Source organism: Tachypleus tridentatus, chromosome 13 (genome assembly GCF_004210375.1).
Source record: "Tachypleus tridentatus isolate NWPU-2018 chromosome 13, ASM421037v1, whole genome shotgun sequence".
NCBI classification, from domain to species: domain Eukaryota; kingdom Metazoa; phylum Arthropoda; class Merostomata; order Xiphosura; family Limulidae; genus Tachypleus; species Tachypleus tridentatus.
In genome coordinates, this window is record NC_134837.1 from 137,505,870 (window position 1) to 137,650,048 (window position 144,179).

At 32.2% G+C, this 144,179-nt stretch overlaps 1 long non-coding RNA gene and 1 pseudogene across 2 annotated transcripts; one reads left to right on the forward strand and one right to left on the reverse strand.

Moving 5' to 3' along the window:
* Positions 1–1,354: 1,354 nt before the first annotated feature.
* LOC143237655 (uncharacterized) lies at positions 1,355–79,370 on the reverse strand. Its single transcript, XR_013020183.1, has 4 exons — positions 79,300–79,370; positions 53,023–53,161; positions 6,742–6,838; positions 1,355–2,312 (listed from the first exon to the last, which is right to left on the reverse strand). It is a non-coding gene; the product is annotated as an uncharacterized LOC143237655 (long non-coding RNA).
* LOC143239879 (zinc finger protein 532-like) lies at positions 11,693–52,244 on the forward strand (annotated as a pseudogene). The gene is made up of 6 exons (XR_013021421.1): positions 11,693–11,842; positions 18,861–19,084; positions 26,511–26,695; positions 32,108–32,240; positions 46,469–46,636; positions 50,313–52,244. The product of XR_013021421.1 is annotated as a zinc finger protein 532-like (transcript).
* Positions 79,371–144,179: the final 64,809 nt, after the last annotated feature.

Here is a 144,179-nt window from a genome sequence, read left to right on the forward strand (position 1 = left end):
TGATCTGTGTATTCTTTGTTTATTTTGAACAAGGCACAAACAATTCATGGTAAAAAATCCTGGCAATAAATACTTAAAGCTTGAAACATAACATGTTTCAGGTTCCAAATAATACTTGAATAATATGTATAAATGATTTATATAAATTACATAAAATATCCCATAACTTTCAAATAATGCTTCAAAAACAAATAACAATGAGTTATAGAAATTGCATAATGTGTAATTAGTTTTAGATAATAGTTGGGAACAAGTATCAATAACCTATTTAACTTACACAATATTTCATAAGCTTCAAATACCATATTTAACAACAAGTATCAATGATTTATGTAAGGTCTTGATAAAACAAAATAATTCACTAAATATCCAGATATTGCATCTGCAATGTAATCAATATCTCATGATGGATTTGGGAAACAGAAAATTATCTTACCAAGAAAAGAATGAATGATCTTGACTCACTTCATCTAGGAATTCTATTTCTTTGGTAATGTTCAACATAATTTTTTTAGAATCAGCATCATCTAATTACTCAAAAACAGTCGCATTTTTAAATAGAAGATAAAATATATGTTCTCTTTTCCAATGTAATATCAGAATAACATGACTTACATATATTTCATAATAACCCATAAGCTCCTGATAGTACTTGAAGAACAAGTGTCGATGATTTAGATAAACTGCAAAACATCCCAAAACGTTGAGATAAAATTTGAAGGATAAGTACCAATAATTTATGTAAGTTACATAATCATCACTAAATTTCAGCATGTACTAGAAAAATAAACATCAATGATTTATATAAGTTACATAATATCCTATAAATTCTAAGTATTACTTGAAGATCGAGTATCACAATTTATGTAAGATAAATTATATTCCATACATTTTGGATAATATTAAAACAAAATTTCAATAACTTATTAAAACTACCTAATATCTCACCAATTTCAAACAATAGTTGAAAACAAGTAATACTGATTATATAAGTTAATACTTAAAGTATAAATGATTTATATAAGGTTCATAACATTGCATAAACTCTAGATAATACATGAAAAACTAGTATAAATGGTTTAGATAAATTGTAAAATATCCCATAAGATTGAGATAAAAATTGAAGAGAATCTATGAAAGATTTATATGAAATGCAGAATATCTCATAAGCTACAAATAATTTTGGAAGAACAATTATCAATGACTTATATAAGTTAATTAATATCCAAAAAATAACAGATAATACTTAAAAAACGAGTATCAATATTGTATATAAATTACACTATATTCTATAAGCTATAGATAACACTTGAAGAAGAAATATTCTTCTAGCTGGTATTTGAAGAACAAGAATCAATGATTCATATAAATTGTATAATATCCCATACCTTCCAAATAATACTTGATGAACAAAGTATATACTTCATGAATATGAAACATATATTTTGTTATAATATATCATAAATCTGAGATAACGTTTGAAGAACAAGTATAGATACAAAACCTTCATGTGCTCATATCTAAACTATGATCATATTTTCTTTTGATTCTAGTCATCTACAAACTATGGAGAGTTATAATATTGGTCCAGCCTACTGTATTTTTAAAACTTACAAATGTACACTTAGGTCTCTTCTTTTAACTAATCCTGATCATGATGAACCAATTATACGTTAGTATATTCTTCTAGTACAATGATTCAACAGTTTATTTGAGCTGATTATGTGACTTCACAGATATTCTATCTCACGTATTTATTATATAAATATCTTATTATTTACCAACCACTGTCTAATGTGTAACATTAATTTCTGAAACAACACTTTATACATATCATGTTAATTTGATTGGCCGAAAAGAGTGCATAATCCTCAGTTGGCTTGTCAGCTGTTTCTAAGGGCTAGAATAGTTATATTTATTTCTTGTGTTTTAAACAGCTTGTTTGTTGAAAAATTGTATAAAATAAATTATTAGCACTGTGTTACAGATCCTCTAAAATCTACATAAATATGGTTTCATTGTAACTAGTACAAAATACCTTATATGTTATATACACTTCAGCATTATATAAAGTTTAATCTCGTTCAATTTATTCGTAAAGGCTGTAGTTCCTCAAACTGGAATAAAAAAAGTGATAATTATTGAATCAAATGACAGGTTTGCTTTCATATACCTAAACTGATAAAAATGATGATGAGTGTAGAAAACGTAATAAAATTTTTGGTATGTGTGTTCACATACAAAATGATAAAAACCCTGTACTTGAGTACTTTCGATGCGGGATAAAATACACCAACCGTGTCCGAAGATGGCTGTAAGGAAGAATAAAACATGGTTAATATATATACAAAGCTCTAAATATTTGTAAGGAAGAGAAATCTATAGAAAAAAAGGTGGAAATGATTGACTAAAATATTTTTAGAAGAGTGGGTTTGTTGTCCTCGTAGACGTAATTGTAAGATACTAGATTTGACGGTTGATTAGGTTTATTGTTAGTCTTTCATGGAAGCAGTAGCTGAACGCAAATAAATCTTACAGGGTCTAAATCTAGTTCATCCCGTTTTTCAAAGGTGTGGGTTTTATTCTGGTCTTCTTTAGGAACAAGGGCCTCGGTTCCTTAGGAACGAATGGTAGCATAACTGAATGAGTGATATATAAAGAAAGTTGAGTGACGTTTATGAAGGTTACCAGGTTTACCAGAAAATGATTAGTTTGTGTGTTTTTTCCATTTACTATTGCAAGTATTGGTTTCTTTTTTTTTATTTCCCGTATAATGCTCACGGCGACGAGAGCGTTATGTAACACAGTGTTAGGAATATTTTGCTTTATAAACAGTTACAAAATATAAAAAAAAACTATACTTAGGTGTTTAATTAAAATACAGGTGACACCTAGAGATTGAGTAAAATGAAATGTTAAGCTCGGTGATTTATACTAACCAGTATGAAAAATTGTCTTAAATAGATGATAAGTCTTAGAAAATTAGTGTTCGCGCTATAAGAAAGAAATAAGCAAAGAATAAAAATTATTTTTTACTAAAGATGAAATCATTAATCGGAGATCACTGATTCCAGGATCTAGATTGATTCCACGAAGTTGAACAATGTTTAGATTACCAATACAATAAGCTTCTTTTACCTCTCTATCAACTGTTGCTCAACAGTTTAACCAACGTGGTCATTCCATTAACGATGTTACTCTCATTGAAACATGATTCTAAACTAAAGCTGTTTTAGAGATAAAAGGAGCTTATTGGATAGTTAATCAAAACTCTGTTAAAATTTGTAGAATCAATCTAGATTTTGTAATCAGTGATTTCCAATCACTGGTTTCAGCTCTTGCAGAAAAACAATTTTTATTCTTTGCTTATTTCTTTCATGTAGTGTGAATCCCAACTTTCCTAAACTTTAAGATAAATTTCCACATCTCTTTGTATAAATCAATTAGCTTAACATCTATTTTTCAATCAGATGTTTCTTTTATTTTACTTAAACACTTAATTATAGTATTATTTTTTACAAGATATTCCTAACATCGTTTTTACATGTGCCGACAGCCACATTTTACTAGAAATGAAATAACACTTAAAACAATATATGGAAAAATATACTAAACACTTCTTGAAAGACCAGGTAACCTTCATGGCGTCACTCCTTTTTATATATTACTCATTCGATTACGCTACCATTCCTAGTTTGCCCTCGAAGAAGAAAAGTTCACGTTTCGAAAGCGTTCAAGTTATAGAGTTTTTATATTTTTGTGAGTTTCTATGAGACTTCGTTACAATTTAATAGGTTTGTTCTTTTTTTCTTGTACAGTTGTTTTAATCACCTATTTCAGTTGTTGAATTTTGAAATTAGAGAAAAAAAAGTTTGTCTAGTTGATGTTCTAAAGGACAAATGATTATGATAACAGGCTAATACTATCAACAGCACAGATATACACAAAAATAATAATTTAACAAAATCCAGTTTTCCCAACAAAATAACACTACTGACTTTAAGAAGCACACACAACGTAGATATATATATACACACAAAATACCTAAATTTATGACACACAAAGTCTGTGTCATCTGATAAAAATAAAATACATATGAAATTAAACGCTCAGAAATTACTGTATAAATGATAATGCTTATCTGAATAAGAGTTTGTGTATTACTAATACAGATACGTGTAAAAATTTTACATGTTTAGATATTATTGCAAAAATAATACCGTTTCTCTCACTGTCGGTTTATATTACTATTGTATGTACGTCTATTACATGCTGACGAATAATGATTGCAATTATACTTGTAATATGAGCTTAGTTTTAGGCATAATACGTCTTTTAAACTCGACGTTCTTTTTGTCCCTTAGTTATTTTCGAGAATGAGAAGCGTTTATAACAATAGTATTTCAATTACATGATATTTGTCGTATCCATTGCCGAGAACACGTTTCGCTCAATGCGGAGGTCTTCAGACCGTCTGAGATAAAACACACATAATATGACTTTTATAAATTATAATAGTGTCCCCAAGACTACTATTTTTTCTATCCCAGACTGCCTGGAGAGCTCTGGATTAATAAAAAATATGTCATCGACAATGGGTGTGACAAATATAGTGTAGCTCTAATTCGTGAATATCCCTAAGGAAGGAGATAAAGAATACAGAATTTTAAAATGTAATAAGCTTAATAGTAACGTTTCATGACAAGTATAATAGCACGTTAAGTTAGTAAAAGTAAGAGAGAAGAAATATTAAAAAACTTCAGAAATTACTCTAAAGTTTGTTTGTTTGTTTTTGAATTTCGCACAAAGCTACTCGAGGGCTATCTGCGCTAGCCGTCCCAAATTTAACAGTGTAAGACTAGAGGGAAGGCAGCTAGTCATCACCACCCACCGTCAACTCTTGGGCTATTCTTTCACCAACGAATAGTAAGATTGACCGTCACATTATAATGCCCCCACGGCTGGGAGGGCGAGCATGTTTGGCGCGACGGAGATACGAACCCCCGACACTCAGATTACGAGTCGCACTGGCCATGCTGGGCCACTACTATTAGTTATCTTGCAAACGTTTTAATGAAACAAATGACATAAATTTAAGTTCAACATTTTAAGAGATACCTGAGCACAGGGTATTGACTATCTGGATAAAAATAATTAGTAAAGTGTGTTAGAAATAAAGAAATAATTGTAAAGATTACCATACAGAGAGGTTTATGTGCCTGACGAGCATTATTTTATCAGTAAATCAGGGTTGTTGTTTAATACTAAGCACAAAGCTGCACAACGACCAGGTTTCTAATGGTATAAGTTCATAGCCATACCACTATGAAGCATAAGTAAAGAAAGATTATTTCAGAGATTGCTATACATAAAGTTGTAGGTTTTAACTCCTCAATGAAAAAGTAATAATGTTTTTATCTTAAGCTAATACGAAGTTAAACTACTAGAATAGCGAAAAAAGACTTGTTTAACATTTTAATATTCGTGAAAAAATGCTTGGTTGAATAATACATTTATCGTAAGTAATTTTACTTTTGTTTCATGATGTTGTTGTTTGTCTTATTGTTACCTAATTTTCAGACTACCGATAGTACAGCGGTAAGTATCTGGCTTTACAACACTACAACCAGCGGTTTGATTCCCCTCGGTAGAAAGAGAAGTTACCCTTATGTGCCTTTGCTATAAAAAAAAAATCACACACACACCTTTAGTAATATTAAGTTTCTCTGACTATTAAAGTAGCTTCAAGCGTATAGTCCGGTTTAACTTTTCAAAACCGGCCCGGCAGGGCCAAGCGTGTTAAGGCGTGCGACTCGTAATCTCAGGGTTGCGGGGGCATTATAATGTAACGGTCAATCCCACTATTCGTTGGTAAAAGAGTAGCCCAAGAGTTGGCGGTGGGTGGTGGTGACTAGCTGCCTTCCCTCTAGTCTTACACTGCTAAATTAGGGAAGGCTAGCACAGATAACACTCGAGTAGATTTGTGCGTAATTCAAAAACAAACAAACAAAACTTTTCAAAACCAATATTCGTATTAAATATTACTTTTATCTATTTTTATAAGTTTCTTTTACTTTTAGAATTCCTTAAAAGTATTTAATTTATCACTTTTCAAAACTAAAACCTAGAAATCACTGACAGCTTTGATATTATTTTATAGAGTGCATGTTTTTAAATAAATGATATGTTCTTTTAATCAGACAAATATAGGATGTAAAATTACCAGTGGAAAAAAAATTAGTTATGAAAGTAAATTTGCTAACTATTCAATCTGAGTGAACATGAATTCGATTTTCAGCAGAATTAATCCACTTTTGTTTCTAGAAATAAAAGTGAAATATTATGTACCAGCACCTTAATACTAATTCAAGTTGAATATAGATGTCAAGTTACCGTTTTTGATGAACTTGAAATAAAGTTATGAGGAAAACATATTTCTGTTTTTACAAAAAAAAACGAAACAAACATAAGAGTAAATTTAATTTAGTTCAAAGCTAGAATGTGTGTATAGGTTTTAGGAATTATGTTACAACATAATTATGTTATTGAACTAAAATATTAGTTTTAAAAAATAATGATGGTATACTGTTCAAAATGAAGATGATAGATTTTAATAACTGGAGATGTTTTTCAAGTAAAATTTAATGTAGATTTTACTGATACAAACATATTAAAATCCATACTTTTTCAACGATAAAGTCAGAACTTTACCTTAAACTATTTTGTCGGATTCATACTTACAACTGACGGTATGTTGATGAACGACTGTGTCGCCTTTTCTTTTTATTTAAATATCTATACAAGTTTAAATTGTTGGTATTAGTCCATCGGTGTTGCGCTAAAATATAAAAAATATCACTTTGGATCATGTTAATGAGCTTCATTATTTTAAAATTCAATTCAAGATCTTTATTTAGAAAAATACAGCAAAAATAATATCGAATATTGTTTTCTGGACTTCAGTACTTTAAACCAAAGCTAGAAGTCTTATTTTAAACGTAATATATAAATTATCACTTCGAATCATGCTGATAAATTTCAATATTTTTAAAATAACGTTAGAATCATTTGGAAAAACATATTTCAAATCAAGTTATTCCACATTACAATTTCTTCTATTCAGTCAAAATAAATAGTTTTACTCGTGTTTTATTCTCTACATTTAGAATAATTTCAATGCACATAAAAATAGAACAAAAGATATCAAAGGATTAATTTAGATCTTGCTACGAGATCGTTGATTTTTTTTAATTTTGGTTATCCATTTCTTGAAGTTTGCAAAAATTACTCAAGGACTCTCTGTGCTAACCATCTTTAATTTTGAAATGATAAATTTAATGGAAGATAGCTGCAATTCGTTGGCTATTTTTCATGAAAACTCCTAATATTATTAGTTTGTTATCTGTCCTGCTCTTGAAATGTATAATTCAGACCTTTGAACGTGTATCTGCTCGCCTTTTTTGTTTTTCTGGAAATGAAATAATGCTTCATAATCACATCATGTGACCAACCAAAATTATTAATTTAAAATGTCTAGCCAACAAACGAAAATCATTGGAAACATAACAAGACGACATAATATTTATTTGTCGTTTCTAATTTTCGGAATTCTAGTGTTATGGGTAGATGTGGAAGAGTCAGATACTATCTTAACCTCTTTCTCCTGCATTTTTGGTGTTATAAATAATTTATATTTGGGACAACTGTTAAATGTTGAACGCAATGTAAAAGAGGAAGGTGCGGCCACAAATGTTTATTGATATGAATTCAGAACCTTTATCTGGGCCAAGTACCTATCAGGGCTATGTTTAAACGTTCATCATTTACATTGGGACACACTCACCGTATAATAGTCCACATATTCCATTGTTTTTTATGTTGTTGGCTTATTTTATGTGTATTTACATGAATACTCTTTTAAATACACTATGAGAAAATAACAATATGATGAATTAGATAGAGTTAGCGATAGGTGGCATATTATTAAACTTACAGTAAATATTTACGGGTGAGAGGTACTTAGATTTATTTTCATCATGTATGATATAGAAATCTAATGGGCGTAACATTTCGTTTTTATTCACGTTTTTAGTAAAGTAGGTGAATGATTTGCTTAGAAGTCTGTCATGGAATGGTTATATGTTTGGGTATTTATGTAGGAATGTATAGTTTGTTAAGTGGGAAACTTTGTAGGTGTTAGTGAGTATTGTATTTTGTTGTTTTTTAGTTTAATTTTAATTTTCTTTGGTGCGACATTGATCCAGGCTTAGCAGTCTTGTTTTTTCGTTTTGAAGTTCGCGCAAAGTTATTGTGGGACATTTGTGTTAGACAGCTTCAATTTTGAAGCTATAGACTAAGGGGAAAGGAACTAGTCAATACTACCTTCTGTTACCTTACGGGTTACTTTTTATCCACGAATAGTGGGATTGACTGTAATATTATAGCACCTACACGGCTGAAAAGGCGAGAATATTTGGAAGCAAGGTTCGGGCCGGCGACTCTCAGATAACGAATCGAGTACTCAACACAAACCGTATTTTTAATAAAAGAAAAAAGCTAAAATCGATTGAGGAGCACGTTTTAAACCAATAATTACCCGAAACATGCTGCTTTCGTTAGGGTATTTTAAGTGATGCACTGAAATTTGTCAGATTTAGATTTTAAAATGCCCCTAAAAAATTAAATAAGATTACGAAAAATGGATGATTTTCAAATACATACTTAAATGGTAAATTACTTATACACTAAACATTTCTTAAAGTAATTATTGTATTTCATTAGATGATTACACACTTACAGTATCTACCAATATTACATTTTCATAGCTAATTACGCACTCATAATATTAAGGAGGATTATATTTTCTCAACCACTTACACACTCACAACGTTGTTCGAATAATGTATCCATCACAACCATATATATCGTTATTTGTTGTGTTTTATCTCCCAATGTTATACATTGCTTCAAAACATATTTTTGTTATTGTGTGTCATGTTTATCATATTCAAATGATATCAAGATTTGTTGTATAGATCCATAACCACCTGGCTATGACGGGTTCTTGTGTTAATTCTTACTCAGTAGGGCATTTTATTGATTAATTTCAAAATACGTATCATTCGCTTTGTTATAACCCTTTGTTTTATTACCTCAATAATTATCTATATTGAAAATACCTTAATGAGGCCAGATTTAAACGTCAAAATAGAAGTAATGTATAAAAGCCATCTTAAACTTAACAAGTCATGAAAATCTCTACGAGTCGTATTTGTGACTTTCTATCTATTTGTAACAAAAAGGCTCCGCATAGCGATTAACACACACATTTCTACACTACAGGTTATATATAAAAGTGAAAAACAACCAGAGGTTTGATAGTTTCATACTACATTTGCACAGTTGTTAGCATATTGGAAATAAGGGTGAGAGTTACTCAAAAGGTATAAATGTTTGAAACACTTCTATTTGCAATGCTTCAATACACATGATTATGATTGAATCGATATATGGATATTGAATAAGTGAAGCTTTAGGCTCTGAGTCTCGCTCGAAAAGGTGAAAAAGTTTTTACCATACATTTTATTTGTCTGTCACACTAAACTTGATAATACTATGTTTTTTAAACTGTTCATTCGTTTTTTTTCTTCAGAAAAATATATTTATATTCACATAAGACAGTTTTCGCATGCACTTGTTTAATCCATCTCTACTGACATGTAAGTGTGCAATGTTCAACATTTAACGAGAGCTTATTTCTTCAAGTCTTTTTAATACAGTTTTGGGACATGCAGTGAATAAAAACCATTTGTCAAATTTTGTAACTCGGAATATAAGTCCTGTCAACGTGAGAGGAGATTATATAAGCAATTTTTATAAAGATGTGAAACTGATGATTGAAACCACCAGGATTAAAATTACAATGATAAGCAACTTATTAATACGCTCGAAATAAATTCATATATATCTTTATGTACTTTGATATTATTCAAATGAGAAATCTGATACAGCAGTTCCGTAGATTCTAAGACAACTTGGGGAACCAAGTAGCGATGAACCTACCTGACTAAGATATATTGGAACATGGATTTTGATATCCAGTTCATCGTCTTTTGTAAAGCGTGTACTCTAGGTACAAATGGTTAGTAAATACCATTGTGTTAAAATGCTATACACATCAGTTTATTACTTGCCTTTGTCCTTGTACAGTATTTTAGGCTGTCTCGGGTTAATGAATATTTCCATTCCACCATTACAAATAGCGACACGATCGCCCAGCCAGTCACTACTATATTTTAACTTGACAACTTGACGGAACATTTGCAGCCCAAATCTCTTCCCATTCCTCTATTACTAATAGTGATACCGTCGTCTAGCCTTCACTACTGTATTCTGACTACTCGAAACACTCACAGCTCAAGTCTTTATACTGCTTATTTTCTACCTACCTTTCAAGGGTTATATTACGTAATGAAAATTTGGAAGTTCATGAATATTTCTTGTTGTTATAATGAGGACTTTTGTCCTTCCTTCTGTCTAACAATAAGAATAATGAAGAATAAGTCCTATTTGAATTTCAATTTAATCTGTTGTGGATTGGATTAATATAAATTAGTTGCTACAATACAAAACAACTTTATATCAATTTAAGAATAAAACCCCTTAATGATCCGAAATATATCATTATATTTACTGTGATTGACTTTCTATTATAGCTATAGAATAGTTTGATTATGCATGTACACAACTGTATAAGATAGTTGAAGTTAATAAACGAAATTAGTTGTGTTATGTTTGTTTCTATATTTCTATTCGATTTACTGAGGTAGGGTTGGCAGTTTGCCGCTCAATATTTGATATTTTTATGTTTACTGGCTTCAATAACCTTATCATTTTATCTAACTTTTAGGTAGCTTTGTTTCCTTGACCTATCATTCAGACACGCGTTCATGATCAGATATAACTGTAAGTTTTATAATTAAAATAATTTTGTGTTTACATACAACTGCTGATCTTGTATAAATGTCCGTGCTCGTATTATATAAACCTTCTTATTGAAATATGATTGCTGATATTCATTTTTATATTTAACTTGTAATATAACTATTGTTATGCACAGGTGGTATTGCGTCAGCTTTATTTGTGTTTTAACTGCTACTATCTAATGTATATACACTCTAAAAGCTATCTAAGTTTCACAATAGTGGTAAAGAATCAAACATGATTGTAAGTCTATTGTAAATTACCGAACTGAAGATGGGGTGCGACAACAGGAAGGAAGGGAAATCCCCAAAATCGTGGCAGTAGTCTTTATCGGTCAGTCACTGAACCCACGCCACACGCAAGGGTTTTGATTTTTGTATTTTCTTTTTCTTTCGTCATAAACTTCTACTGTTCACCTCATAGAATGTGAAGCTAAGCTCCGCAGTTTCCATTGGTCAAAAATGTGCTCGAGTTGCCATTCACCACAGATAGCGTACGCAGATGCTGGTGTGTACATCACATCTATATATGTAGGATTTATATTGTTTGGGCGAATGTATGTTTTTATGGGGAAAGAATTACCCCTTTTCTTCAATATATACACGTGTGCATACTGTTGTTCATCTACAGCCTCACAGTCTACAATTGCTTGCAGTAAAATGTAATCACCGTCTACTTGATGCCCGTATCGAAATTTGTGCGCAATAGTATGTCTGCTTCAGAGCAAAATGCAAATTTCTCAAAACCGCTACAAAGCCGCCCGTTTTTGACAGCTGTAACGTCACCAATGACATCGTCAGATGCTGTTTTGGAAGCATATTACAACCACCAGTTTTCTTCGGATTATATTATGCAGAAGGTGGGTGCAACAGTTTTATGATTGTCAATGTGTTTGACTAGTTTCAATTGGAGTCAAAAGTTTAGATCAGTAAGGGACAGATTTTATCTGCATTTATCGTGTACGTATAAGACAAGGCAAACTTTCATCTGCTTCATAAACAGTTTGGCTGTGGTAAAATGTTGTGTTTAGCCACATTCAGTACTGAAACTGTGTTTGATTCATGACAGATCTAGTACTTCAAAGCTGGTTTTCAAACCACAGTTCTGATATATTTTTATACTTTGTGAATCACTCCATTCACTTTGTTGTAAAAATTCGCTAGAAATTTCCACTTTGTGATGAGATACACAATGACAGTAGTGAAAAACTTTAGTATATTTTTTACGTGTTTGGCTCATGCGTTTTTGTAGTTTTATTTTCTTGTTATTTCTTGCTAATCTGATAAATGTTGATTATCGTTAACTGTCATCTGTCGCACAGTATATTATCAAATTAATCAGTGTATTTAGTGTTTTGAGGTATTTGTTGCTATACTGTTATAACTAAAAACAAGCCGAAACAAAATGAAAACACTGCACCAATAATTCCCAGGGTAAAGGCTGTAATGTGGGATGTAGGATACACCTTAGGTTCTGAGGTAACTGCTGAATAAGACCCACATTGTGGTGGGGATACAGTCTCACATAAATGATTAAAATAAAAAAAGATAGATATAGAAATTAGGAGAACGAGATATGGATGTTCAGGCCCACAACGCCTCACATCTATATATCCCTTCACTGCCTCCAGTCAATTGTGGGAAAGTGACTGCTCTCTAGAGTATAAAAGAAGAAAAATTAAATGAAAATATACATAAAACAAGAATAAGATACTACCATTTGGGGTAGGTAAATTAAATTGTTTGTTTTTGAATTTCGTGCAAAGCTACACGAGTCATCTCTAATTTAGCAGCGTAAGATTAGAGGAAAGGCAACTAGTCGTCACCACCTACCTCCAACCCTTGGGCTACGGTTTTACTAACGAACAATAAAATTGACTGTAATTTTATAACGCTCCCACGGCTGAAAGAACAAGCATATTTGATGTGACGAGGATTCTAGCCCCCGACCCTCAGATTACGAGTCGAGTGCTGTAACTACCTGGTCATAACAGGCCAGTAAGGTAATTAAACTTACCTTTTGCAATTAGCAATACTGCCTCCATTATGGTAGGAAGGCACTATTGGCAGTCCAGTAAACGAATTACACTATTTTGAAAGGTCCTAACTAGTTATCCAAACTAACTAGTATAGCTTCTAACCACCACCCTTTAAGTCTATTGTAACTATTAATTTTCATACTATAAACAAACCTTTATATGCTTTGAAGTGTTCATGCTGTTGAATAACCTTATTCACAACTAAAAATAGTTATCAGAAATTTTCAGTAAAATTTCTTTAATGTTATTTCTATATATTTATTTAATACATTCTTATATTTACTACAAAATAATTTAACAATTCCATTTAAAGTGTTTTTACTGAATCCATTTAATATTAATTTTTTGTATCACTAATTCAACATTACAAATAAAATATTGTAAATTATTACAAACTTTACAAAATCCGAATAATTGTGAAGGTATAATGCTTATAACAGAAGGGTATGGTACAATACTATTAAAAGAGGGTAAACAATATATTGGAAAGGCAAACATTTTCTTTTATCAAAAATATTTATATTGATATCCTCATCAATTATTTTAATTTATAAATTTAAATAATGTGTTTCTGTATTATATACTGAAGTATTTTCAGTTTCTTATTTTATCGGATAAATGAAGGGTGATATAGATTTGGGACGTTGAACACCCACATCTCGTTCTCCTATTTTTTATTTCTATTGTTAATCCTTTATTTTATTTCTTTATGTGAGACTAGTGAATAAAAGTTAAGACTGATAGACGGTGTATACCCACCGCAATGTGGGCCCTATATCCTCAGTCACCTCCAAAACTTAGGGTACATTCTATATCCCATATTACAGCTTGTATCCTGGGATCCTTTCCATTTGTGCAGCATTTTCTATTTTTGTTTATTCTTGTTTTTGGTTATAATAAACTAGTGTATACGCATAAATTAATTTACATGAATACATAAAAATATATGATTTCTAGGAGTTACCCCAAAATGTATATATTAGAGAAAATCACAGCTCATAACACAAGTCTGAACTAAAATAATAAGTTTATGTTTTTTTTCTTATAGCAAAGCCACATGGGGATATCTACTGAGCTCACGGAGGGGAATCGAACGCCTGATTTTAGGGTTGTAAACCCGGAGACATACCGCTGTACTAGAGGGGGGCCGAAATAATAAGAGTATTGAGAAGACAGAAGGTGATAACATTTAAAGTGACGAGTTAGTAAGGAATAGAGAAATGTACTTGGTGATTACCAATGGTTAAGTTGAATACAAAAAATAAAACAACAAATATATATCTTAACGTGACATGAATAATTTATGTATAAATTATCGTAGCAAAATTCTTGTGCTGAGCTCTTTAGATAATCTGTTAGATTAATGAATTATTTCCGTTAATTCTAACGTATTACATCGTTTCAAGATCATGAAAACAAAAAATACCACTGCGTTATTTGATTTCTGTAGTGCACACTGATTTATACATGTTAGTATACGAAGTAAAGGTTTCGTTTTACATCTTCAGGAACGTCCCACTAAATCACAAATCGCAACTGACAAGATAGCACTTCGAATAGTTTAAGTAATTTGATATTGTAAAATCGTTTATTTATAACATCAGTACACTGTTTTACTAAAACTTTAACGAGGCTCTTTATATAATATGGGTAAAATACTTTAATACACAACAGACTTGATTCTGTCGTATTAGAAAATGTTTTTTTTTACCTCTAGTAGATTGGCTGTAATAGTAGAAAGACTAAATTTTGATACGTAAAGGCATTTTGTGATGCTAAGTTATGATTTGTAACTACAACTGTGTAGATAGACTGTGATACTAGAAACAAAAAAATGTTTAACAGGCTGCAATGCTGGTATATGTAGGTTATGATTATTTATTAGACTCGTATTAAAAGGTTGTGATACTTAAAACAATAAATGAAGATTCATTACTATACCAGTGTAGTTAAAGCGTTTAGAACACTACATTTCAGTCATTATTAGTGCCGTTTAGATAACATTTGACACTAGAAACAATAAAACGATAAATATTCAGTAATACGAGCGCTATCGAGAGATGGACATTACTTGTAAGAAACATGTTTTTTGTTATATAGATCCAATATGTTGCGATTCTTTGAATTAATTGTAAGAATTATATTTTTTGTTAAATAAATTCAGTATACTGCTTTTCTTTAAATTACATGAAAGACCTGTGCTTGTGTTATACAGACGAATTATGCTATGGTCCTATAAATCACTTTAAACAAGTTTTTCCATAGTTGGTTTGTTTGTTTTGTTATTTGAATTTCGTACAGAGCTACTCAAGGGCTATCTGTGCTAGCCGTCCCTAATTTAGCAGTGTAAGACTAGAGGGAAGGCAGCTAGTCATCACCACTCACCACCAACTCTTGGGCTACTCTTTTACCAACGAATAGTGGGATTGACCGTAACATTATAACGGCCCCACGGCTGAAAGGGCGAACATATTTGATGCGACTGGGATTCGAACTCGCGACCCTCGGATTACGAGTCGAACGCCTTAACCAATCTGGCCATGCCGGGCTTTAATCATGAATCAAGTGTGTTATGAGAACTTTATTTCTATTTAGATCCAGTACATTGCGAGTTCTTAAAGTACAACAACGCTAAAATCAGGGGTTTGATTCCCCTCGGTGGGCTGAGAAGATGGCCCGATGTGGCTTTGCTATAAGAAAAGCACCAACACCAACTTAAAGTACATATTAAATATTCAGGTTGTTTAAAAGTTTCTATTCAATATGAATTTCTTCCTTTGGCTCATTTTTAACCTTCCAACAAATTCCAAAGTATTGTTGATTCACTTGTTTAACACAAATAAGTTATTTATTTTGTAAAGTTCGTGAATTAGCGTCAGTAAATTCTGCCTGCAATGAAAATACGACGAGTGCTACCTCGGTAATTATGATACATACTCACTTTGCTCCAAAACTACTTGGTTTATAAATTCATAGCAGTATTTAAGTATCCATTATAAGATCCAGGAATCATCCTCACGCATTCCGTGTCATATTAATCAATGTGACTCTTTATACGAGCATTTGTTGTTCTTTCTGTTTTTGTTCCAATGTTTCTACCTGTCTATTTCCTTGCTGTTACACTTATATATCTATAAATGTCTATTTTTTACTTTAATCTAATAAACAAATTGGTTTAAAGTCGCCTGTAAAGGTAAGCGACGAATTTATGCAAATGAGTAAATCTAGGCTTAACGACTCATAACTTTCATTTGCGAGTTGCGCGACACGTAAAGGAAATTTTCAAACTTATAGTAAGTATCCTTTCATACGTGAACAGGCTGTTTTTATCTTCAAATGAATGCGGCTATGAGGCTATGTAATGCGTTACCGTTTATAGATGCGCTTTTCTCTCTCACATAATCCTCCATAGAAGTTGATATTACACACTGTGACTTCTTCTAAGTCATTAACATTTATTTTGTATTTCTTTTAGTCATTTTGTAATCACAAAGTTCAGCTTATTCACAGATTTATTTTATGAATTGATCGTTTGTCGAAAAAAATCAGTTCGGTAACATCATGGAGAGAATAGAGATCAAAATCATGCAAATTGTATTCAGACATTTATAAATGAAGCATATGTTAATTCGATAATTTACGAATTTTTTTCAGAAGCTATTTTGAACCATAAGCTTTTATCGGAAACCTTGAGGAGGATGACATTTTCAACAAAACTGATAAAATTCATAATTTCATACAGCTTTACAGTATACTTGCAAAAAATAAACATTTATAAGAATATACAATAAACGACAAGTATCACATATTATATGGTAAAAGTGATTAAAAATAATTTCGGAAAGAAGGGAATTAATATTTTAAATGGAACTTCTTCAGAGAAATTATTTTTCTTAAATATAACTCATGCAATTTACAAAACAGTATACGAGACTAAATTGTTTATCTTAGATACAAGTGTTGTGTTCAAGGATAATCTATAATCTATCATGAAGACTGGGAGGGCACTTTTCATTCCTTAAAACACGCAATTATACACGACATACTTACATATTCCAATTAGCTAAAGAATGCTAGTTTGTTTTTGGTTTTTTTTTTTGCTTTTGCCAGTCAAGAATATGAAAGTTTATTATAAAGAAATCAGACTTCCAAAAATTACTGGAATATCTCAAAATATTTGTGAATCGTCACGAAATAGTGTTTGTTTCTAATTGTTTTTCACTCCACCAATATTAAACATAACAGTTTACAATTGACCTTATGAACCACTTGAAAAATTTCGTTAAGGTAATGCAGTAAAAAGTCACTTATTTGTGAATGTGTAGGTTGTTTTTTAGACAATTTACTATCGGGCAACGTTTTAACCTCCATATTCAGCCCGCGGTGAATTTTTAACTTCATTTTTTTGTGTTCTTGATAAACTTGTAGATGTAGTAAAATTCTACTGTACTTTATGAACAAATATTTTGATTTCCCAGAACAAGGTATAATAAGAAACGAAAATAAAAGTTTAATTTCTTCTATGTGATTAAAAAAAAAACGCTAAAATAAATCTTCAGCTTTACCTGTGTTAATAGGTAGGTTTTTTCGAAATCATAGATCAATTAAGACATGCTATCAATCATGCAAGCAACAAAAATATTGAAAGTAGATTTAGTTTCACAGTTAGAATATGAACTTTAAGGATAACGGTTTAGTTTCTTTAAATTTCGCGAAATGCTATGCGAGAGAAGTCCCAACTTAGCAGTGATAAAGTAAATGGAAGGCAGCAAGTTATCATCATCCACCGCCAACTTTCGGGCTATTCTTATATCAACGAACAATGGGATTCACAATCACATTATAACGTTTCCACTGGAATTCAGACCCGCCACCCTCTGGGTACGAGTTGATTGCCGTAACAAACGAGCATGAGGGACGTGAACTAAAGTAACGCTTTCAAATAAAATTGTAGATTAAGCTTTATACTACATGAATCTATTTTCTTACGAGTTTTAATTTTTTGATAAATAAATCCAGTATGTTTGCGATTCTTTAAATTACTTGTTATAGCTGTGTTTTTGTCATATAGAAATGTAGATAGACTGTGTATTGTGACCGCAGTTTCAAGCAGCTGTCCCATGTCAGCAGCATACTAAACTCCATACTGGTAAGACTAATTTTAGTCTAATAATGAAACTAAAAATAACACAAACCAGTTTCGCAAGTCGACATTCCCTTGGATTTCAGTATTGTTTCACATTAACGTGGCATGCTTTTAGTGAATTTGTGCAGATATTCTTGAGTGATTGGCTGCCATAGTTGTTTGACTACTTCAGAAAATTCATCTTCCTCAACCGGATTAACTCCAGCCCATAAATTTTCAATCAAATCGATATCAGGAGACTGACATAACCATTCCACAACATTAATCTTCTTATTTCCAAGATATCTTGTTAACGACTCCACATTTGCAGGGAAACTTATTTGATCATTTTGTGGACTAATTATAATACGATCTAAGAAACTACAGGAGTTACAAAACACTTTTCATTAGAAAATGTAACTAAAATCATGAAAAGTTTAAGTATTTACGAAAGCCAGTGTTAAAATTAGGATTTCATGTTTTAACAGATCTCATCGAGTGAGTTATAAAAGCATATACTTTTACATATTTTTCTGTCATCTAGTAAAATATATTATAAATTATCAACATTTCCAAGTAGGGACACTTTTTTTGTCCACTCCTGCATACCAGAATATAAAAGAGTACGAAACACTAAAAGAAATAGAAGTGTAGCAGTCACTTTTGTTGATCATGCATTAAAAAAAGATTCCTGCTTTAATGATTTTTTTTCAGATCTTCCTACATAAGTCAGCGATGCAACATCACGCTAGAGAAATTCATAGAGGGGGAGATCAAACCTCATCAATGTCAGCAATGTTTGAAATCGTTCTCTTCTAATCATCAGTTGACCCAACACATCCGGGTACACACTGGAGAAAAACCCTACAAATGTTCATATTGTGATCGGAGGTTTAAGCAGCTGTCCCATGTCCAGCAGCATACTAGACTCCATACTGGTAAGACTGAGCTTAGTCTAAACAAATTAGTTTTTTATTTATTTATGAGGAAAGTGTTTCGTATGATTTAGTGTCAATATATTCTCTAAGTAAAACATTGAATGACAACGTAGTTGTTTTTATATGACATAGTTGAACACTAATAACAAACGGATGTAGCGTTATATAACAACTCAAAAATTTCCCCACCTTCAGAATTTCAACTAGAAATAAAAAAAAATTATAGTACAGACTGTTTTATATAATAAATTTCAGTTCATTAGTTTAATATTTTGCCAATTTGTAGCTTTCTTAATTATCTGTTTAACACGATTATTACGGTATACTGTATTGTAAAAAACAAAGGTTAAGCAAACAAATATTATATGGCAATTTAAATGCAATATGTGCTTGTCCATCTATCTGTCGTTAAGTTAGAATAATTTAAATAAGAAAAGATATGTTAAATACCTAACAAGCAACATTCACGTTAATCCGATAAATATATTATTACTCGAACAACAACCTTCATCTCCTGCTATGAATGTTAGTATTCTCAAGAAACGTCAATGTTCACAGCCTGTGTTCTAACAGTTGCGGAAGTGAATCTGAAGCAGAACTTGAATACAATGTTCTATTTATTGATTGTCTCGAATTATAATTATAATGCTTCTTAGCCGATAGAAGTTAAATCAACTACACTTATAAATGATGGGTTGTAAGTTAAAATTAATTCTACTATCGGGCTTAAGTTTCTATATCTACCACTTAATATAAAGCTGCAGGCATTGACTTTAAACGCAGAGAAAGACTGGATTATGCATTACGTCCGGTACATGTGGTTATAATCTTAGGTGAAAAGTATCATTTTTCTTCTACAACGTAGTTTGTAATCAGCATATCTTCTATTCTCACAGCTGTTTGTCACAAGATGTGGCCTGTCCAAAATCAACAAAACCTTCAACTTATTTTTTTCTATTCGCTTTAGTGTAATACTTTTGGTGATATGAATTAGTGTTAATCATCTCAGATTAGTTGAATTAGGATAGATAGTTGATCACTAAAGTTAACACGACTCCATATTTCTGATTTCTTACGCATGGCAAACGTTGTTATCAGACTTTTTAGTATCAAATCACTTTCAAAGTTTCGACTCAATATTAGGCCCGGCATGGCCAAGCGTGTTAAGGCGTGCGACTCGTAATCTGAGGGTTGCGGGTTCACATCCCGGTCGCGCCAAACATGTTCGCCCTTTCACCGTGGGGGCGTTATATTGTGACGGTCAATCCAACTATTCGTTGGTAAAAGAGTAGCCCAAGAGTTGGCGGTGGGTGGTGATGACTAGCTGCCTTCCCTCTAGTCTTACACTGCTAAATTAGGGACGGCTAGCACAGATAGCCCTCGAGTAGCTTTGTGCGAAATTCAAAAACAAACAAACAGACTCAATGTTTTTATGACTGCTCAATATTTATCATAGTTGACAAAACTAGAATCATCATCTGATACTTTAGTATAGAACTACCACTGTAATTATGACTTTCTACGTGTCTAAAATGGTCTTTACATGTGTGTATATCAAATGTATATTGTAAGAATTATTTAAAATATTAATGTTTGTACGTTACAAGTTATTATACACTGTTTTCAAGATGTTATAATTTTGTATTTTTATTCAATGAATTGAAACCGGCAACCTTTTACAATGACATCTGTTGCTATAGTTATATAAATTATTTAATTTTTTTTGTGTTTTTTATATACATTTCTGTTCCCATAATGGTTTTTGTCGCTGTAATCTTAACGTTTTATTTCTCTGTTCAGAACTCAGTTTCACAGAAATCCTTAAGATCTTTTCAAAGTCAACATTTAATACAAAACTTAAGGATTTTAGAAAATTATTTCCTAAGTTGTTTGCAAAGCTATCTTAGGAATGTCTTTACAAAAGGCTATGACTTAAAAGTACCTTAAGAACAATATATCAGAAACATATGGATCTTCTAAGTTGAATTTGTCTATTAGCTATGCCGAGTAGAGTTTGTATGTGATGCTGTAAATTTCCCTCCCATTTTTCTCCCGATCCATGATAGCTAAAGATGCGGCGTTAATTTTGCCTGTTGACTACACACATTTCACTTACACTAAGATTCGTAATGTTTTAGTGTCTTTAAATTCTCTCTGAGGGTCTGTGAGTCCTCTGAATGCGGGGTTAATATTGTTTCTTGACGATATATACTTACTCAGAATGCTCTGTTAAAATTGTTTGTAAACTATATACGTTGTGTTTACACTAGCGGTGGCTATTTTTAATTGGTGGTTCATTTTTCTAGCCGGAATTCTCATTATCAATGACGCTTGGTTAATATTGTTTGTTGACGGTCTCCCAAATCTGTGTGTGCTGAGGATGCTGTGTTAATATTGTTTGTTTATTATTCACATTTTTTAACGCCAAATGTAACAGTGTTTAAATTTTCTATCCGGACGTGTGACATTGCTGGGTTAGTTTTGTTTCTTGAATATACACATTTTGTAGGTGAGTTTTATTAGTGGTTCAATTCTCTCACTTCATCTTTGAGTGTTCACGATCCTGTGTTAGCATTGCTTGTTTACTACACAAATTTACTAACACTTTATTTTATTAATAGTTCATTCCTCTCTCACAAGCTAGAGGTCTGGCATGGCCGAGCGCGTAAGGCGTGCGACTCGTAGTCCGAGGGTCGCGGGTTCGCGCCCGCGTCGCACTAAACATGCTCGCCCTCCCAGCCGTGGGGGTGTATAATGTTACGGTCAATCCCACTATTCGTTGGTAAAAGAGTAGCCCAAGCGTTGGCGGTGGGTGGTGATGACTAGCTGCCTTCCCTCTAGTCTTACACTGCTAAATTAGGGACGGCTAGCACAGATAGCCCTCGAGTAGCTTTGTGCGAAATTCCAAAACAAACAAACAAACTCGCAAGCTACGAGAACTCAATATACAGGATTATTGATTTTTGTTAACCATGAACATTTTATTTACACTAAGTAATTAGTGGCTTAGTTTTCTAAATAGATCTGTGAGTGTTAAGGATTGCACATTCATCTTGTTTCCATAATATATACATTGTGTTTCCACTGAGGATAGCTGTTTTATTGGTGGTTCAGTTTTCTTTCGAAATATTTGAGTCCTCAGTGTGCTGTGTTAATATTGATTACTACCTTTACAAACTTTTGTTTACATAAGCATGCTTACGTTTTAATATTTTGTCATCTCTCTCGCCAGTTCTAGGAGAGCTCAAGATGCTTGGTTAATATTGTTCCTTTGCCATATACATTCTGTTTACAAGAAGGATTTGTTAAAGGTTCAGTTTTTTTTTTTCCTGGATCTGTAAGGGTTGAGAATACTATGCTAATATTGTTTGTTTAATACAAAAAAAATTTACACTAAGGATAGCTATACTTTATTAGTGGTTAGGTAGTCTAACCCAATCTGTGAGCACTAAGGATGCTGAGTTAATACTATATGTTGGCTACAAGCATTTTGTTCACGCTAAGAGTAACTATGTTTTTGTAGAGGTTCAATTCTTTAACTGGATCTGCCAGTGTTAAGGACGGTGTGGGGATGCTGTTTGTTTGTTATACAAATATTCACAAGAAAAGGAGTGGTTGAGGTTTATTTATTTCTCCACATCTGTTTTCATAACGTTTATTAATATTCTTTGTTGCTTTAACACAAAGATGAAACTAAAGATAATTATTTTAAAGGAATGGCTCAGTTCTCTTTCTGTATACGTAAGCAATAGAGATGCTAGAACAATATTGTCTATTAATTATACATATTCTTTTTACACGAAGGATAACTATGTTTTATTAATGGTTCAGTTCTCTCTATGGATCTCTGAGTGCTCCAGGTGCTAGGTTAATGTTGTTTGTTGTCTATACGCATTGTTGTTTGTATTTATCATAGCTATATTTCATTAGTGGCTTGGTTATCTCTCCGGAGCTTTGAGTGATCTATTACTACTATTGTTTCTTTAACATAAACGGGCTGTGTAATATAAGTAATATCATTTTTTTATTAGTGATTCATTTTTCTCTCCGAATTTGTGAGTGTTCAGAATGCTGTACTAAATCGTTTGTTAACTAAACACATTTTGTTTACACTAGAGATGGTTATGTTTTGTTAGTAATTGAATTCTATCTTCGGATGTGCCTGTACTAAGGATTCTGAGGATTTGTGAGAGCTTAAGATTCTGTTTTATTATTTTTGTCTAGTATTTACATTTTAGTTGAGTAATTGCAGCCACATATTTTCAATAGTTCTGCTCTTTTTTCTGAATTTGTGAGCGATTAGAATGTTGGGTTAGTTTTTCTTTGTTGACGATACACATTTTCTTTTTACTAAGTAGTTTTAGTAGCTGTTGAGCTCTTTTTCCAGGTCTGTTGGCACTGGGGTTACTAAATTAATGATTTTTGTTTTCTATAATTTTTTTTGTTTACAATAGGGTTTTTATAGTAGTTCAGCTAGATTACAATAGGGTTTTTATAGTTGTTCAGCTCCTTATGTGTGTACCCAAGATCCTGATTTAAAGTCGTTTGTTGACAATACACATTGTCTCTACACTAAGGATAAATATTTTTTATTAGCGATTCACTAATCTATCTGGATAATAAAATGTTCCAACTGTTAGATAATGATTTTAGTTAACTACACGAATTTGTTTACTTTATTTGTAGCTACGTTTTATTAGAGGCTCAATTCCTTTTACGGGTCTAAAAGTTCTTAAGATTCTGTTTTGAATTTTTTATATATATAGACATTTTCATAACACTGAGGTTTTATTAGTGGTTCGGTTCCCTCACTGGATCTGAGAGTGACCAAAATGCCATATTATTCTTGTTTCTTAACTATACCAATTTTTTCACACAATATACCTAATTTTACTACTGATTCAGTTCTACCTACGGATTTGAGATTGCTAAAGATGCTTTGTTATTGTTGTTTTGGTGACTATAATACCTGCTACCATAAGGACAGCCGTATTTTATTAGTTACTCAGTTGTTTCTCCAGGTATGTTAGTGCTCTGAGTGCTGTATTAATATTGTTTGTAAGGATAAAAATTTAGATATTTTATACCAAGTGATGAATTAATCACTTTGTTTCTCAAAAGTGAAGGAATGTGAGATTCCTTCTCACATAAAAAAAATTATATTTTTTATGATTATGATTGAGTTTATTGATCATTTATTTTTCCTTCTAAGGTTTAATTATCTATGAATTTGTAGTTGCATTGAAACGCTAATTCATTTTATTTTGAGTTAACATATATGTTTGTACGATGAAACTGACGCCAGTTTCCCTGGCGGTGACGTGGAATAACTATTATGTAGCAGAAGAGTATGTGAATTTATGGTAATATGAGTTTGTTTTCTCGTGATTTGCTCTGTAAATAAATACCGTGCTAGAAGTTTTACTAAGAAAAAGTCTCAACATAGTTGGTGAAGAATATAGTCATTACTGTTTGTCACCCGGTATTGTTATTGGTATTAAAAGGTATTGTTTGATTATTGTATGTGTTGTTGCTTTTTTATTATTATTTTTCCTTCGGGTTCTTTTCTTCATTGCGTTATTACTGATTTATTAATATTAGTATAAAGTCATTTTGATTACATTAAGAGTAATGATGTTTTAATAGTGGTTTATTTCTCTTTCTGAATTCGTGAGTCTTCAGAATAATGAGTTAATGTTGGTTTTTATTTTATATATTTCTTTTTATACTAAGAGTAAATATGTTTCATTAGTGGTTTCAATTATTTTTCTGTATCATGAATTTGAGTTAACGGTGTTTGCTGACTTTCCACCTTTTGATTACACTGAGGGTAGTTACGTTTTATTAGATGTCCAGCCAGCTCTCTGGAATCTGTGAATTTTCCTTATGCTGGTTAGTGGCTTTTATTTTATACGTATTTTGATTACCCTACGTTTAGCTATGTTTTTTATTAGTTATTCAGTTTTCTCTTCGAATCTGAGTTCTAAGAATGCTGTGTTTATATTATTTTATTACAGACATTTGCTTGAAACTGAGGTAGATATTCATTAGTAATTCAGTTCTTTTTCCAGACCGGTGATTGTTCAGTAAGTGTTTTAATGTTGCTTGCTGAATATAAAATATTTCTTTACATCAAGATTATTTATACTTTGTTTCTGCTTCAGTTCTTTCTCATTTTCTGTCAGTGTTTGGGAATAATGTGTTAATATTTTTGTTTAATAATCATAGCTTTTTTTACCCCAAATGGTAAGGAGAAACAAGCTAGATTTTAGATAGCTGTGAGTATATAGTAAATAAAAGGAGGTTTAAGATTTTACCGATGTTTATGTAGTACGCATGATGCAGTACACGTATCCAGACGACTGAACGATTTTTCGCTTAACAACAAGACCGCAACAAAACCAAGATACATAAAATTCTCGGTATTTCGTTAGTAACGCCACCTGCTGATTTACGTATGTATCAATATAAAATGCGTCATGCCATGTAAAACCTTTATGACCTTCGCGATTGTATTTTTGTTTTCTTGTACGTAACTTTTATTTATCACAACACCATTAAATACATTTGAAGAGAACCTTACATCTTCCAATTAGATATCTGATAACGATTCTTTATCTGTTTATGGTAAAATGTTTTTTTTATTGTCTGAAATTAAGCACAAAGCTACACAATGGTCTATCTTTGCTCTACCCACCAAGAGTATTGAAACCTGTTTCTAGCATTGTGGGTCTGCATACAGTTGTGAATAAAAGGTGTTTTTAATCATTACCATTACTTTCACAGTTAATTGCATTTTCTGAGTACTTATATTTTTGTTTGGAGATAAATCATTGAGGAACTTCCATAAAACAGCACTTAGCAAATTAAATTAGCATAAGACTTGGAGAACACTTGATTAACGTGTAATTTACGAGGTAGGATTTGTGAATTTGTTGTTTTTTTTGCCCATTTGGAAATAGTTTTCAGGAAAATATTAATGTTGTGTGAATACGTCTATTCTTTGCTGCACGTTTCATCCCTCATTCTCCTCATATGAAGTTAACATTTAAAAACAGATTAGTGAGTATGTTCATTTGGTCATTTTTGAAGAAACTGTTTGCACGCGAAATTGTAACCTTCTTTATTATTTTCCAATTGTGTAATTTATATATAAGCTTTGAATATATTTTATTTTTCTTATCTTATATTGGAGAACGTACGCATGTACTAATGTGTTTAGAATATGTAACTTTCATTATTCTAAATAAAAACTCAGTTTTTAAGATCAAGATTTAGAAACAAATATAAAAATACGAAAAGTGTAAAATTACTGGTATATTTTTCTGCAATGTTTTTGTTCAAGGACAAAATGACAAAGTTTCGTCTTGGATGGTCTTCCTTTGTAACACATCAGTACGTTTCTGTGCTTATTGTTATTTTTTAGGGGAACGACCGTACAGATGTCACCTGACTGATTGTGGAAGAGCCTTTATCCAGTTGTCCAACCTACAACAACATCTAAGAAATCACGACAGTCAAATGGAACGAGCAAAAAACAGACCATTCCAATGTAATATCTGTGGCAAGGGTTTTGCATCTGAAAACAGCCTTCGCACACATCGTGCCAAGGTAAATACTGTGAGGCTTAAAAACGACTGACAAACTATCTGCCATAGTTCTGTTTGTAGATTATAACATGGAATTTTAGTAATCACGTCCAATATAGAAATAAGTTTACTTCCTGACCAGAGTACTAGAGTATCTAATTTTACGAAAGTAACATTTATGCAAAATTTTTCGACTTTACCTTATCTAAACAGTACAACATGTAATTTAAAGACACAAGCCTAATGCAGAGATCACTTAACTTCTTAACCGGTGTTTTGTATTCGACTATCTAAAATTGGGAAATAATATCACACACAACTTTCTGTTTTTCGTTATAGCCGTACAGTACAACAATAAATTCTGGGAAATAAGCCTAATATCTAAAATTGTATGGTCTGAATTATAGCACGAAACAGAAGCATGCACATTAAAGGGCAAATTATTTTCTTATGTGAGGCTTATTCAATGCAAAAACTGTATGGTGTTAACAACTGAAATTGTAATCAACAAAGGCTAAATTATCACTGCTCATACTGAAACGAAGAACACTATATTACAATACTAAAACTAACATTTTTCATGCACTCTAGGAAGAAAACTCACTCTTAAATTCTATGGTAGAAGATATTTACCTAACTTATAACGGTTTAATTGATAAACTGTTTTCCAGTTTTGACAAGAAGCGTTTTATCGTAAGTAGAGAAATTGATTCAAATTAATTTTGATATTACTGAGTAATTTTTAACGTCTTATTACACTGAGTAACAAAATTTTTTACTTGTTCCTAGGTAGAGAGTGTTATTTCTCAATTGCTTATGCCTAAAGTAAATGAAAAATACCTATTTTTCTCTTTTAAACTTCGCTTTTGCGACCTGGGAGCGTATAACGAAAACATGATGCGAGATTATATTTGTTGGTTGATACGTAAAAGTGATTTACATTAGTCACAAATCTCAAAAAACTACTTGCTTATCATTTTTGTATAACTTTAGTATAAATACATGTAAATTATGATTCATATGTTGTTTTATTCAGACCTTATGTAAATGAAAATGTGCAAATTTGCCCCTTTTTATATAGAAAACACGTTAATTTCTAAATTTCATTATCCAGGTCACAAAAGCAAAGTTTGAAGGGAATAATGACCAATTTCTGTACTTTTACAACATAAGCAATTAAGAAACAACATGTACTATCCAGGAACAAAATTTGTGTTGCATATTGTTATTATTAGAGCTTCAAAATAATCCAATACAGGCAGTAATTTTCCTTCTAAGGAGTTGTATTAATCGTTGTACTTTCTATGACTTTATTTGAATATCATATTAATACAAATAAAACTTTATGTGGATTAAAATGTTTGGTTTTTTTCATCCATTCAGTAAATAAAGCCAAATAAAGAACTCAAAATATTATAAACGAACAATGATTTCTGCACAAAAACGAGAAATCTTTTGGTTTCGGCTTCGTTTTAGAGTTATTTATTTAGCTATAATTTACTACCAATAAAAGCAGGCTTTATAAATCATGCCTACTTTAATTTCAATATACATTTGTTTTGTTACATCTGATTACGGTTAAAGTTTCTAAATAAACATGCACTTGTTTTTTAAACAGACAATTTTTCAGGAGCAAAATCTTATACAAAGTGTACTGAGATAGATCTGGGTCAGTATTGTCAGAAAAAATGGACTAATAAACTACCAAATGTTCTGACATAAATCTCTACCTGTCCTGCAGGAGAGAGAGAGAGAGAAAAATCTAGTAACTTATTAAATGTTCAGAAATAGATCTGTATTTGGATTGTTTAAAATAAGAGAATTTGGTGACTGCTATATACTTTGACAAAGAAACGTATCAGTATTGTAGGAAAGAAGAAACTCTTAGTAACTCTGTAACTGTTCTGATATAGTACTCTTTCAAGGGAATTTAGTAACGCAGTAACTACGCTGTAATCAATCTTTACATGACTGCTGGGAAGAAGGAAATTTAGTAACTTAATAAATGTTCTGATATAGATCAGAGAAGGAGACTAGTAGCATATCAGATGTTGTAATATGTATATCTGTCTTGACTTTAGGAAAAAGATTCTTTATTAATATAGAAAACACCCAAACAGACTGTCAGAGTTTTAGAGAAGATCATTTATTAAAGTACATAATGCTCTGTCATGTAGTTGAATCGGAATTGTAATACAGAAAAGAAGCTAATAGCGTAGTAAATATTCTGGTATAGACCTGTGAGTTTTGTAACAAGTAAGAGCCTAGAATCGTGATAAATGCTGAGACCTAAATCTTATCATGATTCTGAGAGAGAATAAATTTTAGTAACGTAAAAATATTCTGATATATCGGGTCATCCCTTACGTAATACTCGATATTTTAGGTTCACAAAAAGAGAAAGGATTTCAAACGCCTTTAATATTATTCATTCAATAATGTATATGTTCCATTGTTATTAATTACTTCTTGCCAAAGATTCGCAAGCTTCTGAAATGACACTTTTATGAAATTCTTGGAGTTTGGAGGAAAAGAATGTATAGAGGGTAGTTTTGACATCTTCATGTGTTTACCAGCTCTTTTCCATCAAGATAGTTCTGCAAACTTCGAAATATATGGTAATCAGATGGGGCAAGGTTTATAGAATAAGGAAGATGTGGAAGTTTTTCCCAGTCTAGATTTTCAATCTTTGCAGATGTGATACTTGCTGTATGGGGTCGTGCATTATCGTGGTGTAACACAACACTTTTGCGACTGATCAAAGCAGGCCTCTTTTCTTTCAGTGCAACATTCAAGCACTCTAACTGTTGGCAATAGAAGTTTGTAATTGTTTCATTGAGCAGCAACAACTCAAAGTGGGTCACACCAACAATATCCTATTAAACTCTTAAGAAAACATTCGTAGGGTGGAGGTCTATTTTGGGCTATGCTTTAGCCAGTATACCTGCACTGAGCCATTGTCTGCGGCGCTTAACATTTATAATATATCCATTTTTCATCTCCAGTCGCTAACCTGTCCAAAAAAGGTGTTACGTTTATGAGAGTGCAGAGAAGTGCAAATGTCTAATCTTACTCTAAGATTTGACATCTTTCACAAGCTATTATGGATGACGGTGAACTGTTGAATGGGTTGAATTAAGCTTCTGTGCTAGTTCTTCAACTATTACAGCACAATCTTCATCAAGTGCAGTCAGTAGCAAGTCATCATTAAACTCAACAGGACCACTTGAACGTGACGCATCACTTAAGTTGTAGTCACCTGATCTGAAACTTTGACACTTTCTTTCACTGAGACTACGCACTATAAACACCTTGAATGTTTCGTGCAGTTTCTGCTGCTCTATTGCATTTTTTAAACTTCTAAAGCACTATATGCCTAATGTGCTCCTCAGACACATTCATCTTCATAAGGATTTATTTAATTAATGATCTGAGAAAATGGAGTTGGGTTAGTTTCTTTTATTTGTTTGAACATTTTATACACGTCCTACTACATAGTTTAGTCATTAAACCCTTCTACAAAGACAGAAATGATGATGCACGCTCTCTATTAAATTTTCGGACATTACATATGGGATAACCTGATACATTACATAAATTTATAAAATAAGAGATAATCAATATGGGAAAGGTTCCGGATAGATACTTGTCACAATTTTGGAAAATATGAATCTCTAGTAGCTTACTAAATGTTCTGAGACTGGTGTCTAGACTATAGGAAAGAAGAACTTAGTAAACACACTTGATCTGATGTATATCGATATTTTGCAAACAGGAGTGAAGAAACTGTAGTTAGTTACAAAATGTTGTGGCATAAATCTGTATCTGGAACGTGTGTGCGGGGGAGACTAATAACTTGCTAAATGTTCTGATATCGATCTGTATGTGGACTGCGGTGAAGAAAAAAATCTAGTAACGTTCTAAGTTGCAATCAAGTTTAAATCTATATTAATGGACCAACACCAAATTTATATGGACGCTAGTTTGACATTTTGCGTGTCTTCTTTAAAGCAGTTTATTTTAACAAACGATGGACTGAAGAGAACATGTGAAACTTCGTAGCTAGTATCCATATAAATTTGGTATTTCGTTAGTATTGTTTTAAACTTATTCACTTGCTATTATAACGTACTAAATATTCTCAGATAAGTTTTTATCAGGATTGTATGAGGGACGAACCTTGAAGCATGAGTTGTTCTGATATTGATTTTTATGACTATTATAGGAAGGAAAAAAAAAGTTTAGAAATGTGATAATTAGTCGGATATTAATCTGTATCAAGATTGTATAAAGGAAAAGGCTAAAATTTGTCAATTTTTTTACATAGAACAGTATCACACCTGTGGGTTTGGTTTGGATTTCGCGCAAAGTTACATGAGGGCTATCTGCGTTAGCCGTCCCTACTTTAGCAGTGTAAGACAGCTAGTCATCACCACCCATCGCCGACTCTTGGGCTACTCTTTTACCAATGAATAGTGAGATTGACAGTCACATTATAACACCCCCACGGCTGAAAGGACTAGCATGTTTGGTGTGACAAGGATTTGAACCCGCGACCCTAGATTTACGAGTCAAGTGCCTTAACCACCTACCCATGTCGGGCCTACACGCAACTCTGGGAAAAAAATCTTTTACTGAATGTTCTAAGATCTGAGTGATACAGATTGTGTGGAGATATTAGTAAAGAATTAACTACTAAAGTTCTACATTTCTTGAAATAAATAACATATTTTTAAATAGATTAAATTGATTTTAAGCAAGATACTGGATTCGTTATTTTCTAGAAATTTTGTGATGATGCACAAGTGTTTTGTGTGATTTATTTTATTAGTTTGTCTATGTTTTAAATAACTTCCACATTTATAAACCTTAGTTAACTAACTCTAGGAATATTCCGAATAATTAATGCACACTTTAATTTTTGCAATTACATTTTTTTCCCGAGAAATGTTTTTTCCAAATATTATTTATTAATATAGACTTCTGATCAGAGCAGGATGTGTTTAGAACGAAACTGAAATTCAAACTGATCAGTATAGCTAGTCAAATGCACGCTTCTTACGTTTCTCCTTATAAAGACTATAATACATTGTCTGATCAGTTGGGTGCTCTTACTGTAAATTTAATGACATCTCAAAACCTTAGGCCTGCTAAAGAGGTTTATGTCAGTCTTTAAATAGATATACTAAACTAACAGTGAAAACAATATTTATAATATACGTTTATTATACTAATGAAAAACTTAACTTAAACAGTGATTGGATTTGATACACTAAATGGTATAAACAATAATACTTTTGATGAGAGTAATAATAAATAATGTTACGCTGGTTGTGAATATTTCTGGGACTTTTTAATCTTTCATAAATTCATTTGTCACTCTTTATTTTGTGCAAGTTTCAATGTACTTAAGTTCATTATTTGGTTTATACAGCAACATGCAGCCCTAATTGGAGGAGCTAACTCTCAGTCGTGTCCTGTATGTCATCGAATTTGTCTGAACGGAGAGGCGTTGATGGAGCACATGCGTATAACTCACAAGGATCCCAATGCATCTGGAACACCAAGTAAGAGAAAACGCAACAGATTGAATTTACTCTCCAAGACATGTGAGGGAATTTCATCGTCAATATATCACTCACTTCCAAATCGTAATAATAACGAGCATGATGATACAACCACATTTGGCTCTCTGATATCTTGCTGTAGCAACTCTTGTACAACTTCACACTCTAATGTCACATCCAGCACATGTTTAATATCTTGCTCTTCCTACTCTCCAAACATGAATCCCAATTCGGATGGACCGATGAGTGGGATCAACATGGGTCAGTACATGTTTCAACCATTTTTTAGAGGCTCGCGATCTATCACTCCTCCAGATATTCAGGATAGCGCCCTTTCTCAGACTTCCTGTTATCCGTTGACGGGCCGACCACAACATCCCTATTTTCTGAATCTGTAGAGGAGACATACACCCCACAACTACTTGGGATATACTTGCATAGATAACAATAAGGTAAAAGGCTGATGAGAAGTTCCGCGTCAAAATTTGTTTTTTTCACAATATCATACACTGATATTTTGTCAAAACTGTTCATATAGGCTGTGTACAAACAATACCAATTTTAGGCTATCGCATTTCAAAGCATGCATTATAGTTTCTGTTTGCAGTGTTTAACACATTTCTGTCTGTCTTAGGCTCTGATCACATTCCATAGACTTATGTTTTAAATTTACATGATTTCCGGGTCATGTCTAGCGGACTTTTATAAGTATAATTGCTATGCGGTGAATTCTACAAAAACTGGATTCATTTTTTTTTATTTGACACCTAAATCACATTTCCATATCTAACAGTTAATTTTTTTATCACATTGACTAGAACACTGAATTATATTTTATTGCTATTTCGTTTGAAAAACATTTCAGGTATATTGGATTCGTATCTTACTGTATTATGTTTATATCACGTATCCTAGTTTAGAGAGCTTGTGTATTGTTTTTTTCACTTAAGTAACGCCTCCTAGTCCAGTGGCTTTGTGCGTGACTATACGTTTAATATATCTAACTGTCATACGTTTAGATATATCCTAGTCCGGTGGGCTAATATGAATCTTAAGTTTATATATCACCTCCTAGTTCATTGGATAGCACTTAGATATCATTCCTTTAAATCTAGTGTGATATATGTTTTGTAGCTATTATCTTCCCATCTAAGAGGTTCATAACTGACTGTTGTATTGTATCTTGGGATATTTTATCCTATTCTAGTGAGCTCATATAGGCTTATATCATTTTCTAGTCCATTAGATTCACATATAGCTGTTACAGGTTTAGAAATCATTCTTTAAGTCCAGTTGGCTCGTATGTGGCTGTTATATATTTAGACACCGTCTCCTCTTCCAGTGGATCGTATTTGGCTGTTATATATTTAAATATTATCTTCTTGCTTAGGGGATTCAAGCCTGACTGCTATATATTTAAATATTGTTATCTTAAAGGATTCAGGCCTGATTGCTATAGGTTTAAATATCATTTCCATGCCCAATTGATTATTGTTTACTGTAATGTTCCTAGATAACGTTCACTAGTCTACATGATTCATTTCTGAATATTAGATATCTAAAGTAACAGTTGTTACTGAGATATTTACAGTTTCTGTTAACAGTAACATAGTTAATTACACTATTTCAGAACTCATGTTAGTTCTTAAAAACGTGTTGGAAATCTTCTTTTTCATCAGTATAATTGTATCAAATATATTATATCATGCTGTTATAAACACTCTGGTTAAATTGCTTCTTTGTGGTGTTTTTCTAAGTTTGAGTTTTAAGTTAATGTAAACGGTAGATAGATCCATTTATCATGTAGGATATTTTATGTTACCGATGATACTCTATTATAAAATTTCGTTTTTACCTGTTATTTCATCTAAGATATAGCACGTATTCATCCAATGCTCTATTCAACAGTAACATAGTGACTTCACACAGCTCTTCCTTATATTTGCTCAGTTGTACGTATTAAAATATATCGATGGATATGTTTAGCTTAAGTGCTTTTTGGTTACAAATCGTTTCTTCGTTTTTACACATTTGCAATGATGTCATGTTACTCAAGTTTTTATCGAAATCACATCATCTATAAAACAAAAACATTAAACCATCTTTATTTCTTATGGACATCATAGAGTGGAAATGGTGAGAAGTTGGGTGGGAGTAGTTTTTTTTTCTTAACAGTTATATGTTCCTCATGTATACGTAGCGACACTCAAGTTCCTCATGTTAAGGCGTCGCTTTACTACAAGTTCAGGAATTGCAGTTCCTTTCGGTCTCCCACCGTTTAGTTCGTCACACGGGTTTGCTAATATTCTACGCCTATTCTCAGTGTGCTCAATCTATATCCGCTTGCAGTAATTTTCTTGGTAGCCCATTGCTAAATCTTCCGACAAGAAAGTACCAACTTAAGTTACAATCCTATTATTAGCTTTAGATTTTAAGCAGTAGTATTAAAGTTAAATGTTTTACAGAATTATGTAAATTCATATTTCGGGGTCTCAAGTTGCCTAAAAATAACTTAATTTCAAAATTTCATAAAAAACATATATTTATCAGGTGTCAGTATTATTTGGTATGAATGAACGGTAGATAAGTGCCAGTAGGTTTTGTCATTCTCTGTGTTTGTGATATACAATAATAATGAAGTGCAAGCTATATAAACTTGGATATTTTAAAGTTTTATAACCGTCAAAAATCAAGGAGATAAGTTTGTGTATTTGTACTTATTCTTATAAGTCTGTATCTCAAAAGAGACGTAAAAGATAGACGTACTTTTGTTTTTATGTGCCATTGTGTACCATTACTCTGAAATGGGACTCATAAGGAAATGCACATCCGATACAAAAGTAGCAAAGGGTTTGTAAGCACTGTCTTAAAACTAATTAGTATATTATTGTTGTTACGTAATTGTGGAGGTCAAATATTCAATGTAAACAGTTTAAAACGTTTAGCGTATCATGTAATTATTTTGTTGTAAATATTATGTTTCTGTATTATTTCGATGCTTCCTGGTCCACGTTTAACTATACACACTACTTCATTATTGCTAAGATATTAATATGAACAGAATGATAACCTATCCACCGTGATGACACGTATATATATTTGTATATATGAGTATATGTGTAAAAAGTATATACCCATAAATTTGTATTACAAAAGCTGCACGCACAGACATATGTTTGGGTATGCTTTTTGTAGACTTTCATTGGTTATTAAGAAACTAATGATTTGAAAAAAAAGGAAAATATTTTATTCTTTACATGTATATAAAAAGTGTGCTATATTAGGAAATTCTGAAAGAAAAATTGCATTCCTAAACTGATTTTCATCATATTCAATATATGAACTCAAATCGTGTGAAAATTTCCGGTGAATGTAAAGCAAGATTGATGTCTGTTATCTATGGTTATCGTTAAGAACAGTTAAAGCTTGTTATCCCATAAAAGGGTGTTATATGAAATTGTGTGATTACCTAGAATAGATAGCGACTCAAAACTGTCCTTGCTTTTATTATAATGAAGAAACGGTAAAATGGTGAGGACTAGCTTTCTGAAAGCTAGAACTTCTGTAATATTTCCACAGGATGCTATTCAATACGACATAACGTATTCTCAAACTATAAGAATAAGATGATTGTCCAGCTGAAAGTTTTTGAATGATGTTTAAAGAAACGTGATTGATATTTATAATGTAGGAGAACATCTCCTCCAGACTTTCATTTAAAACAAAAACCAACAAGAAATGTTGTAAATAACTGAATTCACTATATAGAGAAAAATGTGATCTTTTGAGAACCAGAACATGAAAATTCAGTATCATGTTAACATCTACGACCACTTTTGGAATTTTATTTTTCTTTTAAAATATAAAGATACTCTTTCAAATGTACATAAATGCAATTCATTAAATATAGGCAGGCGTGCAATATTACATTAAAACATATTATGCAGTTGTCGATACATTAAATTAGATAGAAAAATGTAATATAATGAAACTAAACTACAAACAAAATTTTGGCAACAATGCACATTTAAACTATACGTTGCGACATGCAATAATCAAATCAATTTTTGTTTACATTCTTTTTTTACTGCACATATTTATTGAATAAGATAGGAGGTAACGCAGAGAGTCTTCGAGTAGCTTTGCGCGAAATTCAAAACAAATTAAAAAAAAAACTTAGGAGGTAAGTCAATACATTATTATTAATGCAACACATAATATTACAACAAAGCATACTCAACCTTACATCCAGGTAAATATTAACCATTCAATACCTAACAGCAGTAGAATGGAACTAGCAAAACATTAAAACGGCACATAGTTGTAGTCATAGTCTCTAAAGTAGTAACACGCGTTTATAGCTGAAGTAAACGTTGTGCGAAAATATTGAAACAATGTATAGTTGTATTCATAATCTATAAGGTAACATCGCATAGTACCTGACAGAAGTAGAGTGAGAGATATAAAAACACATTAAAACAATGCATAATTGTAGTCATAATCTGTAAAGTAGTAACACGTGGAAAATGGCAGAAGTAGATTGAACAGTAGAAGACAAGAAGTAAAACGGTACATAGTTATATTTACTGATTCGTAATAACAGCTTCAGTGTATGACAGCAAGAAAATAACAATATTACAACACACTAAAACATTGCACAGTTGTGATCACACGTTTAATTAGCAATACTGTAATTAAGGTTACTATAGACTGTGATCTAGTAGTACAGAAACACATGGTAATAGTACAGTTGACACTATAAAACACATACAAACAAGATGCAGTATATTAGTTATAATTAACTCACGAGTCATACAGCAACACGTGATAACAGTGCAGCTGACACTATAGAACACATAAAAACAACATAAAGCAAGATATTAGTTGTAATTAGCTCACGACTCGTAATAAAATATCTGTAGTTAAAATTAAATAATACACATATAACGATATTTTGTTCTAGTACTCTAGAATATCAGGCATTAGTAGTTATACAAAGACAATGAGTTTAACAAAACTACTATGGAAATACAAGTACTTGACAGCCTATATTCTAAATAAATAAATCTAATAACAAAAATACTTCTCGATAAAAGGTTTTAACTGTTTAAATTACCTATTCAAAATTACAATGTATTTTTATTGTTAAAATAATATTTATTAGTGTATTTAGTGTAATAAAGAGGAGCAGCCTCAATAACTGACAAGTATGTTACTACATGATCATTATTATTATGTGAAAATATATAATGCGAATCACCTCAGCCAGTAGTGTTATAAAAGATTACTGATGTCAGTGTAGTGTAAACACACTGACTTAGTATGCAGTACAGGCTTGATATAACAGTATTAGCTAATATAATACCACAAAAATATTATATCAATATATCACAATGCTAACATTGCAACAATGAACTACAAGCTGTGAAGATATAAACATGTTGCCAATGTACTACAATATAAATATATCAGTTTACTCTGAAGGAAATACAAGATAAGTATTATATAACAATAGAAACGTTTTAAACATGTATTTAAATATTGCATAATACAACGCAAACACTCTAAAAGCTTATTATGATACGAAAATATCAATGTTGAAGGAATATAGTATTGGAAGATACACTGTAAGAAGTGCATTACGACGATGTTGCACTACTATATAAAACAACTACAATATACACGTATGAAAAACGAAAAATAATGCTTTCATGTTTAGGTACTAATATAGCAAGCCTGAATATATGCAATAATATACATATTACAACCTCAACTAACGTTGAATAAAATAAAAACATAGAAAACTAAGACTGAAATACGATGGAGTAGCTATTTTTAATGCTACTAAAATGCGAAAACATTGGAAACTGCCTAGTGGAAACTTTTATAGAAAATTGATACAAACTTATTTTGGCTACTGTTTACAGCAACAGTATAATAAATGTTTACAAAACTTAAATAAAGAGCACGTAATCCAGCGAGAATCAAAATTTCAAAAATTACAAAGAGACGCTTGAGTACATTAGTTACAATCACCTATTGCATAATACGAAGGCGCACGATTACTATCGCTAGAATGAACTATGACAGAAACATTAAGTCGCTCATATGTAAACTGGTTAAAATGAATAGTTACAAAGATTTAAGGACGCATGTAGTTTTTGAATACGATCAAGTATTACAGAAACATAAAGGAACGCGAATACTCTAGCTAGAATCACTTATTAGAAAAACATAAATAAAAGTGTGTAACCCGACTACATTAAACTATTACTGGAACATGTAGGTATATTAATCTGACGAGAAGAGGTGATATAAAAACGTGAAGATACTGAGTAAATGTGGCTGAAAGCAAATATAACTTTTTTTCAGAAAAACACTATTTTGTTTTTAATTTGTATATTTATTGTTCGAATTCTTCTCGAAGAAGATAAAAATTATTTACTTCATAACAACAAACTTACTTACTTGTGCTTTAATAAAATGTTTATATTTATAGTTTTGTTTTAAATCTAGTCAAACATATATTATTTTATTACGTTGTACTTTTATATTTGCCTTTGAATGTATTAAATTTATGTGAATTGATAGTTTTAAATTGTAAATTAAAATGTATTTTGATGTTTTCAAAGAATTAAATTAATAATGATTTGAAGTAATCTTTCTTTCTTTTTTATTATTTATTTACTCTTCTTCTAGTCTTTCTCTAACCAGGAGTAATCTTTGTGTAAACTTTGTTAAAATTAGAAATGTGTTGCAAAAATAATCGATAACGATTATATGTAGTTTCTTTCTCAGCCAAAAACTAGTGATTAAGTTAAATGGTATTTATTTCTAATCTTGTTTAGTGAATATTGTAGTTTATTGCTAGAAGTATCAGTTAATGCAAATAAAAGAACTACCTATATATCCAGAGGATCTGGAAATATAGGTTGTTATTTTATTTATAATAAAGCCATTCATTCTACAATATCATGTGATGATCTACAGAATAACTCAATTATATATGTGTAGAAAAAAATCTAAATTAAAATGGTATCAGTGTAATAACTATATTGAGATAATTTATTATATACTAACTAAGAAAAAATATATAAACTTGTGTTTTAGATATTTAACTTTTAGTCTCGTTTCTTCTGAATAGTTTGTAACACAATAAACAGAAACTTTGGTTAAAATTAATATGTAATAAAAATATCGAATGTCACTAAATGGCATTAATTTTACTGTAGTTTTGCAGTTGATGTATTGTGAACTTAATATCTCGGGAAAAAGAGAATCTGTACCTGTTAGTCTAGTTGGTAATAAAGAGCTAACATACAACGTTTAGTCATCTAGTGGTTCATTAAATTTTAAATGAGTGCTCAAACCCTTTGAGGTGCCTGCTAAACCTTTTGAGTCCATTTATATCAACACATACAGGGTGATTATGTTTTTGTTTTCTTTATCTAACTTTTCATGACTAGGTCATATGTGGCAGATTTTCTTTCCATCTGTGTTGTTATGATTGATTCGGCTGTTAATTTAATCGTACCATTCTTCTTTCCATATTGTCGAATGTTTTTATTATTGATACATTTTGTTGTGCTGATTATTTTAGAAGACTAGGAATAAACCTGACTTTCATGTCGACTCAAAAGAAAGAATGGTGGCTCAAAGGGCTTGTTCAAACACGACTCTTATTCTCTACTCTTCGATAGAAACTTATGTATATATGAACATAATAATCTGAAGAAATATTAAGTTTACAATTATCAAACTAATCATTTTTAATTACACAATAATTAGAGATAATGAATTACATTAGGGTATAGAAAACACTTGTACAGAATATATGAAAACAAGTTTAAAGCTTATTATTTTAGTGTTTAAAATTCAAAAAGTACCGAAAAAATAATTACAGACATTTCATCGTGATGTCGCGTAATATTCAGTTTGTAAATAGCTAGTTTGGTTATTTTTGTAATTACTTATTAAGCATGACAAAAAGGCATGCAAAAATGTCAAAACACAAACTGAATTTTACATTTGGTATCTCACGTATTTCTACAGTATAATATCATAAATTATACTTTTTCAAAAAATAAAATGTCACACTTTGAAACACTTCTAAAAATGTTACAGACAATCTATTTTTTAAGCATCAAATTTCCGGCAGTTCACTTGTGTTAGGCTCAAAGGAAGTCGATGGTTAGCTTACATAACTATGGATCTGCGTCCTGTCACTTAAAAACAACAACAGTAAAACCTGTCTAAGGCGGAATCCCATGAGACCAGTAAACTTTCCGGCTTAGATAGTGAACATGCATTTCCTTAATTATATAAAATTTTTCAGAGGAACGTTATACGTGCTTGACTCTTAATCAATTTTATTTGAAGAAAGTGTCCAATTTCAACGGTTTCCTTTTTTTTAATGAGCTTTCTCATGCAGTTTAAAAGAGAACGTCAATTCTACGGCCTTTTCATGAAGTTCATTTCCCCCCTTTATTTTTGCATACAATTTGATAACGTTAATATAACTTAACACTTGCAATGAAGTAGAAATTTCTATTTCCTCACTATCTTTTCCATTTTGTTATTCTTCTGAATCTCTCACACTGTTACCATCTTGCGATTCTATTATAGATTTTAAATCAGTTTCATCGGTTTCTGTTAAAACATTCTTGTCAACCTTCACAGAATCATCTGCATCGACCTTCTCAAACAAAATTTGGATTTCATTAGAATCGTCAAAACCAACAACTTCTCCACAATCTCCGCCATTATCAAGAATAAACCACAGTTTCGAAAGCATTTTATTACGTATTCATCTTTTTACGCATTTGATTGAATGACTTAAAAATGCAATTGCATCTAAAATGTCAATTTTCATGGTCATTTTAGATGCTCTCTTACAGTCGTCCATGTTTGCAATAATATGCTGAAGCATACATTTTCCGTATTTCAATTTTATACACTGTATAATTCCATTATCTAGTGGCTGTAGAACAGATGTACATGGAGGTAGAAAGACTAAACGAATATTTGAAAGTTAAACTTTTGGGTGACAAGTCGCATTATCTAGGAAAAATAGAATATTCCTATTGTCTTATTCCATTCGTCTGTTTAATTTGTTCAAAAATTCCTCGAATACAGCACTTGTCATCCACGCTTTATTATTCGCTTTCCATTCCACAGGAGCCCCTCCAGTGGCTCAGCGGTATGTCTGCGGACTTACACGCTAAAATCTGGGTTTCGATACCCGTGGTGGGCAGAGCACAGATAGCCCATTGTGTAGCTTTGTGCTTAATTCAAAACAACAACAATCCATTCCACAGAAAGTTGATTCTTCTTTAAATATTTGAAACCACGGATTTTCACTTTTACCTGTTACTCTTGGTTTCTCTAGTTTTTCATCAGCAAATGTGACCAAAACTACAGTCAATCGATCTTTCGAATAGCGATCTCCGGAATAATGACAGCAGAAAAAAAAGAGCAGAATATATTTAACCAATACTTACTGTAACAAAATGTCCAAGAATTTATTAATATTTAAATAAATAAGAAATTAATATTTAGTCAAAAACATTTTTTTCTGTCTTACTTAATAGATGAGGTAGGGGAAAGATAGTTTTCCGTCCGTGATACGCAGGTTCTCCCCTTTATAAGAGAAATCTTAAGATAATGCTGCAAAATTTTGATACTTCCGGCTTGTAAAGGTTTCCACCCTTTGCAGTTATATATATCACGTTTCATACTGTTGGTACACTATAACCATTACTGATAAATCCTATTCAATTTGACAAGAGTAGCCAAACAGTTGCCAGTAGATGTTTTTGACTAGTTGCCTTTAGTTTAATTCTTCCCTTCAAAATTGGGAACGGCTCGCGCAAAGAAACAAAACAAATCACTTGTTCGAGAAAAGTATTTTAAGAAAACAACTGATTTATTTGTAAGTAGACGTTATTGTAATTACGTAAGCTAGCACACAGAGTTTTCAAGTTTTTATTGAAACTTGTCAATTGTGGAACAATTTTAAAGTAACACTTTATGTTTTGTGGTAGTCACTATTCAACTCATTACCGAAACTTAACAGCACAGAAAAGCTTCAATTTCACAAATAATAGCAACTTAAAACACGAAAGAATCACTATCTATTTTAGTTCCAATAGCGTCACTGGACCTGGTGGAAGTAGTTTAAGTTCTCATGATCTAATTTTAGGAAAGTACTCCGCTGGGACAGCGGTAAGTTTTCGGATTTACAACGCTAAAATCGGGGGTTTCGATTCTCTTTGTGGACACAGTAGGTAGCCCGATGTGGCTTTGCTATAAGAAATACAGAATTTTACGAAAAGTAATACAGATTTTGAAATCATCACAAAAAAATCACTTATAGATCATATTTTAACACATATAGCATAAGATGGATCTTTGTCGCTATCTATTTTCCTTTTGATGCGGATTCTGATATTGACTAATTAAGAGAATTTTCTTTTAAGTGTACCCTAACGTGATTTTATAAAACCATTGTTAGACCTATTGATTCAAAAGTTAAATGTTTTGATACAAAACAGTAATAGAAGTTTTTCTTTCATCAAAAAACTAAATTTTATGTATAAAACAAATTCATTGTTCATCATAAATTGATTTGTGGTTTGGGGTTTGGAAGTATGGAAAATCAGTCTCAGAAAATGATTCAGATGAATAATAAAAAAAAGACAGATAATTTTAAAGTACTACCAGTTTTTTCAATAATTTATTTTACTTTTAATAAATTTTACGATGATTTAAATGACGATTAAGATTTTCATTGCGAATTTGTTAGCTGGTAAGTTACACGGTGAGTACCCCGCTGGTACAGAGGTAAGATTACGGATTTATAACGCTATAATCAGGGGTTTGATTACCCTCGGCAGACACAGCACTCAATGTGACTTTGCTGAAAAAAACACACATATTATACGATGATTTAAACCTCAGTGAAATACTTTTTCTTTGAAAATCGAGTTTGAGAAATTTGTATGTGTTAAGGAAAAAAGAAAAGCATCTGTTATAGGTATATGAGTGTGTGTCAAGGAATACAGTTCGTTATAACAAACGGTAGACACACATCTGTTCAAAAATACAGATTTTTTACAGACCACAGTTGCCCATAGATCAACATATGTTAAGGAGTAGAAGTCTTTGTACAGTACCTATTGTTGATATATCAGTGCATTTTAAGTCATTCAAGCCCATGTAAACTCAGTAGATTTCTTTGATTTAAAGAGTACAAGTCCTTATAAATCACTTATTGTCAGTAGATCAGTTTGATTTAAGAAGTACAAGTCCTTGTAGAACACCTATTGTTAGTAGATCAGTTGGTGTTATGTAGTAGTACAGGTCCTTGAAAAACATCTATTATCAGTAGATGAACATGTGCTAAGAAAAACAATTAGTTATTAAGTACTGATTATAGGTAGAAAAGCATGTTTTAAAAAAACACAAGTCTTAGTAGAGCATTTATTTTTAGTAGATCACTTTGTGTTAAGCATTTACACGACTTATACTAAAAATAAATACATCGCTTTTCAAAAAGTATTCATAGTTTTAGGAAAAACATAGGGAATTTGAACCACTTAATTACAAAGTTACAGAAACAAATAGTTCGTTTATTATTGCCTTATGATGACTTAATGATCTAAACTAATAAAACCATGGTAACAAAAGAATACTGTGTGTGTTTTTTCTTATAGTAAAACCACATCGGGCTATCTGCTGAGCCCACCGCGGGGAATCGAACCCATGATTTTAGCGTTGTTAATTCGTAGATTTACCGTAGAGTTTTCTGTTAGATAAGAATAAAAGCTACTATGAAAATATAAAACATTTTCTCCGTGGAACATGTTATTCATTGAGAATAGATAGACTGCCAAAGGATGAATTTTGATTTCTTTAAGATGAGAGCATTTAATAGTGTGTGTTTTTCTTGTATTAAAGCCGTATCGGGCTATCTGCTGAATCCACCGAGGTAATCGAAACGCTGATTTTAGCGTTGTTTTTCTTTATTCCAAAAGAGTCTTTTCTTATCCAGTGAGTTATCATAATAAAAAATTACAAAGTTTCTCTAATTATTTAATAAAAATAACATAAATATTGCGTAAATAATCACGCTTACCTAGTTAAATATAATATTTTTAACATCCTTGTTCTAAATGTTCGTCCCCCGCTGGCACATCGGTTAGTCTACGGATTTACGTTTTATTAGTTTAGATCATTAAATCATCATGATGCAATAACAAATGAAACATTTGTGGAATGAACTATTTGTTTCTATAATTTTGTAATTAGCTGGTTCAAATTCCCTATGTTTTTCCTAAAACTATAAATACTTTTTGAAAAGCGATGTATTTATTTTTAGTATAAGTCGTGTAAATGCTTAACACAAAGTGATCTACTGAAAATAAATGCTCTACTAAGACTTGTATTTTTTAAAACATGCTTTTCTACCTATAATCAGTACTTAATAACTAATTGTTTTTCTTAGCACATGTTCATCTACTGATAATAGATGTTTTTCAAGGACCTGTACTACTACATAACACCAACTGATCTACTAAAATAGGTGTTCTACAAGGACTTGTACTCCTTAAATCAAACTGATCTACTGACAATAAGTGATTTATAAGGACTTGTACTCTTTAAATCAAAGAAATCTACTGAGTTTACATGGGCTTGAATGACTTAAAATGCACTGATATATCAACAATAGGTACTGTACAAAGACTTCTACTCCTTAACATATGTTGATCTATGGGCAACTGTGGTCTGTAAAAAATCTGTATTTTTGAACAGATGTGTGTCTACCGTTTGTCATAACGAACTGTATTCCTTAACACACACTCATATACCTATAACAGATGCTTTTCTTTTTTCCTTAACACATTTGTCTACTGAAAATAAACACTTTATTAGGAATTGTATTCCTTAACATATGGTTACCTATTAAAAATAGATGCTGTACAAGGATATGTATTATTTAACATATATTGACTTACCGACAATAGGTGTGCTATAAAGACTTGTACTCTTGAACACATGCTCATATGCCGATAATAGATGTTTTATTATTGTAACAGAACCGTTTTTCTAATTTGCGAATTAAATTAACATATTTATGTTATAGTTAATTCAACACGTGGTGGTAAAAGTAAACAAAACATATTAATTGTAACGTTTCTGAAACGAATAATCTTGTTGTTTCCTGAATTTTTCTTCTTTTAATATATTAGTAGTAAAGTATGATGGTTTTCCTCATTTTAGTGCACCATCTAGTGCTTATTAGCAAGTCTAAACTCTTATAACGTTAGAAATTGAATTTTGATGCCAACAACGAGAAAAGGGCGTATGACTCATCGTGTAGTTTGGTACTTAAAAACATCTTATTACGACCATATTATGTATTAAGTCACACAAACTTTTAAGTTCAAATTTCTTTGAAATACTGTATACAGATGCGATCTAAGTTGTCTAACAAAGAACCTATGTTTGAGCTTTTGTTTTCAATTTCAGTTTAAGCTGTATGAAAAAATAAAGAGAACTCCAAGAAATAGGAAAGGAAAAACAACTGTACGGCTTGAATAAATTATTATTATTGTTATTTTCAAAGTTACAAAAGTTTATTCACTTAAGTTACATGTAATGTTGTAGATACTATCTATAACTAACTGCATTTTTAACTTGCTTTTAGAAGCTAATTATTTTAACAACATACTCCAAAAAAATTATATTAGTTATCATATATAGATGACAAAAATAATTCTAATTAAGCCTAAAAATTAACATTAACATTAATTCAATTTCAATACACTATATCGAGCTAGGAAGACTTAATTTATGTTTTGCTAATGTTATTATAATATTTTTATTTCAGTTTTAAAACTCATGGTTATTTTTTTACTACATCTAATCTGGAGTTTTAGAGGTTTTTCGCGTTATACCTTTCACCATTTTAAACAAGAAAACAACGTTTCGCAATACCGAAGATAGTTATACCAGTGATTCTAGGCGTTGCCTTCTCTATCCACATAGAGTATTGGAAATTTTTTCTAGGTGAACGAAACAGTAACAACAACAACAAAAAATTTACGTTTTCCTCCGAACATCAAAAAGAGAAAAATCAAAAAAATGTTCACTACAGGAAAAAATACGCATGTTAATTGTACCATAAATATACTCTGTCTTAGATTATGTTCATCTGTTTCATGCAGACAAGCGACGTACAACTAACCACCCATGCCCAGTTTGCGGGAAAACTTACGTGAACGAGGGATCTCTGAGAAAACACCTCACAAACCACCCTGAGACGTCATCAGTTTCATCGCCTCTACGCATGTGGTCATGCTCTGTTTGTCAAAAAGGGTTTACTCAAGAAGCTGGTAGGTGATATTTCTTCATTCTTGTAGACCTTCCGTAAAATAACTTTTAAAGCACAATTTTTAAATAAGTTAAACTAACTATTGTCATTACATTTGTTTGCATATTCATCAAACCAGCAATTGCTGCTATTCAAATGCAGTATCAATCTAACGAATTTCATAATTCTTTCCAGTGAACAAGTACACACTTTGTCTTTTTAAAATTTAGATCGTCTGGTATGTTTTATGAAGTTAACACACAAAGTCAGATCTACTGAGCTGTGTGTATAACGAGCGAAGATCCCTTCCTCGAAAGTAAAGCATATCTCCTTATTTCCCAAATTCTAATGTAATTTTCTTGATTTCGGTGGGGTTTTTCCATGACTTTGGTTCGCTTTACGTCACTGCATGCGGAAACCCGTATTTTATTGTTATTCTTCATTTCGTTTCTTGTTTTTTTACTTCTTGCCATAATCTTTATGTTCATGCTGGCAGGCAACACTGAGAGCACTCACATGGTGTAATCCCCACTGCATGAAAATGGATAAATATACAATTGCATAATTGTAGAGTGATTAGAACGGTTTTTTTTTTTTAATTTCGCGCAAAGCTACACGAGGGCTATCTGCGCTTGCCGTTCCTAATTTAGCAACGTAAAACTAGAGGGAAGGCAGCTCGTCATCACCACCCACCGCCAACTCTTGGGCTACTCTTTTACCAGCGAATAGTAGGATTGACCGTAACATTATGATGCCCCCATGACTGAAAGGGCAAGCACGCGACCCTCAGAATACGAGTAGAACTTCTTAACCCACCTGGCCATGCCGGGCCGATGAGAACGGATACGATAGTTTAAATATCACTAGTGATGAGGAAGACTGCAAAACAAGAAGAGGCACAGCTGTCAGAATACATAACTATTCCATTCTGGTACTGTTACTAATGGCTATGACCGTAGGGAAGTACTTTATGCTAAGTTTAAGAATGTGAAATGCCTTTGTTCTAATTTTGCATGGTTCTTATTGTTTATAGTAACGTGAAATTAATGATTATTCATATCAGGAAAAGTAATTTTTTCTTTCCTTGGTCGAATTAACAAAAATGTAAAAAATGGACAGATTTTTACCTTCTTAAATTTTAAAAACCCGTACTTTGTCCTTTAGGAACTCTAACCCTCGAACTAAATTGTCTGCATTACCCCAGTATAAGAGAACTAGCTTAATTCAAACTAATATATACAAAATTCCATTGTTAATAAATTCAGGTACTTTGCCATTAGATTATATACTAAATGGCTAAGACATTTATTTTGCTTAACGTTTTGGCTACTTTTTTCATAAGCATAAGAATTGAATGTCTATAACTTGAGTTTATTTCATTAGGATTGACTTAGAATTTCGGACATCTCAAGTAGTGTGCATTATTACTACAATGCAAATTCAGCATTGCCTTTTCTGATGTCAAAATACTTCAAAACCTTTATTTTGCGGTTACTATGATGTAAAAGTTTATTTTTTCATAACAAAATTTCTTTTTTTCACATAATCTGCTGCTAAGGTCAATATTTTATATTAAGTTATTGCTGTTCAGTTACTGTTGCATCTAGAACACAGTCACTATGATGATTACCGAACTAATATTTTGTAATTTAGCTATTATTATTAATATTTTTTTATGAAAAGTAGCTCACTTCTGTATATTATAACTTAAAAAAAAAGTTTAAATATTAACGAAGTTAATACCAAATGTCATAACTTGATACTAAAATTTGCGATAATTAAAGTCCATTTTATCATCACTTCGATACCCACTTTATTAACGAAATTTTGAGCCGTTATCCCAAAAAGCAATATGAAAAGTTCAGTCAGCTTAATAGATTAAGATTAACCCTAAATTAATATACTAAGTCAACAATATAAAATAATCTTCATAAATGTACAAACTAATAATAATATTATTATTAAAAGTTATTTTAGACATTAAAACTAAAAAAATTAATAAAACTATGTTGGAACGTAAATGAAGTATTTCACTATTTGCTTAAGAAAGCTCTTTGAAAAACATTGTGATGGTATAGTGATTGTTCTTCCACTGTTCAATTTTCAATTAGATCCTAAGAATTCTAGAAGTCTCTGTGTCTAAAGTAACTGCCATTTATGAGAATAGTACACCAGCATAATAATTCAAAAAACGATTGATTAGTCGAAAATACATAAAACTGATTAATTTCGAGAGGTCATGGTTGTAATCCTCAAAATACGGTGTAGCTTTTTCATCTAGTCACATAGTTACTAATCCTTGAATAAAACAAAATTCGACGGATCAAATTTATTCTCACTTGACGAAATAAACTTGTTATCGAGTCACATTTTCACCAATGTTTGAATAAAATAAAGTTGGACGAGTCAAACTCGTCTTTATCAAGGGACGGTGTAAATTGCCATCTAGTTACTAATGTTTGAATAAAATAGAGTGAAATCGCACGTCGCAAATCAGTTTATACACATTGTCTCGACTATATGTTTACATCTGTTTGTGAACTGACCAAACATTCGATGGCCCAATAATATGTCGAGAACAATATTGATGACATGGAGTTGGACCGGGTTGAGTATTATTTGACAATTACATGAGTTATAGAGACAGGCGTTCACTATTTATGTGAAATAGGCTGTCTCATAGGAGAAGGAACAGTTTATTTGCTGATATTACCGGAAGCTTTCTGGACATATGCTGTATCATTGATTAACCATCATTTCCTTTTCCTAGCTACATCAGTTTACAACAGTGTTACTAATTTTTTTAAGACATCTGGCCCCCAGTGGCACAATGGAATGTCTACGGACCTATAAAGCTAAAAACCGCGCATCGATACTCGTGGTGGGCAGAGCACAGATAGCTTAATTCAAAACAACTACAACAACAAGATACCTGTACAAATCTTTAGGAAAACATTACCAGAGTATAGGTAAATATATATGTATATTCTTTAGTAAATAAATAACTAAAAATGAATTGTGAAGGTTATAAAATAAATAAATTACGATTTTAAAGTAAAATAACCTTTAAAAATTATTGTAGTAATTTATTTACTTGATGGCGTATCAAGCAAACGTTCTTTTTTTGTAGCCAGAAATAAGTCTTGTCGTTGAACGACTGTCTTTCATTTTTTCATGTGTCATGGATACAAATATATTTATTTAACTCGTTTTTATTACTATGTGTACAGTGCTTTAGTGCTAATATATCTATCATTAACTAATTTTAATGCAGTTATTGTACTAATGTCGTTACATTCTCAAACATCATCTAGATTAATGTCCTTAATCAGTTTGTAATCGCTAACTACCTGGTGTTGACTTGAGTCTTGCTTCTTTGTTTTAAGCACAAAGCCACACAATGAACTATCTATACTCTACTAACCAAAACTATTGAAGTTCAATTTTAGTGTTATAAGCTTTTTTTTGTCATTGAGTACAAGAGGGCATAGGCTTGCGCCAAGAAGCATTCAGTGTGTATTTAATTATATTCAAATGTGCCTAAACGCACCCAGAAGATACCAAAATTTCTAAAGAACACCATCAAAGTGATTATTTTTCCATTACTTTTCTATGTAGTTTCCATTAATTATTAACTAAGGTAGTACTAATTATTTTGGTGAAAACATGTCATAAACATAACTTTTATTCGTTTTTAGGGCTTCTCCTTCACATGGAAAATATGAGAATGGATCCCAAACATCAGTTCGCTGCCCAGTACGTTTTGAGTCGGGCAGCAGCAGAAAGACGCGAGAAAGAGACCCATAGTGGCACCATGGCTTCTCTGCATACGGCCAATTTATCTATGAGTGGAAGTAGATCCGGTTCTGACCAGATCAAAGAAACACTAACACATCCCAATCAAGGTAACAACCAGAATGGTTCAGTCCGAGGTATATTTTCCAGCATGTCAAATATTGGTCGACCAACACCAGCTCCGGCTCATTCTCAATCGTCGTCTCACAGGCACATTATACCTACTCTATCTTTATCACGCTTGTCTTCTCAGCACCAATCTCAGTACTTCTAAGAAGCCTCAGTAGTCCAATATTTTGTTTAAGCTAATAGCAGTAGAAATATGGAAATAAATAGATTTTAAATAATAGGTAAGTTAATTCCCAAATATCTAGAGAAACTAATCGACTGTAATGATGTGCGTCAAATTTTGTTTTGGAATTGTTGTGCACATGCAATGTCCTTATGTTAGTTTATACTGCACGTTTTGTCTTTGCTTAAACACACTTACAAAAGTTCTTGCATTAAACTTGAGAGAATTTGAAACTTAAGTAAAAATTAAGTAATATAAACTGTCTCTTGTAGTAGCAAAGAGTAAACAGTTTATTCGCAATCTTCCGTGCAAATACAGGTAAACTGTATAGAACATTATAACAAGTTGGTGATTGTCTGTGCAAAAGCATGTAAGTTGTTTTTAAGCTCAACAAAAAACATGAAAAAATTGGATAGGGCAATTTTTTAGTGTTTGAAATATCTATATACAGTGATAAATATTAACTTTCTGACTAGTTCAGTGCATTTCCGTGGCCAAGTGAGCTGTGATACAAAATTTGCTTACAAAAGAAAGCTTGTATGCATTTTTGAGCCAGGAAGAGCTAGGTCTAATGGATGTAGCTAAACCTGGCCCTAATAGTGAGCGTGTTTAATCCGAAAAGTATATGTGATGTTTTTATTTACATAAAGTGTCGCTGGGATGGAATCCCACAGGCACTCTAAACACTTTCATATTTGTCGATCAGTGTTGTCTTGGTCGGTATATCTCTTTTTTCGTAAGAGGTCACTCCGGCTTTTTGTGATGATGGCTTACACTTATTAGGCCTAATATTAATATTAGCAAGACCAAAGTTTGTGATTATTATTAATGTGGATTAGTAATGTAGGTTTATTGTAGTAGAGTTAGATTATTACAGACACACTGATATCATCCTAGGTTTTGGTGGGTTGTGATTTTATTTTGTTTACATAAATTCAACATTAAACCTAGGTAAAACGTAACGTTTGGATTAGTTTTTACATAATTAAGAAAATATCCATAACTAAACAGAAGCTAACGCATTTTGTTTTTTAGTAAGAAAGATTTGCTAAGATACTTTTCTATATATATACCACATTAAAAATGGTGTACATTGTGATGATAACTTGAAACTTATCCAGGACTGCTCTTGTAATCCCCAACAATCTGGTTGAAGTGCCAAATTTAAATTTCTCTTTGACTTCAACAACAACAACAAAAATACAATAGTATACAATAACTTTATGTACATCCCCTAATTTTTCCAAAACACTGTTAGAATTATCTCACTCCCAAACATATCAAAAGCTAAAAACTAATATTACTGCCAGAAAAATGTTGAGAGCTAAATGCCTAAAGAAAAACTGTTAAATGTTTGAAGAACTCGAATATTTGAAATACTAGCAGAATTACTATCAGATTACTTAGCAAATCTGTTTAAAATACGTTCATCAAATTATTTTTATAATTTAGAATTATCAACTAAACTATGTATTACAGTCTGAGAACCTGTACTTGAGTAAGTTGCATGTTTGTAAAATAAATTAAATAGTTAGTTATACTATTTTTATTGCAAACTTTCTCATTATTGAATTTTCTCAAGTGTGAAATAAACCCCAGACATGTTCCATTTGTTTGGTAAAATAAAGTATAATCAAATTTACTATAGGAGGAAAAGAAACTTGCATACTTAAGTATATATTTTGAAACATTCGTTTTATTTATTTTTTGTACACGAAAGAATAAGGTGTATAACAAATAGAACTTACAAAAGTCCATATAAAATCACTAACTAGTTATTTTTAATGAATTTTTCACTTAAAGTAAATTATGCCTGACACTTTAATACAAATACCTTTAAATATTTAAAAATATATATTTATTCTGAGGTAGTGTTTACTGTAATATGTAGGATAATAATTAAACCTTTGTGAAACGGTTTCCAATGACTCGTATATAGATATTTTTATTTAGTTTATTGCTTACATTATGTTTTAGCTGGTAAGTATTGTCATTATTTTTATTCATATTTACATACACTTATAATCTCATTTGTTATGCTAGTTTTATGTAAGTTTTTGTTACTTTTTTAACGGTACATAGATAAACAAACGACTGTGAAATATTGCTCATATTTGATTTTCACAAAACGGCGGTACCGTATCTGCGGAAAAACAAATACTTTACTTCACTACAAAACAAAATTTTTAATTTACTTCCTGACATTGCACGCACTTAATACAAGATACTTAGTAAAAATTTTGTTTCGTTAATTTTGATGCCAGAAGATTTCATGACCGACTTACCAAATAATTTAATAACTTTTATGAGAAGAAACTTACTTTTCTGATTTCTTTTTGCTACATCGGCGTTTGTATTATTTTAACCCAAAGCACCACAATAAGCTAAGTGCGCTTTGTCTACCATGGAGAACGGAATCCAGGACCTCAGTGTTGTAAGTTCGTTAATCTTGTTATTGACCTACGGGGGAACGATAAATTCTAAATATTGTCAAATCACTTAATAATGTGTTTTTCATTCTGAATATTTTTATATTTTCACATCATTTGAGAGACCAATTCATTCTAGTTTTTAGATAAATATTTACACAATAGTGTAACAATTTCTTGACCATGTAAGAGAACTTATTTGACGTAATGACATCCAACGTTAAGCCAAGCATAATGAATTATTTATTAAAATAAATAACTAAAAAGCCAGTATTTCTCCAATTATAATAATTTTGAATTTAAAAACTGTTAGTAAATTTATAAATTTTTATATTTGAGTAATTTATTTCAGAGTATTTTCAATCTGTGTTTGTAACATAAACAAAGTCTCACATTCTATGAACGATATAAAAGAATTAAAGTAAAAAAAAAAATAATGCAATTTACTAAACCAAGAACATAAGAAATAAGAAAAGTATATTTAGTTAACTGTATGTATTGGGACAGGTTCATTTTTAGTTTCATTCAAGTGTATAACTTGCTCTAATTGGAAGTTAACATTAGTGAATGAAAATAAATTAATAGTGTTAATACACCAACATCTTGAAGAGCTGATTAAACTGTTATGGGAAGTTCTTACACAAATCAAATAAAACGTTATTTATTATCTTTTGCAATGTCACGAGTAGTTTTAACATTAATGAAAGAATGTATTTTTGTGACGTTCTTTCACATCTAAGCGTAATGTCACGGGACATTTTAACACCAACAAAAAAAATGTAATGTTAGTTTGGCATTCTATTCAAGCCTAGTTTTAATACCACAAGGCATTCTAACACTAATATATATATTGTTAATGTAGCATTCCGTTTATGTTTAAGGCGAAATTTTAGTGTGACTTTTTGCAGCTCTTACTTGATATATTGTGAAATGTTCAAGAGTACTTTTTCTTACTTAATATATAACGTCACCAAGAATTACTGAAGTTTTGATCGGCATTAAAAGCTACGCCTGTTACTTTTTATTTTAAGTAATATAAGCGTGCCAGGGTACACTCACTATATATACACAAGTGTTTTATTATTCACATAAACCGAGTGTCAATCTCATTCTATAATACAGCAACCTAGTTTTAATACGTATAGAGATGGAATGTTGTTATAAAGACGGCAAAGGAATTATTGCTAATATACACTTTTATACTGTTTTAATTTTTTAAATAATATTAAACGGTGCTGGTTGGTCCTGTGGTATAATTGTGGATTTCGGAGCTAGTGTCTTTCTACTTTAGGGCCCGGCATGGCCAAGCGTGTTAAGGCGTTCGACTCATAATCTGAGGGTCGCGGGTTCCAATGCCGGTCGCACCAAATATAATACCCTTATATGTAGATTACATGATGAAACAAACAAATCTTATAAAAATATTTTATATTCGTCATTATAACACAGAATGTAATTACTCAATCCTGTTCGGCATGGCTAAGTGGTTAAGGCACTCGACTCGTAACCTGAGGGACGCGGGTTCGAAATCCCCATCTCAAACATGTTCGCCCTTTCAGCCGTGGGGGCGTTATAATGTGACGGTCAATCCCACTATTCGTTGGTAAAAGAGTAGCCCGAGAGTTGGCGGTGGGTGGTGATGACTAGCTGCCTTCCCTTTAGCCTTACACTGCTAAATTAGGGAGAGCTAGCGCAGATAGCCCTCGAGTAGCTTTGCGCAAAATTCAAAACAAACAAATTCTTTCTACTTTAAGCTGTGGACACATTAGAAAAATGAAAGTCAATTCTCTAACGTGTTTTGAAGGTTGCTGCTCTTTGTTGCCTTACTTCTCTTCAAAAAATAGGGAGACTGGAAGATAGTCTTAAATGATTTGCTATGAATACAAATTCATTGAAATTCACACATCAAAATTCGACTATCATATTCCCTACTCAAATTAGGAGTTTTTTTCTCACTTACCTAAAATGAAGAGCGTGAATAATAAACACTGACGTTGGATACCTAGAAAGGATTCACAAGGCAACTATGGCAGATTGTCAAGTAAAAAAAATAAATGGCGCTATACAGGAAAAAACGAAATAAAGGTTAGAACAATTTTCCTTTTGGCCAAAGCATGTTGAAATAAATATAAAATTTAGGTAGTTTAGTCAAAACCTTTGTGTTAAACAAACAACTACTAGATGTTTCTAAAAATACATCTGTCCCTTAGCGGAATAAAGATAAATTTACCATCTTGCAACTGTAAACAGCGGAGTTCGATTCGTTGTGGTGGACAGGACACATATAGGCTATTGTAAAGCTTTGCGCTAAAACAAATCCAAACTTAATAACACATTTACACCTAGTTTATGCTGTCTTGTGAAAGTTAAATATCTAGGGAAAAATACCCTTCTAAAAATTAATGAGAAAAGAATAATAATTTTATTTCAATAACTATCGTAACAAAAACATGATGACATAATGATTTTATATTCAAATATTTTAAATATTTAAAAAAGCTGATTTACCCAATTATTATACACCAAATACTTTTTTGTGCATTTTAATGCATTCTCGATTTGCAAGTGCCTATTTATCTTTGAGTAGCTGTTAACATTCCCAGCTCACGCGCTAAAATTATTGCTTTATGTCAATAAATATTTGTGATAATAATTAAATTTCTGAAATGCACACAAATTAAATGTACTTGCTCTATAATGTCCTATATTAACATTAACCTAATCTAACAATCTATATTAGTAGCAGAAGAACTATTCAAGCGTTTGTGATAATAATTACCTTTATAGGAGATATACAAATTCGATGTATTTGCCCTATAATATATTCATATATCAAATATTTATTGGAAAAAAAATGTTTTTCAAATCAAATAGAAAATGTACTCATGTGCCACACAAAGCCATTGGTGGCGAACAAGCAATATTTCACTTATTGTGACTAACTTGCATATAGTACGAAAAACTCATTGATTGTGCAAGATTTAGTACAACTACTTAAAACAGTTAAAGGTGACATAAAATATCTAATTTATGTTAATTTCATAAGGAAAGAGTATCATAATTTTTTCTTTTAAAAATACAAAATAAATTTAATATTGGCACACTTGTTACAATTCACTGTAAGCTAGAATATTTTTGTGGGCTAGTTCATTCTTAGTTTTTGAGTAGATGACATTACAAAGGTCTTTGGCAGAGGAATCGAAAGATCTTTAGCATATTCAAACTGAGTTTTCCTTTTTTAATATAAAGTTCCGAAAGGTCTAGTACGTTCATGCGAAGTTCTTTTTTTTCAGATTATAACTGAATATTATTTAAACAAAAATGCTCAATTCCTTACTAACGGCAGGAAATGTTTATAAAATTGAATTTCATTCACTCAAATGTCATGGCAAACAACACAAGAATAATAGTGTATTGGAAAATATTCATAAAAGTCTACACAGCCACAGGTATGCAGAATGGTAGGCAAAGTCCGGATGGGCTACAGATATCATCCAAGGAGGCCACATTTCTTTCCAACCTGCTTCCAATTACATTGAATAAATTATCGCTTGTTCCACTTCAAAACATTGTGCGATTATCCAAAAGCATTTATTTTTTAAAAATTATATATTAGAGCAGTTAAACTATTTCTAACATAATATTATCACATGAACATTTCTTTTGGTGTAATTTAAAGCAGGCATTTTATAAATATCTCACAACTGCTTCAGGTCTGAGATTATTTTTGCATTGCTAGATTAAAGACTTATGTTTTCAAATACAATGTACGACTTCTTCAGAGACTTTACTAATTATTCCAAAAATATAATGAGAAAAAAATACGAGTTTTAAGAAAATAATATATGTTCTAATAACTAATATAAAATAACATTGTTTCAATTGTCTTAAGTTTTAAAAACATTGTTAAACTAACTGATAAAATAGGCATATTTGGCTCATTTTTAAATTATTAGTTTTAAATTATTTAAAATAGTAAGAATTTACATGTTCTTGCATTATCAAACATTTTAATATAATATTTAATCTTAAATATTTGTTGAAATCTAATATTTGTTCTTCAACAACGTCAACAGACTACATTTTTGAGACTGACATAAATTGTATATGTTATTATATATTACACGAGGAAGATTTCTTGTGATTTATCTTGATCACTTAAAATTTATTGTTTGACTAAGAAGAAAATAAGAAAGACATGATTTCATTGGGCTTACGTTTTTTGCGATTTTAGACCATCCTCTAACTGAAACATTAACTCACATTAAATAGCAATCTTTTTCATACAATTTTGAAAAGTACTTGATTTGAGTTATTGACATATTTCAATTTTTAAACTCGTAACAGATATTTTAATGATCCTAAAGATAACATTGGCTGTGAAGATCAACTTTAGAGTTGGATTTGTTAGTTAAAGCGTTCGATAACTTTATCAAATATGACACACAAGAAGATTTTGAGTACTATGTTAAACTGTTGAAGTAAATATTGCCTAAAAACTCATCAAAATATCTGAGCTTTATATAATACGTAGGTATTTCTTTCTAAGCAAGCGAACCACAGAAATCTAATTGCTCACTAATAGTACAAGCAACACTTGAAATAATCCCGCCTTAGAAGAAATTGGTTCGTGTATTACAAGTAACTTAAACTTACATATATTTATATACTGAGATCTAGCGCTCAGATATCACTATAGTAGATAATTTTCAAAGAATGTTTTTTTTTTGTTCTTTTTTGTATATTGTAGGGCACACTACATAACTTCTATTGAGTGGCTAGGGTTTGTTCTAGTTAGTAAAGTGAACTGAAGTGCTAACTGCTTTTAATAATTATTGAGAAAAGACTACGTTTTTAACTTTTGTGTCATAAGTAACTATGTTTCTTTGTTCTGTACTATATATAACACTGAATAGTAAAACACTTTTTCACCATCAGTAAGTGGCTGTTTCTTTGCGTTGCACGCTATGTGTTTCTTTTTTTTTTTCGCTCAACCACGCTCTGACGTTGATCAAATCAAAGTTCGTAATGAATACCAATTACACTGGAAATGTATTATTAAAATATGTTTATTTGTGGGATTATTAATAATTTGGTAAAAGTAGATATATAGTTTATACAAGAAGTCTGTACAAGAATGATAATTAAAGGTTTCGGCATTAATTATATACTGGTTGGGAATAGCTTCAATGATATACACATGCTAATACTTCCGCGTGATATATATACTGTTATGTGTTGAAAACGCAGCAGTCTAAGTTTTACCTCAACATCTCAATGGGCGCATCAAAAATATTAGTTACATTTGAAATAATGAACCATCAGATTTAATTATTTTAATAACTCTGTACTTTCAAATGACAAACTCTTGAGACCAAGTCTTCTGGGTACTTAGAACAGTAGGTATTAGTGTTTCTTCTAGAAATCAGTATCTTCATTCAACATGCGCATCTTAAAGGTGAATGAAATTGTACTTTATTTTACATACATGTGACAGGCTTTGAAACACACACTTATATATATATATATATATACGTTCATATATGAAGGGTCTATTAAGTGTTCTAGTATTACTGGTATTTTTATTTTATTATAATTCATTCTGGAATATTCTTACATATAGTGGTCCACTCCGTGACGTGTTGTATGTTGTAAGATACTGGTAATTACTTCAATAATTTAATGTATTCTTGGTCTTTGTGTCACATTAAAAGTAGCAAAGAAATGTACTAATTGAGTCATTCTTTTTATAAAACAATTTGTCTTATCGTCACATCAACTATTTGCGCTCTACCGTAGAGTCTAAAGTACAAAGAAAGAAACAGTTTTAAAATGTCTACAAACATAATATACTACTCTGAGTAACTAGAGTAACTTAATATCAGTGTTAACAGCTCCACAGACCATATCATAATGTAGTGAGTAACTAGATAAATTTAACAAATTGTTAAAATCTCCATAAACATAATATATCACAGTGGTAACAGTTCCACACACATAATATACCAGAGTCAGTAGCTAAGGTTACTTAGCAGCACTGTTAAAATATTTACTCAATACAGTGATACAAAAGTGAATGATTAGGAGAGCTGAAAAACAATGCCAACTATTCCATAATTCATTTTATAATATGAAAGAGAGAGAGAATATATATAACAGCTAAAAATGAAATCAAATCATTATAATACAGAAAATCTAGAGTTATATAACAACAATGTTAACAGCTGAAAACACCATAATATACTAGAAACGACTGATATGTAAAAGTTAATAGCCCTGGCCTTCATAGCGTAAATGGAAAGAAAAGAAATAGGATGACGATAATATAATTTTGAAAGTTGTAATCACCATATAAACTACAACTGATTATAAGATGATTTAATATTAACAACTCAACCTTACAATATACATTAATGACTAGAGTAAGGTAGCTATATTTTTACAATCTTCATAACTTAGAAGAAATAGTGACAACTCAAGTTATGTATGCTGTATTAAAATTATTTTGTAGTGTTATCATTTCGTTACTGAGCATGTCGCCACGTCCAGTAATGATCTGTTTGAGACCAGTACATTTTGATAATAGCCCTGGAACTTAATTACTATCGCAAAAGGCTCTGTCGTTAGGCTGTCAGTTTCGAAGTAAACAATTATTCCACTCGAGCTTTCTATAAGCTATCTATTATGCGTGAACGAGGGTTTCCACAACATTTGCAAGAGCCAGATTACAGAGAACTTCAAAAGTACTACGTCTGTTGACTCGAGCAGTACGTCTAACTCATCAGTTGCTCCACACTCAATCAATTTGCCAGCTGCAATAAATATGGAGAAAAATGGTACAACTCTACATCTAGTTTGAATTCATTTTTATACTGTAGTACTTTTCCATAATTTAACTGTTAAATCTATATTTTGTTAAAACAGTTGATGTTTATGTTTTATAGACAACACTATCTATTTGAAGAGAAACAGCTTCTTGCTTTTTGTATGCTGCTTTTACTTTGTCTTCCTAACTATCACTGAAATACACGCTCTCTTTAATATAACTCATTTTTTGTATTAACAATTTTTTGTAATATACTTCAATCTTACTATGTGTTATCTTATATTATTTATCGAATGCATCTTTTATGTCAATTACTTAATTATGTAACTTTTTATTTTTGTTTCATACTAGTAACTTAACTTTAATTTCTCTAATTAATTGATTAATCCTTCACCATGTACTTTTAGATTTAAAAGTCGTGAGGCATGCCTAAAGTTAAAAGGACGTTTATCACTAAATTATTAATTTATTTTCCTGACCACTTAAATCATCTTAAAAAGATGCTTAACACTATTCTATTAGTTCTATATGTTTCTTTTCTAAGCTATTTAAATATCTTAAAAAGGACTAAATCATGAAATATTATAAATTAATTAATCTTACACTTTTCTTATTTGGCTTTATGCTTAACTTGACAAAATATCTAATTTTACACATGATATTTTTATAGATGTATCTCACACGAGGCGGACGCTATATTTTAAACACTATCCATAGGATTTAAACTATACTTCCAGATAATTCAGTTTACTAAAATTAAAATAATAAATGAATGTCTTACTGTTTATCAATACATTTTCTATATAAGATTAAAATTGTGTAAAGCTGTGAGACTGTCACGTGTCCAATCTTTTTTGTATACATAAATTTTAAGAAAATATTGAATATATTACTAAACTTTTCATAGCTTCTTTCGGACAGTGTTATGTAGGACACTTATTGTGACCCCCCAGTAGCCCAGCGGTATGTCTGCGGACTTACAACGCTAAAAACTGGGTTTCGATACCCGTGGTGGGCAGAACACAGATAGCCCATTGCGTAGCTTTGTGCTTAATTCAAAACAACAACGACACTTATTGTTCTGCGTTCACAAGTAGAACATACATGTTATTTGAACAAGACAGTTATTGGAACAAACAATTTACTGGTATCGTCCTACAATTGAATATAATAAATGAACGACTTACTATTTAACTTTACTATTCTCTAAAATCATAATTGCGTAAAACTTTAATACTTTCCATGCATACATTCTGGACACAGACTTTTAAGAATTACAAAGACCGCCATAAGATCGGAGATACACAAAGCTACCGTGGTAATACTTAACGTTATTATCGTTCACTAAAATTTGATTGAGCATGCAGTTTATTAAGACTGACGCTTTCAAGGTCACTTACCCAATCGGTTCCAGAAATTATATAGACAAGGTCGAGCTTCAGGTTTAGAAAAACCTTTGGTGTTAGCTAAACCTTGACTATTAGGAAATAATGTCATGTGGTAAAAAGTAAAGTTGATTTTGTGTTCGTTTAATAAATCATCGTATAGTAATACACTAACTCACTCGTAGATACTTAAATGACAGATGCATTGATATAACTGTTAAGAAAACTTCGAGCGAAATTAATATATTATTTTATGAAATAAAATATTGACTTACAATCCAGTATTTGTGATGTATACGTGTTTTACCACATAGGAAAAATTACCACAACACTTAAAATGAATTGACAATCATAATTGTAAAAGAACCTTTAGTTTTAAGTCAAGTGATTTTTTTTCTTGGCTATCTCAAAATAGATTTTTCCTCACGTTTATTTTGAATTTGTTACTGTGCCATGGAATATTTTTCATTTACACTTTATAAACAGATAATCAAATGTATGAAAATCATCTGCTACAAACTGGTGTCTTATAAATTTTCTTATACGAAACTCACTTCTCACATTGATTAATATACTATCTTCAGCACAATTAAATAAAATCTTACACTCACGTATAACACAAACTGAAACTTTTATAGACAAAACTTCAAGATAAACTATTTACGAAAGCATTTTAGTTATAATATACTGACTTACAGCTCAATGCAATAATACCTGTGGTATATATTTATTCTGGTACCTTATTACTTGCATAGAATAAATCATTATTAGTGAAACATAAGGGCTCTTCTCCAAAGCTAACAAAGTTGCTTTATTTGGAAACTATAAAAAAACATATCATGCAGTTGAAACATTTAACCAAATTGATTTTGAAATTTGTGAAAAGAAATCGAATTAACATGAAGCATTATTCCAGTGATATGTCACTATATATATATATATGAATAAATGATTCAATGGAAACAAATTATGAAAATTTCAGTTAGTAGGATCAGGAAAAAAAATCTAGTTTAACGATTATTTAAATGCTCACATTTCCACACATAGATTTTGAAGCTGTTATGATAACATTGCTTATCTTTTCACTTAAAAATTAAACAAATCACTGTTCTGTGATTTTTCTTATATAAAAAAGCACCTTTTTATCCTAGTCTAATACATTATTTTTAGTACATGTAAGTAAAATCTCAATCTCAAGTATATAACATACTCAAATATTTGTTAATAAAACTTCAAGCTATATCAAAATGCTATTTATGAAACATCTTAGTTTAGGAAATATTGACTTACAGCTCAATATAATAATACATGCGGTATACGTTTTCTACCATATTATTAGTCAAACCGAATAAATCATCATAAACGAAACATAAGAGCATTCTTAAAAGTAATAACTGTTTCTTTATTTTAGAATGTGACTGTTCCCTTGTGTTGAGCATTAAATCTTGTCCCTCACTTTACCACTCCCCTACAACTTAAAATTAACATGTTTTACAATATGCTATTTTCAATATCTGTAAGTAAATAATTTTTAAGTATCAAACATACTCAAACATTGGAGAATATTTAAATGTTTACTCATATGAAAAGGTGAGTAAAAAACCTCTTAGACATAAATAAATAGGAAACACACCAAAATAAACTGTACAGATACGATTATCACATGATTTGAAATTATTCACCACAAATTATATATGCATAGCATATACCTGTAGTTATGTTTATATTTATACATGTGTATAATACAGATCTAAGGAACTCTCTAAAAAGTGGGCCTAAAGGCTAAAACACTAGGACTAATGATTTCACCTTTTTTCATATGTCACATTATTTGAGAAAAAGAAATATTTCGTTTATATAAATTGGAAAAACAAACCAGACATTTTATTTTAATATCTTTCATGTTTCTTATGATAAAAAAACATGATAATATATATATTTTATTTCACATTTTAGAAATTCAGTTAGTTTACAATCCAAGTAAACTGTTATGCTCACTATAACTCTGACATCGAAGAAGAATTTTATACGTCGCTGAACTTTAAGGTCAGTGAAACAAAATTCTCTATTTATACACATTACATTAACATACAGAAAGCTAAATGTACGTTTATGAAATTGTAATTAGGAAATTTATTATATTTTATTTGTTTTCGATCTAGAAGTAACATATTTATCGTTTAACCATAAAAACAATATTTGGACATATTCTAACTTCTTGAAGATGTAATCACTTAGGCATCCAAAAATATAACAGTACTGTCCAACATCTTACAATCTTGGCTATGTTTTTAAATTTATTTGACGGGCAATTTCCCTGATAAGCTGATAGCCCGACAACACATTATTTACAAAAAAATACAAACTAAAATATGTATGGATCGCCAAGATTAATTTAACTTCCATAAAAATATGGTACAACCAATTTAGTTTACAATTCCCGTCACACTTTCTTCTCAGTTAAAGTCTCTTACTAACCTTTGTTCATTAATTTTTAGTCAACGATTGCTTCTTGACAAAAATTTAATTTATATCATGTTATCAAACCAATTACTCTTATACTTCATCTACAGAAAACTGATTGTGGCTCTTGTGAGATATAAAGGGTGGAGAATGTTTTGATTACTTTCTTACATCAGTTTATCAATAGAACAATAAGTAACACTAATATCAAAATAATATTTTTAAATATGGTAATGTACTTTTCTCACGACAAAAGGTATGGTAAACAAGAATAGATACATTTATTAAATATGGTTATATACCTCTAAGTTTGTAATCTCACGATGAAGGGTATGGTAAACAAGAACAGATACATCTATTATTTATATGAAATTGCTTAACGTATGATTTACATAAAATTTATAGTTTTCGAACATCACGAACAGCTCAAATTCACAAAATTAACTTAAAGCGTTAGTATTTCTACGAGAACATTAGATATTTATCTTCTTCTGTGAAAAATAAGCTTATAATCCGCAAACAAGAATAGAGTTAGCTAGCATCCCTGTGAAGGGAAGTTCATCAACATGAAATTAATTCGCTCGTCAAAGATCTGGACCGTTGACAAAATATTCATTTCTATACCAGATAGAAGATTAAATACTGTTTGCGAGTTTGTAACATTTTTGTTTATAAATAACTATTTGCAATAACCGTTATTATAAACTGTATCGTTGTTTATACCTTAAAATATATTTGTGTTATGAAAGGAAATTGTTTGTATCAGTCTTGTTGCCAAATATCATAAATTTCATACGTATTAAAATTCAATTAACTTCTAAACCCAAATCAAAATTTCCGGGTATTTCAAATCTTAATACATTGTGTACATAACATAATAAATCGGAGACTCGTCTCAGATAAATTATGATATGTAACATAATAAATTGAGGGATCATTCCCGAGATCTGAACCGGATATTTTAAATGGATTTTAAAACAAAACTGTAATTACGATAATTGTAAATACAACGTTATGTAGGTTAGGTCATGATATAAATTTTAAGATTTGCTACTATAAAGACGATGGCATGTTCTAGTGGTTCACTTGCAAACATTTGTTGTTCATCATACCTATGCACTTTCTGGTACCGCTTTGTAGCCTAACAACACACTTTCTGTTGAGAAACATTTGGACCATAATGTTACATGACGACTTCTAGCAACGCATCTTCTTACAGCAGATAACTTCCTTCCTCAAGTATTATAGCGGCCTAACAACGTCCCCTAGTAACGCGATCTGGTTCCATTGAGGAACTATGACACTAGGAGGGTGACAATTCGTGGTACGTGTCTCTATTTCTTTATCGACTTTACCCGTTCCACCTGAAACTGCCAATCAAGGCACATATCGAAGATCTCGAAGCAAGTACTTACAGAAAATTATTAAGTCATACATATGTAGGTTATATGGAGATGTACGAATTTACTACATCCCGTTTAAGCTATTTTAATGAGTAATTTATCCTTTATGACTGCTTCTGATAGAATTATGAAGCAGTAATTACAGACACTCATATGAAAATTATTTAATATTGGATTGTATACTGAATTAGATTAGTGGCAACACAGCAGAAGTGTGGATTACAGGAGTTTGAGTCTTATGACTGATAAGTTTAGTTTAGTAATAGTTACCTTCTTGGTAAAAAAATTGGTTATATACGTATAAGCAAATACATTTTATTATTGTTTACCTGTAATTCAAACTTTCAAGTAAATATTTGTTTGTTTTGGAATTTCGTACAAAGCTACTCGAGGGCTATCTGTGCTAGCCGTCCCTAATTTAGCAGTGTAAGACTAGAGGGAAGGCAGCTAGTCATCACCACCCACCGCCAACTCTTGGGCTACTCTTTTTACCAACGAATAGTGGAATTGACCGTCACATTATAACACCCCCCACGGCTGGGAGGGCGAGCATGTTTGGCGCGACGCGGATGCGAACCCGCGACCGTCAGATTACGAGTCGCACGCACGCCTTAACGCGCTTGGCCATGCCGGGCCTTCAAGTAAATAAAACTATACAAAATCTTGAATTCAATCTCCAACGTATTTAATGATTTCGAGGTCCTTTGAGTTGTGTTGCAAGAAGTGTTATTCCTTAAGAAACTACAAAAGTTAAGGACTTACAATACTAATAAAAAAATCAACAGCAACCTGAACTAAAATATTCAAAATAATATTAAATTCATGAAGACAATTAATATAACAAGTAGACAAGAAATATTTTTTATATATGAAGACACTACAGAACTGAAACCTACAATGATTATATTTAATTAATCACTGTTTATGGTATTTGCAATCGTAATGTATTCATATATCATGAAATTATTAATAGCATAATATAAAGCTAAAACATGAACATCACGTTACTCTTAATCAAGTGTATCATTTAGGACATTTTAGTGCAACATTCCTTGAAGAGATGCTAATATTTCAGAATAATTAATCTGTTCCTTGTTATAAAAAATACACATCTACAGAAGAAGAAGAATTTAATGATTTCGTGTGTTATTTTAGTTTAACAGTAAAATCAGTTATTTATTATCGTAAAATCAACTTTAAATAATACAACTTAAAGTCTTTCTTTTTAGAATTTTCACACATACACCATTAAATAATGAATGAATAATTTTAGAAGTTAATATAATGAAAAAGGAATAATATTTCACTGCATTGGCAAAGTAAGGGAAGGCGCCAATCCGGCTACTTCACAGTAAACTACAATATTTATAAACCGGTCCGCGACCCGGTACCAGTTCATGAAAAACAAAATGTCAGTCTGTAGAAAACTTAAAAAAATAAATTAAATTAAATTTAACCCTTTTACCACCAACCATCATTTTTAAACTTTCTCCCAGCCCTTGTTCTATATTTTTTAAAAAATGTAATTAAATCGGTTAATATAAATATTATAATAAAATTAATATTTTCATTTCACCAAGTTAGGTGGACCCGCTAATTTCCTTTAATAGACATTTTTACACACAGACGGCGTCATTAGCTGTGTTTTGCAGTACAGTCGATGTATATTTGGGATATATGACGAAAGTTTGAGGAATATTACGTCATTCGAAACTGCGTTAGAAGGGCAAGGAGACCAGTCAAAAAACAACTTCTTACCAACTCAGTGAAAAAAAAAACGGTATCAATGGGATCTGAAATACAAGAACTGGATGCAAGAACAATGGAGGAAGGTGTTATTCAGTGACGAGACTCATTTCTTCGTACAGAGTCAAAGAAGTCTGCATGTTCGCAGATCTCCAGGTGAGAAACTCCGAGAATTTCACATCAATCAGTTCGTAAAACATCCCTTGAAGAAGATTTTTGGAACTTTTTCAGCTAATATGGCGTCGGAGGCTTACACATCGTAGAAGGTATGATGTGAGGACCACAGTACATCGAAGTTTTGCAGAGAAGAGTCGTTCCAGAATTGAAAAAGAGATTTTCAGATGAATCTAGCATTTTTCATCAAGATCTGGCTCCGTGCCACACATCGAAACTTGTGAAGAATTTTATGACTACAACGCGAATAAAGGTGCTGGACTGGCTTGGAAACTCTCCGAGCTTAAATCCTATTGAAAATCTTTGAGCGATCTGTAAAGAAAGACTTCGGGGGAAAAGACTGTACTACGAAAGATAAGCTAATTGAGGCCTCAATTGAGGTGTGGTACCGCAATCCAAAAATTAGTAAAGATTGCAGTCAACTCATGGACTCGATGCTAAAGCGGATTAATGATCTTCTGAAAAATAAAGGCTGTCATATCATGTATTAATTTGAGTAATTTTTGGATTCTCAGAAATAAAACGTAAAAAATTGAAAAAAATCGTAATTTTTCGTCTTGTTTCAATTAATTTGCACAAGGGTGTAGTGCAATTTAGAGAGATTAAGTTTAAGTTTTAAGTGTTGATATCCTCAAGATTCTTGTGAAATTTAAACATGTTAATTAGACACATCCCCCTGGTGAGTCCAAACCGATCTCTCCCTGTCTGCAGGTAAGATCAAAGAAGGAATTTTGTCTCACATAAAAGGACCATTTGTTCATTCAAGTTAACGTTCTTGTACACCAAAGTTTTAGGAATTTTATTCCAAGTGTGTTAAATTTGCTTATTCTTTTAATTGAAATTGACAGGCATGCAAGTCTTACTTCTGGTACCGCCCGACAAGTTGCCGATGGTCGGTTTGTTTTGAGAAGAGAGAAAATTGTTTGTGACTTAGTTTGTTAATTTTTTTTAAAAACTCTACAATATGTATAGATGGCTGAAGAAACATGCATCAAAACCTCAAATGAAGCGCAAATTCATCCTTGTGAAACTAAAGATAGTGAAAATATTATGCCAAATTATAAACGTTTAAGTGATACACAACTTTGTAGTAAAGAAAAGAAAACAAAGACTTATTGGCCTCCACAGTTTTGTGATGAATATTTTTCATAAGTGGTAGTATCAATAATGACTTGCCACTACGTTTTCTTTTTTATTCAACATTATCAAATGAGAGCATGAAACCATCGAAGGTGAAACACTACTTGGATACCAGACACTTAAAATATTCGAGTAAGTCAATAGATTTTTCATAAATAAATAAAAGAAATAGTTTTCCAAGCAGATAATCTTACGCACTTTTTCCGCGAGATCTTCCAATGGAGACTTGGTTGTGGCCTCATATGAAATTTCAAAATTAATAGATGTGAAAGCACATACATAGCAGATAATGCCAATTTTATATGCTTTGTAAGATATCATTATAAGTACACAATTCACAAATATTTATTGTTTTGTAAACCATTACCAACAACAATAATGTAGCGAAAATTTTAATTTAATCAATAATTTTATAATTCAGAGTGATATTCAATAAAAAAAGCGTGTTTGATAGAATACCGAGGGTACTCACTCAATGGCAGGTTTCCATACAGAAGTTTTCCAGAGGATCCGAGCAGTGGTACCAGACTGTGAATGGGTGCATTGTAGCATTCACAGAGAGGCATTAGTTGTGAAGAAAATTCCCTTACTTTTGAATTCAACTATGCAAGAATGTGATAAATTCATATATTATATAAAATCTAGTTCGTTGAATTCCAGAATCTTTTGCTTTGGCAAAGAATTAGGGAGTGAACACTAGCATCTCCTATTATACTAAGAAGTTCAGTGGTTATCAAAAAAACTGAGTCACCCCAGTATCACGAAAAAATATTTCATATTTAGGCTGTTTATCATAACACGTGTATAGCTAGCTCATAGTTACATATAAGAACAAACTCTTAAAAATTAGCCGAAATGTCTTACTGAGATATAAAATCTACACTATAGTCATCTTTAATGCACATAACGTTATTTTCGTATTCTATCAATTCAGATATTGTTATGTACGAAATCAATGATATTATATCACAACATCGGCAATGCTATCTCATATTTAAAAAAGAGAAACATTGTCAACTTGATGTTCAATGTTAGATTGTAAAAACAAAACAAAACAATACAAATAAGACAATCTTCATGTAACTCACAGAGAACATAAATTACAGAAGGTCGAAACGTTGTTCTGTACTTTAATTTAATTAAAGTTTCAATACCCGTACCAGCCGTCGTCTTGAGAATACATTTTTACTTCAAGTGGGTTTCTGTCATCACGAATTACTTCACCATGGCTATTATACGTGAAGTGTATATACAAAGTGTTTCTTTGTGTATTGTGTTATCTGTTTAAACTCCATTATGCCTGAGCCCGACAAAACCAGGTGGTTAGGGCTCTCGACTCGTAATCTGAGGTTCGCGGTTTCGAATTCCAATCGCACGAAACATGCTCGCCCTTTCAGCCATGGGGTCGTCATAACGTGACAGTCGATCTCATTATTCCTTGGTAAAAGAGTAGCCTAAACGTTAGCGATGGGTGGTGATTACTGGCTGCCTTCTCTACAGTCTTACACTGTTAAATTAGAGACGGCTAGCGTAGATAGACTTCGTGTAGCTATGCGCGAAATTACAAAACTAAACATACGAACAAACCATTATGTCTGAACTCACCTTCATTACGCCGTTGTTAACCTACACGTTCGTGTGATCCTAACGAAACTAAGAAACTTAAAGTAAAAAAAAATCAATAAAAGAAACGGCACTTCTTTCATCCGACAGTGCTGAAAGGAAAAACTAATGCCTAGTTTTGTGTGAATAAAACTATCCAAGAATTTTATTCAGTGTACAAACATTATCCGTAATTTACAGAAAAAAACTACTAAAAGCAATCGAACCCCAGGGGTTCGGTGAGTCAGTTTCAGGGGTTCGGCGGAGGTCAAGACACACACACTCCACTTGACCATCATTGGCTGCGGCTGATCACGTCACATCACTTGGCCTTAATATCTGTGCTGCAGGGAACTTCGGGCGCTTAGCAGTCGACTTGTGAGTGTAATAATCGTGCGTCATTTGTGATTTTTTTCCTAATATTTCAATACCTTCATACTAACTATGTCGAGCAAAAACAGAAAGTAGTCGGACGAATACGTACAATATGGATTCACGTATATAAAGGAACATGATGGTAGTCAGCGTCCTCAATGCATGATTTGCAATGCCAAGTTGAGCAATTCTAGTCTAGCATCGGCAACACTAAGAGAACACTTCCTAAAGCTGCATGGAGATGGGAAATACAAGAACACAACGCTTGCTGAATTCATGGTAAAGAGAGCCAGGTTCGATGAAAAGACTACTTTGCCTATTCTCGGCTTTGTACCCATCGACAAACCGATCCTCACAGCATCGTACGAAGCTGCGTACTTGATCGCAAAGCAGGGCAAACCACACACCATTGGTGAAGCACTCGTAAAACAACCTGCATTGAAGATGGCGAATATCATGCTGGGAAAAGCTGCTGAAAATAAGTTATCACAAATTCCTCTTTCAAATGACACCATCAGTAGCAGAATAGTGAAATGAGCGATGACATCTTGGTTCAAGTAGTTGCAGATCTGATTTCAAGCCCAGCAAAATTCAGCCTTCACCTCGACGAGACCACCGACGTTTCCAGTCTAAGCCAGCTTGTTGTATTCGTGCGCTATATAAAGAACGACAAGACAAAAGATTTTTTTTTTTATTTTGTAAGCCTCTTACAACAGCAACTAAGGCAGCCGACGTGAAGAACCTTGTGGGTGACTTTTTCAGAGACAATGATCTTTCATGGGATATGGTTTCTGCAGTTTGTTCGGACGGAGCTCCAGTCATGCTAGGACGAAATTCTGGTTTTGGTGCGCTGGTGAAAACCGATGCACCACACATAATTGTAACGCACTGTGTTCTGCACAGGCATGCGTTGGCAACAAAAACCTTGCCTTCAAAACTGGCAGAAGTATTAAAAATTGTAGTGGACTCTCACCAGAGAGTCATATCCAGCATGGGTGAGACAGCCGTTCACGTTTAGTGCTGCAACAGCAGATGTCAATGATGAATACCTCGACGAAATCATTGAACTTCAGGATAGCCAGGTTCAACAGCAACATTTCAGAACAACAACGCTCTCAACGTTTTGGTGTCACCAAATCCTAGCCTACCCTCTTATTGCTAAGAAAGCCCTTGAGATACTCATACCGTTTGTTACAACGTATCTTTGCAAGCAATCCTTTTCGAGGATGGTAGACATAAAAACGAAGAAAAGGAACAGACTTAGTTGCGAAAATGATATGAGAATGGCACTTGCCAAGGTGAAGCCGCACATTTCTGAACTTGTCTCTGAAAGGCAACAGCAAAAGTCACATTGATTTGCAGTAAATATTCATTGAGTTATGTTTTTGTTTTTGTGTGAAATTCATGTTTTGTTGGTTTTGTTCTTTTAACACAGTGATATTGTGTGCAACTGATGCCTGGTTCATTTTGTGCACTAATAAAATATCTACTTATGTTTTGAATTTGAAAAAAAATCATATTTTATTTTTCCAATTGCGAAGGGTTCAATGAATGCAAGTACGAAACTTCCGGGGTTCAGTACCTCCAACAAGGTTAAGAACCACTGTTCTAATAGTAACTCGCCAGATTACCTTTTTACTTGCCATAATATATCAAAGTTTTTTTTTTCTGGTGTAGTTCACAATGTGTTCAATTTTACATCAATAATAGGTCACCAAAATCTCTGTTCCCTGATATTAGGCCACCAAATTATTTATTTCACGAAAAGTGTCTTCACTTCTCCACTTCTCTATTCACTTCATCACCTCTCTTTCCCAATAATAGTTGGTTTCCAAAATTCCAATTGTTTTTAAGCGAACTAATAATACATAGAAATCACTATTTATTTTTCATCAGTAGTAGTTCATCAAATTCTCCTTTTCCTCGGTGATAATCATTAAATTCATTTTTGACACCAACGGTAGATCACTGAATTTTTTATTTTTATCAAAATTAAACAACAAATTTTTAATTTTTCAATAACCATAGTCATTGAATTATACCTCTTCACCAACGATGTGATACTAATTTTGTCTCTTTCTCACAGTTGGATATCTGTTACTTTATATTTCTCCATATTAAGTGATCAAATGCTATCTTTTTCATTAATACTAACTATGCTTTCAAATTATCTGCTGTTAATAGTAAACCGAAAATTATCATTGTTTGTCTTGAAGAGTAAATCAGTAGCACTTAATAAAAAAATTCAGTCGCACAGTGGTAGGTGTGCGAACTTATATCTCTAGAAACCAGGTTTCGATATCAGTGGTGGGCACAGCACAAGTAATCCATTGGGTAGCTTTGTGCTTAACCGCAAACAAAACAATGTTTTGCACCGGTTGTAACACGTCAGGTTATATGTTGTTTCCAACACAAAGTCACCAATTTGTGCTTTTAAACATCACCAGTTTTGTATTAACAGTAGTAGCTCACTAATTCTCAATTTGTTGTTACGAATAATCATCAGATTTCTTCTTTAATTGATATTAGGTCACCGAATTGTGTGCTTGCCATGACAGTTTTCGTATTGTACTATCAGTACGCCGCCAAATTGTTTTTCTTCACCTATAGAAGGTCATTAAATTATTCTATTCGTTATTAATAGCAGTAGTAGTTCATGAAATTTTCCTTTTTCACCATTACTTCATTCTCTTTTTTTTACCAATTGAATTAAACTGTTATAATAAATTTGTGGGTTTTACATATTGTTAAAAACTAAACATCAGTAGAGAATTACCTGAATTTAAATTCAAGCTTTAGAGAAAAAAATTGTAACCCATCATATTCATACCTCTGTCTTAGAATATTTAAACTGTTTCATCAGATGGAAAATAATATATATTGTTTTCTTTGTTTAGAATTATGCACAAAGCTACACAATGGGCTATTTGTGCTCCATCCACCACAAGTATCGAAACCACTGTGCCACTGGGAGGCGTAATAGATATTAAAACACAGTAGTATCACCACTTGTATCCCCCTGTTAGTACAGCGGTATGTCTTCGGAGTTTACAACGCCAAAATCAGGCGTTCGATTCCCCTTCGTGGGCTCAGCAGATTGCCTGATGTGGCTTTGCTCTTAGAAAACACAAACACACACACACACATCACAACCTGATTAGCGTTAAAGCCTCAGAAAGCTAGTTCACAATATTCTAGCTACAAAAAAGTACTAAGCGAGTATTTTTTTTATACAATCAAAAGTCTTGAAAGAATGTCTTTAAAGGATAACAATATAATGAGACGTGCGGCATGTGTGTAATGATATTGTTAAGAGAAATTATTATGAAGAAAGGCTTAAATATTAGTATAGAAACTGTATCTTTAAAATAATAATCAAATAAAAACACAGGGAACCAGAAGTTGATTAAATTAATTACAACAGAAATGAGTTCATGTTATCATTCAGTTTTGGGTAATTATTGAAAAAAAAACAAAAAAACTTTTTAGGCCTCTAATTCACAGATTCTTACCAAATCTTCCTTTGGTTAAATTAAAAGGATCTTCTGTAACATACATATATAGTTATTAGATAACGTATATGTCAGTTAATTCTCTTCAGCATGAAAATATTGGAACTTGACCGTCAGTAGGAAAACGCAACCATCCCCTTAAAATGCGAAGCGTTATTTTTTTTACAGTGAACATCAGATCAATAGCGCCATAGTTTAACATGTTAATCAAGTGACACACTTGATCAAGGTATACAATATTGAAGTACTTAGTTCAAAAGATACGCAGTTATAACCCTCGTTTATTGAAAGCATCATTGCAGTTGAAAATTTCTGTTTTAAAAAAATAATCCATATTTATTTAGTTGGTTGTATTGGCAGAATGCTACACAAAGAGTTACTACTGATAATATTCATGGGAATTCGAACTCGGATTTTAACATTTTGAAGACGAAAAACTTATGCCTAACCCACCAGATGACAAGCTAGAATTATAATAGCAATAAAATATCAACCTAATTAGCTAGTTTACAACATATTGTTATATATCAAACTTTCCCATAACATCACAACTGTGTAATACTGAAATATTTAGTAATTTAATGAGGTTTGCAATTACCAGATTTACCAAACAAAAATACTATTGAAATATTGGTATAAACCATATTTGTATAAAATATTGAAGAATAAAAAATAAAAATATTAAAGTACGTAAAAAGAAATGTGACTATATAAGGGTCATGTAAAACATCGCAAAAATATCACTGTTGTTATGACTTAAGCACAAAACTACACAATGGGCTATCTGTGCTCTACTCACCCCGGGTATCGAAACCCGGTTTTAGCGTAGTAAGTCCGCAGACATACCGCTGAGTTACTGGGGGACAAATATTACTCCCATATTTAGGTATATATTGAGCTAGAAATTAGAGTAATTTTTATAATATAAATTATGAATCTAAACTTACATAATATCAGAGTTAAACTTCCTACAGAACAGTTTTTAATATCGTAAATAACATTATGTTTTGTTGTTATTTTAGTATAAGAAAGATCATCGTCACAGATTACCAGTTATTAGTAATGGTCTGAGAGCAACTGTGAATATATTTTGTCAATGTAAGCTAAGTAGATCATTAGCCTGAAGGCGCTTTATAAGAAAATATTAAGAGTAAGTATACAACGAGCTGTGTTTTATTTTCCACTATAATAAAATAGCTTGTAGAACTATCACTGTGAATTTAGGTAGCAAGTTTCATTTGATAGCTTTATGACATCATCGACTCGAGTCAAATCTGTTTACAGGATACTATATGGACATTTCTATCAAATTTATGAACATAGCCCAGAAAGTCATGTTTAATGACATTGATCAAATGTGTTTCTCAAAAAAATAAGAGAATAAAAAAAGACGAAAATCTATAATGAAACACTTTGATCGGAGTGATTATAATATTAATTGTGTCACTTCGCACTACAATGAAATCAACATTTTCCCATGTTAAAAACAAAACATTAAAACTCCTACGACTTCAGCTCTACCAACTTCTAGAGCTGAGGATAAAAATCGGGGTAACAATCCAGTGTTAGGGAAACCTATCAATAGATACAACTGCTCTTAAAGAAGTGCCAAACTTGGCATGCTAACTTAATAACCCAACAGAAAATCAAATCAGAATTTCTCATATATTGAAAAATATTTTATAGAATAAACACTATATCGTTTAATAAACACTATATCGTTTCATCCATTGTCATAGTTCAATTTGAACAAAACACATGCCACAACCAACTTCCGGACCGGTATGGTCAGGTGGTTAAGGCCCTCACAATCTAAGGATCGCGGGTTCGAATCTCCGTTGTACCCAACATAAGTTGCCTTTCCGGTTGTGGAGGTGTTATAATGTGACGGTCACTCACCTTATTTCTTCGTCAAAGAGCTCACCCTCATATAACTTTGCGCGAAAATAAACAACTAAATTCTACAAATCAAAAACTATAAATTAAATTTTCAGCATATTAGCTTGTTTCCCATAGTAACTAAAATATACAGTAATAAGATGTGCAACTACAAAGAGAATAATGCTGTTGCTTAACTTTCCCGCCCTTTCGTAATTCATAATATTTATGTTCCAGTTCTCATTAGCGTCAAAATGAGCACCTGAATAAAATATCTTTAAAATATTTCTTAGTGTTTGATGTAGAATATAGTTTTCGTAGAAGAAAAATTTAAGATAATTATTATATTTCATGCATTAAACTTACCTAATTCAGAAATAAAGTATCTCAGTTATAAAACGGCCTTTTTTGAACAAAAACGACGCAACTGTTTTGCCAAGTTTCTAGAATGGATTGTTACATCTTCTCACTGTCCATTTCTTACAATAATTTTATTAGAAATGAACGCTATTATAATCGGCGCAGAGATTTTGCTCAGTTTTGACAGATTATTGCGTATTTGCTATGTTGTCACGATAAAAAGAAAAGATGGAAGAGAGCAGTCTCTTTTTTACAAAACCTTTAAGGCAAATTATTTAAAGTATATTACAAGAGTTTAAAAAAGAAAGCCCATTATGGACTGAGAGCTTTCTTTTACTTGTAAACTTTCACTGGATCTGTCGAGTTTTAGCCAAGAACAGAGCTGTGATGCAGCTTGATACTCAAGATATTAGTTAAATTGCACATTTACTCAATGTCTATATACAGTCAAATAAACTATTATGAAAGAAAAAAGACAACACAGTAACAATAAGTTGTTTGTTACGGACACAAATCAGAAAACTTATAAACTCTCATGAGTAGCGATTTCCTCTCAAAAGCATAAAAATTAAATATCAGTCTAGCGTCGTCATTACTTTCAAATAGTTGCCAATAATAATAATTAATAGTCCCGTAAAGAATGGTGTAACTTTCGATTCCTATAGGTGATACAATTAAAAGTACCCGTCCCCAGTGACAAGAAAAGTTTAAGTCAATCTATCGAATTAAATTATTTATTGGACTTTAAAAAAGTTAATTGTGTTTCATTTTTGGTTTCGCTCAGAGCCATAGCTCTGAGTTACTTATGTTACCCATCGCAAAAAGTAATTGTTGAATATTTCAGTCATACTAAGAGCTGTCCAACAATAACATACAGTAAATCTACAAATTTATTTTTTGTTACGTCACGTTTTGAAATGTGATTGATAGAGTGATTAATTCTTATCCATTTAGTGAAGACTATCCTGCTTGCTGTCCCTCAGTGGTACAGCAGAATGTCTGCGGACTCACACCGCTAAAAATCAGGAAAGAGCACAGATAACCCATTATGTAGTTTTATGCTTAACACTAAACAAACAAACAAAATCTGCTTGCGAAACGTAATTTAACATCAACATTATTCATGTATGTTCTACCGTCATTTTAAAATTGACAGGCCCGCTGGAGGCTGAGCGACATGTGTACTATTGCGTATTATAATTTAGTTCGGTCGAGTCTTCCATCCACTATGTTACGTACGTTACGGATTATTATTATTTCAAATAACCTGAAATTTTAAATTTAATTTAGAAGCTAATTAGAGGTTATGTATTAAATTTATGGTATCTGCCAACAAGGTTGATTTTCTTTTTTAACACATATATATTTCAATATACAAAAAAAACAAAAACAATACAATTTATAATAACAGTTATTACTAATAGTTACTACAAATGATGATTTATATACAATACTTTACAAATTTACAGACAATAATGAGTCTTATATCTAGTATGAAACTGAATCTTTTATTGACATTTACTGAAAGCAAATTATTTGTTCATACATCTTTACAATTCTTGTAACGGCCAGCTAAGCTTGAAGCACACGTAAATTTCACCAGCGACAATATCTAATGTCCTCGTAGAAACACTAACGTAAAAGCTAATAAGTTAATTCACTGAAGATAAACGGTTTGTAAAGTTTGAAATCTAATTACGTTTCTTGTCAAATTATGTAGTTTTCCGATTAATAGGCATTAATCTCGATAAGGCGAAGTGTGAGATAAGTAATCATATACCTAAAACAATATTAAGCAACAACATGTGTTACAAATATTGTTGATTCTTACTCTCAAGAATCTTTTACAAATTTCGAGAACAGGCAGAACTTACGCAATACTTAGTCAACAATGTATGTCACATGTAAAACAATAAAACTATGCTGAAAGAAGCGTATTTATTAAAATAAACGTATAAGGGTAAATCCGTTACACTACGGACTTACAATGCCAGAAATCGGGTTTAGATACCCGTGGTGGATAAAGCACAGATATCCCATTGTGTTGCTTTGTACTTAACTTCAAATGAACAACACTCTAATAAGACACAATAGATCTAAACAAGAGAAAATAGAAAATCGATTTTTAATAGTAAATATATATATGTGACACTGTACAATACTGTTGGAGATTACTTGTGTTTCATTAGGTTTACCGTATTATAATATGTTGAGACTGCTTGTATACTAATGGAATGATTTACTAACTTTTAACTACGTAGTGTGCAACACAATAAATGACGTAGAATAGTAACTTTTATTTGTTAACCAACATATTTTTTGAAAAACTACAACGTTTAGCGTAAAAGAAACTTATATAAGTATTAAAGTATCATACATTTATTAATATTTGTTTTCAAAATGAATATACGCAACCCAAATTACCCAGAATGGAAATGTTTTGAATAATCATATATTTTAATGACATCTTTTGAATGGTCAAGAATGTGTTATTTAGAATTAACCAGGGAGATCAGTGTGAAGTGTTTTCTTTTCGAACTTTTTACATTCTATGATAAAATAAATTCCTAGATACATTTTAAGACAAAAACTATCAGTGCTGTTTAGAAATTCACTGGCAGTTATCTACCAAACAACATTTTATACCACCTGGTCGTCTGCGCCACTGGCCGCTTCGCTTTTTTGACTGATTTGTCGAAATAACTATGAGCGCAAAACTTGAGATGTTACTTAGAAAGACTTAAGGCCAGCATCTTATAAAATAATAGCAACGTTATTACCGTTGTAATGTCTAACAATAACATTAAAGTAATTGTATTGGGTACCCATTTATTATAGCTTTAAAATACTTCGTTGAAATGGGACAAAAATGAGCTAATTCCCATTAATTACAACTCACGTCATATTAACAAACATGAGAATTTTAAAAAAGTTTCCTAGTAACTTCAGCACTAGTTCAATCACTTTATTGTATGTATTTGCGCTAGAAGTTAAGCATACAGAGCACAAGAGTTCAAATTCTCAAAAATAACAACTTTACAGCACAATAGTGAGCTTGATAATACTTTCTTATAATAACAAAAGACAATTCAGAAAACAAATGATTTATGAAAGAAGGCAGTACGAAAAAAATTTTACGCTTATTATTGATACATATGTAAGGATTTGTACGTCTTAGTGTAGGAATGTTACGCTGTTACGCTTTGTAGTTAGAAAATAATTTATTTTTGTACAAAATATTAATATAATAGTTACATTGAAATATTAAGGAAAATCTAATATAATAAAAGTTATTTTATACTTACAGATATTGCCACATCTTTACCGCACATCATTTCTTCCTCCTGTCGAATCCTGAGGTGCAATCCACAGACCGCCACAACGTGCACTGTCTTTTTATCGTCTTTCGCACGAAAGGCTAATCCTGATAACCGATAGATGGCGCCTATTAAAATAATTATATATTTAAACGTGACTGAACCCTTCAGCAAATGAATTTGTGGAAAAAGAAGTTCTATATACGTTCTTGATATTTAATATTCAAAAATTATATATTTTTTTGAAATATAAATTATATTTATGAAAAAGCCTTATAAAAATGTTGATGGAATAAAATGAAAATAATGAAGGAGGACCTCATCGTCCTGAAACGATCAATTTATTTTCTAAAAAAATAAATCAATTAGACATATAGATTATCACACATACAGACATATAAATACATATTTCCTTTTTAAAAGGTAATGAATATGCTAAATTAGCAAGAAAAATAATACCAAAGTTTGCAAATAATAAAAAAGATTTGTATCTACCTTACCATTTATAGGTGATACAAAAATATGCTTTTTTAAAATTTTAATCAAGAGTTAACCTATTATTTTCTAATCAAAAAGTAGCAGTTGATAAAAATATACACATACGATGTCGCTAAGTGTTAATTTAACGTACACTACTTTACTTTATATTGAACATTCTTTGTAAAACGAAGATGTCCGTGAACGACAGTACACAAAATCCAGTTGTTTCAAGTGCTTTGTCCGGATCTTTAAACGAAATAACGTGATTGACTGTCACTTGTATAATAGGTCCTCATCTGACTGGGTTAAATGGAATTAACATTGAACACTATCACGTCCTGAACCTAGTCAGACTAGGTTCTTAACAACATTAAACGTGATGTGGTCACGTTTGAGTATGTGTCTTGCCCAAGACAGTTGCGTTTAATTTTAAATTTTCACTTTTTTAGGTAGTTGAAAAGTAACTTATTATTTAATTAAATTTTTTATTTAGTTTACTTTATGAAATTTAATATCTCTGACACACCACAATAACACTTTATTCTTTAAAAAAAAATTCTGTTTTATAATTGGGTGTATAACAGGTAACTTTCTGTAAGACATTTCACGTTCAAGTTTTGAGATATTTTATTTTTTCAATTAAACTTCGAGACACCTAAATTTTAAGCAGCTGGATGTTGGGTTTAAAAATTAATTCATAAGTCTTATAAGCATTTCAAAAACGAGCAACACATGTGGAAGGTTTTTTTTTAAATCAAAAACATAAATGTAAGATGGTGTTTTAATAACAGTCTATTGTATAACTGCAGTTTTAGTTATAAATTATTCCTAAATATACAGGGTGAGCCAAAAGTAGGTGGACAGCATTTGGAATAGGTTTATGTATCGGTTATATTAATGCAATTGTATATTATAACTATGTTGCAACTATATTATTTGTGTTATATAATTACAATTTTATAATTACATTTGTTTTAATTTAATCTGTTTTCTTTTTTTTTAGATTGTTAGTAGTACCCATAATGTCAAATACTTTAAATACAGATAAAAGAATATGGGTGTTAAAATAGTATTGGAAATCTCAAAATACTGAAACCGTAAGGAGAAAGTGGGTTGAAACATTTGATACTCCAGCTCCAAAAAAGACAAACCATTTACCGTATCCGTGACAAATTCGACGCCACTGGCTCAATCCTTAATGCTGCTGAAACTGGTCGACCCAAAACAGTCTGTACAGAGAATAATAAGCAACGTGTTGCCGATGTATTTGTTCAAAGTCCAAACAAATCCACCGGAAGAGCTTCTATGGAATTGAACATACCACAAACCTCTATTAGGCGAATTATAACGCAAATTGGGTTGAAACCCTATCGACCACAACTAATTCATGGCTTATTGGAGGATGATCCAGACAGGCGACTGCAATTTAGTGAAATTATGCTGAACAAGATTGAAAAAAACCCAGGAATTTTAGATAACATTGTGTGGAGTGATGAAGCTTCTTTTAAATTATCCGGTCATGTCAATAGACATAATTGTGTTTACTGGTATAGTGAGAACATGCATTTAACATTAGAACAACAGCTAAATCAGCCTGGTGTCAATGTTTGGGGTGGTATTTCAAGTTCTGGTGTTTATGGACCATTTTTTTTGGACGGAACAATTACAGGAGATAAGTATCTCGAAATTCTAAGGAATCAAGTTGTTCCCCAGTTACAGCAATAACCTAATTTACATGACTTTTATTTTCAACAAGATGGGGCCCCTCCACATTATTCCAAAGGAGTTCGTGAGTATCTTGATGAAACATTTCCATTGAAATGGATTGGTCGAAGAGGTCCAATCGATTGGCCGGCACGTTCACCGGACTTGACCCCTATGGATTTTTTCTTTTGGGGAGTACTCAAGGAAAAAGTTTATAGCCAAAAACCAAGAAGTGTCGGTGATTTAAAAAATTACATAAGAGATGCATTTCAAGAAATTAATGCCCAGAGTGACTTGTGCAAAAATGGTTGTCGAAGCGTAAGAGGTAGACTTCAAAGCTGTGTAAATCAAGAAGGAAAACAATTTGAGCATTTGAGTTAATAAATAACATTTTATTTTCATTAATATAATTGTCTTATTACATATAGTTGTACGTATACGTGATCTCTAAATAAATGTTTTTTTACTGTCCACCTACTTTTGGCTCACCCTGTATATATAATTTTTGAAAAAAAAATTATGTCATAAGCATTATAAGGTATTAATAATGAGGCTGCCATGTTATTACGAAAAAAATCAATCAAATGTGCATGTATCTTTTATATACCTAATGTAATGCAGTATATGTTCTTACTTAAAGCAAAGAATTCTACCAAACATATGTAACAATTAATATTTAATTCCAAATCCACTAATAATTATAATTATACAGTATAGGATAATACGACGATTGAGAATTATAGATGCTGTAACGACATATGTTTCATATTATCGTGAAAAGCATGAAACAAAAAATAAACCTTCGATGTAACTACTCAGCAAGTTGAAATCTACTTGCAGAAGAATTTTTTTTTTAGTTTGTAACTACTGAGACTACTTTCGTTATAAATAGCATATCTACTCTTAACAAAATAATATATCGACAAAAACAAACCTCCAATTTAACTTGGACGTCAAAGTTTAAGATAATAACGTTTTTCTTCGATGAGGCAGACACATCACCAAAAAGAAAACGAAATAGTTGACGAATCGTCTGTAATAGGCCCGATTAAACCTGCTATCCTTCACTATCGACCTAGAATAATGGGCTGGGATTGTAATATTCGAAGCAGTGGTCACGATTTTCGTGTCATTCCTTTCTACCTGCAAATGTACAAGTATGTAGGTTTGTTGGTAAGACGTTTGAGTATGTGTAAGATTTTGATTTCTCATCCATGGATTTCTTAAAATTTTTTTTTTTTTACACTGTGTTCCTCAATGTGTTTATCTAACGATTTACTAGAGTTATTTTAACTAACCATTGTTATCTGCTGTTATTTTATCAGCTAAATATTTCTATATTTTTTACTCATTTTTATCAAGTCTGTAAATTTATCGATTGTAAAAGTTCGTTTCACACTCGCATCAGTGTGCGCGTTTTCAGAAAGCAAAGCTACATCGGAATACCTGCTGAGTCCACCGAGGAGAATTTAGCCCCTGATACACTCGCATGAGAGCAAGTGGCCATTATTAGTTGATGGTTTGTGTATTTTTGTTTAAATTTTTGACCGGCAATCACTCATAGATATAATTTTTATTTTTCTAGATTACAATAATTTCAAATTCTTAAACGCTCTTAATATAATTTTTAATTTATATGATTAAATTCTAATCAGTGATGTCGAGAAACCCACTTGTTGAGAAATTTATATGCAAAAACGGCTCGTTTGGGTTGAGAAAATATTTTACATAGAAGAGCGAACAACGTTTCGACCTTCTTCGGTCATCGTCAGGTTCACAAAGAAAGAGGTAACTGACCGGAAGCTGACCACATGTTTGAAAGGGGTTGTGTAACTGTGTGTCGAAATGTAGAGGGCGGTATTAGATGTTTAAATATATAATTTTATTTATTATATTAATATAGGTATAAAGGCGTTTCTTTATATTGGTTTATTTTGGGTTTAAGTTGTTGTATAAGTAAGGCTTCTTTAATTTTGCGTTTGTTTATGTTTGTTTCTTTATTTAGTATTTTAGTGTTTTCTATGGTTATGTTGTGTTTATTTGACTTGCAGTGTTCGAAAACGTGTGAAGGTGACTTTTTATGTTCTTTGAATCTGGTTTCCATTTTTCTACTTGTTTCTCCAATATAGAAGTCGTGGCAGTTATCACATTGTATTTTATAAATAAAATTTAAAAAAGAAATTTAAACCAACGAATTATTAATAGAAGAAATGACATTTATTTTATTCAACAATGTAGAAAAGAACAACTAACCCCTAATTTTGTAAAGGTAAAACTTTCAAAAAATTTTAATACATGCACAAACATTATCCAAAATTTACAGAAAAAAACTACTTAAAGCCATGTTAAACACAAAATACAAAGAACTACATGACTTACAAAAACAAAAAATGAACCTAGACCATCAACTGGCATGCTGCATTAAACCAGAGATTTACGGACTTATACAACGAAACATAAACGAAATCAATACTAAGAACGACAGAGACAAAAAGATCTGCCACAACAAAAAAACTAGAAAAACTAAGATGCAAACAACAGAAAAGACACAAAAACAACAAACCGTTGACTAACCTCATAATTAACAGATCCGACCGACAATTAAATACAGACGAGAACATAAAAAGTCACCTTCACACGTTTTCGAACACTGCAAGTCAAATAAACACAACATAACCATAGAAAACACTAAAATACTAAATAAAGAAACAAACATAAACAAACGCAAAATTAAAGAAGCCTTACTTATACAACAACTTAAACCCAAAATAAACCAATATAAAGGAACGCCTTTATACCTATATTAATATAATAAATAAAATTATATATTCAAACATCTAATACCGCCCTCTTCATTTCGACACACAGTTACACAACCCCTTTCAAACATGTGGTCAGCTTCCGGTCAGTTACCTCTTTCTTTGTGAACCTGACGATGACCGAAGAAGGTCGAAACGTTGTTCGCTCTTCTATGTAAAATATTTTCTCAACCCAAACGAGCCGTTTTTGCATATAAATGATTAAATTCTATTATTGTCGCATATTATTTGCCTAAGCAAAACATTACAAAGAAATTTGAAAACACATTTCATCCAAAGGTCACAACCACATTAGTTTAATTGAAATAATTAATAAATGTATGTGTTTGTTTTCTAATAGAAAAGCCACATAGGGCAATCTGCTGAGTTCACCGAGGGGAATCAAACCCCTCATTTAAGCGTTGTAAATCCTTAGATTTACGGCTGCTCCAGCGGGGGGGGACAGTTTATAAGTAGCATGCCTACATTTTTCAGAATGCTTAACGCCAACACGCTCAATGTCATCAAAATTTAAGAAAACTTAATAATAATTAACACAATGCATACATTAAAATTCTATCAGTGTATTTGATGGTAACGAAAAAAAGAAAGAAAGGTTAATTTACTCAGACTAACTTATTTCAATAAGCAACTGAATTATCTTGAAACCAAAAATAGCGCCTAAGAAAATAATAACAAAAATGTTCCATTAATATACTATTTTCAGGAAGACTATACATACGATCTCTGGTTATCACAAATCTTAGCGTGCAATATATGGCTATTAGATAATGTAAATATAATAACTCATATTATTAGAATAATTGAATATATCGTTTTTGGTTATCAAAATATGAAAACTATGTGCATGATTTCTATATATGAGAAATTGTTACATTATATTGAGGTTGTTACTATTACTGTGTACTTTATTTCTGACTGTTATAAAACTTGTTAGGTAGTTTTGAGTTGTGGATAAAACTGAATATGTGATTCTACATTTTAAGGAAACTGGATATACCATTAATAATTATTTCAAAAATTGGACTTATTATCTGATTAACACATAAGTTAATTATACGATCTAAAGTTATTACAAAAGCTATGTATACAACCTACCCGTAAATAAATAGATACTCTCAATAATACAAATCGACTTATAATGTCATATTAAAATAACTGTGTTTCCATTACAATAATACTTAGTTTTTGTTTGTCTTGAAAATTTGTGCGCATCTATCATGCCTGCGAATTTCATTTCAACGGATGTAAACAAAAAGAGAATTTAAATATATTTTAGTAGACATTTTGTAAAACCATATTAGCATGTAGGCCATAATAAAAAAAGACTTAATTAATGCTAGACGTAAGACGATTGGGCTCATATATTTCGCTGTCTGCGATTAAAATTATTTTGTATTGTTCTAGAAATATTGTATTTAAAGACGTACTGTCGTAAGAAAGATACTAATCTGACCAGGTTTCTTCTAGTCAATACATATAACTTGGATAATTTGACCGGATATCTGATAGTTAATACATATATCTTGGTAAAACAACAAACTGCAAACAACCATGATATGAAATAAATGATCGCGGAAGTTAATTGTATTTCAATAGGACAGTTTAGTTTGCTTCGGGCGGTGATGACTAGCTGCCTTCCCTCTAGTCATACACTGCTAAATTAGGGACAGCTAGCGCAGATAGCCCTCGAGTAGCTTTGCGCGAAATTCAAAAAACAAAACAAACAATGCTTCGAATTTCGCGGTTGGCGAGAGTGAGACAAGTAAGACGCATTCTCTCCAGGTGAAAAAGGAAAACTTTGAATAGATAGGCTTCCCTAACCAGCACAGTTGAAGAACATATAAGATATATATTGGCCACACAGACCAATACTACAAGCGGAGACCACCTGAAAAATCAACGACAGCAGAGCGGGAAACCGCGGCGCAGATCTCACCAGGAGACCGGAATCAGACAAAGACTAGCCATGGCAGACGAAAAACATAGTGATACCAAGCATGAAATGCAGAAATCAAGTAAGTCAAGTCTTGTTGGTGGCAAATTAAAATATAATTTAACTAATTCCCCATTGTCAGCATTATGTAGTATAGCAAAAAAGGAATTAAGTACATCTGAAAAAAACTAATGAAAATACAGTCAGAAAAAGACGAAAAGTAAAAAGAAAAATTATTAAATTAACAAATTCAACGGAAAATTCCGAAAACGAAGAAGTAGTTGTTGCTACTAATACCGCGGTAGAGGTAGCTTCCCCTGCAAATAAAGCTAATAATAAAATATCCAACAAAACTAAAGAAACAGAAATTGAAACAAACACCGTGGATGTTGGTAATACTACTGAAAACAGTCATAATAATATTCAGAAAAATACCACAGACAGCGAACTAGACACAGAAGACCAAGAAGGTTTTATCACTGTCACATCCAAAAGAAAAAAAAAAACATTACAGAAACAACAGAAAACAAGTAACAATATGACACAAAAAACAAAACCACCACAATTCGCAATCATAATAGAAGGTATTCCAGGCCAGTACAATCAACCCCTGCTTGCGACAGAGGTTAAACGCTGCTAGCCGAACGTAACTATAGTTAGTATTAAGCGTCTGCCTAGAGGCGGTGTCCTTGTTCAAGGGCATGACGCAGCTGACCTTAACAGATTAGTGAAGGAGTGGCCAGCAGATGCCTTTAAACCCGGAAATATTAAAATCCACCTTCCAGGAAGTAAGCCGCAGCCTAAAGCCATTGTGGTAAGAGGGGTTCACCAGACCATTAACTTAGAATCAGTTACACAAGCTTTAGATGAACAAGGCATTCCCCCCAAAACAATAGAACGTATAATCTCTAAGAAAACACAGGCACCCACGAGTCTCATACGCATCGATATTGACGACAGTTACAACATACAAAAATTAATAAATAATGGAATAATGCTTTGGTATCAAAAATACCAAGTAGAGCAACTAAAAACTCCGGCAATTATTGTAACACAATGCTACAATTGCCAAAGATATGGGCATGTCTCAGCAGCCTGCTTAGCAACACCGAGGTGCTGCGGGTGTGGCGGGGAACACCATATCAACCATTGCAAAAAAGATAAGGAAACGCCTAAATGTTGTAACTGTGGTCAAACCCACACAGCAAATTATAAAGGATGTGATAAATACAAACAAATAAAACAACGTATTTATCAGATCAGAACACCAACAGAACAGAATCAACCTAATACAAACAGCTTACCTAAAACAGACATATCAACAGAATTCAATAAAACAACAAAAACCACGTACGCAGAAATGCTAAAAGGAAAACAACCCCACAAACAGCAAGAACAGAGCATTAATACCCAGGACAAGAACACTTTAACACAAACACAAAAACCAGAAGTAAACAACACCACCATACAAGAAACGAATATTAACACATCAGACAAAACAAACCTGTTCACAACAATAATCAAAAACATAATTACAGAATTCGTAACAGAATACACCAAACCAAACCAGACAACTAACTGTTTTGAATTACTGATCAATATCTCCATAAAACACATCACACCCCACATACCCTACATAATATCAACACTTACTGGTTGCATGCTCACAGCACAATGTTCACAGTAGTATATATATCAACATCCAAGGTGCAATAGCTTCCAAGAAACATGAGATCGAAGACCTAATACAAGAAACTAACCCCCATATTATAATAGTAAGCGAAACTCTAATATACAATAACAATAGATTTAAAATACCAAATTATTCAACCATAAGAAAAGACAGAACAAATAAGAATGATGAAAACAGAGGCATTATGCTGCTCTACAAAGTGGAGCTTTCAGTAATAGAAATTAAATTTAGCAGTAACAATGAACATGTTACTGTAGACATTCTGCAAAGAAATAAAACTAAAGTAACCGTAGCAGGAATTTACTGCTCACCTAACAAACAAATAGATATAACATTACTTAGCAACATCTTTTCCCACAACCAAAACTCCATAGTTATGGGGGGACTTAAGTAGCAAAAATGTTACCTTTGGATGCCGTGACTTTAGTGACATACTAAACCTGTGTATGTGTACATATAACCTAAGCCAGAAATTAATAAAATTTCAAGTGGGAAAGGATGTTGACAGTGATCACCTCCCAATATATTGTGTCTTCGATCTCGCCCCCCATAAAAAATATAACATATAGAAAAGAAAAATTTAATTACAGAAAAGCAAATTGGCAATATTATAAACAGGAATTAGATAACCTGTTACCTAATAAAGTTATAAAAGAAGTTAAAACCCATATTGAAATGGATAACACTACTGTCAAACAATTACGGAGTGCCTTCAGAAAGCAGCCAAGTTAACAATACCAAAACAACAAACAACACATGGAAACCCACCACAGAAATAATCAATCTAATCAAAAAACGAAGACAATTAAGAAGACAGTACATGATTACAAGAAACAGAGAAACCAAAACACAAATAAACAACATTAGAAATCACATCAGAACACAAATAAAACAACAAAAACAAAATAAGTGGGACAATTATTGCAATAAACTAAATGATAAAACTGACCCGAAAAAAATTCTGGTCACATCTTAAAAGACTCACAAATGAAAACACAAACACAAAGAAATAACCTCCACTTGAACATAATAACACTACAGCACACACAAATAAAGAAAGAGCCGAAGCTTTCAAAGATCAACTCCAAAATATATTTAAAACTCACACTGATCCAGATATGAATACATATTTCTACAATAAAGTCACTAATCACATAGTAAACAATAAACATCAATTTGAACCAATTTTTCCAGTAAACATAACTGATACAAATACAAGATCCGATACAGATTATGCAAGCACATTACTAACAAATGAAATATCCCTTCAAGAATTACTAGAAGCAATAAAAAACACAAAAAACAAAGCACCAGGCGAAGACGAAATACAAGCTATCCTCCTAAAAAAGGGCACTCCGAAATTGTTTGACCACCTAAATTCACTTTTTAACTTATCACTATCCTCAGGATACATCCCAGTTTCTTGGAAGCTTGCAAATATATTAATGTTCCATAAGGAAGGAAAGCCAGTGAATAAACCTAACAGCTACCGACCAATCAGCCTGACCAGCTGTGTAGGCAAAATTCTTGAAAGAATAATCAGTAATAGACTCTCCACATTCTTGGAGATAACATCAAAATTGCCAAAAGAACAAAATGGATTCAGGAAATTTAGACAAACAACAGACCACCTAATCAGATTAACCGAAACCATAATAGATAGCTTCAACAAAAAAGAATGTACAGTCGCTTGCTTCCTTGATATCGAGAAAACATTCGACACTGTTTGGCACGATGGTCTAAGGTTCCGAATGAATTAAATGGAACTACCGCGAGGAATTATTTGCTGGTTATCTAACTTTTTGGAAAACAGAAAATGTAGAGTAAATGTTGAAGGAACTTTTTCTGAATACTTTATTCCACAAGCTGGTGTCCCTCAGGGAGGGGTAGTTAGCCCTATACTCTTCATCATGTATGTAAACAATATGCCACTGTGGGATCCAAATCATGGATTCTCTTCACAGTTCGCAGATGACGTGGCAGTCTGGAAAAGTGCCGCAACACCCACGATAGCAGCCACGAACATACAACCGCAACTGAATAGAATAAGTGAATACTGTCAAAAATACAGAATAAAAATAAACACAGCAAAAACACAACTCGTAGTCTTTACGAAATCCACAAAACACAAAAAACAACAGCCAGAACTATATATGAATGGCACTCTACTCCAGATTGCCCCATCGGCAAAATTTGTAGGTCTGACCTATGATTCAAAACTAACTTGGATCAATCATGTGAACGAAATTAAAAATAAAGTCTGGCGAAGAACTAACTATGCTAGAGTCTAACTGGTAAAAACAGTGGAGCATCTACAGATAGCATTCTAAAAATCTATAAAACATATATTAGACCTGTAATAGACTATGCAGCTCCAGCATGGATAACTGTTAGCAATAAAATAATTAAAACTAAACTACAAACAATCCAAAACACACTCCTCACAACTGCAATACAGAGTTCCAAGAACAATATCATCTCAATTCATTCACAAATGCTCGAACATACCAACCGTACCAGATAGACTCCTACATATTACAATTATGTACTTTAATAAGAATTGGATGAAAAACGAATTACTATGCGAACTAGACAGGTACCTCATACATGATGAAGCTAGTCCTAAATATCTCTCCCCAGTTAACTTATATTTCAAATATAAAAATAAATAAAAAAAGAAAAAATATAAAAACTTTAAATAATAATAAAAAATATATATAAACTTTAAATAAAAATTAAAAAATATATATTTATAGTTTATTTATTTATGTATTAAAAAAAATGCCACCAGCAAACTTGACATTCTGCTAATAGAATAAAAACTGTATACGAGCCAAAATACGTGGACATTGCCCTGAAAAGGACTAAATAAAATTCAGTTCACAGTCATAAATATCAATCAGCCAAGAATATAAGTAAGGGGAGGAGGAAGAGGTCATAGAGAACCTGACCCTCCAGGGTATGAACTTTTATTACCCAAGTTTCACTGTGTCGGTATTTGGGTATTGATGTTAAATACCCAGGAGAGTCAAGTACATTTGACCTCTTCCTCCATTATTACCCAAACACCGACGACATTCATTCATTCGAATTTCGCGCAAACCTACGCAAGGGCTATCTACGCTAGTCGTCCCTAAATTAGCACTAGAAGGAAAGCAGCTAGTTTTACAGAAAACTTAATATATTATCTCTCTTGATGAAAACAGTATGTATTGCATCGTTTTAGAAATGTGTGTGTGTGTAATTTTTCAATATAAGGAATATCATACACACCCACATATATATATATCTTGTTGGTAATTGGAAAACTAGATATGAAATCATTGATCATCATGAAGTTTTTTATCTCAGGCTATCAGGAATTCTAAGCTTTTATGAATGCAAATCTATTACCTGTGATTGGTATGAAGCTAGATCTGTAATCTTTGTTATTGAGAAAGTCTGGATACTTCAACTCTGGTTATTAGGAAAGTTGGAGAGTTTGTTTATAGTTATGCTGTCTATGCTCTACCAACTACGAGCATCGAAAAACCGGTTTCTAGCGGTGTAAGTACACTATGTCGGGGCTAAATTGGAGGGAAATGACCTCTAGTTACGACAAGAATGAAAAAAAAACACTAAATAAGTATGTTTTCTGTTGCCAGGAAACTAAATACATTATGCATGATTATTAGAAACTGTGAAAATGAAAATCTGTGCTATGTGAAAAACTGTGAAAATCTATGCTATGTAGAAAACTAAATATTTTTATTTATTACTGTGAAACGCAGGTAGGTGACCTCCGGATTTTAAATATTAATATAACAATCTCTCTGTTTAGCAAAAAAATGTATATACATTTTTTTCTGATTGTTAGGAGAGCACGTCTGATTCTTTGATCTAAACATTTATGTCTGTTTTCTTGAACCAGTCAAACTCTCTGTTTATCTTTTCGTGCATCTGTGTATCTAGGTTTTAATGATTGGTTTGATAAACCACTCATAAATATCTAGCTCCCTGTATTTATTTTTATTTATCTATCCATGAATATAAGTTTGTTTAAGTGAAATAGCCTTTTTGTTCGTGCATCTGTCTAGCTTATTATATGTTTCTTTTTGGGAACAAGTCACAATATCTGTCTAGCATTCTTGTTTTTGATTCTTAGAATTTTGCAAAACCCGAGGGCTATCTACATCAGCCATCCCTAATTTAAAACTTATAGACTAGAGGGACGGCAGATAGTCAACACCATCCATCATTAACTCTTGGAATTGACTGTCATATTATAACATCCACACGAGTGAAAAGACTAACGTGTTTCGTGAAGAGTTTCGAACTAGTGACACGTAGATTGTGAGTCGAGCGACCTAGCTACTAGACGATACCAGGTCCATATAGTTCTTTTTTTGTGTATGTTTCTTTTGGTTAAGCAATCACAGTGCTTATGTTCTCAGTTTCTGTGCGCTTATGTTGTGTGTTTGATTTAACTATGTGTCCTGCCTTCTGTGCATCACCTGTGTATATTTGTTTTAGTGAAAACGTCACGATATTTGCGTGTACATCTATTTATCTATCTTTCTTTCTATGTTTCATTTAATTATTCTTACATGATAATTATGTGTCTCGGTTTCTGTGCATTTTTTTTTATTTATAATAAAACAAAATAATTTACCAGTCTTAGTGTTTTCTGTGTATTACATTTATCCTTTATGTTATAAAAAACTTACTCATTGTACAATCATATGTCTATGCAACTGTTAACTCTCACGTGCATTCTGTTTTTTTAATAAATTCAAGAGTGAGCCTGATATATAACACTATAAGGTGGGTATATTAATTTGTTTATCATAAAATAACATTTAAGTGTAATATAAAAATACCACACTACAAGTTGGACATATTAATCTGTGTATTATATAGTGAAATTTAAAGTAATATGAAGATACCACTCTAAAAGATGGGTATATTAATTTGCGTTTAATAATACAGAAATACTGCTCTGTAAAATGATTATTTTATTTTATTTATAATACAGTAAACTGAAGTGCAGTATGAAGATACTACTCTCTAAGATGTGCATAAGTTTATTATAATATAGAAGCACCACTCGATAAGGTAGGTATATTAATTTATGTGTTAAAAGGTCGATCTATTACAGATAAAATACTCGTTAAGTCTATTTTATTAGAAAAAAATAGTCAAAGAATAATTGTAATATACAGGTAAAACTTGATATATTGGTATAGTACTTGTTTTGTGTTAACAAGGAAAGGGGAACTGTAATGTGAAGATACCTATAATATTGATGTTGTTTATCGAAGAAAAATGCAAGTGTAATATGCTAATTACCATCTATAACATGAGTACATGTTTTCATATTTTACCAAATAACAGTTCACTGTAACATATTGAAAACATTCGATGTTTTGTAAGATGGGTATTTTGTTTTATTAATTTTTAGTGTAAAGTGTAAGTATAATATACAGTTAACGCTTTATAGTATGTACATTGCTTGGTATTCTTAACAAAGTTAAACATAACTGCGGTGTATAGATTACTTTCTAAAATATAGAGAAATTAATTGTTCTTTTCCATTATTTAAAACTTTAATGTAATATGAAGAAATTATTATACGAATACAATATTTTATATTTTTTATATACAACTAAATGTAACTGTGAGATATATATATAACTACATTGTTTTATATACTAATTTTAACTATAATATGCAGATATTGTTTTACGTTATTTGTACGTTATTTACTTTTTGTTATATATATAAATGATAACTGTGAAACACAAAAAACATTTTGTAAGATAGATAAATATTTTGCTTTTTTATAAATTTTATATTTGATATAGAGTACTATCTAAAAATATTGGGACAAAGTCAAAATTAGATTTCGTGCAGTTTTTAAAGAACAAATGGAAAGTAAATCATACCTGAAACATCAAAATGTTATTAATCTTCATATTTAATACAAGAGAAATTCAGTAGAAGCACTTGAATTCAGCAAACAGTTAATATTTTGTGTGTCCCTTTTTATTTAATAACTACATACAGTCTTTCAGGAATTGTTGCAACATATTTCATCAAAGTGTCTCTAATACACTCCCATAAAGTTTCTTTGAAAGTAAAATTTGATTTGTCAAGATTTTGATCTATCATTTCCCAAACCTACTCAATTGTGTTGAGATCGGAGCTATGTAGTAACCTTTACATTATTTGAATTACTCCAGCGGGTTTTTTTCAAGCAAAGTAATTTCTACATAGATTGGATGAGTGTTTTGAGTGATTATCTTCTTGGTAGTAAAATTTGGGTACCGCAAACAAGATTGGATATCTGATAGTACTTGCATTGGTCCATTATTCCATCTATTTTGCAAGTATCTCCTGTCGACCCAGCAGAAAAACATCCCCAAACCATCACACTGTTTCCTGCTAAGCTTCATGATAGGTCCCATGTATCTTCAATATTTTTGTTCCACCTGTGCTTTGAACCAAATATTTCAAACTTGGGCTCATCCGTCAGTGTAATACTTTTTTCCAATCATCAAATGCTCAGGCATGACCAAGTGGGTTAAGGCGTTCGATTCGTAATCTGAGGATCACGGGTTCGAATCTCCGTCACACCAAACATGCTCGCCCTTTCAACCGTGGGGACGTTATAATGTGACGGTCAATCTCAATCCCACTTTTCGGTGGTAAAAGAGTAGCCCAAGAGTTAGCGGTGGGTGGTGATGACTGACTGCCTGCCTTCCCTCTAGTATTACTCTGTTAAATTAGAGACGGCTAGCGCAGATAGCCCTCGTGAACTTTGCGCGAATTCATAAACAAACATCATGAGTAATTTAATCTTGTGGCAGCACTAGTAATACATTTTGAAATTTAGCATTTCTGTAATTACACAAGAACAAAGTTTTAATAGAATTTCCTCTATGAAGCTATTTTCTACTGCGGATACCCTTAGCAATAATCACAAAACTACAACACGTGGTACATGTAAGAAAAGGGTCTATCGAATTATGACTTACGGTTAATTTATTTGTACCACAGTTGGTTCAAAACATTTTGTAAATAGGAAAGTTCTAATAATGATGAAATCAGTAATTTTATTCAACAGCGTTTCTATTCTTATAACAAAAGTCGCAAATTCCTCAAATAAAGAACAATAAATCAACCATAAACTAGAAAGTTTGTATTTTTTGTTTTGCAGATTTGCACAGACAATGAACGTTTACTTCATTCTCCTTACGCTGAACCTACATAACTATTACTCACATTCATCTGCGTAGTTAAAAAAAAAACTAATTCAAGAAGTGGCTAACTGATCACCATATGTGAAACTTTTTATATTAGCAGTGACTGCAAAGCGCAGTGTATGAAAATGTATTCTATATACAAATATTATTAATAGAACGATTCAAAAGTTTGGAAAAGTATTTTGAACACTATTTAGCTGAATAGATCTTTCATTTGTTATCTTACTACTAAAGTATCTTTTACTCAATTACTTACTTAACATCCAATAATATGGTCAGTCGAAGTGTTATTAAAGGGCTGCGTAGAAACTGATTAAAATCATTCTTCTTTAAGTCATGTCTAACCTTTATCTTCATTTCTTCTAGAAGTGCGCTTCTACACCTTACTAAATGTGAAGAACTGTCCAACTGTAATTTTATATGCTACTAAAATTCAAATATCATTTGAATGCCACTCTGTAAATTACTGAATCTAAAGAGTTAATTCAATGTTACTTGGTACCTGACAAAAAGTAAAATGTTATTTTAATATAATGTGGTATCATACTGTGTGTGAAGTATTGTTTAACTGTGACTTTAGAGCTTGCTATATCTGAAATACTGTCTAACTATTATTTGGTATCTTAATTTATCTTAAACTCGTTGTCATTATGTCACTTGATATTTTTCTAAATCTGAACTCTTCACAAAATGTAACTTGATTTCCTTATTTCATCTAAATGTCACCTGAAACCTTAATATCTCTAAGGTATTGTCTTACAATCCCTTGATAATTTACTAAACATAAACAATTGTCTTTAAGTTACTTGATACCTTGATAAATGTTCCAGCATGGCCACGTGGTTAAGGCACTCGACTCGTTATGCGAGGGTTGCGGGTTCGAATCCCCGTCACACCAAACATGCTCACCCTCAAAGCCGTGGGGGCGTTATAATGTGCGGTCAATCTCACTATTCGTTGGTAAAAGAGTAGCTCAAGAGCTGGCGGTGGGTTGTGATGACTAGATGCCTTCCCTCTTGTCTTACACTGCTAAATTACGGACGGGTAGCGAAGATAGCCCTCGAGTAGCTTTGCGCGAAATTCGAAACAAACCAAAACCTTAATAAATTTGAAGATTGTCTGAATATTTCTGGGTGTCTTAACTCATCTAGGGTATTGTTTAAATGTCATTGATACATTACTGAATGTGAAGTATTATGTGGATGCCACTTGGTAGTTCAATGAATCTAAAGCCTTCTCTTAATATCACTTTGCGCCTTACTAAATCACTTCTGTAAATGTCACTTGATTACCTTATTTAATCTAAATGTCACCTAAAACCTTAATATCTCTAAGGTATTGTCTTAAAATCCCTTGATATTTTAATTGTTTAGTTATATTCCTATAATCTCTCAGTATTGTTAAAATTGAGATTAAATATATATCCAAAAATACACAGGCTTTCATAGGGTGTCCTAACTTTTTCACATGACTGTATATTAACGTATTACTATTTCACATAACCGGAAAATTAGAAGTTAATTATCTGTTAATATGTACCAAATTTATGGTATTTGCCAACAAGATTGATATGTAACATTTTATTTTTAAACACAAAAAAATATATTTTAATATACAAACAAAAACTATATAATTTATATCAAAAGTTATTACTAATACTTATTTTAGAGCAAACTTGCAGACAATACTCAATCTTATATCCGGTCTAAAACTGAATATTTTATTGACGATCCATGTCCATGACGAACAAATGAATTCTGAGTTGACACTGTTGCACCTCGCTTAAGCTCGCTAGCTTGATTGACCTCACACCTTTACAAGTTGACTCTTCCCGGCGATGATATTCAATGTCTTCGTAAAAATTCTAAAGTCTGAAGTAATTCACTGAAGTTGAACGGTTTGTAATGTTTGAAATCTATAAAAGTTCCTGGTCAAATTCTCTAATTTTCCGATTAATTGACGTTAATCACAATTGTAGTTTTCCAGACCTATAGAACATTGACTGTAACTGACCAACAATAATACTTCTTGTCTCTCGACGCGTCGATTTTTATATACCAATCACGCTAGTTTCTGAAATTTTCAACAATGATCTAGTGCGTTTTCGTGAACAAATATTCTTGATTTTCACTTTCAAGAATTCTCTACAAGTTTCGAGAAAACGCGGGACTTGTGCAATACACAGTCATGAATATATGTAAAATGCAAAAAGAAAATTCGTAGATTCTTTCTCTTAATTATTTATTAAGCAAGCATAAGCACTAAAATAAATGTACAAAAGTAAATCTGTTACACTTGACACTTTCTAAATGTGAAACTTTGTTTTAGTGTCTAATGCTATCTCATTAAATCTGATGCTTTGTCAAAGTGCCACTTGGCACGTTACTAAATCTGAAGTTTTGCATAAGTTTCAATCGACATCTTATTAATATAATCTGAAGTCTTATCTAAGTATTTTTTGGTGTTTTAATACTTCTCAAGTATTATGTATATAAATGTCACTCTATTCGTTTTTCCCATCAACATAGCGGTAAGTATAAGGGGTTGTAAGGCACTAGTATTTTTTTTAAGAAATAAGAGAGCATTGATAGGGTATTTATCTACAACTACAACTGTTTGAAATGTCCAGAAACTTTGCACAAATCGAACAATAAAGAAAGAAAGAAAGTATATTCATCATATTAAAATTTATTCTAATCACCTACATGACCATCTTAGGGGTTAAAGTATGCGCCTGCAAAGCCTGACACAAACTCTGATTTTTGTGTTGTAATTACGGTATTTTCCCAGAAAGAAAGTAAAGCAATTGTCAAGAAGAGAGAAAGAGGATAGATTGTACCTAAAACCCTCAGGTTTCAAATGTTACCGAAGGACCTAAAACATAAAGAAAACTGTGATATTACTGTTGGTCTAATGGGATACAAAAAGTAATGATAGTATAGAATTCTACACGCACCTCTATATGTCTTTTGGAGATGACATTGTGTTTGTCATCGCACAGAGAGAAGTTTTGGCATATGCAAAGATGTACTATTCTTCATGAAGTCTTTTATATATGTATGAGAAATAATAAAGTTAAAAAAATTAATTTTAAACATATTGTGATTTACCGTTTTTCACTTTAATTATTGAATGTTATGCAACCGAGAAAGTTTTAATATTTTACAAAAATAAAATTATTTGAACGAGGCATGTCAAGTACAACAACATTTCATAAATAATTTGCAGTTTTCTACTTACCTTCCTTCAATAATCACACTGTCTAATTAAATTTTATTTACTTTACACCATTCGTAGATTCTTTCTCTTAATTACTTACTAAAATACTGTTTTGAAACAGACTGTTTGAAATTGCTATTTCAATGACTGCTCTGGTTTACACTGACCCCCAAATTTTTTTCACCAGTGTTTCTATCAAACATGATATATGTACATATATATATTAACGCCATTTTTTTTGTTAAGTAAGTTATTTGTTTACAATGTAAACTCGATTCATACTAAAATCAGATTAGTGCTACCTGTCTCTCTCTCAGTTGTCCCCTCCCAGCTGGTACAACTGTAAGTCTTCGGATTTACAACGCTCGCCCTCCCAGCCGTGCGGGCGTTATAATGTGACGGTTAATCCCACTATTCGTTGGTAAAAGAGTAGCCCAAGAGTTGGCGGTGGGTGGTGATGACTAGCTGCCTTCCCTCTAGTCTTACACTGCTAAATTAGGGACGGCTAGCACAGATAGCCCTCGAGTAGCTTTGTGCGAAATTCCAAAACAAACAAACAAACAATGCTTATAGTCAGCCATTATGTTATGGTCATAAAATGAACTTTTCAACTTTGGTAAATTCTAAGAAACACATATATTTAGCTGATTTCGTTTGAAAATTAACTGGTGCATGTCTTACTTTGTTGATTGGTTTTACGTAGGTTTTAGGATAATAACTACATAAAAAGTTATAGACAAAATGACATGCCTCGGCATGCTTCATTTAAATAATAATTTTAATTTGTAAAGTATTAAAACATTCTAGGATATATAACAATTAATTTTGAAAAGGAAAAATGGTAAAACACAATAATAGTAAACTACATTCATTTAACTTAAATATTTCCCATACATATTTAATTTTCAACCTATACTAATTGCCACAATATTAAAAAGCAGAAGTATATTTTTTCAAAACACAGAGTTATACGAGAAAAACATCTTCTGATTTGAATATTAATTAAGAGTTATTTATCATGAAATAATATTTTGCAATTCGCTATGACATTAAGAGTTAAAATGTAATAAATTGAATATTAATAAATATATTATTCCTAAGATTGATATCTATGAACAAACCCACATGCGAACCGGAAGTCTATAACAGTATAATAGCTTATACTTGTAGCGAAAATAACCTAATTTATTAGAAAATAATCCCGTGACGCCAAGGGCTTGGATATTATAACATGCATATAAATTAACCTTAATTTTCAAAGGTTAGTTATATATGAATTACTTTTATTTCAAATGTCAATTAGCTACATATTTATTAATGTGATTACTAATGATTTAATTATCAATTAAGAAATCACTATTAATTAATTTGCATGCATTTAATTAACCTTTAACTATAAAGGGTTAATTAGACATTAAATAATATATTATTTTCATACTAATTATGTATGGCGTCACACTTCCGCCTCCAGAGTGCCATCGTAAGTATTAACAGTTTATTTGTACGGTTACGTATTATAATTTATTCCTGACGAGTCTTCGATTTATTATGTGATCTATACTAGGCATTAAGATTTCAATTAGCTGGAAATTTTAATTTAGAAGTTAATTAGATGTTAATGTATATCAAAATATTTTAATATTTACCAAGAAGAGTGATACATGGAATTTCCCCTCTTAACACAAATATAACTTAGTATGCAAAAAAATTATAATAGCGGTTATTACAAATAATTATTTATATACAAAAATTTTACAAACTTAAAACATTATTTTGTTTCTTATCTAGTCCGGCACTGCATATTTTATCAACGATCCAAGTTCACGAGACGCAAATTACTTTTACACTGATACGCAGATACACTGGCTCTATTTCTCCTACTGGAGCGTTTTTCGGATGACAGTTTCTAATGTTCTCATAGAAATACTAACGCCCGAAATTAATTCATTGAAATTAAACGGTTTATACTGTTAGAAATCTGTAAATGTTTCTGGTCAATTCTATAGTTTTATGATTAATAAACGTTAATCACAATCAGAGGCGTAGATCCTGGGGGTATACATCCCCCCTTCATTTTAGGTAGGGGGTGTGGTGCATACAATCATCCCCCTACAGTTTGGTCTGTTGAATTGTTTTACTGCATCACAGGCTTACAAATTGTGTGTTTGTTCTTGTGATTCTCGTGTTCTTACCAATCGAATTACATAATTAGGCCTAGATGTAGGCTTTGTCTGTAGCCGAAATGTACATCTTTAATATAGGCGTGCTTCTAAGCTTTACGATCTAAGCGATAGTTCGTATCAGTCAGTAGGCTTAAGTATACATGCAAGGCTTGCAAGCACTATCACAGAATCTACCTACGTCTAGTACGTGATGTAAGATTAAGTAAAATTTTCATCACAACAGATTGAACAGAGCATGAAATTCGAAAAATATTACTCTCAAGCGTAAATTCCTGTGATCTAGATCTAGCAGGCCATTTGTAGCTTGCAGCTGCATCAATCTTATAAGTATATTGTGCGATTTTCCTACGCCATTTGTTCTTATGCATATCTAGCCGGTTTTATTGTCGAACGCCTTACTCTCCTTAGCTGCCTTAGCTGACCATAGTGTACGCTTAGTGTACAGTTAACGACAGGTTCGGGCCGCTCGGATCCAGACGCGCTCTACATCACCCCCCTCCGCTCCCTTTACTGAGCCTCGATTTTACAACAGTTATTAGTACTAAAAGCGACAATGCAAATGCGGATAATCCAACAACCTCAAGCAAAGGAATAGAAACTTGCCATATAAAGGAAATACCATGTTCATCAGAGGACGAGTCTGAAAATGCTTGTGCAACTATTGCACATCATGAACCACCAGATAGTTGTGAAACAAGTTTGTGCAGTAATGAAAAATCTGATACTCCACAGATACGGTGTGGAAAGCCATATCATCCAGACGCACAACTAATACCACGACAGAAAGCAAAATATCAACTTCCAGGGCAAGTGATTTGATTAGTTCCCATGGCTGCACTTCGACAATCAGACTCAAAAAGTCATATGCTTTCATTGTGTCAAGGAGAAAAATAGAGGCCTTTTTACAGGGAAATTGGAGAGGCCAGTGGAATATACCTTCATACCCACCGGTTTTTGCAACTGGAAAAGGCAAAACAGGAATTCTACGAACATCAATCCTCCTCTCAGCACCGATTCGCTATATCTCCAGAAGATTCACTTGATGTAACTCCAATGACTGTCCAGCTACATGATGGAAAAAAGAACCAGCAGGAAGAATGCAAAAGAAGTCTAGCCTAAATATTCAGAAGTTTACGTTTCTTACTGCGTCAAGGTTTAGCATTACGTGGACATACTGATACGGAGGGGAACTTCCTGCAGTTAATGAATCTCCTGAAGGAGGAAGATCCTGAGTTGACGGCCTACTTGTTAAAGAAAGCCACATTCACATCACCCCAGGCTCAGAATGAAATAATGGAGATGTTCAGTCAACAAATAGCACACGAAGTGCAGCAAAGTAAATCTTTACATTAATGGTTGATGGCACTCAAGATGTTACAGGTGCCGAACAGGAAGCAATACGTGTACGAACGTAGATGAGATCCTTGACTTCCATGAGACATTTTTTGGTTTGTACAGTGTTTCCAATACAACTGGTGAAACAATATCCTCGACTATACTTGATGTACTGACTAGACTCAATTTACCACTGTCAGGATTAAGAGCACAAACTTATGATGTAGCCGCTAACATGAGTGGTGCGTACAGTGGATGCCAGGCAAAAATAAAAGAGAAGCAACCGTCAGCTTTGTTTTTTCACTGCAGAGCACACAAGGCTAGTTTAATAATGCAACATGCAGTTGAAGCTAGTGAATGTGTTCGAGATTCTATCCAGTGGGTACATGAACTTGGAGTCTTGTTTCAGAGGTCAGGCAAATAAAAGACAATCTTTGAAAATATTGTATTGTCAGACAGCCACAATGGTCCAGTTAAATGCATCCGCCCACTGTGTCCAACATGCTGATTGTGCCGCCTATCTGCAATTACATGTGCTAATGATCACAACAGTGACATTGTTGATTCTTTGTATGAATTAGCAAATGAAAAATCAGATGTAGCAGTGAAAGCACGAGGTCTGCTGGACAGATTTGACAAAGGAAAGACAGTTTCAGGATTGCTGATGGCTTAGCATCCATTAGCTGCATTAGAGGAACTAAATCGTGCATTCCAAGCAAAATCAGGGACAGTATCTGGCATGATTGAAGCATCTGCAATGACAGTTGAGCAACTGCGGGTATTGAGAACAAAGGATAATTACAACAAGATATTTGATGAAGCTGAGAAAAAGGTAACTTACCTAGAACTGGTGCCTATTGAACTACCACGCATTCGCAAACCCCCCCAAAATGATCACAGGTGATGGCTCAGCACACCATTCTGCAACAGCTAGAGATTACTACAGAAGCCAATATTTTGAATTTGTGGACACAGTCATAGAACCACATAGACCACTAGATTCAATGCAGACAACAATGACTTGAGGCAATATCTGGCACTTGAGAACATGATCACGTCTGGCAAGATTGACAACTTGGCTATAAACTTCTATCCAGAAATCTCTGCACAACGGCTCGAGTTTCAGTTGCCCATGTTCAAAGGATCAACAAAAGCAGTATTTCTGAAAGGTGCGAAGGATGCTTGCTGTAAAATGCATGAAACAAGCCAGCAGATGTTTAGTGAAGTGTTTCTTCTCATGAAAATTTTGCTTGTATGTCCAGTATCCAGCTGCGAATGTGAACGCAGCTTTTCTGCATTAAGACAGTTGAAGACGTTGTTAAGGTCAACTATGTCTCAGTGCCGCCTTACCCATGTGGCAGTTTGTCACACTCACAAAGATGAGGTCGACAAGATACATATAGAAGAGTTTATGAGAGAATTCGTAAACAGATCATCACAAAGGGGGTCTACGTTTGAGAACATGTAGACTAGAGGACTAAGTGAATCTTACTTCAATGAAAAATATGAATAATTATGTGCTACATTGTATTGATGTGTAATTTTTAAGAGTTCGCAAAGACATTTTAATTATTTTTATCAAACAACATGAACAGTTTTTCAGTAGATATAAAATTATCAAGGGTAATTACTAATTTTATTAATATTTGAAAACGTAATTCATGCAATGAAAGTTGTTAGTAACCTTGTCAAGTGTAATGGCCATCTTTTATAATGTGCAGTGTGCAGAAATAAATTCATGTGACAGTTAATTTGTGACACATTTGTATTTATTCGATTAATATTTTAAAAACTGTTCAAACACCTCACTTATACAAACCTTCATGGAAACCTTAAAGTATCGTGGCAACAAGATTACTCTGTGACTGCATGTCTACAGCTTTCAGGTTCACGTAATCATAGATTACCAATTTGAAAATTGAACAGTCCATATAAGTGGTTGCAAAAATCATCCCCCTCCCATCGGGTGTTAAAAATCTACACCCCTGATCACAATTATATTTTCCGAGTCTTATAGTGCACCGAATGTAACAACCAAACAATATTGTCTTTTGGCGCTTCGATTTATAAACTTTTAGGCGATGTCAAAGAAAGTTCAATTGGCAACAATGCTGGCAATCACTTGTATTTTATACACATCGTACATTGTTGATTCTAACGTTCGAAAATCTAAAAAATTTAGAGAATAGGCGGGACTTGCGCAATACGCAGTTAACAATATACGTTACATGCAGTAAATTGAAACAAACGTCGATATTATTATAAAATAAATGTATAACAGTAAATCCGTAACAGTATCTAGTGAATAAAATATGTAGTGTACTGATTATCGGTAAAAACCTAAAACTTGTTTCCTTCCTGCAGTGAAATTTTCTTGTTCAGAAACTAAATCTGGTTACTCATTTTCCTCTACACAGTCTGTGGCTTTTTTGGTCATTATAATTAAGTATCTTATGATGTAAAATAATTTGAATTTAGCAGTGTAATACTTCTTAGAGTTTTAGAACATGGTATTAGATACATAGGCGAATATTATAAAGTTAATTAGTCTCTTCTACTGTCCTTATTTATAAATAGCATCATCAGAAATTTTTTTTGGAAAATTGTAAACAGACTTGAGTAAAGAGGATCGGCTAGTGACGTAACTTGAAAAACTTAGGGAGGTCTTTTGAAAGAAATAATCTTCATACAAAATTAGAATCTACACTGTAAACATTGCTGAGAGATCCTGACATGATAAGCAGTGAGGTTCCGTCATATGACTAGCATCATCTACAGATTTTACCCCTGCTGATTTTTAGCTAACGAAGCATATATGATCTGTTCCAAATTTTGAGATTAGACCTTTAAAAATGCTGCAAAACGGCATTAAAGAAAATTCATACATTTTATATGGCCAGATATTTGCACGTCATAAATTTATTTACAATTTTCGAATACCTAAGTGACGTCAAATGCAAACCATGAACACTTAAAAAACAAGATAACTTTCTTTATTCGCGAAGCTTCGGTATTTCGGCCTTTTCTAAGTATGTCTGAATTTTTATTGAAATATATGTATATAGATGAATACGTGTGTTAAATTTTGTGTTCAGTTAAATCTATTAATATTTTTCGTGTTCAAGTAAATAAATTGGTAAAAAAATGTCAGACTTAAAATATAATAATATTAAAATGAAGCTATTTGCACCTTTGTTTTTTTTCTATGTATAAATATTTAAGGTACAAGCAAACACTCAGTCTTCTTTAGATGTTAAAAGTAAAGAAAGTTTCTCTTCCATTTTGTTGTTAGGTTTGTAAACGAGATACAAGCGGCATATGACGTCCTTCCACTGTTATAACTATAAATAGCAGAAGTCTTGCCACTGTTGGAACTACTATGAATGCTAGAAGTCTTGCCACTGTTATAACTATAAATACCAGAAGTCTTGCCACTGTTATAACTATAAATACCAGAAGTCTTGTCACTGTTGGAACTACTATAAATGCTAGAAGTTATTAATATAAATACTAGAAATCTAAGCATTTAAAACTATAAATATTTAGTGTTTTTCCAATGTTAGAATTATAGATATGAGTGGAAACGTTTAGAACTACAAACACACGAAGTATTCCCACTGTTAGAGCAATAAATAACTGGTACATTTTCATTATTTAAACTGTAAATACATGAAGTATATTCACTATTAAATATATATATATATATATTTGATTGTCCATGCATTGTTCAGAAAACTAACAGAACTACCAAGATTATTGCAACAAGGAAGACCTTAAGATTCTTCTCTAGTTCAAGGAGAATGTAATAGAAACCTAAAGATTCTCTTACAAAACCTCAATACATTATGCTGCTCGGACCATAAGAAAAGCTATAAACCAATTCCATTTATTAATAGGACAACAAACAAGGTTCTAACTCTCGGAGTTAGCATATAAAACATATGAGACACAGAAGGAGATATTTAACAAGAGAAAACGTAAGAAAGCTAAGTTCATATAAAACTGTGGATTTTTTAATGTTATTTGTTTTTGTTATTTTTTATCTCTAGAAGTTAGAGATTAATAACAAAATAACTAGATTTACTAAGATCGAGGACTACAATAGTACGTACAAGCTTTTAATTTACATTTTATTAATGTAACGTGAAATACAAAAGTGAGATTGTAAGACAAATTAAACAAATTGTTTTATTTAATAAATACAGTATAAAACTAATTAATTGTTAAACTTAGATTTGAGAGTGTTATCAACAGGCTACTAGTATTTAATCACACTATCTAGTGTTTGTTTTAATTCTACAAATAATAGAATGACTAAGACTAGTTCGGTGGTTAAGTGTTCCCAGTTTGCTCGGCGAAATAGCTGCAATGACTGATTTCATTTGGGAACTCTGGACTGCTATGCACTTTTAAGGAATCTACTGGTGTGGATGTTCAATACATATTTAGAGTTTGAAAGTTGAAAGAAAAGTTGGAGGATATTCTAACTAAAGTTGAATAAATAGATAAAGAGAAGTATACATTTTCGGAAATGACAGCAAGATTTCAAAGGAGTTTAAGCTTTTACATACAAAAGAGGTATCAGCTAAGATTTATAATTACATTCATAAAGTTAGGTAGGGTACTATTATGGATAAAATTAGTGAATCTAAGTGTAAAGATCCTATTATATTGGACACCAGATTTCAGCACTTGGCTTATTTGGATGAAGAATTATTGGGGAGACGGAAAGCAAGAGGACTGGAGAAGAATATGTATTATGAAGTTAAAGATGTTATAGATGATTCCTTGACACGATTTGTGGATAGAATAGTCTGTGAAATAAATAGGGATAAAAGAGTTAGATTATGATACCTTTAGACACAGGTGTAAGACATAACTGACAGAGCAAGAAATATAATGAAGTAACATGGTAATGTTGCAGTTTTTATTGTGCACATAGGGGCTAATGATATAGGTAAGAGTAAGTTATAGGAGCTAACTAATAAATGTAAGGAGTTGATAAAAGTATTTCAAAATAAAAGCTATAAATTAATTGTGTCAGGGATACTGTGAAGAATTAGTTGTGTAAATGAAATTATAAGTAAATCACTAGGGCTAAACGCTAGGCTGAAATTAATATGTAAGGAAGAGCAGATTAGGTATGCGTACTTGCAAGATGAGTTCAGTGGGAAGGGTAAATTTTTGGAATGGATGGTTTACACTTAAGCAGGAAAGAGTATGGAGGAAGAGGTCAAATGTACCTGACCTTCCTGGGTATTTAACATCAATACCCAAATACCGACACAGTGAAACTTGGAACTAGGAAACAGTCTGCATGTTTTCAAGGATTATTAACTTAGGTGTAATGGAAGTTTTAAATTAGAACAAGGTAGTAGTGAGGATAAAGATAAACTAAATGAAATAAAATTGAGATGTAGAAAAAGTTTAGCATAGGATATCTGTATAAAAGTAGATTTAATTGATACTACTTTAATGCTACAAGAACTGGAAATAAAATGGATTACTTTAAGGTAATGATAGGAGCGGGAGATATTGGTATAAATGATAGAACTCAAACATAGCTAAATATAGATGATTTTGATAACAGAAATGTCTTTTAAGTACACGGTTACAGGATATTTAATAGGGATAGAGTATTACAGAGGGAGAGGAGGGGTTTTATATGGAAAATATGAATTACATTCTGTTGAAATCGAGGATATTACAGATGATAGCGAGGAGGTTAAATCCCTTTGGGTTTCTATTACTAGATATCACGGGAAAAGACTCTTAGTAGGGAATTTGTTAAGACCACCAGATGAAACTAATGAAACTAGTGAGAAACTTTACGGTGAGATTAAGATATCAGTTGTTAATGAAGTCATAATTACAGGTGATTTTAATTTTAGAGATATTGATTTGGAAATGCTAAAGTCAAACCATGAGAAAGAAAGGTTTCTGGAACCTGTTCAAGATGGATTTCTTCTTCAGTTGATTAACTTATAATATAGAAGTGGTTGAGGTGATAGATATTTCGGAACACATAAGTACAAGTGATCATTGTTGTAGTAGATTTGATATTTTACTGCATTTGGAAATCTGGAATAATGATATTTTGATTCCATACTTCAAAAAAGTATATTTTGAAGGGATGCAACAAGAATTATCTAATGTGAACTGGGCAGCTGGATTACTTAGTTATGTGAACAAATTTTAAAGAAAACATTTTCAAAATGAAAATAAATATATTCTTTACAGAAACAAACTGGTAGCCACAAGTAAAAAAACCAGTTTGGCTCACAAAGGGTATAATAGACAAAATTAAAGAAAAGCATTACAAATTTAAGAAATTTAACTTTACTGCTATTATAGAAGATCAAGAAAGATGGTTAAACAGAAAATTACGACATCCAAAAAGATGTATGAAAATATTTAGTTGAAAACAAAATTCATAGTAAGGAATTTTTAAGTACATTAGGGGTAAACAAAATGCTAGGATGGACATAAGACCCTCAAGAGATGATAAAAGAAGGCTTCTATCTGATGATTACGAAATAGCAAGTTATTAGTTTCTGCTTTTTCTTCAGTTTTAACTAATGAATATTTAAACAGTATTCCTCATCCTGAGTATTTGATAGATGACAACAAAATTGAACAAGACAGTTGCATAAATTCTAAGCTTGTTAAAATGAACTTGTAAAGTTTGAAGAATAATAAGGGCCTCTGTGTGGGCAGGTGGTTAAGGCACTCAACTCGTAATCCGAGGATTGCAGGTTTCGAATCCCCGTCACACCAAGCATGTTCGCCCTTTCAGCCATGGGGGCGCTGTAATGTTACGGTTAATCCCACTATTCGTTGATAAAAGAGTAGTCCAATAGTTGGCGGTGGGTGGTGATGACTAGCTGCCTTCCCTCTAGTCTTACACAGCTAAATTACGGACGACTAGCGCAGATAGCCCTCGTGTAGTATTGCGCGAAATTCAAAAACAAATAAATAAACAAGAATGATAAGACTCCTGGGTCAGGTAATATCTCCGCAAGGATTTTTAAAAAAGGATAAGGACTGAGCATATGAGCCACTTGCTACAATTTTATGTAAATACTTGAATAGTGGAGAATTATCAACACGTTGGAAATTAGACTTACGCCAGTTGTAGGAAAAGTTTTGGAAAGTCTGATAAAAGATACTTTGCAAAGTCATTTAACAAAATTTAGAATGTAATAGTCAACACAGTTTCACAAAGGGAAAATCTTGCTTTACACATCTTTGGTATACTTCGAAAATGTTACTGCACATGTAAATGAGAGTTAGGTTGTACATTTTGTGTATCTGTATTTTCAAAAATTATTAGAACAGTGCCACATAAAAGTCTTGTAAAGAAACTTAGCTCTATAGGTGGGGGGATACATCAATTAACTGGATAGAAGAGTGGCTTGATGGAATAAAACAGAGTGTTATTATAAATGATGTTCAGTGAAACTGGATTAATGTTGCAAGTGGTGAACCTCTGACCTCAATCTTAGGATCATGTTTTTGAGTCACATTATTGACATAGATGAAAAAATCGTATTTTAAATTACTTAAATTTGCTGATAATATTAAGGTCTTTGATGTTGTTGGTTGTGAAGAGGATGCTACTGCTCTACAAAAGGATTTGAATCATTCAGTGAGTTGGGCAAGAAATGGCAGATGGATTTGAATTATGATAAATGCAAGATATGGCATGTTGGTTATCATAATTTTAATTATAGGTGTAATTTTGATGGAAATAACCTTATCAGTGTCATAAAAACTAGAATCTTGGTTTAATGGTTGATCAGCTTCTTAAGCCATTCAAGCAGTGTGCTGTTGCTAGAAGTGAGCGAGGTAGAATTTTAGGTTATATGTACAGAAGTGTTGAATATAGGTCTAAAGAAGTTACAATTTTATTGTATAAGTCACTTATTAGGCCACATTTGGAATGTTGTGTCCAGTCTTGGGCTCCTTACCTTAAGAAAGACATTGCATCCTTGAAAAGAGTTCAGAGAAGGGTTACTAAAATGGTACCTGGGATGAAGAGACTGTCATGTGAGGCGATAGTTTAATTATATTCTCTTGAAAAAAAAAGAGTTAGAGAGGATCTGATGGAAGTGTTTACGATTGTAAAAGAAATTGATAATATTGATCCAATAACATTTTTCATGCTTAACAGCGAGAATTATAGAAATAGGGGACATAAATATAGATTTAACCTGTCGACTGCCAAGTATTTCAGCTGCAGCTCCTATGCCGGTTTTTATCCAGCAAAATTGAGTAATTTTTAAAATAAAGGAAATAAGCAACAAATACTATTTTTTATCTAAGCCAAACTTAGATAATATGTACTGGACACCATGATCTCGTAAGAAGAGATTTGGAGCAGCAAAGGATTCAGCATTACAATCATTGTCATTAGGGCACCTTTTCTTGGAACTGTTCTTACCACGAATTGCAATTTTACGTTTTCTCCCTGGTGTTATTGCCCGTTTACCAGTGCTGGTTGATGGCCAGTTATCATCATCTTCACTAACATGAGCCTTGTATTTCCATATTTTTCAAAGAATCTTCAAACTCCGAATCTTCTGAATCACCACTGCTATCTTCAAACTCCGAACCAAGTTCAAAATACAACTCTAATGCTTCTTCATTTTGTAACTTTTTTCGTGACGCCATTTTGGATCGAAAGTGAAACAATTTTTAAGTAGGTCAAATGCATGTATGGTGCTGGCATCTAGCGTTGAAGTTAGGTATTATTGAGAACGAATTAACTCGTCCGTGGCACTGTGTTACCTATCGGCTTGGACGAGTTATCTCGTCTACGGCAATGAACAGGTTAAGTAAAATAGAATCTGTCTTCATTTAATACATTTTTATTTCTCAAATAGAGTGGTTGACTGGCGTAGGGAATGGGTTTCCTTTGGATGTTTTTAAGACACTAGATTTGAGTGAGTTTACAAAAGGGATCGATAGAAATATGGATTATAAGGGCTAGCTTTAGAATTTTTAAATTAATTTATTTAATAGTATTAGTTTGGCTAGAGGATGGGATAGTGTAGTTGGACTTACAGGTCCCTTGTTAAGGCCCCAAACTTTATTTTATGCTATTATTTCACTCTCAGAGTTAGCATAGAAACAATATCTTATCTCACTCAAGGAGCTTGGAAAATAAAATTTTATTTCACTCTTGGAGTTAGAGTGGAAAACAAGTTATTTCTATCTCGGGAGGAACGAGTTATTATCTAAGTCGAGGAGTTAGCATGGAAATATTTTTTTCTCACTTTCGGAGGTAGCATGGAAAACAAGATGTTATCTTCCTCTTGGAAATCGAACGGATAAACAGTTGTCAAACTAACAGAATGAAAAAGTTATTGAATATTTATTAATTTTTTTTTAACTCATCTTATTCTAGATGTTTCTTCCTGTGTCAAGCATAGCATATTACTGTCTTTCATATTACATTAAATGCTTGAGAAAAGTAATTCGTGTAATTTATTAAGTATCCAAATATAAGTAATTATTTTACTTAATTATGTTTTTGTAAAATCTCTCATAACTATATCATAAATATCAATTGTTGTTGGTGTCAATATGATTTATTTTCATATTCTTAAGTTTGTACTGTAATCCGCTTAAACTTCTATAATGTGTTTTCAAAGCAATCTTATTACAGTTGCTTTTGAAGAAACAGCTACTCAGTATAACCGTCGAACTTTATTTAATAAGATTGACTTGTAAAATAAATGTTCAGTCACACGTACATCGTTAACGTCGTAAAGAACATGTGGTAACGAAACGATTGTTTAGTTTATATATATCACTTGTTTCACTACATATAACTGAAACGAGATTATTATTCATTTGAAAACTTTAATAGATTTCAACCACGTGTTTAAAGACAATGATTCTTTCTTTTATTCCACGTCTCTTTCGACGCTTTTCATAAGAATTACAATCCTTCGCTAAACATCTTTTTAAAAAGCAATAGATTAATGAACATTATTCGTATATTATATCACAAAAGAAAATGTCATGAAATTTCAGAAAAATACAAACATTTGACTAATACAACTACTTTTAATGTTAGACCTAAATTAATGCGATGTAGGCACAATGTCAAAACCAGTTGTGTTTTTATCTGTACGCTATTGTTGGGGTCATGCTCACCAGTAAACATAAAAGTTGAAATTATAGTGTTTGTATACTATTACAACAACATTAAAAGCTAGACGTATAGCAGTATTAGTAGAGTTTCGAACCCAGTCGTAATTTTTACCTTAGTAAAACAACAAGAAAATTGTTGTCAGTTTACTACCTGAACTCTCGTAACCTTTCTGACACGCAAAGGAGAGTCATTTATAATTTATTATATGTCTCTCTTCTACAATTCTCCGTTCTTGAACTGTTATGGATATAAAATAAATTTTGACGCCTAAGGAAATCAGCTTCTAGTCAAGTAAATATGTTAGCCTTTTTCTCTCTCTGAACGAACAGGCGGCTGAATTTGTTTGTAATTTTTTTCTTGAAAATCAAGTCGAAAAGCTTGAGTTTCGATACTTAATTTAGAACACTTTAAAAGCATATTTTAAAACCTTGATACGTTGACATTTCTAGAATAATAACTGTGAACCTATATCAGCTTCAATAGAGTATTTCACTCAGACGTTGTGAAAATACAAACACGATGAAGGTGTAGATTGTAGTTTAGTTTTACCGTGTCGTCAAGGCTGATAGTACTTTATTTTGGTTAATTAAAACAAGAATGAAGACAGTTTAATTTAACCATTAGTTGTAGTTAAGCACACAGCTACACAATGCGCTATCTGTGCTCTGTCTACCAAAGGTATCGAAACCCACTTTCCAGTGTTGTAAGTCTACAGACATACCGCTGCGCTACTGGGGAAACTTTAATTTAATTAGCAATGTTCCTTCTAAATTTTCTTTGTGCTGAGCTACTCCGAGCACTTTTTCCCTTTGAAAACTGAATTAACTCATTGATTGCTTACTACAATTGTACAAACGCATTAAAGAAATACAAGTATACACTTTCTCTTGGCATTATGAAACTCTACATGAGCGTTGTAACCCTAAATAAAGAAAAATTACAGAGTTAGTGTCAGAAGGATTGATAACGAGTGCTGTTACCTTAGCCCTAAGTCTTTCTAATGAAACTCCAGTGGCCTGAGAATTGAAATAATTTAATCCCCGTTTAATTCTAGCTAAAGATTAATGCTTTTAACTAATCCAATGAGCACTTTATTCTACGCTGGTAATACAAGAATGAAATCGAACTTGTATTTTGCCCTTCCTAAGAAATCCTAAGAGCGTCATTTCAAAACAGACTTGAAGGAGAAGAACAAAGAAGGCTAGTCTAGCATGGGCGCCTTAATTCATGTGGAGGTGTATTCTAATGCGTAATTTGTTTTTATGTGTTAATCTTGACTGACTGAAATATTTCATATAAATTGTCATTTGAAGGCCTCTCCTGATTTTGGGAGGAGAGGCGCCACTGAAGCAAAAATTACACCCGTGGGTAATCCAAGTAATAAAAGAATTTCATATAATAAATACTTTAAGCAAAATGGAATAAAAATTTGAAGAACTGAAACTGTGTCGCGTGTTAATAGTCTCACAACTGCTTCTTTTGGTGTATGGCCAAAAGTGGAGATTCTGTAAGATAAATTAGTTTCAAAACACGTTTAAATCTTTTCACAATGAGTATCATAGTCCATTTTATTCAAACATTGTGTGAATATTGATTCATCATATGGAAACAGAATTTGTTGGACGTATACAACCAAGTACAGATTGGTGTACAAGAGCCAATATAAAAAAAGAGTAAGACTGATGTTGTAAATATAATTATAAAAAACTGGATATGCCCATCACACAAAACTGGAGCATCCCCGACGTCATCATCATTAGCCAGATCTAATTTGAATACAAAGTTCAACGAAGTAATGTATTTCTTTGACTAAAAAGAAATTAAGAATTCAGTCGATTTCATCATTTACTTATAGCTTTCAAAAAATATAAAGAACTCTCAACGCTCAAGCCTACTCAACGAATTACACATTAAAGTATTTGGTGTGAATAAATAAATCTTGAAATTTACTGTAAAATGCAACAAAATATATAATTACTGGATAATTATTGTATTTAGGTTAAAAAATAAAAATGGCTGTTTAAATTAAAACACTTAAGCAAATAAAAAATACATTATTGCTTAGCTAGTAGCCCGTTTTGGACGATCATGTATTTTAAATTATTTGATAAAAAATATCCCTAGATGTACACGCAGAAAACAGTTATTATACTAGAACTGTGTCAGCGCAACCAGTATTAAACAACGTCTCTGAAAAAATGAACTGTACATATCAAATGAGACATCACTGGTAAATTCTATAGTGTTAACTTTGTGCACAGTATGGTCAGCATGTAGATCAGTGGTTAGTGTACTGGACTGTTGATGCGAAGTACTTGTTCCATTGCAGACTGAAAATAAGAAAGAGATCACTCTTTCGCGCCATGGGAACGTGGGTGTGTTATAGAACTAACATTCAGATTTCATTATTTGATTACACTAGCCAATAAATTGTCAGTAAAAGGTGTTAACTAGTTGTCTTCCCTCAATTTTATTACTGCAAAAATTGGTTGGTGCAGACAGCAATGGAGCACAATACTATGAAAAAGTGTTAGGACAAAGTCAGAAATTAATTTCAGGCTGCTTTCAGAAAACAGTGGAAGGTGAGTTACAGATGAAACTCAGAATTTTATTAATTTTCATATTTTGTACAACAACTGGAAACAGTTAATATTTTGTGTACCCTTTTTGCTTTAATAACTGCAGAAAGTATTTCAGGCAGTGATGCAACATGCTTAATGAAAGTATCTCTTGGGATTTTACTCCGAATGTCTCTAATACACTCTTATAAAGTTTCTTTGGAAGTAAAACTTGATTTGTCAAGATTTTGATCTATCATATCCCAAATCAGCTCCATTTGGTTTGGATCGGAGCTCTGTATTGACCATTACATTATTTAAATGACTCCAGCAGTTTGGTTTTAAGCTAAGTAATTTCTACATAGATTGTATGAGTGTTTTGAGCAATTATCTTCTTGGTAGTAAAATATTTTACTAGCAAATTTACTTACCTATTTTTAAACTTCAAATTACACAGATTATTTATATTAAATAATATTAGTATTTTTAAATTCCAAATATTTTGGAATTTTGTTTATATCTGAGTAATATATATAAAAATATGTTTGTTTTGTTTTTGCTTAAAATAGATAATCCGAAAGGTAAGGTATACACGTTTTCAAATTGTGTTTCACAAGGGTTCACAAAACGTGGTGTTGGTTATACTAATACAGAGTTATATGTTTATTTTTGTGCCTTACTTTTATCGTAATACTAACAGAGATTTTGTGAGTGAGAAGTGCGCTGAATAAAACTGGATTTTGTTAAATTAACAAATAAACGTATTTCAAAAATAACGCTAGGCGTTTCTTTTTATAAACGTTTTGGAGCTCTCGATTAACTCGTTCAAAAATAATAGCAGCTAATTTTCAAATCATTAGCAAGATGAAAAACACTGGTAGAAAAATTTTGAAAATGTAGATATAGATATATATTTTAGTTTTAATAATAACTGCATTTCTGAAATATATTTATACGTGTATTTTTAAAAAAAAAGCTACATGTTTGACGAGAGAACCCGATTATTTCTCCAAACCTCTCTCGTACAACTGAAAATAAATTCGACATTACTACATTTCACTTATTATGCTAAGCTCCCATACTTTGTAAAAAGAGGAAAGAATGCACATTAGTTTTTGAACAGTTAACAGAGGTCATGCTTGATAAGAGTAATGAACAAGATGTACAAAAACGAAAAAGTAAGAAAACGCTGTAAATAAAAACAAACAAACCTAACATAAATATTTAAAAAACACGAAACGTCTACTTTTATCAAACATGACCTTTGTTAACAGTTCAAAAACGAATATTATTTCCTGTCTGTAAAGAAAAATAAGCAACCATAAACTCCTTAAGTTTAAATATTACGTCGCATTGAGCAAAAAAACCCCAAAAAACATACAGACAGAACAGAACATACGTGATTTGTTTCTTTAGAATTAAGCACAAAACTACACAATGTGCTACCTGTGCTTTACCTAACACCGGTATCGAAACCTGGTTTTTATTGATGTGAAGCTGGAGACATCCCGTTGTGTCACTGGGAAACGAACAAATATGAACTGACAAATAGCACACAACATCACTTAAGAAACAGGTGCATTAAAAGCTTCATACAACATTATGTTCTGCCTTTGTTTACTAACGAAATAAACAGAAGAGGATGTAAGTTATATCTAAACTTGCTTTAAATAGTTTCCAGAAAAACAAATTAATTGATAATTCGCTAAAAGAAAGGAAACAAAAATAACATTCACCAAAAATATACAAATAACGTAAAATAATAATTTACTAAATAATAGAAAGTATTTCAAATATGTACTGCTGTTAAACACAAAGCTACACAATAGGCTATCTGTTTTGTGTACACCACGGGTATCGAAATCCGTTCGTTGATGTTATAATCCCGTATACATTTCCCTAAGCTACCGTGTAGAAAACTAAGAAAAACAACTAAATAGAATGGAACAAACTCACAAAATTACAACTTAGACACTGAAAACCTTTATGTAAAAATGAAGACTTAAAATAAATTACTTACTAAGCAAACTGTACAATGATAAAAAAATACATAGATGGTCTATCCTGGGAGTTATAGGGAGAGGCTTGCTAGGGATGAAGCTACCTCAAAATGGGTTTTATTCTCCCATATAGACTCTAATGAACAATGTTTCACTTCCTAAGTATTTTTGTGAGTACCTACATGATGTAAGTCGCATAACTCTGATTTTTTTATTGAATTCACCTCACATCCTCTCTTGTGAATATGTAAATCTATATAGATATAGATATATATATATAGACATAGATACTAGTGAAAGCAGTAGAAGTCCAAATACAATATTTAATAAAAGCTTTAAAAATGACAATTTTGTTCAATATCATTTAGAAAATAGATACAGTCCATGTGCCTTTCATATTCCGATGAAGCTAACGTTTGTGGTGCATAGAAAGGAAGCAGATGAGAATGACACCTGTGAAACTGTTACTTGTGGCCTTACTGAGAAGTGCTGAAAATATACATTCTCGGAGCAAATTGAAGTTGTGGTCTGTTTATTAAATAGTTAAATCTGATCTAAGGATTGTTTTACTTCTACTTCATTCACATAAAAACGCCGAATAAATGATATTTCAATGGTTAATTAATTTGGAAATTTAATTTCAAGTAATACTTTATGACAGTTTAAGTTCGTGCTTTGTCAGCAGTGTTAAAGTAGGGAAGGTTATACTTGTATCTTAAAGCCAGTGTACCGTGTTTAGTGCTTTCAAGTTGAGAATATTAAATAAGAGTTGTTTTTTTACTTAAAACACACTTTAGTCAAGATTTTCTTGTTAATCTTGCCAATGTAATTACATTTAATCGTTGGAGATATTTTTCGTATTATAACACAATTATTTCGCTACAGTGGGAACTGATGTATATTATAATACTAAATTATCCCTTTTTTAGCCGTACTTTAAAATTTAAAACATTAGAATATGTTATAGCTTTTAATACTTGCACTTGCTTTTCATAAAAAAAACAAAAAACGGTGTTTTGGGCTATTTTCGTATTGTTTCATGATAAATGCTAAAAATGTGTTATTTTTGGTACTTATATTATTTATATTGGAGATAAAGTGTTAACTCAAAATCTAAAACTTTTACTACAACCGAACAATTCTTACAAAACACATATCGATAACGCATTTATCACAGTATAGTTACCAGTTGCTAGATCGATGTATTAGTGGTTTATATTTTATCTTGATGACGACACCTTAGTAGATGTGTGTGTATGTTTAAGCCTTTTAGGAATGTTTTTAAACCAAGTTTTTAATATGTATGTGTTGTGTGTCCGACCTATGAATCCATAAATACTGCGTTAAAAGAATTTTTCATCCTGATAACGGAAATTCGTTTTGTATTTTCCTTTCCTCTTGTGCATTAATGCCCTTATTAATATGACTGGCAAGAAGCAAGGGCGCACGAAAAGGTTGTCACTCTAGGAAAGGTTGTTTACTGGAGGCCAAACAGAGACAACACAGACGCAAAGTCGTTTACATGTAGGAAGATTAAAGTGCTTATTTTCATCATAAATTAAAGTTCATCATAAATCATCAGGGAACGCGATACGTAAAATTCAGTAATAACTCTATTGTAAAAAGAAGGCAAAGGAATTTAAATTCACCTTATTAGCTGGATTTGAAGTGTTATTTTTTCAAGCCTTTGACCCAATCAAGAACAATCTACCATTAAATCCTGTCATGTGATTCATTAGGCCAGGTGCATAAACAGCTCGTGCCATGACCTTTGGTGGTTAGTTCAGGTGTTCTATAGCCAACATGATGTAGGAGTATGATTAAAACTGGAATCATCTGTTTGTATGCACCTTTAATGACCAGGAAGCACGCCGGCTTACAGATCTTTGTACTGGTTGCCAGCAATAATTTCAATAAAATTCAAGGACAGTTACTGACATCTGACACCTAAAACTGAAACAAATTATGTTTTGTTAGACGTATTTATTATTATAAGAAACGATAAATAAAAAAATGGATATTTTATCTCAGAGAAGTATATTATTTTGTCCATCTCAATTTCACACTAAAATCCTAAATCATGCAAAGTCTGTAATTATCCACGTAGGTGGAAGAAGACTGGCATGTTATTTCCAAAACACATAAACGGTATTATAATGCACTGCAAGAACAGTCATTTCAAACAAATTAGTAAACAAATACTGATCTATTATAAGAGCTTTATGAAACAGCCTGAATGAGAAAATGACATCATCTTGACCAATATAGTTATGAAAAATACGTTTTATAAGATACTTACACAAACTGCACACCAATAAGTCAGAAACAACGACAAGTAAGTGCTGAAGATTACAACCCAAACTATACAATAAATCATTTCTAAAAATAAAGAGAATATTAAGTTTACGAAAACTAACATAGACACACCTTAAGAGCAAACAAGCGCTAAAAATCTGTTGTAATTTAAAAGTCAGATAGCGGAACTGTACGAGCTATAACACAAAAACTTTAAAAACATTGATAAATGTTATTTTACATCTTACAACAAAATATATTAACATTTAGTCTTGATGTATTTGCTGTTGGTTAAAAAGATAGTAACATTTGTTGTTGGTGTATTTACTATCAGTTGAAATATAATAAGATTTGGCAGTGTAGTAGTCCCACGCTGGGTCAGCGGGAAGTCTTCAGACTTACAACGCTAAAATCAGAAGTTCAATTCTCCTCGGTGGACACAGCAGATAGCCCGAGGTGGCTTTGGTATAAGAAAAACACAAACACACGCGTTGTACTATTTATTATTAATTAGGTGGTATTAAAATTTGGTGTTCATATATTTGTTTACAATAATATATTTTGTACATAAAGTGACAAACTGTTATGTGATTCAAACGTATAAACCAAACACATACAGCAATATTTAAAATGTACTGTTTGCTACATAAGAAAATACCTTACTGTACGGTCTGATCAATAAGACTCAGTAATGTATAATGTACAGAAGTTGTCTACACTTTCTAAAAAATATGTTTTCGTATATTTTTTGTTTAATTCACAGTGTTCTAATAGAAAAAAATGAATGTATTTCTTATTCCGATTTTTGAAACAAAGAAATTACTTTTAATATTACATATATACCTAAGTATTTAAAAGAATTGCAAAACATCAAGACAGTACAAAGTATCTAGCGACAAAGCAACAAATTCAATGTGAAAATTCAGAAATATTTTTACGTATTTGCTTGAAAAGATTATCATTTCCACGCCTACGACCGCAAATAAACTCGTTGAGATACCAGTCAATCATGTTACGATTCGTTACAACTCACAGAGTGTTGATTATTACATCACTTAATCTCATTCTGATGGTACTTGCACTGATCCATTATACCATCTACTTTCCAAATATCTACTGTTAGCTCAGCAGAAAAAACGCCCCCAAACCATCAAAATGTCTCACTCATGCTTCATGGCAGGTGCTGTGAATTGAGATGAGTATCTTCAACACTTTTTTCCACCAGATGTACAACCGATGCTTTGACCAAATATTTCAAACTTGAGCTCATCTGTCAATAACACTCTTTATCCAATAATCAACAATCCACTTTTTTGGGGGAAATATGTTTCTTAAACTCGTCGTGTATTTGAATTCTATGTAACAGATTTAATATTATTTCAATATCTATGTTTGTTTCAGTTTAACATATATTTAGAAATGTATGTAACTTATATTGTAAAATGTGTATTGCGCAAGTCCCGCCTGTTCTCTAAATTTATAGAAAACCCTCGAAATTAAGAATCAACAATTTATGTTTCACGAAAGAACTAGTGCATCTTCGAATACTGTTGTCAAGTCAATTTTCGAGAATGTCGTCTTATAAATCGACACGTCGAGAGACAGTTTGAAATAAAATATTGATTGTCTGCCACAGTCAGCATACTCGGAAGCAATAATTGTAAGAAACGCTTACTAATCGGAAAATTACAGACATTTGACCAGGAACGTTTATAGATTTAGTACATTACAAACTTCAGTGAATTAACTTCGGACATTAATATTTCTAAAAGGACACCAGATATTTTTTTCGGGAAAGAACTCAAGTGTGAATAATAGAGATAGTTAGCATTCCCGTCAAGTGAAGTGTATCTGTGTGTTAACATAGAAGTAATTTGTACCTCGTAAATCGTCGACAAAGCATTCAGTTTCAGACCGGATAGAAGACTTTATATTTGTAATAACCGTTATCATAAATTGTATTGTTGTTTGTACATTAAAATATTTGTGTGTTAAGAAAGAAAATTGTGTGTATCAATTTTATTGTAAAATATTATAAACTAGATAAACTTTGACATTCAATTAACTTCGAAATTAAAATTAAAATTTCCTGCTGTCAGAAATTGTAATACGTAACGTGCGTAACATAATAAATCGAAGACTCATCCAAGATAAATTATGATATGTAATATCTAAAACTACGATTTTTTTCAGTTTCGTTCCTGACAATAAATATTGTGTAAGATTTCTACAGCGAAATATGTGTTTTCCTTATCATAAATCTTATTCTTTGGTTATTATTTTGTTCTATGGTTTCAAAGATATGTGTGAATTTTAATTATCTAGTTCTTTGGGATAATACAAACCTTTTTCTAAAATAAAAGCTATTTCAGAATTATCAGTTACTTTCATTACACCAGTAGTTGTATCACACCATTTAAACCCTTGATAGGATAAATATTGACTCAGTAAATACTATTAGCATCTATATAAGAGAAATAAATGCATCTTTTACTACAATAATAATATATGCATAAATTATTTGATTTGCTATACGTATGTATAAGGGTATTTCAATCTTCACAACTTCTCAGTCTTAGTTGGCCAAGAGTTGTCGGTGGGTGGTGATGACTAGCTGCTTTCCCTCTTGTCTTACACTGCTTAATTAGGGATGGCTAGCGTAGATAGCTCTCATAATTTATACTAATAGGAGATTTTTAATTATGTTTAGCACTTTTTATCACATAATGAACATAGGTGAAGTAGTAATATTTTTTCCACATATTTTGTAATTTTGATCTTCTAGGTGGATTATAATTTAAACGTATAAGTACTTGGCTGATCCCTATTATTTTTTAACGTTTTTTTTTATTATTCGAGTCCTCTTGCATCTAGCTGACGTAGAAAATCCGTGATCTCCAAGTGAGGAGACATAATTTGAGGTTTAGAGGGTACTGCTACAAAAAACAGTTTTAATTATTGTTATTTTTGGTTTATTTTAACGCTTTTAAAGTATTTTAATGATTTGTGGCTATTATATAATGATATTTTTATTATTTTGGCCTGTTTTATGATGGTTGGGCTAATTTTGGTAATTTTAAACATTTAGGATTTCTTGAATTAGTCGAACTTTAAGCGACACAGAAACCCCTCATTTATATATGTATATATACGTACCATGTGTACCATTGCACTGTTTGTGCTATACCAGACAAGCTATCATAATGTCTACAACCCTGTCTTTATTATACAAGAGAAGCTTCTTCCATAGTCTCTATAAAACTGTATATTATGAAACACTATCGTAATTCCTACAACACTGTACATTATATAAGATAAGCAAACATGATACCTCTTACATTGTTTACACTATAAAAAACAAGCTACCATGATCTGTGTTTACTATAAATGACAATCCATCATCATTTCTATTATAACGCTTGTGCGATACAACATAAGCAACCATAATATTTATAACACTGTTTGCACTATACATGACAAGCACACGTAATGCCTGTAACATTGCCAGCACAAAGAAGACGAGGAATCATGTCTTCAAACAGTATACAAGACAGGTAAACGCAGAGGCTGCAGTACTGTTTACACTATAAAATAAGGCTTATAATAATCTTTACAGTGCTATCTTCGCTCTACAAGGACAAGCAACAACGTCTACAATACTGTCTTTACTACACACAACGCTCTAACAAAAGTGTTTGTGGTCTGAAGAACCATGTGCGACTTTATGATTATTGCGCTTGGATTATGTATCCAAGGGTTTTCGATTTTAGGCCCGTTGCTTCATAAACGGTCCGTTTATGACCAACGAGTTGTTGGTCCGTTAAACAAGGGATATGGTGAAATACCACTATTCAGTCAAGCAATAATAGCTCAAGAGTGCGGTGGCCACCCTTGAATATCTGCCTCTTCTCCAATCTATCAGTTCAGAATTCAGGACCGCTATGCTCGGTTAACAGTTATGAAACTTTACCAGAAAATTATAAAATAAAGGAAAAGAAAAATCATGGCGCCTGCTCACGCACACTTAAATAGCTGGTTTATATGTAAAAATATTTAAAAATTATTCATGTGTTCAGTTCTTAAGTTCATTGTCTAACAGACTTACAAAGCCTCCTGTTAAGAAGTGATTCCTATGAACATTCGCATGAAATACTATAGAAATAGCTACAGTATAAGGGATTCATACTGTAATCTCAGTAGTCTGTTTACACTGTGGCTATGCGTATAGTTATATAATTATATAACTGAAACCTTTATATCAATTTGTGTGTGTAGGTTGAGCAAATATGCATTCCAATATTATATGTATGACATTAACTAAGATCTTCAGTTATTAACAATGTAAAAATGCGTAATGTGGCCAGAAATGTTAAAACGGACAAAACACAGAAGTGTAGAAAAGAAAGACTGAAAATATACTAAAAATGTAAGAAAATCGTTCTTGCACATTTTAAGTTTTTTACCATTCAGGGAATCGCAATCACTTATAAGTGAATTATTCTGCTGTCGGCACAGGAGTTGAGGTTACTTATATAATCCTAATCAAAAAACAAAACAAATAATTGTTATTATTGTGAGCATTTATTGGGAATTAATATAATAAAATTTTGATTACAGTTTGAGTTTTAAGTCATTTAAATTATATTCATTGGAATGGACTAACGATCCTTTTCGGGGGGATGACAAAAGGTCCGATGCCTGTTTGAATTTAGTTGGAAGACAAAATTGGAGTGCCCGAATAAAGCCCATCTTCACGGAAAAAACGTCGAATAATCTATCGGTCCTCAGCTGGCTGTAAGGTAGTATATGATGGTTATAAAACATAACGTAATAATTCACCCTTTGCCTGAGTGTGTTTTTGTTTTTCTTGTTTGTAAAATTGATTACATGGCGAGGTGTGTTTGGTGGAAACGCTTGAGATTTTATATAATGCTGCTGTCAGGCTGTTTCTTTTTTCTATTTTTTTGTAGTATTTCAACTACTAGTTTATTCTTTAATGCGAGAAGACTGCTGATTTTGTTTAGTTACTTTACTAGGGTAAATTTTGGGGGCCTTAGGACTAACATTATTGCTTTTGTAGTTGTTGTTGAATTTGAAATATGTTAAAGTTATTTTTGGACATTACATGATATCCATACTCTATAAGTGGACGAGCAAATATTTTGTATATATTCAAGGATGTTGTAGGTGTGCAGTTCGTGTGTTTACCTGCAATTAGTCTTATGTAGTTGATGAGTTTGCTAACTGAAGCATGTATGTTCTGAATCTGTTCATTCTGTATTAATCTAGTGTTGAAGGTGATTCTCAGGAATTTGATATTATTAATTATATTTATTTGTGTATTTCCTAGCATTAGTTTGATCTCCTTGAACGTTTTCATGTATTTACCTAGTTTTCTGTAAAAGGCTGTGGCCTGTGTTTTCATTGGATTAAGTATCACTCATCATTTGTTACATCTTTTGAGAATTAGATCTAGTAATTTCTGGATGCATGTCTTAGCAATGATAGGGTTTCTGGATGTGCCATCGCCATATTGAAAGTAATATATATATATATATATTAATTCGGGGAAATGAATGTCATTAACATGTGTAGGAGAGACAAAAGGATGGATCGTGCGGCACTCCTGCGTGTTATTGAATGTTTTGGATTGCGTATCGTTGACTTTAACTTATCTATTGGTTAAAAATTTGAATATCCATTTTCTGATTATTGTGTCGTTAATATTTAACATACTTAATTTATATTTTATGGGGTTGTGCCAAATACTGTCAAAAGCTTTAACATCTATATAAATAGTCCTATTGTAGCTTGATTTATATTGAATGATTCGGTTAATTGTGTAAGATGGCGTGTTGTTTGTCTGTTTTTTTGTTTGTGTTTTGCTTGAAGCATTTTGAAAATTTAATAGAAGATTATTAGTTTCACAGAAGTACAATAGTCTTTTTGATATTATATTTTCCATTAGCTTGCCTAGACAGTTTATCAAATTCATGTGGCAGAAGTTGTCTGCGTTGTATATATTGTGTTTTTGTACTACAGTAATGATTGCTTGTTTATAGGTGTCAGGATAATACCCACCAGATAGTAACAAGTTTATAATGTAGCGAAAAGAAATTTGAAACTTTTAAGAGAACGATATTTCTTATTTCGTCATGCCTGAGAAATGCATTTTTAAGTGTTTACATTTCACTAATAAGAGAGTATAGAAAAAAGGATTGGTCAGATGTTGCGTTGCAGATTTATAGATGTTTTTCTCACCAATATAAAGCAAAGTTCGTGTTTTCCAAGCGTAACCAACTCCACGTGGGAAGTTAAGCGTTGTGAACACTTTTGATTTTAAAAATATTTACATATTTTCCTATATTTGCGTATGTATTATAAAGAACTATTCATACCTTGTCTCATGCACAAAATCAAAAGTTTAGACAAGCATTTCATAAGTTTGCTTTTTTGTTCTGAATTTCGGGCAAAGCTACACCAGATCTATCTCCGCTAACCTTTCCTAATTTAGCAGTTAAAGACTAGAGGAAAAATAGCTAGTCATTACCACTCACCTCCAACTCTTGGGCTACTCTTTTACCAAATAATAATGTGATTGACTGTCACATAATAAAGTCTCCATAGCTGAAAGGGCGAGCATGTGTGGTGTGTGTGGAGCATATCGTAAGCACTTATTGTATGATTCAACGTTTGGAGATCAATTATTAAGGAAAATAGAAAGAGTACTTAGCTCAGAACTCGAATATGAAGAATTTTAGAAATGGGAGGAATCAACGCATTTGCTTTATAAAACAAAAAGTAACTTTTAATGAAAGAACTGTTGAGGAACTTAACAAAGTTGAAAACTGTAGACATACACCAAAACTAGTGCCACACTCCCCAAGCATATAGTAGTAAGCGTAATATTGAAATAATGTTATTTACATCGGATACATGGTGTTTAAAATAAAACTAATTATAAAACTGATCCATAGTAATTATAACACCAAAAGAGAACGCCGTAACGCAAAGCATGTGAAAAACGACCCCAGTACAGCATTATTAAGATACTGAATGTGTTGGTGTAGATGAGAGTGAAAAAGTGTTACTTAATATTGTTGGTTCTCAGGACAAAACACAAGCATATTTACCCGTTAACGTTCAAGAAAGAATATTAGTAGGGAAATCAAGCTAATTAGCTAATGAGTTGTTTATATGGTGAATTACACAAGGTTCGAAGATCTGTTTTATAAATAGCTGTTACTTAGGACACAGTATCAACTACTGAAAGCTGAACAACTGATAACAATTCATAGATGCCGTAGTACTTTACCAAGCTATCACTTGGTAAACATGTAAAATCAAATCGTAGATACTTAGTAATAATATAAATGACTTGTATTTTAAACTTCAACTTATTACTTCAGAAATTAATATTTTTATTTAATCACCATTTAAAACTTACATTTTCTGATGTAAAATTTACTAACTTTGAAAATAGACTGTTTCAAACTTCCACATTTTAATCAAGAAAGACATATTTTTGTTTAATCTGTGCTCCAAATCTTAGACATCTATTGAATATAATCACACACATTTTTTCATCCATGTTTCAAAATTTCACCTTCCATTCCTTTCAGTTTTTCTGTGTTCCAAAATTTAGACATTTGTTGACAATAACCACACACGCATTTTTCATCTATGTTTTAAAGTTACGGATTCTAACGAATAAATTCATACACATCTTTTAAACCGTTGATATTCTTCTAAAGAAAATCATGTTTGAGTTTGATTTTTTTAAAGCCTCGTCCTCCTGCCATAAACGTCACACTTATGTTTTGTGTGAGTTTCAAACATTATCCTTCTACTGTAGAATGTCATATTTGTATTTGGTTGGTCTGTATGTTAATCTTCGACTTTCTTCTTACACTTGGTTTGTATTTCAAAACTTTCGCCTTTTACTGAAGGAATTCTCATTTATATTTGGTCTGTATTTCAAATTTTCGCCTTGTGATGACGAAAGTTGTGCCTATAACTGATTTATGTTTAAAACGTTCACCTTAAAAAAGCCATGTTTAAAGATGGTGTGTGTTTCGAAATTTCACATTTTTTACCCAGACAGTCATAGTTCATTGTGATCTGTGTACAAAATTTTATCTTTCCACTTTAGAAAGTCATACACACGTCTGATCTGTGTTTATTAACCAAAAGTTTCTAATGTAGAAAATTATGTTCGTGTTTGGTCTGAGTTACAAAGTTTCGACATTACTGAAGAAAGTTATGCTTATAGTTGGTATGTGTTTTTCATTTCGTTTTTATACTGAAACATTTAAAAAAATATTTGTGTAAAATGCATTTCAAACTTCTGTTTGTTAATTTAGAAAATTATCCTCATATTTAGTGTGTTTCAAACTTCGATCTTTTACTGAAGACATTTATATTTATATTTGGCTAGTTCATCAAACTTTCGTCTTCTGTTAAAGAACGTTCTATTCCTCTTGTTTTGTGTTTAGAATTTATGCTTTTTAATGAAAAACGCCATACTTATAGTTGATCTATGTTATTCTTCAAAAATACAGGCTTATAATTGGTCTGTATTTCGAGCTTCAGCCTTGAATAGTTAAAATGCGTATTACGTTTGGTCAGTATTTAAAACTTTTACTTTCTACTGAAGAAAGCCATATTCATGTTCGGTATGTGTTAAAATTTCCGCCTTTTGGTGAATAAAATTATGCTTGTGTTTTATAATTTTGGCTTCTACGCTTCAGGGTGTGTGTGTGTGTGTACTTTTCCTACAGCAAAGTCACATTGGGCTAGCGGCTGTGTCAACCGAGAAGAATCGAACCCATGACTTTAGCACTGTAATTCCCAAGACTTACAGTTACGACAAAAAGTGTACACCTGCGTCGTGGGTAGGTTTTTCCTCATAACCTAAAAAGTATCACGATTAGTAAAATGAAAGAACAGTATATTATAAATATTATACTAACACACCTCTACATACATTTTTATGTAAATTGAACGACAAATAAACTGTTTATAAATAAATAATCAAACATAGGAGGAGCAGAAAGTGTTCGTGCGTCCACTTTAATGGTCAGTTGTGTAGCCTTTCAGGTGAATTACTTGGCGCAATCTCTCCTCATAGACCTCCATGATCGTTTGACAGTACTCGATTGGTATTTTCTTCCATTCTTCTTTACAGAAGGCCTCCAACTCTTGCAAGATTTTTGGATGACGCTGATGAACCCTGGTCTTCAACTCATGCCAAACGTTTACAACTGGGTTGAGATCGGGTGACTGCGATGGCCAATCCAGAACGTTTATATGGTTCCTCTGCAATCAGGATTGAACATATTACGATGTGTGCTTAGAGTCATTGTCGTGCTGGAAGATCCAACGACGCCCAAGCCGCAAGTTCCGAGCATCATTCTTGATATAAGTGCCTAATATATCAACGTGCTCTTCTTTTTTCATGATTCCGTTGACGCTGTGAAGGCTGCCTACACCAGAAAAGCTGAAGGAACCTCATAGCATGATCGAGCCACCTCCGTGTTTAACTGTGGGGACGGTGTTCTTTGGAAGATTTCGTTTACCCTTCTTACGGAAAATATTGCGAACATTATTGTGGCCGAAAAGCTCGATTTTAGACTCGTGTGACCAAAGAATACTCTTCCAATAGGTAAAGGGTTTATCTACATGCTTTCTTGCATACCTCAATCGTGCTTCTGAATGAACAGGCTTTAAATATGGAGTTATACGAGGACGGCATTCTTTGAACCCATAAGAGTGTAACATGTTCGTAACTGTAGAGGTGCTTACTTCAACTCCAGTTTCCCTTACCAGTTTCTATATGTCATTACGTGTTAAACGAGGTTTCCTACTAACTTCTCTGAGAACCTTCTTTTTAGTTATCTCTGGAATTTTGGTGGGGCGTCCGGAACGAGGGAGGTTAGCAGTTGATACTGTAAGCTTAAACTTGGCAATTATACTTCGAACAGTAGATTTTGGCACATTAAATTGTGAAGCAATACCGGAAAGAGACACACGAGACTTGTATTTTACAGTAATTCGGTTTTTTAAATCACTGAACAGTTGTTTCCTGTTCGCCATGATGACCAAGCAGATAATGACGGAGGCGGCGCTAAATTGCCTGAAGTACATTTTTTTGCTGGCTAAATTCCAATAATTATGAACCTAATGCCTAGTTCTATAATGGTATAATGTAGTTTACTCGCCAAACTAAACAAAATTTTTACGGTAATATTAGTTTTTCACACGTTCTGAAATGTACGAACACTTTTTGCTCCTCCTATTTTTGGTTATTTGTTTATAAACAGTTTATTTGTCGTTTAATTTACATTAAAAAATTATGTAGGTATGTGTTAGTATAATATTTATAATATACTATACGACTATTAGCCTAATCGTGATACATTTTAAGTTATGAGCAACAAACTACTCGGGACGCAGGGGTACGAACACTTTCTGTCGTATCTGTGCTGTTACTTAAGAAATTAAGAATCATGTTTCGTCTGTTCTCATATTTCTACGGCCTAATAACGAAAGTATTTTTAATGTCTATACTTATTTTTGCAGACACGGTCATTCTACTTAAGAATTTTATATTACTACTTCGTCTTTGGTTCAAACTTCCGTCATCTGACAAAGAAAAGTTATACTTATCTTTCGTCTGTATTTAAAACACCTGCTTCTATTTAGTTTATATTTTAAATTTCTGTCTCTTACTAATGAAAGTTACACTAATTTTTGGTCTATTTTTAAAATTTTAACGAAATTCTGCAAAGCGTACAACTTACGATGGTCTATTTTTCAAATTATGACCTTCTACTGAAGAAGGGCATACTAATGTTTGTTGTATGTATCAAATTTTGACCTTTTACACAAAAAAATAATTATTCTGTGTCATTTCTTGTAATCATCCGTTTTTTTGTAGAAAAAGTAGAAAATATTTTGGTTTGTTTTCAAAGTTCAAACTCCTACTGAAGTAAGTAATACTTATATTTGATCTATATTTGAAACCACTGCCTTCTTCAAGAGAAAGCAAAATTTATTTTCATCTTCTTTCAAATATCAGGCTTTTAATAAAGAAAGTAACATGTATGTTTGATCTATGTAAAAAAACTTACCCTTTTTACTGAAAAACAGATATACTTGTGTTTGGTTGTTATTTAAAATTTATAACTTTATATTAAGAAAGCAGCATTGATGTTTGGTCAATATTTTTACCTTCAACTAGGAAAAAAATCAAACTTACGTTTCATTTACGTTTCAAACTTTCACCTTCTTCTGAATAAGTGATTAGTTGGTTGTTTAGCGTTTACTGGCGCAAAGCAACAAGGCTATATGCGTCAACCTGATAAAATATCACAACTTAAATACTACAAAAAATGAAAAAAAAAACAAATTAAAAGCTAAACAACTTTTATAACTCAGGTAAAAACTAAATAAAATTAAAAAGGCCAGTGATCTACAAAAAATCTAAAAACACATGCAAGCTGGATATGTCATCACTACAAATGATACTTATTGTCTATCGTCAGGGGTAAACGCTCAAAAAACATGACTAAAATGATGTCTCTACTCGTAACCATATCGACAGCACACAAACAATAGATGGGCAGATGTGACTTGAGTCACAAAAACCACATATTAGCAATCAGTTCCAAATTAAAGAAAACAATGAGTTAAAAACTGTGACCATTGGGTAGCCCTCACAAGACGATCTTCTCTCTCTCTGATCCTTACAGAAACCAAATAAGTAAGCAACGACAGTAGGTTTTATTTTTAAAAGCTGATTATGAAGATGCTCACCTAAAATCGATTGCCATTTGGTAAAAAGTACCATAGTCCATATACGAGACACGTACGGTTGTGACAGTGACAGAGAAAATGAACTTGGCAGTAGTGTCAACAAGCTTGTTTCCTAGAATACTAACATAGCCAGGCATCCAAAAACTAGATAAAAACAGTGAAAAGAGAGCCAGCCGTTGCTGATTACCAAAGAGAATAGGGTGAGAACTCTGATGTAGCAATTCCAGGACTAGTAGAGAGCTAAGCAAGTCGGTGTAAATAGTACAGTTAATGTATTGTTTAGTTCATATGTGATTCAAGTCAAGTGAAATTACATACAGTTCGGCACTGAATACATAAACTGTATATGGTAATTATTATACCACGACTGACCATCAGAGAGCCCACAGAATCATTTGATTTCGAACCATGCATAAAAAAGTGAATAAAAGAATGGTTCGAAAGAAGTTTGGTAAAGAGAAAATAGTACTTCCAGTTTAGAGTATCCGTCGTTCTTGATGCCGCAAGGAAAGGTAACAAGTGAAATGATAATGAGCCAGGGCAGAATGGGTTGATCATCGGACTCAGAAGCATCATCCAATGGTAAGCCAAATTCAACTAGCTGCGTCTAGATGTGAAAACCAAAAGGAGTAACGGCAGTCTGTCTATTCCTAAAGATCACACCCCACCAATGAAGGAAGACACAACTCCAGGTAAAATCTCATGATAAAAATCAAAATTTGGTAGCATAAAGCAAAAAAAAAGTTGAAAATGTCTGAGAGGAAGTGGACGTCCACGAAGCTTGGTGTATAGACGCTAGACAAGCAAAGTGTAGAAATCTTGTGTGCAAAGCCAAAGCCTCAGATGATGTAAGGGTCCAACATCTTCAAAGCAAAGGCTCTGATAGAAACATAGACCCATAGTCCAGCCTGGAATGTATGAAAGCACGATAGATTTTGATCATGGAACAGGTGGAAGAAAGGAAGCAGAAATTGTTTAGTGCCCTAGCATACTTAACACGAAACTCCTTAATATGAAGAGTGAAAGTAAACTTATGGTCAAAGATAAGTTCCAGCCATCACGCGTAGAACATCACCCTCAAGATTGAGCTCAGCATGAGGATGCAATCCCCACTGGCACCAAAAATGGACACAAACAGTGTTAGAGGAAGAGAATGTGAAACTGTTAATCCTTATCGACCAAAACAAGCAAGTGAAATCAGTCAGAATACGTTGCTCAATAAACCTCATGTTCGATAAGCAACAAGAAATGTGGCAGTTATCGAGATAGAGGCTGTTTGCAGCAGTAGGAAGAAGTTGTTTAGTGACATCATTGAAAAATGTGACACTCAACACGCAGCTCTGAGGAACAACAAGTTCCTTTGTGAAAGAATGGGACATGGTCGAACCCACAAGGTCTTGAAATCTCCGGTCGAACAAAAAGTAGGAAATAAAACTGGGCAACTGGACATGCAACCCATAGGATTTAAGATCATACAAACTGTCAAATCTTCATGTAGCCTTCTCAAGATGAAAAAAGACAGAAACAAGATGTCCTTTCTCTTAAGAAAATATTTTTTTCAAGGTTTCGAGACGAATCAGGTGATCCAAAGAGGAGCACTCGACAAAAACACACTGGATAAGCTAGAGAGGATTTTTGATTAACCATCCTCTCCTAAACCATACATAGACAACTATTCAAAGCAATAGGACAATTGTTAGAATACATCTTGAGATAAGTTCCTAGCACCAGGATAAAAGTTCTACTAAATCTGACTGAAAACAGCGAGAAGACTAGCAAGAAAGGCAGGAAAGAGATGGCCCAGAATCTCACAATAAATATCATAAGGTTCAAATAAAGTACTGCCAGACCAATAAATAGCAAGCTTAAGTTCCACCAGTATAAATGGGAGATTATTGTCATAGAAACAGTCTGTCTGATTAGAAAATGGTTATTTCACAGCCCGCAAATTGATGACTAAGAAGACGAAAGAAGAAATAGAATTGCAAGAAATGTGGAAAGGAAAAATATTCCTGAAGAATATTGATGGTGTTCTGTAACTCAGCAAGTTCATTGCCATTGGATATTAAGATGGAAAGGGAGTGAGAAGCATACTTCTTATTGACCTTCTGAATCTTACTCCAGACGACTTTGTAACTGGTTGAATAAGTGATACTGGTGGTTAAATTCATCCATTTTTTCTGGATTTGATTTCTAACCAGCTGGACATGGACATTAGCCTGCTTGAAAGAAATGCATTGAAAAAGTTGAATACTTTAGAAAATGTGTCGAGGTTTCAGGGGTAGAAGGAACGGCTGTTTGAATAATACAAGTAATTACTGCTTCCGTTAATAGAAGAAGAAGTAATAACAGCAAAATCAAGTTCTAAAAAAGCAATGAATGAAAGTCAGCCAACCTGTTTCATCTTCCATCGTGGCACACAGGTCAGGTAGGATTAACCACAGTCAGTGTCCCTCAAAACGAGGGGAAAATTATTATCGTCAACCCTCCAAAATTAGAAAAAAAGGTGAAGGTGAACCGATAGGCAGATCAATAGCAGTAAAAGCTGACGAGGTGTGTGAAAATATATAAAACAATCAGTACTGCAGAGAAAAAGTTGTGGTCCCAGAGCATGTACACCATAGAATGACCCCTCCCATCAATCTCAGCACCACTTCAGAGGGGGTTTTCTCCGTGAAAATATCTCAAGATAAAGAAGGGAGATAACAGATGGGCAATAATATCATAAATTTATTATTCATCATTAACTCCACTTGGTGACAGGTAAAGAAAACATACAGTGATGATGTGATTCACAAAAATGCATATGGCAACAGCATCCAGGAATGTATCGAGTAGCACAGAAAAAGTGGGCATCTGTTGGTCAACCAACATGTCTACGACGTTTCTTCTTAATAGAAAGAGGTCTATAAGCCTTTATGGAACCTGTTCTAAGACGATTAGGTAGATCTCTGTTGATAGGAGGAGACTTCAGTGAATTATTGTATGACTTAATAATCACCCTGCATCTCAGAGTCAAAGAATATGAGCCAGAGCACTCACTAGAAATAATGGTGGTGTTAGAGAAAGGAGTACACATATACTTGTCAACTCTTGCATCCACAGAAGTCAAAGATTTTTCATATGGTGTGAGGAAACTTTGACAGAAACATGGAAATATCTGTTTGCACTCTCACTGGAAAGCAGCAAAATATGTCGAAGAAAGAACAAGGAACAAAAACTTCCGGCCCTCGGTTTAAGAGATGTTGTTTATTGTACATAAATATTATACCTCGTCAAACCACTTATGGCAAGAACAAAAATATATGTAGGGTGAGAACCACCACAATTGATGCAGTGAAGCTCCAGGTGACACTTGTAGGTATCATGGTCTTCGCCACCACAGTGTCCACACGACTGCAGGAATGCAAGGCCAAAGCAATGTTTTGAAGTGTAACTGATATAAACTAACCCATTAAATGGTATCTACAACCACCAAGATCATCTCCTTCCCTTTATAGAAAGTCACACTAATGAAGAAAGCAATACTTACATTTGGTCAAATCTCAATTCATTATTGAAAAAATTCATACTTATGTTGAGTCTGAAATTCAAATTTCCGATTCTTGTTAGATATACAAGACTATTCAGCTTAAGTGTTAATATTTATTTTATTTAATAATTTAATATTTAATGATTATTTATTTTCCATAACGATATTTAAAAATCGATAGTCATGAACGTTTCGTTACATAGCTATATACCAGTTTTACATCGTAAATTTGTTTAATCATTGTATTAGGTTTTGTAATATTGCTGACTTCATTTTATTCAAAACTTCTAAGTTCTTCTTGTTATGTTCAATATTGTTGTTACCAGAGAACTAAATATCTCTTGTCGTTTTTATGTAATGTGTTAGAAATACGTGAAGATACAGAGAAAGAAGTTAACTTAGTGAATGTGAAGTTAGACTATGTGATTGTCAGCTTAACCATAATGAACAATTTAAATTGAGAGTTTGTATTATAATAACAAAGATAAAAAAAGCATAATTTGTCTTGTCAAAGGATATTCTAAACTAATTGAATCCAGCTGTATGGACTTTTGACACAAAAAATAGAATTATTTCAAACTTTGAATACAAATGTGATAGCCTCTGGAGTAAAGAAAAAGGAGATGAGAAGTAATTCGTTTCGTCAGTTGGATTATAAAGTAATTGAACCAGCCGGTGTAACATTGACGAAAAAAAAAATATTTAAAGATCTAAATTCATATATGGTATAAAATATTGTAATTAATATTTCGTAAATACGTTCTACTTGTTTTGAAAACATTATTTTAAATGAAGTATGTTGTGCACTGTCCGTTTATTATTGATATTTATCGCCAAGAAGTCACAGTTACCTACTGTAAAGAATGCGCGACCCTATGAAGAACTTTATGTACACGTTTCGTCTTTCTTTCAAACTTCATTACTATATACTCAAGAAACTTATATCTCGCTTATGTTTCAAATTTTAGACTTGTTTATTAAGGAAAATCAAAATTTCAAACTTACGCCTTCTATTGACGATAGATGTACTTATGTTTTGTGTGTTTCACACATTGGTCTTCCACTAAAAAGAAAAAAAACAACATATTTGCAATTATTTGTGTTTCAGTTTTTGAGTTTCTATCAAAAAAATAAACTCTATGTTTGTTCTCTGTTTTAAATTGTCGTTTTTATAGAAGAAAAGCATACTAATTTCTGATATTTATTTAAAATTTCCTCCTTTTACTGAAGAGTCAAATTTACATTTGATATATGTCCGAAGTTTAGGACTTATTTACTCCAGAGAGTCATACTAATGTTTTCTCTGCGTTTTAAAACCCACCCTACTATACTAAGAAAAGTCATACTTTCGTCTGATCCGTGTTCAGATTTATAGCTTCTCCAGGGTTAAATCTTATTTATGTCTGGTTTGTGTTCTGAGCTTCGGCCTTCTATACTCCTGAAGTTATATTCGTATTTGGTCTGTGTTTCAATATTTCGTCTTGTTTTGAAGAAAGTGATACATGTGTTCTAAATTTTGTTTTAAATTGGTCTTCTACTGAAAGAAATTATATTTTTGTTTCGCCTGTGTTTTAAATTTAGGTCTTCTATTGAAGAAATTAGTATGTATACTCCTTATGTGTTTCGAACTTTGATACTGTTGAAAGCCATATGTATGTCGATCTGTCTTCCATACTTGAATAATTAGCCTATTTTATTTTTGAAATTTCAATACATGTTATTAAACAAAAAAAATTATTCCAAGTTGTACGGTAAGGTGATCTCTAGCACAATTAATGGTAAGAGTGATCAGTTCATATTTTTTTAAATCAATTTGTTTAACGTTATTATACTGGTTATCACAGGATTTTTCTTTCAAAGCAAACTTTCTATGTTATGATGTTGTCCACCCGTTATCCAGGCCCGGCATGAGCAGGTGGTTACGGTACTCGACTCGTAATCTGGGGATCGCAAATTCGAATCTCCATCACACTAAACATGCTCGCCCTTTCAGTCTTGGGGGCGTTATAATGTTACGATCAACTCCACTATTCGTTGGTAAAAGAGTGGCCCAAGAGTTGGCGGTGGATGGTGATGATTAGCTGCCTTCCATCTAGCCTTACCCTGATAAATTAGGGATGGCTAGCGCAGATAATCCTCGTGTAGCTCTGCGCAAAATTCAAAACAAAGCAAACCACCCGTTATCTTATAATCTTAAGCAAATAACAGATTAAGCTATAATTTATAACCTCCTGAATAATAATCTACATCTTTAAGGTGGGAAGCTTCATTCAGTTTTAATGACAACAATGATCGTAGATTTGTATTTTACCACTGTTTTAGCTTTAAAAAATTAGACCACACAAATAAATAAAGGTTCATATCTTATGCTATAAATTTAATGTAGGACGGAACCAATAAGCCTGAATCACCACCTAACCAGTGTGGACAAAATCAGACACTTCTTTTATCCAGTGAGGTAATGATCACCTACGCTATCATGCAACTTATCACACGAATTTTGTTTCTGGAAAGCATGCAGTGCAGGCTGTGACATTAATGATACGTAACTATTTGATGCTTAGATATGCAAAATTATGAAAATAGCTAAACCGAAGATATTGTCTGGGGATGCCTCAAGCTCATTCTTATTCGAATGAGGCTGACATATCAAGCACGACTTTCACGTCACCATCACCTCGGACCACCAAATGGGTTGATAGTAACATGATATCGTACTAACTACTATATATGAATTATAACTACTCTCACAAACTTTAGAGTTGGACATCCTCTATCAGGACAAAGTAACCAAAACGAGATTATATGCCCCTACTACATACATTAACAATGTAAACTAGAATCTATTATAAATGAACAAAATATAACATTTATTATGCCGTCTCTGTACAGCCACTAAGGTAATGAAAATTTTTGAACCTATTTTACTATTTATGAAGCATTTGAATATTCTTCAATATGTACATGATAATAGAACTACAATTACAACGACCTGCGTATACACATGAGAGCTTATGTTACCAGTTTAAAAGGTATACTTTTCTTAAACATTGTTTAATTATTTTTTCTCTCTCTCTCTTGTTCTGGTTTAACCCTAGCTTTAGAATTTCTCTTTAAAAACTTCTTTCGTTAGTACAAGTTGTTGACGTTCTTTAGGTTGATTTTCAGCTTGTTGCTCTGGTGTATATGCACACGGACCTCTCAAGATTAGAAATCTAATTCTAATGAAAATTAGAAAACTTAAACATTCTGATAACGGAGAAAGTTTCAAAATGTTTGATGACAGGTTAAGGCACCCGACTTAAAAATATGTATTCTACCCATAATCTCACCCTCGTATAAATATTCCATCTGCTACCTCAATTATTTGAAAGTGTAAAGAATGTTCTCGAACTTTTTTAATTAAGAAAAAAAATTCTGAAAATAATTTGACAAATAGTCAAAAATTGATCTGAAAATCATAAATAGATAAACACAAAACTAAATTATTTTATATAATTTTTAAGAAATTGAAACATTACTAGATAAAACTAGATAAGCGCATGCCATAAAATATGTCGCAGAACACATAATGATAGAAATTAAAATATTATGATAACTAGAGAAAATTAGACTTAATTTATGATATGATAATTAATCATTTAAAGAAGTATATAACTTTTACGAAGAGAATATTAAAGCCAAGCATCATTTAAACATTATCATTTGGCTAGTGTTTTCTACGAGATAGTTCATGTGACCATGGGGATACTTATAGGTTGTTTTCATTGTAAAATAGCCAGTAATAAAAACGTGCACACTTGCAGTATCTGAGTACCTGCAAGAAATAGTTACTGAGTTTGTAATTTTTCAGAAGTTTTCAGAACTCATTTCAAAAATGTGTTCTGGAATAATTAGATTGATAAAGAATTTTAGAAGTTTTAATGAGTTTGTAATTTTTCTAAAGTTTTCAGAACTCATTTCAAAAACGTATTCTGGAATATATAGATTGATAAATAATTTTAGAAGTAGTACTGTTTTTATGAACTGCAAAAGATTTCATTTTTATTCTCAAATTGCATTCTTTATCCTTTATTTTATCTTTCTCAGAAATCATCGAATTACATCTTAATAAAAACCTGTGGTGATCTCTCATAGCAAAATAATTTTTTATTCATGAGCATCATTACAGGCTACGTCCACAACCAAGAAAAGAAAGTTATTGCTTAACAAGCATTATAGATTAGCTGCTTAATATCAAAGATGAAACTACATATTGTTGGAGAACGAATATCACAATACGGGCAGTAAATTAGTCTACATAATCAAGAATATATGGGCATCGACCACTCATATTTGAAAACATAGGAAAGCCGTGTACTTGGTAACTTTTCTCGGTTTTGCATACGTTCAGATTCATGTAACTGTCATAACCACACATTAGTCGACAAGAGAAGACTCTATAAATGGTTTTTTTGTGAAAAAGCTTTAAAACAATAATGTTATTAGAAATTATACTACTAATCATTGGAAAACTATAATATAGTAAAATGTTGTAGACATATTAATTTTGTTTGAATTTTATATTATGCAATATCATTTCATTACCATTGTAATTCAAGCAAAGATACAGTTCGTTAAATTACCTTATAACTGTTTGAAGCATCAATTAAATTGTTATTTACCTTAATCAGAACAGAACCTGGACTTCCCAGTAAAATAAATTAACATGCACACAGAAAAATGTATTTCATTTTGAAAATGATCTGCAACTAGGGAGGAAGATTAATTTTTGTTTGTTTGGGAATAAAAACTTTATGTATGTAAGAAATATTTTATAATGTTTTTTTTTCATATAAATGTTTGTGGGTTTGCCTGACAGAATAGTCTAATTGGTTTAACATTTGTATGGCGTTGGGTTTTATATACGTATTGGAGAAAATGCCACAGATGATACAGGAACAATTATATTTATTAACTACTGAATTCCAATCATGCCATGCATTGTTAAATCTTAAGCAACCTGAAGTACTGCTTTAGAGTTGTCATTCAGCATTTGTCCTATCTGTCAATGTACCTCTGTGTATAAAGGTTGCATCAGTAATTACAAAATGACGAGTTGCTAAGCTATTTCAACCACAAGTGTTTCAATCATATCAGCTACGTTGGAACCTCAAAGGACTAAGATTCCGATATGAACTATACAGTGAGTATTAAAACGATTACATCATCCACAAACAACTATTGCACTCATACCCCCCATTTTAGACAACTCAATTACCAGTATCACAGCATCAGTTATAAGATGAGAGATTATACGACTACTTCATCCATCTACAGTTATAACCTTCGAAGCAACCTCTTCATAAAACTTAATGTATCGGCATTATAACGTTAGTATATGATATATGTTGCCTTTAGAACTACACTTAATCATAATTATAATTTTCAAGCTAAAAATATTTAGACAATCCAATTTTAAGAACTCCATTATTGGTCATAAGATGAATGTTGCTGACACTACTGCAACCATCTACAACAATATTTTTCATGTCAAACTATTTTTCAATACTTAATATAACACTTCTATTATTTACATGATGATTGTTTGCTAAAACTACCGGTTTCATTCAAACTTTGTACCAACATTCCAACTTTAGTTGCACCTTTTAGCAACCTCTTTACATAACCCAATGTACTAGCATATCAACTTCAGCCACTTGACAGGAGTTGGTATATACACTGTACACATCTACAACTATATGTTCCAGGCGAACGTATTTACCCAATTCAATACGTAATTTGCAGTAACAGTCACATAAATGGTGTCGATTGTCCACCTCACTCATTCAAAATTGTTTCTTTCAAGACAACCTCTTTAGAAAATTTAATGTACCAGAGGTATAAAGTAAGTTACATGTTAGATGATGCTGTGAATACTGCATTTATCTACGGCTATATCCTTCAGGCCAACCTCTTTCAATAATTCAAACTACCAAAGCTACTATTTTAACTACATGATAGGTGATGCTCTGACTATTGTATCTCTCTACAATACACAAGAGTTGCAGATTTACAACGCTAGCTATATAATGAGTGTTGATTGGCTAGTTGCACCCACCCTCAGTCACGCTATTTATATGATCACTTAAAATATTGAAACTTACTACAATTCCAATTTATATCACATGTTCAGGATTCCTCAGTTCTGTATTTATTACACTGAGCTACAATTATATCTTTCAATCCAACCCCTTTTAACTACTTAATGCTGCATTATGTAACAAGCGTAGGACTACATCACTCACACACAATTAATCCTTCAGGAAAATTTATTTCAGTAACCCAAACTACCAGAATTCCACATTAGTTACATCACTGGTGTATCCATGGCTACTACATCAATCTACAATTATATTTTTCAGGCCAACATGCTTATACAATTTAATTTAATAAAGATACAATTTTATTCACACTATTAGCGTCATTGTGAAAATTTCACCAGTTCACAATTATATCTTTCAGGCCAACCGTTTTAGAAGAATGAAATGTGTTAGCACTTGAACATTAGACACATGAAGGATGTTACTACAACTATTAAATTCATTCACAGTTATATCTTTACATGACCTGACATATAAGAATTCCAATGATATAAATCGTGGGTATTGTTATATCTATTACACCCATTAAAGATTATACTCTTCATTCTACTATTTTCCAACAATGAAGCGTGTCCATGTTCTCATGTTTCATCCTTTAGAAATGTATTTAGGTAGCTATGCACCAGTTTCCCAGTAAGAGCTGTTATCAATACTGCACATACATACAACTATATCCTTCAGGCCAACCTCTTCAAACAACCATAGGTAGAAAAACTCCAACATTATTTATATTATTCATATAGGTACGACCACTGCACCTATCCAGAATTACATAATGTATCATATGAACAATAAAGGACCATTTGGTCTTTTAGGACTGTCCTTGCAAATGCTCTTGAAGAAATTAAATATTCAGCGTTCAATCAATTTTGAAAATCTTTCAAAGTTAATGTTGGCTTTAGAGTACTGTCCCTAACTGTTTTTGTTTTTTTGCTTGTCTATCTGCTTATTTTCGAAGGGCGGTTTGATATGGATAGTGACTCGATGATATTAAGCATATTCTACCTCTTAATGACGAAGTTCTCTGTACTCAATTAGATAATCAGCGACTTGGAAATTTTCGTCCAACCTTCTCACGTCCTGTGATTCTCTACCACTTTACTCTTGGCTTGTTGAAAAGCTCTGTCATATTCATAGGTGTTTTGTTGTATCTCAAAGCATTCTGAAGTCAAGGTAAACCCATTTTGTTACACACAGAGACCATTACACCAATTTTTTCATCTTTCAAACTAATCTTTTGTACTATAATTGATTTAGACTAGCCGTAGTAAATGGTTTGAATATTTAAGCAGTTGAGAACATTCTAATTTTCTTTAAAAATCTAAATTATTTTACAAAATATCAGCATTTTTTAGCTTGCTAAGTCCCATTTGAAATTTTCATGATTAGAAACTCAAACAGCAACAAAATATGGAAACTTTGCAGGGGGTGATTACTTTTGCAAGGCACTGCAGAACGGCAAGATTAATTAATCACTTGATGAATGTTACTTTAACTTCTGATACATCCATAACTATTTCATTCAGGACAACTTATGGTGGGAGCTTCAAATACCAGAATTTTACTGTTAGAGAAATAATGGGGTTTGCTATAAACACTGAAATCCCTAAAAGCCATATTTTTGAGAGAATTCAATCTGCCCGATCTCAAACATTTGTTGCTGAATGGGTGTTTATGTGATTACTGCTCTCCTATATCTTAGGCTCGGCATGGCCAGGTGATTAAGGCGTTTGACCCGTAATCTGAGAGCTGGGGGTTCGAATCCTCGTCAAATCACACCAGATATGCTCGTTCTTTCAGCCATAGGGATGTTATAATATGACAGTATCGTTCGTAAAAGAGTAGCTCAAAAACTGGCGATAGGTGGTGATGACTATCGGCCTTCTCTCTAGTCTTACACTGCTAAATTAGGGACGGCTAGCGCAGACAGCTTTCGTGTAGCTTTGCGCAAACTTCAGAAACAAACAAACAAACATGTATATCTTTCTGGTCAAATTTTTCAGAAAGTTCAACGCACATGAGTTCCAATACTAATCACTGGATGATTTTGTTTTTGTTTTTGGTTGTTTATTTTCTTTACTACCGAATCCATCCACAAGTATATATCTTTCAGGTCAACCTCTTTTGACAACCTAATGCAACAGCATTATATGATCAACCACGTGTGACAAAGGCCTCCATCGACAGCTAAATTCTTCAAGCCAAACTCTTAAGACAACTCAGTGCATCAATGTTCCAGCACTAATCACTTAAGGGGTGTTTGTTCTGACCATCTACACTTTCCAACTTAACTAACTCAATTTACAGATCCTTTTTATTCAAACCAATATTTTAGTTCAATAAATGATGTGACAAGTACGCTTATTTACAGTTATACTATTTCAGGCTACACGTTTTAGAAACACACACACACATATATATATATATATACACATGTTTTACCATTAGCCCTATGATGGCTGTTACACGGACCGCCACGCCTCTCCAAAATTGTATTTTTCACATCAGTTTTCTAAACAATATAATGTACAAGTATTCCAGTGTAAAACACGTAATAGTTGTTTTGTGAACATTGTGCTAATCCATAATTACTTCTTTTAGGCTTTGACATTTTAACATAATAGGATTACAGCGTTAATCACGTGACGGCTGTATCTTATGATAAATACACACAATAACAAGCACATCTTAATGGCTAACCTTTTTAAATACATCATTACACTAGAGTCCCAAAGTAAATCGCACGATGTATGTTGTTGTTATTAATACTTACGTTCATACTTATATCTTCCAAACCCTACTCCTTAGAAATTCCTGTACCGGAAGTCCAACGTTAGACACATAATGAGTGACATTGTGACTAATGCACTACAGCCGTACCTTTCAGGTCGCTGTACTTATATAAACTAACAGTGTACGAACGTTAGTCACACTTTGTATGTTACTGTAACTATTGCACTCATTCATAATACATCATTCATAGTAACGTCTTCATGTAAGCAAACGTACTAGAGTCGAATATGGGTATTGCACTTTCTAGTGCACCCACGAAAATATATCTAAACAATCACATGTTTTGTGAAATTAATCACGTGATCCCAATTATATAATCTGAGTCATTTCAACAACTCAAAATATCAATATCCATTGTTAGTCACACCATGGGCGTTGCTGTGTTCGCTGCATATATCGACAACAACGTATGCACCTTAATCAGCAACCCAGTGTATCAATGTCACAGTCTTTATCACATAAAATATGTGTATGTGACTATTGTATCTGTCCATTTTTAAATCCTTCAGGGCAACCTGTTTACAGAACTCAGTATATAAGAATTTCAACATAGTAAGATGATTATTGCCACTGTGAATTTTTCACTCATTTATAACTGATTAGTTTAATAAAATCTCACTATTTAATACATAGTGAAATATAGACATTTCTTAGTTGTATCTAGAGAAAAACAAACGTGACAAAATAAAAATTTACATTGTAAATGTATTCTAAAAGTTATTTCTCATCTCAACCTGATAACATATCGATGGGCCAAAATAAGTGAATTTAATAAATTAGCGTATTCTAATATTACATCCAAATAAATTATTAAATTACATTCCATATAATATGGTTTGAACCTTTGGTCTAATAACAATATATTCTTGTCTGATCTTGAAATAAAAGATCAATAGCACGAAATATATCAAAGGTCATATGATTCTTTTTCAGTTCTTTCCTTAGTGAATAAAAT